This window comes from Cebidichthys violaceus, unplaced genomic scaffold (assembly GCF_023349555.1).
Source record: "Cebidichthys violaceus isolate CVI_PGR_0920_01 unplaced genomic scaffold, fCebVio1.0.p SCAF_12, whole genome shotgun sequence".
NCBI classification, from domain to species: domain Eukaryota; kingdom Metazoa; phylum Chordata; class Actinopteri; order Perciformes; family Stichaeidae; genus Cebidichthys; species Cebidichthys violaceus.
Window position 1 is genome coordinate 3,527,618 of NW_027176285.1, and position 139,678 is coordinate 3,667,295.

The 139,678-nt window shown below is 40.4% G+C and overlaps 6 protein-coding genes across 9 annotated transcripts; 2 read left to right on the forward strand and 4 right to left on the reverse strand.

The window, feature by feature from the left end:
* Positions 1-34,676: 34,676 nt before the first annotated feature.
* On the reverse strand, positions 34,677-59,677 carry galt (galactose-1-phosphate uridylyltransferase). Of its 2 annotated transcripts, none has more exons than XM_068705927.1 (11): positions 59,540-59,677; positions 58,566-58,735; positions 57,894-57,969; positions 57,535-57,583; positions 54,344-54,473; positions 52,867-52,923; positions 48,703-48,825; positions 42,170-42,302; positions 40,496-40,579; positions 35,083-35,237; positions 34,677-34,813 (listed from the first exon to the last, which is right to left on the reverse strand). In XM_068705927.1, the coding sequence occupies exons 1-11, from the start codon at positions 59,574-59,576 to the stop codon at positions 34,730-34,732; spliced, it is 1,098 nt and encodes a 365-aa protein (XP_068562028.1). In that variant the 5' UTR covers positions 59,577-59,677; the 3' UTR covers positions 34,677-34,729. The 2 variants fall into 2 exon arrangements, with proteins under 2 accessions (XP_068562028.1, XP_068562027.1); XM_068705926.1 differs by having other exon boundaries at positions 57,535-57,598.
* A 338-nt stretch (positions 59,678-60,015) lies between these two features.
* Positions 60,016-63,486, forward strand: sigmar1 (sigma non-opioid intracellular receptor 1). The gene is made up of 5 exons (XM_068705928.1): positions 60,016-60,280; positions 60,429-60,480; positions 60,795-60,943; positions 61,133-61,225; positions 61,396-63,486. The coding sequence occupies exons 1-5, from the start codon at positions 60,136-60,138 to the stop codon at positions 61,623-61,625; spliced, it is 669 nt and encodes a 222-aa protein (XP_068562029.1). The 5' UTR covers positions 60,016-60,135; the 3' UTR covers positions 61,626-63,486.
* A 1,645-nt stretch (positions 63,487-65,131) lies between these two features.
* Positions 65,132-72,705, forward strand: katnal2 (katanin p60 subunit A-like 2). Of its 2 annotated transcripts, XM_068705929.1 has the most exons (16): positions 65,132-65,251; positions 65,717-65,787; positions 66,328-66,494; positions 66,620-66,659; positions 66,911-67,013; positions 67,093-67,191; positions 67,543-67,614; positions 67,778-67,855; positions 68,216-68,314; positions 69,183-69,246; positions 69,374-69,492; positions 69,641-69,732; positions 70,170-70,280; positions 70,513-70,675; positions 70,975-71,077; positions 72,113-72,705. In XM_068705929.1, exons 1-16 carry the CDS (start codon positions 65,198-65,200, stop codon positions 72,250-72,252), a joined length of 1,575 nt encoding a protein of 524 aa, XP_068562030.1. In that variant the 5' UTR covers positions 65,132-65,197; the 3' UTR covers positions 72,253-72,705. The 2 variants fall into 2 exon arrangements, with proteins under 2 accessions (XP_068562030.1, XP_068562031.1); XM_068705930.1 differs by lacking the exon at positions 65,132-65,251 and having other exon boundaries at positions 65,724-65,787; positions 66,281-66,494.
* Positions 72,115-97,617, reverse strand: hdhd2 (haloacid dehalogenase-like hydrolase domain containing 2). Of its 2 annotated transcripts, none has more exons than XM_068705932.1 (9): positions 97,539-97,617; positions 96,003-96,112; positions 95,721-95,823; positions 95,472-95,577; positions 94,746-94,830; positions 94,229-94,394; positions 94,045-94,095; positions 93,553-93,616; positions 72,115-72,204 (listed from the first exon to the last, which is right to left on the reverse strand). In XM_068705932.1, exons 2-9 carry the CDS (start codon positions 96,101-96,103, stop codon positions 72,176-72,178), a joined length of 705 nt encoding a protein of 234 aa, XP_068562033.1. In that variant the 5' UTR covers positions 96,104-96,112; positions 97,539-97,617; the 3' UTR covers positions 72,115-72,175. The 2 variants fall into 2 exon arrangements, with proteins under 2 accessions (XP_068562033.1, XP_068562032.1); XM_068705931.1 differs by lacking the exon at positions 72,115-72,204 and adding an exon at positions 73,937-74,110.
* A 2,245-nt stretch (positions 97,618-99,862) lies between these two features.
* On the reverse strand, positions 99,863-101,481 carry ier3ip1 (immediate early response 3 interacting protein 1). The gene is made up of 3 exons (XM_068705933.1): positions 101,369-101,481; positions 100,939-101,040; positions 99,863-100,677 (listed from the first exon to the last, which is right to left on the reverse strand). The coding sequence occupies exons 1-3, from the start codon at positions 101,457-101,459 to the stop codon at positions 100,622-100,624; spliced, it is 249 nt and encodes an 82-aa protein (XP_068562034.1). The 5' UTR covers positions 101,460-101,481; the 3' UTR covers positions 99,863-100,621.
* A 568-nt stretch (positions 101,482-102,049) lies between these two features.
* Positions 102,050-114,368, reverse strand: skor2 (SKI family transcriptional corepressor 2). Its single transcript, XM_068705508.1, has 9 exons — positions 114,279-114,368; positions 110,235-112,249; positions 109,461-109,524; positions 108,594-108,671; positions 106,089-106,154; positions 105,810-105,908; positions 105,517-105,584; positions 104,230-104,293; positions 102,050-103,754 (listed from the first exon to the last, which is right to left on the reverse strand). The coding sequence occupies exons 2-8, from the start codon at positions 112,218-112,220 to the stop codon at positions 104,237-104,239; spliced, it is 2,418 nt and encodes an 805-aa protein (XP_068561609.1). The 5' UTR covers positions 112,221-112,249; positions 114,279-114,368; the 3' UTR covers positions 102,050-103,754; positions 104,230-104,236.
* Positions 114,369-139,678: the final 25,310 nt, after the last annotated feature.

Below are 139,678 nucleotides of genomic sequence, written 5' to 3' on the forward strand. Positions count from 1 at the left end.
CAGCAGACACTCTTTACAGGTGTTTTAGCATTCTAGAGACCAACACAGGTATGACAGCCCGGTTTCATCCCCAGGTTGTCAAACAGCGACGCTTTCTGACCCCTAATCCTTTCAGTGTTAGGGGTCAGATTTGTAATACATCACCAAACGAAGTGAGACCATCGGGATTACAGGACAAACTTTGTTTGGTGTTTTAATGTAGCATAGGAAGAGCGGCCATTGATGTGGTTATAGACCAATACAGTAGGTTATTACAACTTTTTTCTTTTTCTTTTTTTTGCATGTTTAATGTTAGGTTGAATCAGTGTTAGTTTTGTTTTTTGGTGAATATTTGGACATGTCTTATGTGTAGGTTGTTTCATGGCAGCATACAACCAAACATTACTGTTGGGAGTTGATACTGATATTCTTTCTCATGAGTATGGGATGAAAAGAACATTACCTGGCGTTATATGGGAATGTTTTTCCTGTTATTTTGTCCACCCCCCTGTATATCAACATTCATGGGATGAAGTTGTTTACACCATTTGGGAAAGAAAAAATAGTTTTTGCATTTGCATGCATGGAGTATTTTGGCTCTTGGCCCTCGTCCAGTGAAGGTCTTATGTGAGTTAAGCTGTTAACATTCACCTCTGATACCCTGCAACTGAACATTGTCGTTGCCAAGAACAAATCAATTAACTGAATATCACTTTATCAGAACTGTGCCTGGTATGATAATGTTTTAATCAAATACATACACAAGTTTTGTTATTTTTATTTTGGTGTATTGGTAGGATCCTGACAAGACAGTGTGTTGCTTGGATAGCCCGACTCTTTGGTTGCAGCATAGTACAGTTATTTGTCTCAGATTGTTTATAGCTCTAGCATATTCATTTTTCCTATGCTTGCTAAATAGCTGATCTGTAATACAAACTTTATCTACTGGGGTTGAAAAATGCTTAGATCTTATGACAGAATTGCTTCTATATTTCAGAACTATGAAAAACTTGATGGCCAATGATGTCATTTGGTTGTGAGCCATTAATCCCTTGCTGTGCTTCGGAGGAGGCGGTCTTACATCTATCCTCACTTAATATCAGTGTTGAACCAATGCCTGAATAAAAATTGGCAGGGGAGAAGAATAAAAGCGGATAAATGTGTGTGTGTGTGTGTGTGTGTGTTTGTGTGTGCTGGATGTGGTGGAAATTAATCTTTTTAACCTCCTTGTGAGAAATAAACATGATGAGAAAACTCTTTTTCTGTCTTTAAGTATTTATTGAACAGACACTTAGAATACCTCAGCTGAATGGATAGAGCTCTTTCCCCATGTCTAACCATAAGAAAAGGTTTAACAGAGGATGCGCTTGATCTCGTTTCCCCATCTTGTTTTTGCCTCTCGAGCCACTTATTATCTACCTATTTACTAGTTCACTATTTATGTAATCCAATACAATCTTGCAATAATGCCATTTCATTTTTTGTTGACAATGGTAATTTGAATGCTACCGTTTGCTGGGACAAAACCTTTGTTAACACTATCTGGATACCCGCTTCCAGAGGAGCTTGTGGTTCAGCACCACCACAACAGTATGAATGAGCTATTAGCCAGGGAGATGTGGAGCTGGATTATCTCTGGGATATATTGTCTGCAGGAAAATGATTTTGAAGTAATTAAGAGTTGACAGACATGTTTCACAATTGTTTGATGTGTGCTGCCTCACAAAAAAAGAAACGTTTAACAGCTTCTTTTTTTTTTTCATCGGTCCCTGTCGTCTGTTAGCACTGACATGAGTCCCCTTCCTCTTTTAAAGTGACATTTTGTTGATTCTTGTTTCATCTTTGAGCACACACACACACACACACACACAAGCTCATATCCCTCTATGAAAGGGTCTAGTTGAGCGATATCATCTGCCACGGGACAATCTGTCAAATCCAGGACAGAAAGTTGGCAGAGGAGAACCGGAGAGGCACGCTGCCAAGAGGTAGAGAGTTAGAAGGCAGACAGGCAGAGAGTCGAGCCAGAGGAAAAAAAGCTAAAGTCAAGGTGAAGGTTGTTGGGTGCAGGTATCATGGTAAAGGGAGAGGTCACATTAGAGACGGAGAAAAAGGCTTTTACTCTGTCGAAATTAAGACCACCGATCAACGGTGATGTCATTTAGCAGTGACATGAGTCCACTTCTACAGTACTACAAAACTTCAATAACGCTAGGTCAACTACATTAAGTTATTCAACGTGTTCTTGCTCACTGTCAGCTGTCCGCTGTGTCTCGTCTGCTCTCTGTGTGTGTGTGTGTGTGTGTGTGTGTGTGTGTGTGTGTGTGCAGACACGGACACCTCCACATCAGTGGGTCATAAGTGATGAATCATCACTATACATTGTTTTTTAGTCTGTACAGACTTTCTTTGAGCGTAACTCTCGTTTATAGCAGCCGGTAGCAGCTCATGTTTCATCTCGTATGACTCTGGAAAAGGAGAAAAAAAAAACTTCCTTTGCAATAAAGACTATATGATGGGTAACTGTGTCATTTACCAACTCCAAAAGTGGATTGATTAAACTACCCTTTTGGTTATTTTCTATGTCCCTAATATTTCAAATCACATACATAATAACATTAAAGTGTGCCACACTTTTTTAAGTTGTACATCTAAGAAAGTAAGTCAGCATTTTGAACTAGATGTCTTATGCTTTTTCTCATGGGGTTTATTGATTTAAGCATAAAGTTGGGTATGTGGGAAAAACTCAGCCTGGAGATACAATTTATTCTAAGATGTCTTTTTAAGTCTCTATAACTTTAGCTTTGAAATTGATTGTGGTTCAGAACTTATCGTATTATAATGTAATATTCAGGTGATCCTGTCATTCTGTTCTGTACAGTTCTTCAGAAAGTGTTTGGAGAAACTCTTCTGAGATATGTTTACTGTCTCTCCTGCTAGCTAGCTTGTTTTTTCTTTTATTGTTGAAGGTCTTTAACTGTCAATATCACTCGAAAACCCATTTTGGAAAGCTAATGGTCTTCATAGACCCTGGTTTGAGACAGCTGGAACATAAAAATCTATATTGTAGCCTATATTCATAAAGCTCAGCCTGATAAAACTGTTGTAAACTGTTTCTGTCATGATGGAGGCCCACTGGCGTACGGTTGCCAACATCCTCTAGTAACCTCTGAAACCTGCTATCAAATAATCCATCAGTTATGTATTTATGAAGCACCTTTCACACAAACTCACAGATTGACGTACAGTGCAAATAAGTGCATAAATATTGTTAAAGTGCCAAATAATAATAATAAGAAGAAGAAGAAGAGAAGAAGGAGAAGAGAAGTGAAACTGAATATACAACACTTTGATGTCAATAAATTTGTTAGGACAGTTTATATTTGATTTCAAGCTGACACATCAAGCCAACACACACACAAACACACACACACACACACACACGCTGCTACATTTACAGGCCACTTGACCACACCTGGTAGATGAGCCAGCAAATGGAATACTGTTCAACGCCCACATGCACAAACACTCTCAAACACATGTTGTCGATGCAAATATTTAAAAGCAAAGACTAACTGCTGTTGTAGTTGCAGACATAAATGTGAAATCACTCAGTTCAACGTGACAGGAACAAGTTCCAAAGTAGCAATCGTATGCACCCCAACACACACAAAGTGATTCACACACTTACACGATCCTAAAAGCTTGAAATCCACCCGTACGTAACATCCGAGACAGCCGGAGAGTCATCAGATTTTGAAAAACTATTTCATGGTCTGTTTATTCAAACATTGAATTTACTCAACATCTTTTGCACACACACACACACACACACACGCATACACTTAACATGCCCACACATACAATATGTACATCTCTATACACATTTATATTCATATTAACTATAAGGAGAATGCTACAATTTCTTTTGACATTACAGCTTCTATATATCAAATTATATTTGTATTAAAATGTTTAAATGTAGGGTCCTTTGAAACTGCATTTTGGATACACACATACAAACACAACCACACATTTGCACCTCCAAGTGTGGACCTTTTATTTTAGACATGAGGTCCCTAGCCCCTTATCATTGCACCTGTATGGCTAACCCTAAACGTAACCTAAATTATTCCCTTCTAAATAAAGTATTCAACGTAAAAAACAGCCTTTGGAGAAGTGAGAACCGGCCAACATGTCCTCGCGTCTAAATAACACTGGTCCTCACAAAGACAGAAATACAAGAATAAGGCTTACATTCACTCTCGCACACACACCAAAACAAGGGTTCAACCTCTGCAGATCTGTCACAATAAAACAACTTTGGAAGGATGCCTGACAAAGACTGTCAGGCAGAAGTAGAAGTCATTACAACTTTGTATCAGAAACTGACACACTGACTGTTTGTACTGTGTGTGTGTGTGTGTGTGTGTGTGTGTGTGTGTGTGTGTGTGTGTGGACAGAGTGAACAGTCAGCAGACTAACTCCATTATCCCCGGTCAGTCTTTAACAAGCTCTGAGACCCTGTATAACCCAGCAGCTGTCATTTACAGTCATCTAGCAAACAAGCACTCAACACACACAAAGTACACACTGGAGCACTGTCACTTTAAACACGCACACACACACACACACACACACACACACACAACATTTAACTTTCCGATACACAACCGTACAACGCGTTATGAACACACTAACACACTCTTTCTGCTGACGCTCAGTGCCACTCGTTTTGGTCTCGCATACACACACATGCACTTCTGCAGTCATCTGAGTTGATGGGCTCATCAATTTTTTAATCTGCATTGTTCTTAGGACAGCAATTACCGTCTTTCCCCCTTGTCACATCGGCCAGTAAAAATTGGTCACACAGAGTGGATAGCTTGTTATTGCAGTAATTACATACAGCAGTTATAATTCTTTTCTCACCACTCTTCTGCTCTCTGTCAGTTGTTGCCCCCCCCCCCCCATTCCTCTCCATTGTGTCTTTTTTTTTTCTTTCTTCTCACACTGCTTCCCTCTCTTACTTTTTTCTGCCATCGTAATATTTCCTATGTCTGCTTATTATAAGCAACTGTATGCTCGTTTTCCAGGAATCCTGTCGATGGCCGTAATTATCGGGGTTGTGCAATCTCTGGGTTTGTGGTTTTACTGGGTCTAGCACACCACAGCTACACAATCTAATCTAATCACAACTAATATAAACTCCAAGTCTCTGTGCTTAAGGGGATGTATACATTATGAGAGGAGATTTAATTGTTTATATTTCACGCTATTTTGCTAAGGGGAGAGCAGAGAAGTTGTTTTTTCAAATAGTTGCAAAGGAGGTTAGTGGGTACAGCGGGACATACGTGTGTCCTTATGCAGACCACAATTCTGCTAAATGTTATCCTAACCAAAACTAATTCTCTTTCTTTCCTTTTGTTTTGCATCTTAACAAAAAGGTTTTGAAAAACTTAAATGTGTCATATAAAGTTTGCCCATATTTAATTCAACTTTAGCCTTTTGTTATGCCCCCATCACTTCTAATTGAGGCTTTGAGGCCTATTAAAAATATTGGACTACACTGTCTTGAATTCTTAATGTTTTGCCCTATACCCTTGCTTAAGGCTGAATGAGTTGTTCCAATCCAGTATTTTGAGTATTAGCAAGAAGGTGTTGCAGTTCATCTCAAAGTTAAGGTAATTTTCTTACGCTGCCTACGATTTTTAAATCTTTGAGTTTCAGAGCTTCACACTTTAGAAAAATAAACTGACAGGCAGAGGAAGATGAGGTCAGTGGAAGGAACCCTGGGCACTGAATGTGATGAGACCGGACGCGAATAGGGTGGAGGAGAATCACATAGATTTTGCACTGAAATGACAACTGACAGCAGCGGAGAAAGGAAAAGTTTTATAGTTTGACAGCAATGATAAGATTGGCTCAGGGAGGTTGCGGCAAAATCTGATTGGTTAAACTGAGTGGATGCTTATCGTAAGCTGATGGAGTAGAAAGTAATAATGTGAGAGAGAGAAAGAGAGCGAATAAATGAGAGCAATAAGAGTCTTCCTGACTGAACTTCAGCTTCATATTATCTACAAAAAAAATACATAAAAAGAAGTCCGTTGTATCCGGACCCTGGACCTAAAACCAATAGATAATTGAGAATTATTACATTTTGACGGAGCGCCTATATTTTAACCGGCGCTGCTTTTCTAGCCTTTACGGCACTCGGTCAGTGGTCCAGGAAACAAACCGACCAATTACATGCGTTGTACATCACATCACGTGATGCAGCTCAGTCAATCAAATATGGGTATTCTGACACGTTTCCTGACTCGAGTGAGATGTAGACACACGGGGCTGAGACGAGGAAAGAGAACGAAGGCCAGGTGAATAATCACGTGAGTCAGAGAAGTTGTTTCACATGACGTTCTCCAAAGAGAGAAACGTGGCCAGAGAGACCAGAGAGACCAGAGTCTTTAACCAACAATGAACAGACTTATTGGTGAATTCTTCCCACGGACAGTTTAACACCAGTGTGTCTCATATGTTCAGAGACCGTGACGATTATGGAAATGGTGCATAGTTACGAAATCATTTCACCTCAGGTTGATAGCAGACCACCTCAAGGTGTCCCTGCTGCCTCGGGGCGATCGGTCGCCCCGTCGCTCAGAGGTCCCTGCGGCCGATCGACCCGGTCACGGCTGTTTTCTGTCCTGGTGTCACTCTAATGTGAAATTAGACAAATTGTCTAATGAATGTGATTTGAAGGGCTTTCATTTTGAAATGCTACATCAGAATGTCCTGGTTCTCTCTGAGTGACACCTTGAGGTGGTCTGCTATCAACCTGAGGTGAAATGATTTTGTAACTATGCACCATTTCCTCTTAAGATGCACATTTTTTGAAAGTTTTCAGTTATTCTTTAATCCAGCCCTTATTTTACTTGAAATGAGATGAACATTTATTTATGTATTTCTATGTATTATTTATAATCCATCCAGTTCAATTTGAAAACTGGGAATAATAATTGTTAAAATATAATTGGTGTGTACTTTCTTTATTTGATTTAACAGTTGTTGACTACACAGAGATGTTACTACTACTAGAGTTCTTGAATATATATATATATATATATATATATATATATATATATATATATATATATATATATATATGGCACTAAATAGCGCAAGTTAGATATTATTGTAATTTTCTGGACCTTTGCACGAGGAGATTTTCTCAATCTGGACCTTTTGGAATTGTAATTGAATACCCCTGCTGCAGAGCATGCCTTCATTGTATTTATCTCCAAAGTCTTGGTCCACCCTAGTTAATGTCACATTTAAGTGGACAAGAGTTAAAACATGCCAAGATCTCATCTGAAAACCTTCCACAAATTCAGTTTAACACCTTTAAACACCTGCCTAAATGATTTAGTGAAGGCACAATTTCAGACAGTTGTTAATGGCAATACTCGCAGTCTGAGTGGACATAAATGGGGAACAGTAAATTGACTGTCTACATTTGTAGCGTTCTCTGTGTGTCTTTGATTAGCTGTACCCAATCCCCCCCCCTTTCAGCATTCTGGCAGAGGTTGTGGTTAACAGCAGTTATTGGTTGATTAACCTGGACAGCAGGGTGGTAGCATTTCATCTCTGAGCAGCACAAACAGCTGCTGTGGAGATTTAGAGGCTTGCAAAAGAAGTAACAGATGAACACCCCCAAACCTGCTGAAGAACGGCATTTCTCTTGTGGTGTTCTTGTAATTCGAGAAAGCCATAACATGTAAATTAAGTGGTTTGCAGTCATGCTTAACGGTCATCACTTGATAATTTCTGGGATGCTATAAGTCTGAAACGCTAGTGCGACAGTGAAATGCAAATCAAAGGTTCCACCCTTGTAGCACGTTTTGTACCGGATGACGGCAAATTGATATGAAACTTCCACCTTAAACACGCAGAAATAATAAAACTAATATATATATATATATATATAGTGGAGTCACTTCTCAAATACTTCACAGAGGGGATTTCTTCTAGGTCCCCTTGATGGCGTCTGTTTCCTTGACATTAACCAGACAGACAGGTTAACCTGTACTGTTATTATTGCTGAGATGTTCAGGCTTACTACTGAGGTGCAATGAAATCTAAACTTCGTTAAGTGCCCACTTTATCGGAGATGTCGACAGATGGCTGGTGGGTGATTGGATGTTATTGTCAAAGAGAAAAGTCAGACCCTTGGATGCAGTACATGAAGAGAGATTTAGAGCTACTTCAGCGCCGTGGACAGGCTTTATTTTCCCATCTGACTCTGCTCTCGCTTGTCATGTATCGGTACACTGTGAGAGATTATTTCCAACAAGATTGGAGTGGGTGTCTCTGATCTGTGGACATCTTCCGCTGTGCAGCCGTCTTGTTATCGTACCTGCCCAATAAAACTTCAGCATATGGGAATTGGAGGTTAGAGCGCTGTCTGCTACCATGGGGAAAAGACTTGGCTGCCAACATTGTTACTCATCTGTTCGAAAAACAATCAAAGAATGCTGGCTGGCTGATGCAGTTGTTTGTTTTTCAGTTTTTAGTGATAAATACCTGAATTTTCTAAAATTAAGCAGCTCAACTAAAACAAATTTCAAATGGATTTTTTTTCCCACCACACAGCCAAATGGTATGTATGTCCTGGTGCTAGAGGAGACCGATCACAATTGAAAGTAAACATTGTACAAAGAAAATGCTGGTGAAAATTCATATTATGTGCCAGAGTCTTTCTAGATAAAACAAGAGTCTTCTGCCATGCAAGAAACTCTATGAGACTGCCATGATTATTGTGTAGTTAAATTGTAATAATGAGTTGGAGAGTGGTATCAGAAAGGTTGGCAGCCTATACCTGGGTTTATCACATAGTGAACATGAGCTCATGTAAAGTCCCTCATAACATTTTGATATCACGTCCTGTCGGAGCCGCATTTAAGTTGATGTCTATGTATTTTAATTGCTGATCTTTTTCTTTTCTTTTTGTTGAAAGCAAGCGGGTGACGGCGAATACCGTTTTTGACCTCGGGCCTCAGCCTGTGACAGGAGCAGCTGATTGAAAGGCATCAGAAACCCCAAAAGACATTCAAACAACAGCATCTTATGTTCCCTTTTGTTGTGTGTATGTTGCAATAAAAGAAAAGCAATAGTGAACCATCAGGTCCTTCTGGAGTTTCTTTTTTGGAAAGGCTGCGAGTCGGACATAAGGCACCCAAACTCTACATAGTGGCAAAACTGTATCGGACAAAACACATAGGGGTTAAAGGAACAATCACATTTAGGAGTTTTGCCAGTACATGTCTATTGTAGGGTGAGCAAAGATGTGAAAAAATGAGCCAGAAAGATATAGGAAATAGTCTATTGTTAAAGCAGGGGTATGCTTTAGGGCATGGCTACCTTGTATTTTGACAGGTTGCCACAGCGTTGTCCTGCTTGGGTGAATTTTTTGTCTTTTTTGTTCCACAGTGTTGTTTTAGTTCATGGAAGTGTATTTGGTTGTACATTGTTCCAATCTCTCATGTCACTTCTGGTTGCAAAAAAATGGGAAAAGTCAGGGGGATCACCGAAGTCGGTAGGCTTCTTCTTCTGGGGACCATGAACGTCAATCCACAAAATAATATCTTTCAGTCCAGACCACTGTGGTGGACCAAATGAATGACAGACATTCTCAGAGCCTAGTGTTAGCATGGCTGAATATAAAGCTCTTGCTTCTTCATAAATGGAAAATACCCAGAACATCATACCCCAATGATTTATTTTGGTAGTAAAAGATAAGACATGAAACATTTGTTTAAACCATGACCAAAGAATATCTTCTTTAGACACAGAAGTCAAACAATATGATGAATCCATAACACACTCATTAATCATGCTGTTGCCATCCAGCATTCGTAGCGAACACCTACGACAAATAATGCGCTGTAATTCGTAGATATCCCACGTCATTTTTTTCCGACATCTTACGAAAAATAAGGAGTAACTTTTTGAAGGATATCGTACGAACCATTGTATGAGGATGCGGTGAATTAATCAACACCGGAAACGAGATCCTGCTTCACCATTGTTTTTTGCCGTCTGTATTTGTCATCATGCATATTTGATGTTTAGAATTTTTTATCCACACAATTCACATGATGCATTTAGGATATACTATGAAATGCTAGATTATTGCACACACCAAAGCTCATTCCACAGAGGTGCTCTGAAGCCTTGACAGATTATATTCTCACAGTCTACTAAAGCGATGATTCAGTTGCCATGTTTTGACATTGTTTATCATTTGCAGGGTTTTTGTGACAAACTAATGGTAATGCTAATCATTTCTTAAAACATAGCCTGCTGAGGGAATGAATTAAGCCAATTTACAGTTTGTTTACTTCTTTTGTTGTTTTTGCACACTGAGAAAAAGTCATCATAGCACAACGATGATCTATCATATTAGTCAGGAAAGTCAGCAGTGTGAGATTCCACAGTGACATCAACACAAAAAACACTGTTTGTAAAATTAAGCAACGCTTTGTAAAACCAACAGAATGATTTGATAAATGGACATTTTTAAACTAAAGATTAAGGCTACCAGCTGTCTCCGTCACTATGACTGTCAGTGGTTGTTTGTTTTATTATATAAATATTAAAAATGACTATTTTCAACTTTTTAACTGATTATCTGTTGTGTTTCTAAACATTAAGTAAAACGAAGTAAGACTGTATCTCTTTAACCGGCAACATATTTCTTTATGTGTGCTTGTTAACTTGCTCATTCTACATATAAGACATATACATATACATACATGTACATATAAGTCATTCTACATGTACTTAGAGAGAGATGAAGCCAGGACAAACCTGCTGTGACTCTGAGCACTTGACTTGCTATCGTGACTCACTTTTCCTCGCCCGGCCTTCGGGAGGTTGTCCTTGTGGTCTGATCTGTGCTATTGCTGGCTCCCTGTCGGCTTCCTGGCTGACATATTGCCTGATGGTGCCTGGCTGGTTCAGTGGCTGGTCACCAGCTGCTGGCCGGCCAGGTGGCTGCTAACTGGCTGTTGGCTAGCGGTTTCAATGGTTAACAGCTGCTGGCTGTGTGGCCGGTTACCTGCGGCTGCCAGGCTGTGGGATGAAGACTGGCTGCTGGTTCACTAATTGGCTTGTTTTCACCTTGAGGGACGGAATGGCTGGGTGAAATGAAATTAGAGCTCGTGATGCTGAGAGGCGACCAGACATTTTCATGACGGCACTCATATTATGACCACCGCTTTTTAAGCAGGAGACATTAAGTTAAAAAACACATGGAAAACACGATGCATATTAATCTGTGTTTAAATTTATTCATAATAAAGGACCGAGCAGCACAGCCATCCTAAGACTTAATTAAAGGTTTACATAAACACTTGTTTCTGAGTCTGAAACAGAAATCAGCCCCTTTTATTAGCATGTGTAGCTGCATAGGGATGTAGTTCTGTAGTTTTTATCAATATCTATCCAATGTATTTACCTCAATATGTGGTGGTTTTCATTGTTACTATATGCGTCTCCCATCGTTATAAGATTTAACTTGAGTACCCTCGCACAGGGCAATCACAGAAAGCAGTTTATGCATGTACTGGACTAGATGTGGAAGACAACATGATGCAATGTGTCCTCTCAGCCCACAGTAAGTTTTGCATGGTTTGGTTACGAAACACATTTGTTTCCAAATCAACCAGAATTCTTAAAGATTGTAACTGGAAGTTGTTTTTTTGTGTGGTTTTAAGTTAAAGAAAGAAGCACTCTCCGTCCCTCACTGGCAATACTGCCGTGTGTGGTATTGTCCTCTGAGTAGCTTACTTTGATTAAGTATCGAAGTCTGACTAAGTATGCGTTTGTGTGTAAATTACCATTATTAGACTTGTGAGGAAGTATACAGTGTTATAACAGGCGTGTCTGTGCATGCAACCAGTATTGACAGGTTAGACAAGCCTACTTTCGTAGCTAATCCAAAAGTCAATCACAAAACAAAGTCATGCAGACGAGTATGCCTCCAGACAGAAAATAACGGCAAATATGCTGTTAATAGCAACCCGTTCTCACTCCCAATTAACGCAGCATGGTCAGCATCTTCGGCGTCTGACTCTGAAGCTCATTTAGTGTGGGTATGCGGACACAGGACTTTGGTCCAGGAGACCTCTATCTGTGTCCCGTGCGATACTAAGCTGACATTTCCACACGTCAGTCGGTAGCCTCGTGAGTCTTTGTCAGTAAAGTTAACGCCAACCACGTTCTTCTCCGAGCTTTTCCTCCTAACTAAGTGACTTTGATGCCTAAACATAAACTCCCTGTAGAGACGGAAGTTTATTTAAAAAGACACGTATTGACATGCCGTCCACTGACACCTGAGGGGGATGCAGAGAGCACCATAGTTTAGTGCCACTGACCAAAACTGTGTTATTTGCCCCACTGGTGTGAGAATGTGTTGTGTTGAGAGGGATCACTGGTACAGCTGAGTTTGTAGTTCAATGTACAACAAGGACATGGGCATTGACAATGAGGAAAACAAAACAAGATGGAGAGATGTGATAAGACAGAGAGATGGGACTTGAGCCAGCGAAAAACCGGCGCCAGCATCCACAGCAGCTAGAGCGGCGCTTGGCTGAATCACTGGAAGAGCCTCAGTCTGCCAGGCTACTAACCTCGTTTTCTGCCGGGTGAAATCACCGTGTGACTAAGGATAATCTGCACGCTCAACTCTCTCAACACGTCAAAGACGGCTAGCAGGAATGCGAAGCATGCAGGGCAAGACGCATCTGGGTTCCCGACAGCAGTTTATCCGATGAATTATTTAGATTCAGAGGTCTGATAGATGCATCGTGCCTGTTTGAAAACCCAAATGTCAAATGGCTGACTGTCTTTTCTATCACTGACAAAAAAGAGCCAGTGAACACTGGCACATGAAGACGGTGGGATGAGAACATATTAAGGTAAATTAAGGTACATTTAGAAATGGCTCGTAGACTATAGGTTGTCTCTTCACCAGACCAAAACTAAAATCTATATAGGCCAAGCTCTGTGTGACCAGTTACCAGACCTAGATGGTCAGATCTTCCATACCAAGCCCTCTGTTAGTTACCTAAGATATTTGTTAGACAGTAGTGTGACAATAAAGACTGACGCTAACTAATCGATTGAGACTTTTGAGCTATTTTGACTTCTCATCTGATTTACTCAGATCTACTAATCTGTTTGTGATCTGAAGGTCTGGGAAAAAAACACACACATTGGCAAACAGACATTCTAACAGCTCAGAGAGCTTTTGAAGGACAGAACCACGTAATTACAGCTCAGTGTGATTCATTATATCTATCAGAGTGTGTGAATACTTTAAACAGCCCTTTTGCAGGCCTAGTGTTGCTGAGTCCTGTCTGCTGAGGTTCAATACCAACATGGGTATTTGTTCTTTTAGATTCTGTGGTGCAGGAAATTGGTATCAAAAAAAAATAAAACCAATTATAATTTAAAATTTAGATTAATTTGATGCTTATGGGAAAATGTAAACTCATTTGAGTTAATTTGCATGCCATTTTTTTAGGTCTTGGGCTTAATTGTGTTCTCTCCAAGGCAAATCTGCATGGCCTGGTGTCCTCTCTTTGTGTAAAATAAACAGTTTGAACATGTCTTCATGAGGCACTCACAATTATAAGGAGTTGTTTTCGAGAAAAACAACAAGCGTTGTCCATGATGTCCAAAAAAAAAAAAGTTTAAAAAAAAAATATGATGGTGTGAAATTGTGTATTAGATTGCAGTGAGCACTATGTTAGGAGAGGCACTTTGAAGTTGGAGCTATTTTGAATTGGAAGCTAGATGAAGGTAGACAGAATGGGGCCAATGTGAGCAAATTGCAGTTAAAGTTGCTGCAACTATTTGGGGGCGAGTTGAATGTTTCTAATGCTGCAGTTGTGTTCATAAGGTGATACTGGAATGAATGCAGGATCTCATTCAGCAGCTGTGCGCTAACTTGCACACACACACACACACACACACACACACACACACACACTGAGTCTCCTGAGCTGGCAGCTCTCTGCCCTGTACTAATCACTCATGTCCAGTTTTTGTTCACTGTGTTACACTGCAGTTCCCTTTCTCTCCCTCCTCTGCCTCTCACTTTGACACTCCGTCTGTCTCTATTGTGTTCTCTGGTTTCATCCGGCCAGTCTCTTCGTGGTAGACTTCCTTCTGTTCTCGCCCTGTCTTTAGTTTTGTGTTGTTGTTCTTTTCATCCCTTTGTTCCTCTGTCTGTTTTCCTCTCCACTCTCTGAAGCATATATAATAGATAAAGCTCTTTTTTTCTTGACACACAGAGCAGCTTTCTTTTGCAGTCACTCCCTTCCTCTTTTTGCCCTCTCGTTTAGTCTCTCTAATGTTGAAAGACAACGGCGTCGTCTTTCAAATGACCTCTTACAACACACTTAATGGGAACATAATTTATTAGCACACATTTGAATTGAAATCAGTGTATTTATATTCGTGAAACCCCATTTAGAAATTGCAGTTTAATTTAGAATCTTTTAATTTGTACTTTCTTTGACAAATTATTGTTGTTATTTATGCAAATTAAATCAATTTTGGAATACCAATATAAATTAATTTCCCAAGCTCCTTTTATTCATTAATTCAGAATTACAGTCTTTTCTATTATCCTTGTTAATGTTATTAGACATTGTTTTGTGGTTCCCTGTTTGCTTTTGTTTGGACCTTTTCTTAGTTGCCATGTCTGCACACTTGTTGAAAAGATGCAATGACAAAATAATTTATTTAAAGTGTATCTACCATAGAGTCTAATTACTCACTTACACTATAATTCAGACGGTAGATGGATATAGTGATACAATTCTAAGGTCTTTGTAAAACAATGCAGAACGATTTTGTCCTGGGCTCGAGCTTTATCGCCTCTCATCTCTCCCTATTTCCTGTCGCTCTCTACTGTAAAGTATATAAAACAAGTAAAAAGTCATGAACAAATCTTTGAGCTAAGAGTGTCTATGTCTCATCTATGACAAGTTGATCCCTGTATTATTGTTAAATGGTGCAAACTGGTCAGTCTAGAAAGAAGTAGCTCTAATTTAATTGTGACCGACTGACACCAGAACCTGACATTTACAGCCGCTGTGGTGGGGAGCAGGAATATGTACAGCAATCAAAATCAATAGCGGCTTCACTGGAGACATAATGTTGTACAGTCTGCATTTGCTTTTCATTCGCAGGGATAAAAAAAAAAAAAATACCACCAATGAACAACTGTGAGCGGCGAGGGCTAAACTATTAAGAGAGATGGAGAGAAAACGATGCTTAACCCGAGCTACTGCCGTAGCTCCCGTAGCCATGAGGCTAGCTCATGGCGCTAGCCGCGGCTGTGAGCAGAAGGCTAGACTATTCGCAACATTTTCTCTCAATCTCTGAAACGCCTCGCCGATAGACTCCCGTTTCGATAAGTCGGTCTTCCTTTCGTGGGTTGCTTTGCCGTATAAATAGTTGTCGCCAGTCCTGAAATAGCAACTTTTCCTGGAGGATATTCTGCCGTTGAGTCGGGCCTCCACTGAAGCCACGGGCATCAGCATTTGTAGAATAGCCCTTTCAGTGAAATGACATGTGATTGGAGTCTCCAATGATGCCAACGTCTGTCCAAGCTTTAGCATTGATTATCAGATTGAATCCTGTTTCTCTGCACGTTCATCACTATAATGACAGTAGAACCGTCAGGATCATTTTACATACATTTTTGTTTTAACAGATTCATGAATCTCATTTCAACCTTTTTAATTCACGTTTTGAGTGACACTATTTGGGTGCATTAATATGATGCAGTTGCAGTTTCTCTCACTGTATAATATGTCAAATGAAAAAGATTTTTTCCATGTACATGAAGGGAATAATCCCAACAGTGTTTACCCCGTTGTTGTTGTTTTTGTGTTTGTTTTACCCTACAGGGTGTAAGAGAACAAAAGAGGGGGTTAAACACAAGACAGACAAAAACAATCACCAGATGAGGAGAACGTTCGCTAAATGCATTCTGGGTGTAATTGTATTCATCACACACACGATGAAGACCACACGGTGGGTTGAAACACATGCGTCATCGGCGATAAATAAATCCGGGAGGAGCTCACAGTGGGTGGATATCCATCATTTATATGAGACAAAAAGCTCAAAGCCTTTCTCAAACTTTCCAAACCAGATAGTGAGAGAGATTTCAATTTTGGGAATTAAAATGTAATCCGATTATCCCCACGGGGTAAAATCGGGGTTTCATCTGCTCGCTTTAGAGAACAGCTGTGATAAAACAAATACTACGACACCATAAATGGCACGATAAACAACATTGAGTGGCCACAGAGATAACGTCCACGTAACAGCGGCGGACAGTACAGGTTAACAAGTGTTTGTTTAACGACACTATGGGAAACAGGATAAAAGACTGTTTATTGTCATTTTTTTCTTCCAGCTTTGAGACCTGAAGGCTGATTCCAGAAGTCCTAAGGCGCTCAATCCTCCTTATCTTGATTTGACCGGCACCGAGGTTATCACTAACAGCCTCTCAGTGTGTGTGTGTTTCATTCATCTACCAAAGTAGCAATTGTGTAATTTTTTTTTTTTTTTAAATATCTGATGGTGGACATATTGTTTCATTTTTTTCAGATCTAACCATTTATCTCCCCTCTCCAGCGAGCATGTGCCGATTTTTGGGATATAGCTGCATGTTTATCCTGTTTATACACTAATAAATATCATAATTCAACAGCCCTCTCTACGGTTTTACGAATTGGAGTTAAGGGATGCTAGGTCTGAGCTACAGCAGCTAATACTCAGCCTCTGAAATCCATCTGCTCGCAGATTCTCTCGGTAGCTATGAAACTCCTCCGTGGCCCTGTGGGACTATTGATTGTATCTGTTCCTGTTGTCAATGTATTAAAAAAAAAAAACACGATAACACCAACAGCTGCTTAGTAAGCTCTTATACTGATAAATTATCCTGGGGGTGGAGGAAGAGGAGAGGATAGGAGAGAGGAGATAAAAGCGGGAGATGGAGGGAAATAAACTGTGGTGGGGGGGGGGTGTTGACGAAAGATGACGATAAAGGGATGGCGATAAGAGAAAGTGTTAAAGAGGATGATAAATAGAGGGATGAAGATGGAGACAGAAGCGGCGAATGAAGATGGAGGGAGAAGAGGTGCAAAGGTGAAGGAAGAGGAGGATACGTACTTTGTTGTTTGATTCTGTAACAACTTCGCAAAGAGTTATTGTAGAAAATACAAAGAGGGCTAATATACTGTGCATGTAATTCTATAAAAGATATGAAATGTAACATTTCGAGCATGTCGGCCGAGCGCTGCCCAAGATCGGACGCCGGTAGCGGTGGGATCTCTTGCGATGCTTCGATAAGAGCAAGCTGGGGCTTGAGATTCGAAGCTGTCGAAGGTCCGCGCCCAAGCCGCCAACGCTCTACCGCTGACTCCGGTACTTCCTGTTGAGACACTGGCTTCGTCTGCAGATGATGACCGTGACAGTATCTAACCATCTAAACAACCAGCTAATCAGCATCACGCAGGAGACCACCGTCAACATCAGGGACTTCCCGCTAGCGGTGACGCGATGGGCTACAGCTGCATCACCCACCTAAGCCGGTGATCGACCTCCGCCATGGTTTTTAAAGCCTGGCCTGCCCAGCTCAGGCGTCTTTCGTCTCGCACCGTCTCTCAGACATCTGGCAGTCGAGAGACCCAGTTCTAGGTCTATTTAGCCAGATAAGGTTTATTCAGCAAGTCCTGCCTTAACAATTACACAATTACATTTGTTAATGGAGGAATTCGGTTAACAAAGGATTCTTTGTTATTAGAGTTACCTGTAATCTGATTTGTGCAACAGGGTTGCTATTTGAAAGTCTCTTACTGCCCTCTGCTGTTGATTTAAAATGAGCAGACGTCAGTGTATAGCATGAAGTAGGCCCACGCCATGCACGGCTTCTTCACAGTTTAAGCACTAACACTGCCTTAAGGGTACGTCTCGTTTCAAAGTATTTATTTATTTTTGTCTATAGAGAGCCCCCCCGATGCAATGAAAACCATTGTTCTTTGTTCTTTTTCTTAAAACGAGCCGTGCACAAATCTGGAACCCAACTGTGAAAGTTTTCAGCCTCATTTGAAGTCTGCTGCTGGTCTGATTTAAAATGGAGCTGTGAGGCAGAATGAAGTCATGGTTGGCTTGAAAAACTTTGAAAGCATAGATTGATGTATGCAAGAAAGTAGGATTTTACGAAGTTAATTTAGATTGATTGATAGTGCACTGGCTGGGTTCTCCTTGACTTTTTACAACGTCAACGTGATAGCAGCAGTGCTGTGGTGGTGTTTTAATCATATTTTGGTTGCATTTTAATCATTTTTGCTGACTAGAGAGCCTCCCCCATGGTAAGAGAAAACAATGCTCTGTTTACCTTCATTACACTAGCGCTGCATGGTTGCAGGGGGCCAACTGGGAAAGTTTGCAGTTAATTTGAACTCTGCTGCTGATCTGATTCGAAATGGTGCTCCAAGGCAGATAACTCGTGGTTGGTCTGAGAATTAAATAAGACGCACAAGTGGTGTATACAAGGGAAAGTTTGATTTCAAGTTCACGGATGTTAAGTTGACTCCTCGGATGAATCCAAGTTTTTTTCTCAGGCGTGCAGTGAGTTGATCCAGATGGACATATGGTGCAAAAGGCCTGCTAGCTGCCGAGCTAAACCGTACTTGGTCTTATTTCTCTTGAAGACTTTGACTGCAAAGTCTTACACAGGCCTATTAGTGGAAGCAGAGTCCCTAGCTACAACCTTGCTATTATTTTAGGACCCTTACACAGTCAAAATAAAAATAATTGAAAGACATCCAAATAATATATCCAGTTTTGCCCACCTTTGGACATATTCCAAACATTGGTCCAAACAGAATCTCTGAATCCCCATGTTTTCACTATGGGAAGGATTCTCAGCCAACATTCCTCTACCTGCTCCCCCATGGTATCATCATACCCCGCTTTGGCCTCAACGTCCACTGCTACGCCGATGACATCCAGCTCTACATTCCCACAAAATCCATCACTAACGCAACTCACCCCGCTATGACCATCTGCCTCACTGCAATTATATCACGGATGCAAACCAACTTCCTCAAACCAAACTGTGATAAATCCGACATGATCATCATTAGTCCCAAATCCCTAACCAAATCCACTCACAAATTCTGCCTCACCATTGACATTTCCACTCTTTTTTTCCTCCTCACACACCTGCAGCATCTGAGTCATTTTCGACAGCAACCTCTCCTTCAAACACCACATCAATTGAATCAAGAGGATTGCCATTTTCCACATAAAGAACATAGCTTGTCTGTGCCAATCGTTCTCCTTCTCTGCCGCCGCAACTCTGATCCATGCCTACATCCCATCCAGAATTGACTACTGCATCTCAGCATTCTTCATCTTAATTAAACTCCAGTACATCCAAAACTCTGCTGCTCTTCTGATTACACGTTCCCGCTCCTGTGATCACTTCACCCCCTGTTCTCCAGAACCTCCGCCGGCTCCCTGTCAAACAACGGATCCAATTCAAAGTCCTTCTCTTCGCTCACAAAGCCCTCAATAACCAGGCCTCCTCATGTGCCTCACTGATGTGCTCAACCACCACACTCCTTTCCACAGCCTCTGCTCCTCTGATGCCAACATCCTGTCTCCACCACTCAGGACCAAGCACCGGACCTGGGGCGACAGAGCTTTCTCCATAGCTGCCTGCTCCCTCTGGAACTCACTCCCCAAACACTTCTGGGACTGCACTGATCCCAAATCAAAATGATTTCATGATCATTTTTACTTGTACAAAGTGTATTTGACTCCTATGAAAAGTGCTCTGTAAATAAAATAGATTGTTATTATCATTATCTTTGTCAGGAGGATCATGTGATCGGTCTTTCGTGTGCGTCCGTCAGTGACTATGTGAGTTTGAGAATGAGAGAGTGGGTGCACTTCTGTGTCTGTCCATTGCTAAGCTCACATTCTCCTGCATAATATTTTGGGTGCTTAGTCATAGCTGCATGCTCAAGGACCTCTCGTGGTTGCGGTGATTCACACTTTCTCAAAACAGCTTTTATTACCCGTTTTATACTGCCTGCTGACTCCTCGCTCACCACTAAGGGTGAGTGCATCTCCAGTTCCCCCCATCTGCTACTCTATACCCACAGCTAACAGAATGGACGGTGTGTTTGGCTAACAGCTAACAGAACTACCAGTACACACACACACACTGCTGAACATCGCCGCAGCTAAAGCTGCTGCCAAGCAGCTTGGTGACTATAATTTCGTTTTTTGTCAGGATTGCATGACGTGCGTTATACGATGCCAGCATGCATCATGGCTCGTTTCACAGTGTTTTAAGACGCCTTACAGCTCATTGGTGTCTATAAAGGGGGTTAGCCAATTGTGGGTTGTATTCATTCAATCACACAATACAGTGGTCGTTGCAAACCCACCTCGTGGAGTTGTTACAATTCTTCTTCTTCATTATTTATTTTCTTTTGCTTGACTCAACAGTCTGTCTCTCTCATAATTTGGGTTCGGACTCTTCTGTCTTACATCTAATGCAGAAGATTGTACCAAAAGTTGTTTATCTTATCAGATGTCGCAAAAGGGAAACACTTTGTCTACTTGTTACGTGCCGTGGCGGGGTGTGTTTTCTTTCTGCCGCCTTGCAGCTGCAGTGAGTGGATGTACACAGCTGCTGTCAATCACTGATCAGGACCTGGTGGTTAAAAGACCAAGAGAGGTGGAGAGATAGGACCAGTGGGGCAGTTAGCAGCTTTTCAGGCTGTGTGTGTGTGTTGGGTGTCTGAGCTCGAGCTGCGGCGTATCAAGGTCGCTAACTTAAAGCGTGACTTGTTAACTTTGTTATTATGTTGATTTTCAATACAGCAAAATGACAGAAAATGCATTTCTTCTGTTTTGAACAGACTGTATTTGCATTTGTCACGCATAGAGGTCACTATTCCTTATTTTTTTGATACTTAAATATGACTATTCCTTATTTTTATAGTAGCAATTTGAAATGTGTCACTATTGGGACAACTGTCACCCAACTCTGCAGCTACAGAGATTTTTTTTTTTTGCCCAATAAGTCTCCTGTTGTCAGTCTTAATTTCCAGCAGAATTACACAGCAGGGCTTGATAGTGTCGCTGGACACGCTGGTCGTTAACTGCTTTGATAACAGCTCGCTTCCTCCGCATGTAGGCAAGAAGTAACATTATAAATGGCTTTCAAACTGCTTCATTTCAGCTGCTCTAGAACTCCGGAGTAGTGTGGACGCTATGGGCCTAAACGTAGCAAAAGATCTTTGTTTCAAAACAGAAACGTAGTAGTGTGGGTGAAGCCTAAATTGTTACTTAGATCATGCCATAGACACTATAATATGACTGATCATTTTTTTTTAGGTTGTAACTTGTGGAAGGTTGATGTCTGAAATAATTATCTCTTAAATTAAGGTGCTCTTTGTTGTCCGCCGTCTTTCGTTTCTCCCCGTTTCTCCTGCTGGCTGTCTTGCCTCTCAAGCCCTTTTATCATCTGAGAATGCACCCAGTGAGCTGACAGATTAGCAGGTGAGAGGCTCGCTCACGCCTCCCGCTAATTGGAGTCTACTGAGCCGTTGGCCCTGTCTGCATCTATCTCACTCTCAGGAGAGGAGAGAGTTCAAATTTTGCCTCAAATTCTTTTAAGAAATCCTTCCTAAATAATATCAGCTTGACGGTCACAACCTCATCCGAAAAGGTCAGCATGTCAGAGGTTCAAATTTCACCAGATTTGACAGTATTACCTGTATCAGCTTGAAAGATGCATGGATAAGAGAGGGTGTGTGTGTGTGTGTGTGTGTGTGTGTGTGTGTGTGTGTGTGTGTGTGTGTGTGTGTGTGTGTGTGTGTGTGTGTGTGTGTGTGTGTGCGCGCGCGCTCTCTTCATGCAGCCCTTTCAAACCTATTTATAATTGACTGTCCTCTGACTCCTGTAGCGCCACCAGTAAGTTGACATTTGTGGTTTTAGTGAATTCTTTTAGATAACCATGACATTTGTTGGATTTAGTGTGCGTGGGGGATAATTTGTAACTTTTGACCACTTTTGAACAATGCACCACAAGCTCTTTTGTTTTCAAAGATTTGAAACAAGAAAACAATCACACTTCATTTCCATAAAGCCTATTTAAATTATAACAAAACCCAACCCATATGTATCTCATGTCTTTGTCTTTCATTCAAACCATAATTAACAATAACATTTCAATCCGGAGGAACTTAATTAGAATGAACAATAATGTATTGCATATGCATAAGAAATGAATAGTGGAAAGTCTTTGGCGATTGGACTCCTGAGGTCAGATAAGGCCTAATCCCCCTGGTGTCCAGACGGAGAGAGTGTAGAGAGAGCCTTCCTGACTGAACTTCCGCTAAGCTTCATATTCCACAAGTTTATTGCGTCGTTCATCAGATCAAAGCACCATGAACACCAAATAATACGCACAACCCAATGCAGCATTACCACAAACTACTGTTTCAAAAATGACCATTGAAAAGATGCCACTGCTGATACACTGCCAACAAAGACAGGAACACATTAAGCTCCATGGTGGGTTTTTTAAAATATATTCATGCTCTGATAATTGGTTGAATGTTGAAATAACTTGCCGTCTGTAACTTTTTTTTAAAATTCACGAGACAAAATATTGCTACAACAAATTTTACTCGTCAGATTTTACAAAGCACATTTGGCATCATCGGCAGCGCTGGGAGAACAATTCTCGAGCAGAACAGTGCTGGAAAAGATGAGCAACAAGAATTTGGCAAAGGAGCCAAACTATCCTCCTTCCTCTGCCAGCAAGGAGATACACAGGAGCTACACACACACACACACACACACACACACACACACACACACACACACACACACACACACACACACACACACACACATTCGTTGCTAACTGTGTGGAAATATTAATATATATCCCGAATATATACACACACACACACACACACACACACACACACACACACACACACACACACACACATTCGTTGCTAACTGTGTGGAAATATTAATATATATCCCGAATATACACACACACACACACACACACACACACACACACACACACACACATTCGTTGCTAACTGTGTGGAAATATTAATATATATCCCGAATATATACGCACACACACACACACACACACACACGCTTACGCAGAGAGTCTCAAGGGAGTGATGAAATAGATGAGAAGAGGATCCACAGGGAGCCTGGAGGACTGGATAAATATTGACCTGAATGAATGAGGTCTGTCACAGTACATAAAAAGGGTTACACAGTCTCACACACACACACACACACACACACACACACACACACACACACACACACACACACACACACACACACACACACACACACACACACACACACACACTGACTCACCAACATCCATCCCCTCGAAGAACCTCTCGGCCTGTAAACTATACCTGCACATCTTCGCTGTTCAACCGCATATTTTAACAAAACCAGGAATCAATATTAATATTTATGGAGAAACAGAGATTGCTTCACTGGAAGCACTATGAATAATGAAAGTGGTGAATGTGTGATATGTGTCCTTGCCCATGTGCCAGTGCACCTCCATCCATCTTTTTGTTTTTGTGCAAAGAAATTAAAAATTTAAAAAATAAAGCTGAAATCCTGAATAGCTGGTGTATCAATACAAATATGCGATAAAGGCTAATGGAATTCCATTTTTTCAAATAAACAATGATATTGGCAGAACTGCCTCTGTTTTGTTTTTTTCTGTCAACACCACAGCGGTATATTGCTGCAAACCTACAGTACGCCTGTAATCCACTGGAAAGCCAAGTAGTAAAAGGGCGGCTGACAAAAAGTCTACTCGGTGTGTCTCATTAAAATAATTGCCATGTTTGAGTTTAAAAAAAAAAAGAAGTAATGGTGCTCTTGTCATTATGTAATCATGTTATGCCCTTTTCAGAATATTCAAGTAAGATTTATTAATTTAATAGTCAGACAAAAAGTCAGACCTGACATGAAGTTATTGTGTGACAAAAGTGAAATTCATCTTTATTAAATATGTGCTGACTAATGATCCAGCATCCAGCACCACCCTAATGAATCATCTTCGATCCCACATAAAACAAACTTCAAAGATTGCCTTTTTTTTCACTTTCGTAACATTGCAAAAATCAGATCACATCCTGTATCAAAACGAAAAATATGTTCATGCATTTTGTTACTTCCAGACTAGATTACTGCAAATCCTTATTATCAGGCTGCTCTAATACGTCTCTAAAGACTCTCCAGTTGATCCAGAATGCTGCAGCACAAAAACTAAAATACAAAATGACAATACTCCCATATTAGCTTCTCTGCACTGGCTCCATGTAAAATCCTTCTCCTCACCTACAAAGCCCTAATTAGCCAGGTACCATCATATCTTAAGGAGCGTATAGTATCCCATTGCCCCACTAGAGAGCTGCGCTCACATAATGCAGGGTTACTTGTGGTTTCTTGTGGAGTCTTAAATAATAGGATGGGAGCCAGAGCCTTCAGCTATCAAGCTCTTCTCCTGCGGAACCAGCTTCCAGTTTCCACACACACACACACACACACACACACACACACACACACACTCGCCACATTTAAGAGTGGGCTTAAGACTTAATAATGCTTATAGTTAAGGCTGACTCTGGTTTGCCTGGGTCCAGCCCCTAGATAAGCTGCTATAGGCCTAGACTGCCGGGGGACTTCCTAGGATACACTGAGCTCCTCTCTCCTTCTCTCTCTCTCTCTCTCTCTCTCTCTCTCTCTCTCTCTCTCTCTCTCTCTCTCTCTCTCTCTCTCCGTCTGTAACCCTAACCCTGAATTCATGTCCCAACAATGCACATTACAAACTGAGCTGAGTGCTTTCTCTCCTCGCCTGTTTCTACTGTTTCTATGGATGGGGGTCATACCTGGACTGTGGTCGTGTCTACTGCCATGGCCCTGTCTGACACCCATGCAACTAATATAGACCCATGTGCCTGGAAAAAAGTGAAATATATATATATATATATATATATATATATATATATATATATATATATATATATATATATATACAATATTATTATAATTAGTCACATTTGTATTACTGCTACCATGAATGCTTTAATTATCAATATTCTATTATATCCACATACAATAGAACTGCTGTTATTAGTAATCGGAATTTTTCCATCATTATTCTGCTTACTGCTCTAATTATATCCATTTATATGGACATATACATGTCATATGCATTGACTGTTTTAATTATAATGTTCATTCTGTACACATGAGAGAGAGAGATAGATAGATAGATAGATAGATAGATAGATAGATAGATAGATAGATAGATTATATAGGAATCCCTCTGTTGCTCTCTCTATGGCTTCTTCCTTTTTTCCTTTCCCTGTTAAAGGACTTTTTCTGGTACAAACCATAAATTGAATTGAAATAGGGTCGGGGAGGGCCGGTTACGGCTGCCATAGTCTGTTTTTTGCTTAGGATGGATTTTAACTGATGACCCAGAAGTATCTTAATGGTCGCCATAAAAAAATCTTAAAAATGCTAAGGAAAGGTGATCTCATGCTTCCTTTTCTCATCTCCTTTACACTAGACCATCCTTTTTATACAAGGAAATTAAATAATGCCGTGACGTTCTACAATCCATGCGGCGGCAGCATTTAAAGCGATGCACCAATTCGGCCATAAATATCACAAACGACATGATGTTTTCCATCGAGGTCAAGGAAAAGTGGTTAAAAATATATATAGAGAGAGAGAGAGAGAGAGAGAGAGAGAGAGAGAGAGAGAGAGAGAGAGAGAGATATATATATAATATAATCAGACTTCTTTTTGCAACCAGAGGAGTTGCTCCTTGCTGGACAGCAGAGAGAGTCCAAGTTTAGGATAATTACTAATATAAAGAATCCCTCCAATTCTCAGAACCGGAGGTTGCCGCCTGGTTGCATCTTATCTCTACTGGGGCAGATGTGATTGTATAAGTGAGCACGACGTTACAGCCAGCTCTCATCGAGCTCAAAGACGTCAGCATTTAGGTAACATTTTGTTTTGGGTGGATCTAAATCAACTTGTTACTTTGGGCTGATCATAGAAAATACACAAACATATTTATAAAAGGTAATTTTCTCAAGGCTATAGCCATTTTTATTGCCTTACACATGATTACTTGACAGAGCAGCCACAGAACAGCAACCCCTAGTCTTAAAGGTGCAGGAATTTTCTAAAAAAGCAATGTCTATACTCCAGAATCCCTGTCGATCATCACTTACGACCCACCAGAAGGGTGTGGTGGTGTCTGTATCTGCAGAGGGTCTGCCCTCTGCTTGTATTTTCTCTTTTCCTCTTAATTTGCTGTTTTCGGGACGTTTCTGGGTGTCAGCAAATGGCATTTGGACCCCCCCTCACATTAACGCCGTGCTGGGTGTGCAGGCTGTCTAATGCGTCTCTATGTGCTCCAGTGTTTCCCCTGCTCCTCTCTCTCTCTCTCTCTCTCTCTCTCTCTCTGTCCTCTGCTGTGTGCAGAGCGCTGCCATCGGTGTGTCTGTTTGACCAAGAGCAGCGCTGAGCCGCACACAGAGCCGACGTCGCCTCTCTCTCTCTCTCTCTCTCTCTCTCTCTCTCTCTCTCTCTCTCTCTCTCTCTCTCTCTATCTTTCCCTCCCTCGCTCGTCAAGCCGAGGAGGAGCGGCCAACTTTGAACGCCGAAACGGCAACAGGCAAATGTAACATATTATACCTTTTAACCTCTATAAGGGCGAGGGAAAACTCCCTGAGGGAGAAAGTGGTAGAAATCTTCGAAAATGCTCCAAAAAAATCCAGCCTTTGTGGATGGATGGTGTGCAATCGGCGCTGAGTGGGCACTAGCAATAACTTCAGCACACAGACGGAGGGAGCAGCTAGGGGTGGAGAGCTTCAGGTATATCATCCTCCTCCTCCTCTGTTGTCAGAAAGCTTCAGGTTCTGCTACTGGATAACGGAAGTCTTGCTCCAACGGGGGTCTCCCAAATACAAATCCAGTGGAACCATAAACTGCATGTTGTATACTTGATCTAAGGGAACCATGGCAGTAGATTAGGCAAGGCAAGGCAAGGCAAGTTTATTTGTATATTTCAACAACAAGGTAATTCAAAGTGCTTCACGTAAAACCATTAAAAGCATCAAAACATAATGCAAAAGAAAAGGAGATTTAAAAGCATTCATTGAAACATTAAAAACAGTCATTAAAACACTAAAAAGCTAAAAACAGAATAATAGTTGCAGTGCAGTTTAAGAAATAAAATACAGTAGTAAAATGCAGAAATTGATTAATATCTTTGAATGTGGTTCAATCAAAGGCAGCAAACAAACAGAAAAGTCTTCAGTCTGGATTTAAAGGAGCTGAGGGTCTCTGCAGACCTGCAGCTTTCTGGGACTTTGTTCCAGATGTGTGGAGCAGAAGAACTGAACGCTGCTTAGATTAGTAATACATTACATGTGCGCGCATGTAACTGTCGGTTTATTCTTACATGACAGGATCTATTTCTTCCTGGTTTTCTAATTTCTCAGTGACACCTTAATGCATATGATGCTACATGGACAGGAACAAACAACTGAATCAGTTACCAGTGTGAAAGCGATTTGCCTCCTCAAACTGAGTGATAGCAGCCTCAGCAGCACTGACATCTAGCACCCGACCAGGTAGGAGACGCTCTGCAAACTACAAGAGCCACAGTACCATCAGGAACATTCAACGGCTGTTCTCAACAAAGGGTCAGGTTCACCGATACCTCGCAGAACTGGACATCGAGTCATGCTGACACTTATTGTAAGTCCATTGTGAGTAGTGGATGTTTTTGTGTGTCTCATGAAAGCTCTGTGGAATAGCAAAATATTGTTTCTAGTCGTAACCAAGAACATTTATGATCGATGCGTTGCGTTGTCAGGTCCGTGCATTTGTTTATGCGGTCAGAGGTTTCATCCAAGGGGTCAATGGAAAGCACCTGCTTCTGCATTGGATACAGGACCTACACAATGCATTTGAAGTCATGCATAGAGGATAAATTATGACATTAAATCGTAATTTGAAAGGAATCAACAAGATAAAACCTCTCGGTATCTTCTGGTGACTTTTACAATGATAGCATGAATGAATAGATTCAAAACCTTGAGTGACAGTTTCAGCTTTAAGTAAAAAATTGACATAACTTTCCATCGCTGCTTCCTTTACCTACTACTATTTGATTGACTGTTTGTTTGCTAGCTACTGAGTATTTATTCTGAGTGACTGATCTCCCTGTTTAGACCTCGCCTAAACTGATAAGTAAACTGCACTTAGCTTCCAGTGATCAAAACAGTATGGAGAAATGATGCGAAAGTGTGATGAGCTGTTTAGTAGGAGCCTGTACTATGAAGCAGGATTTGGGCTTGGCGAGGTAACTTTTTTTTTTTAATTTGGTAGATCACCATGGTAACTCATGCTGAACACCTGAATTGATTTGGAGCAGGTTATGATCGAGATAAGAGATCGACCTTTTGTAAAAGCATCGCCTACTGTCAATCAAAGCTCAGATACAGCAAGTCAAAGTCAGCTGGAAATAATTCACCAAATGTGTGAATGTGTACATTAATAGATTTATAATATCACTGCCCCATCTAAAGTACTATGGATCTGGCTATAATTACATGTCTGTGTTCCATTAGGTTAATGTGTTGCAGGTGTATTGTCATGGCTTGTATGACAATGTTTTAGCCTTATTCCTTTTGGCTGCAGCCCCGGCGTTGTGATGAATGGCAGCTCAGCAAGGAAAGCTTTACCTTGATGTTTCAAGAGAGTCACAACATGGACTGACACTGAACCACAAATCCGCAGTATTATCATCCATCAGGTTGTCACCAATAGAAAATGGAATACATCGATTCAGTGAAACTGGTTGTGTGGTCGTGTTTGACGATTCGGATCCACACTATATTGGCATTAATGTCTCTCCTCGTACATGGTCACGTAGTTTAGTGATTCATGTTAGACAACAGCGTTTGCACTGCGGTATGTTTCAAGGCTAAAACATAAAATGCTACTTTTGCTAAAAGAAAAGCTGGAAAACAGGCTACGCTAAGCCCTGGTAACCAGTTCACTGGCGTAGTTTTCAGAATGTTCACTGGATTTTATTGAAAGAACGTTCAGAGGTTTTCCTAACGTTCGCAGGACTTTGGTTTTCTAAGGTTCACAGAACATTCGCGCGACGTTGTGACAACTTAACCATTGGTCAAGCATTTGGGGGGGGGGGGGGGGGGGGCATGTCTAGAGCCAGCCTCGGGACAGAGACTGAACACCTATATGCTCAAGGGACACTATTCTGTGGCTCACCCTGACCTCCTTGCTGAAGGTGAAAAGGTTGACAAGCGTGTATGTTTTTAGTTCACCTAATAAAAAAGGGGAGATTGCATTTAAAAAATATTGATTTAAAGTAAAGCAGAGTCCGATTCTTAGCCTAAATCCTGGGCTGCGGGCGAATAGTCCTTTTTGCTTGGGAAGGTTCCTAACTGAGTGAAATGACCCGGAAGTATCTAAGTGTCCGCCATGATAAGAGCTGTTTGAATTCTCCAAAGGCTAAGGAAAGGTGCTTCAATGCTTCCTTTATTAGCTCCTTTAGCATAGGAAACACTGGACCTTCCTTTACGAAAGGACAGTAGATATGCTTATTTGACACAGGTTTATCAATTATACTCATACGGTCTTAAACTAATGGGATTGCTTGATCATTTTGGACCGTGTGAACTGCATGTACAAGTCATCCCACTCACCGTCTCCATCGCCTCTGTGAGGCTCGACCACGTCGTCCAAACGCACGACATCTATCTCCTCCTCCTCCTCCTCCTCCCCGTCGTCAGGCGGGATTCGAAGATGAGGGAGCTGAATGCGGCGGTTCTGAGCCCTGAAGAATCCACCGGCTGAGGAAAGCAAAATGTATAAAAAGGTCACATTCAACACCTCCCTAAAACAGGATTCAACGGCAGACGTTCAGGCCTGATTCATTATTTTTTTAGGTGGAAGGTGCATGTACAAATTATCCCACTCACCGTCTTCATCACCTCTGTCATGCTCGAACACATCATCATCCACACCCCAGTAGTCTTCTTCCTCCTCCTCCTCCTCGTCATCAGGGGGGAGCTCAATGCGGTGGTTCTGAGCCCTGAAGAAATGACCAGCTCACCGCGTCTCCATCGCCTTCCTGAGGCGCATCGTCGACTTCTTCTCCGTGGTCTTCCTCTCTCCGCCGGGAAGGGGAGCCCGAGCATCATGGCCCAGAAAGCACAGCATCGTTATTCACACCAACATCTAATCTCTTCTTCTACTCTCACCTGGTCAGCGGGAGGGAGAGGAGGGTTGTCGAAAATCCCGTTGTCTTCAGGAAGTGCAGGCAATCCACCTGAGAGGGAGGGGAAATGTACGAAAAGGTCACATTCTGCACTTTATAGTCAGAACTCAGGATTAAAAGCTGAATGATTCCCAAATATCTAGACTAGCTGTGAATGCTGCACTGCAGCAGGCGCATCACAAGCACCTTGTAGAAAAGCCACCAACACAAAAGGTGCTGCCACCACATTTAGAATTGAGATCCAATCATGTAGCTGAGGGTTATGTTGCGCCTATACTTTATAATAGTGATAAAATAATAACACAGGGCTTCGTAGTCTGCACCAAGACGGCAACCACTCTATTTTCTTTACACGCACTCCAAGAACCTTTTTCCTCTTCCCCTCCTTACGTTTTATCCTTCACAATAAAAGCCCCAGACTTCATCACTTGAGCACTGCTTCCTAGAGAGCTCTTAAAGTAACCCAACATAACAGCTCATACTCATATAATATAAGCATTGAACTTGAAGTGACTTGGAACAGCTCCGGATGCATGTGAAGCTAAGCTTTAACAAACTCAACCATCAGAAGAACTGACTCTGGGTTGTAAACAGCTTCATGTTCAGACGTGCTGACGTTAACTCCGCAGATTTCCATCGTCTCCATTTTGCAAGATTTAGCATTTAAAAAAAAAAAAAAAAAAAGAAGACCCAGCGCCATTTTGTTTCCAAAATCGTGGACTGAAAATGTGGAAAAAAATGATTCCGCCAAACCAAAACAGTGTTTTCATTCCATTTCATGTCCACCTTAAAATTCATGTTTTTATGATTTTTTTTCGTATGAATTAATGCAGTATGTGTGGTGTTAGAAAAACACTCAGGAACTTTCCATTTTTTTTATTTTTTTTTAAAAGGCCTCATATGCTGATGTTTACACAATGTGTAACGTTATTTGTCATTAAATACCTGCAACCATCAGCAGCACGAATCATTGTTGCATGGAGCCTACAGTCTCTTTTTTTTTTTTTTTTTTTTATTCGCAGCACGTAATTTTGCGCACGGCTCACATTGTGGTACGTTCATTTACCATCTAAATCTCCGGACACACCGGATCTAACAGGTAACTGATTGTGCTTAACGACCTGCTCGACATCAATACTAAATACGGTGTGATCGTTTACGTTGAGTCTGTTTCGACTGTCAGCAGGATTATTACAGAGAGTTCTCAGCTCACGGACTAGACTGCCTTTCTCATCGTGTTTACATAAGAGCCGTTATTATCCACGCGCTCCCTTATGACTGTGTGGCTGAATGTCACCATTTAAATCAACCTTTAAAAAATAAATATAGGCCTATAGTCGAGAGTAGAGCGACATGTTAGCCCTAACTACATCCACTAAATAAACTAACTAAACACACTACGTTATATTAATGCAGCATTTTATTGTATCATTGTTTGTTGTACCAAAAACCTCCATGCAGATCTCCCAAAATAAAAGCGACTATTTCATGATATACAGTGAATTGTGTGTTATTCTGGTTTATATTTCTCTCTTTTGAAACTTTACATATCACTGATGATCAGCTCATGCATGATGTATGGAGTGGAAAAAAATGCTCCATTTTGAAATATTTACGTCACAATAAAAAGCATACAGGCAAATCAGACTTTAGTCCAGAGGGATATCGTGTTTGTTGTGTTACAAAAGTGAAACACTGACTGGAATAATTACGACCGGGGAGGAACTCATTACACTCAATATTAGCAGCTTCATGCAGACTGGACTCAATAGAAAGAAGACAAAGTGAAGAAGTACACTCAGCATCACAGTTTACAGACATCAAACTCAAAGTTCTTCACTTCATGTGTTGTCTTTAACTTTCACCTAAACTTGAGGATTCTTTTAGTCTACATTTCAATTATTAATATTCACTAATTGAAATAAAATGAACAGTAAATATAGCAAACTGTCAATGAACAAATTATTGTTCTCAATAACAAGAACCATCCGTTAAAAAAAAAACAAACAAGCTAGGACTATAACCAAAAATATAACCGAACCGTTGACTCTACATTATTGCACAAAGGAAATATTGATATTGCACGAGTGAATTATCAGTTTCTACAAAAGCAGTGTTGATTGTTAAGTGTGACAGCAGCAGGAAGGAAGGAGCTCCGGCTTCTCTCCTTCACACCACGAGTGGAGCAGCCTCTCAGAAGAAGCTCTTTTTAAAGCCTGCATAATATAAAGCAGGCTATATATAAAGAAAATTGATAATAATCAAGCAACAGATTAGATGGGGTCATTTTTCAGCCGTGCTTTTTGTAGTCCTTCTTCGTTGTAGTTTCACCACGGCAGACCTACGTCAGCGACATCTGCCGTCGCATCATAGTTCCGTAATTAGTGAAATATAATCAGACCACTTTTGTCTTTTCCTAACTCCTCATGAATTCTCCTTCACATCTTTCCTTGACCCCGCGACGTTTTCCATAGAGGTCACGGACAAGTGGTTAGGAATAGACGTTAGGAGGTCATTTTGGGACTTTTTTCGACCGCAGCCCGGCTCGTCGGCCTCACTTTTTAAGCGTCACCGCCATCTGCTGTTTTCATGGTGACAGCACCCCCTCATTTAACGTGTCAAGAATTAACATTTTCATTTGCATGGTTTGCAATTACCTGCCAGACACGAAGTCAACTTGTTTTTAACCCATCTGCTTTTAGAGCTTAACGCAAAAATGATTGAACGATGCAAGTATCTTAATCCACATGAATCCTGTAGCTCGCTGGGTCTTTGCCCGCTCCCTCTCCAGGGCCCTCAGTAATCCCTTTTCGGTCTCTTATTAGTTAAGGAGTATTTGATTTCCCTGCATACATCTTTCTAGAAGCAGCTGATATTCAGAATCTAATTTTAGAAGTAGTTAATTCTAATAAAGTAATTGGAATGAACAGTCCATGTACACACCCACAGAGTTTAAAACGACATGTGAAGCCTCTATTGCTTTGTTTTATGCTCCACAGCATGGTCTTCTGTGTCACACTTCATTCTGAGACAGGATGTCTAGACCAGATTCTCTCATCATCTGCTTCATAACCTTGTGCTGTTGCCTCTCCACACTTCCTTTGTTTGAACGATACTCGTCGCTAGTGTGCTATGCGGTCGTCAAACTTGAAGGATGAGCTCACATTTTTTTTTTTTTTTTAAAGGCCGTCTCTAAACACTATTACACGTATTTTTTTTATTAATACTGACGCTTGAAATAAATGTGAAGTGATCCTTTTTGTCAAAGTCTCCATTCAGTCACTGTCTCTGTCCATGGTTCTGAACCACAGTAACAAAGGCACTGTCTCTCTCTCTCCATGGTGCTGAAATATTCAAACTCATAATCTGCCCCAACACACTCCCTAATTCATTGATTAGCTTTGCCTTCCCATTCTGTTGCCCCCCTTATGTTGAATACTTATGATTCAGGGTTGTTTTGCATCAGGTGTAGTGTCAAATATGTGTATTTATCACATAATGATGGTGTTTTCATGTTCAATACCACCGTTGGAGCTGTTTAATAACAACTGATCTTAAGTCAGGATAATTCTGTTACCGTAAACAAAAGACATTGTATCTGTTACATCATTTTTCTATATCAAATAAAGCATTCCACTGTCAAACCGTTGAGGCTGAAAGCTGTCAACGGTTAACTCATTTAAGAATTGTTTATTTTCCATGTGAAAGGCATTCATTTGACTCACAATAACTCGTTGTGTCGCTGGAAATGAAAAGCTGTGTGGTCGAAAGGCTTCAGTTATAATAACAAAGTGTGTTTAATTTTGACAGAAGGGACAGCAGGGGGGGGGAAATAATGTGCTCCTATTATCTCCCTAAAACAACAATAAGGAGTTCGATAACAAATGCTGTTGGAGGTCCATTTCATAATTATAGTAAGGAGCCCGGTACCAGCTTTGAGCACACAGACATGTGATAGAAATATATATATATATACATATACTGTATATTCTACAAGTAAGAATGTTGAATCCCTGTGTTCACAAAGGCACTTTAACACCTCATGTGTTACATGTCATTACGTTTGAATGTCATTTTCACAGTACTTCCAAAACAAAGGCATTGCATCAGTCATATATTTCCAAAAAAAGTATACCGTGGTTTAGATAAAGCTGTACCCCCCCCCCCCCCCCCCCCCCCCCTTTTTTTTTTTTTATTCCTCACACAGGCCATTTCAATTTGACTTCACTTTCCTCCATCTTATTTCTCTTTTCCTCCTCCTTTTTCCAGCTTCTCTCTGCTTTTGTAATGTTCTTCTGGAAGGTTCCTTAGCTTCTCAGCAGCCTACAGATACAAGAACACAGCAGTGCCACGATGATTTTTATACAGCTTTAAAGACAAACATAGGGACAGAAAGCGAATCTAGTGCAATCCTGGTTTTGCAATATACTTGGTATGCTGTGAGGGGGTCAGCCTTTGATGGCCTGCGGTGAAAACAAAGCCCCTATAGCGTCGCACCTCAAATCGTACTTTACTTTAAATCAGCAGAATCAATGAGGAACTCTGCACCGCACCAAAGCTGGCTTTGCACATGTGCATTGTTTGATATTCACCTGTTCAGGGGTGAGGTCCCTTTGCTCCTGGGCGAGCATCTCATACCCCACCATGAACTTCTTAACTGTAGCTGAGCGCAGCAGAGGAGGGTAGTAGTGAGCATGAAGCTGCCAATGAGAGTTGTCTTCCGTTAAATGGGGGCCGGTCGGGGCTCCTGAATGAAGAGAGGGAGACGTTAAGACTTGAGACACAGAGCCAGCTTTACTCAGTCAATCAGAGGCTGTTTCTATAGTTTAGTCCAGGACTTATTTCCATCGTGGTCAGTGTTCAGAGACACACAACCACATCCCTTTTGGTTTCAATTTATAAACATGCCCATGTCCTTATTTGGAGATGCTATCCAGCAGCCTTCTAATTTACCTTTTTTCCTAAAGGCTTGTGGTGTTCTGCACCTCCTTAATTGCAAGAGGCAGTTTCCACTCCATAGCACCAGCGGAGATAAAAGAAGCTTTTCCCAGCATGATTTAAACTCTATAATGATTCAGGTTTAGCTTTTCCTAGCTCTGGTATCGTGTGTGTGTGTGTGTGTGTGTGTGTGTGTGTGTGTGTGCACACTGAGGGCTGGTCTGCAAAGAGTACCCAGCAGATGGGTTGAGGGTTTAACAGTCTTAAATATTCCACACTTGTGATTGTCTAGTGAAATTGGGGAGACAGGAAAAGGACACCGTGCATATTTCGACTGTTGAAACTTTATACGAAAGTGTGGGTAGCCGTGGCGACAAAATATTTAAACGTCTCTCAATGTTTCTGCAAAAAAAAACTGGAGGACAGGTAAACACACAGACACAAACAGAATGGCAGCACGATCAAACACTAAAGGCTAATTAAGGATATGCATAGCCGGGACACAACAAGCTCATTTATCTCGCTGCCACACACACCGCATGAACGAGCCCCTCTGCTCATTAGCGCCTTTAAGCTGCAGACCAGACAGGCCCCCCTATCAGGTAGCTAACAGGATAAATTAAAGAAGCAGCCAGTGTTGACTCTGTGGGCAATAGAGCAATAATCTTACAAGTGCAATAAAAAAAAATAAAAAAATAAAGATTTTAAAGCACTTTCTGTGAGGAGGAACCGGTGATCCATTCTTTCAGAGATTGTTTTCTCTAACGACCACTGAGAACGCTCCGCTCTGATTAGCTGGCATGGGTCTACTAAATTCTGGTAATTGGACAGTATTACCAGGCACCGCTGACACAGGTGTTTGTATTCTAAATGAATGCATCAGTATTAAATTGTAGGTAATGTGCAGCAACAGTTTAGGCTTCATTGGGTTGGCTAAAGGGCTTTGAGTTTGTGGTGTTTGGTTTGTGTGACCAATACGGAACTAGATAAATAGCCAAGTGAGACATGTTCCCTCTTTTTCCCCCCACGTAAAAGGCCTGTTAGGAGTTTTTATTTTGTCTAAATCAAGGATTGTAAGACTGGAGCACCAGCAGGGAAAAAGTGAGTTGAAATGTGAGGTGTTGAAACTGGGTTTGAGATCTGATAAAGGCCTTAGAATATGGTCACATCATTTTCATACATCCAGAAATCGTTTCCTCTGAGGAAGCATTTTTCCTCAAATTTGTCGCCATTTCTCTGTCTAACTTGACAAAACTTGCAGATTAATGTATGACAAATTGCATAATCACACAACTCGATAAATACTCTTTAACAGGGGCATTACCAACGACACACTTTCAGTGATTTGTGACAGTATTTAACATTTTAAATGCCGTCTTTGTTCCCCGTGATGCTTTCTGATCTTGGTGGGAGGGGATTAGAAGTGGAAGTAGAAATATCTCTCTTTTAAAAAAAAACAAAACACAAAAGCCATTCAAAAATAGAATCACAGAGGCATTGTATTCCCAATACGAGAGACAGTTTCCTTACAATGGGAGCTAATCAGACACTGATAGAGACGACGCGAGAGAAGAAATGAAGAGAGAATGATGCTTCTATCAGTAGACAATTACCCACTTTTACATATTTTTGGGTGTGTTTCTTCTGCTGCATGCATGCAAACATATAAAAGAGTGCATATTTTAGAATTAATTTAAACTTACACATACGGACCACAACTTTTAACAGTTACTAGCGTCACATTGAGCGACAAATCACAACACTGTACATTTCCTTCTACTTATATCCAGATTGTTGCAACGTACGCACGTCTGTGTCCCTATATCCGTCTCCGTCTCCGTCTCTGTGTCCCACTCCTTTCATCTAGCCAGTACTGTAGTATGGTTTTCCTCCTGATGGAGTAAGCAGGTAGCTTTATCTAATCCATGATTTCCCAGGTGACTGAAACGCCATCCAACCACTTCTATCCCCACACTGCCACACAATAAACCCAGCCCAGAATAAAAGCTGGCTGCTCCGAAATGAGCTCAAATAAAGCACAAACACAGATGGGGAGATAAGGCAACTCATTATGTAAGGTGTGTGTTTCCAAATTAGATGGTCAGTGTGTGCATGTGTGACAGAGTGTAAGCGTGCCAAAGCACATCAATTATCATCCCAGCAGTCTCTTTTCCCTTAATCCCCCTTGATAAGGTGAAAATAACACTATTATTTGGGGAGTTTAAGGTTCTTTTGCCAATAAAAAAAACAACAAAAAACTGACCATATTCCATCAACTGCAAGAATGTAATAGAATAGAAAACACCAGGAAGTAGTAGCAGTTCATTAGGAAGGATAAGATGTTACATTTCACACTAAGTAAATCTTTAAGCTCTTACATTACAGTTGGCATATTAAACTAAAAGATCCACACACGACAGGTTACTATATGTGAAATGTGTTAAACTAGAGGTAACGTGTCTCTACATGCCGCTGGTGACGGAGATGTTGGACGGACAGATCAGCGGGTATTTGACATAAGAGGGGAATTGTTTCCAGAAGGCCAGACGGAGCTAAATGTATCTTCAGACAAGGTAACGCTACTGGAGCTAAAGTTAAATATGTGTCGAAGCGATGTGATATCGACAACGGTCCTGGCTTTGCCACAGGCTGCTGGGTGCCATCCTAAATTTCAGCAAAGACACATCTGCGGTATGTTAGTTTTTTTTTGGCCACGCCGTGGAAAGCTGTCTTTGGCTACAGCACAATGCCTTAAAGACAGGACAGACAGCATCAACAAGCAACACAATTTACATTTCACCAAGGACTGTGGAACATCTTTGCCACACTCTGCTTTCATAATAACTGTAGACATTGGCTAATTTGAAGAAAGTGCGTCTACCACTTGTACCTCTTTGGCAAATGTTTTCCCCCCATTTCTCCCCCAGCCTTGTAAAAAAAATAAAATCAAAATCATTCTCTTTGCCACAGAAAATACACTACCTGTGTATAACCTTCAGCACATTGCTTTAACACGGCCTTTTGACTTTGTATCTAAGAAATAAAACACACACACAAGATTAAAGCCAAAACTTAAGACACGGTCCGTAGGAGCCTTCACCACAGGCAACTTCAGACCCAGATTTTACTTCAGACATTTCATGTCTGATAAAATAAAAAGAAGAAAGTCGGTGAAAGACTGCGTCCTCTCATGCCCTCTGTTTATTTTCTCCACACTATCTCTCTTTTTTAAATCTTTAATGTGGGCTGCCTGGTCATTTGACCCAGGTGATCAGAAGTCTTCACAAAGCTACAGCGCTTCATTCTCCAGAATAGATCTGAGACGAGACAATCAATACAAATTGTCACTCTTGAAATTTGGATTAGTCTCTCACTGACTACGGAGCTGTAGTCTAAATTAAACAAGATGAATTTCAACCTTGCTGTTAGTCCTAAATGGTCATTATGTGCACACCTCACTGGCTTGAGGCCGTTCATGAAAGATGAAAAGCCCATCATTTGGGATTGGAACTATAAAACAGAGACGAAACAACAGACGAAAAGAAACTTCTTCACCGCAAAAGATGTTAAATTGATCGGCGCTTGGTGAGAGACATGTACACACCCTCCCAATACAGTATGTGTACAAGTTGTCCTGGTAGTGCATCTAGATCCATGCTGCGGTGTTTGTCTTCCCAGATTGGACATCATTCTGAATAAGAATGCCTTAGTCAGGAAGCAGTGAGAGGGTTTCCTGCTGCGGGGGGGGGGGTTGAACCTGCAACCTTTCGCTTCTACAAGGATCACTCGGAGCGCTCAGCCGTGATGACACGGCTCTCCTTTCTGTCACACATCACTCATCGCATCGCTGCACTCTGCTAACCTTTGTTCCAGTTTGAACCCGCTGCAAGGAGTTTTGTCTGACAATGCTCACAATAGGTCTCTCTCATCTCCCTCGCTGTCTCAGTCCAGGTAAATATCAGCCGATGGCTGCGCTGAGCTTGAGATTCACAAGAGGAACAGCTGTCTCGGTGGCAAACTTTAGTAGAAAGCGGTGCGGTCTTTGTGTGTTTGTGCAAGCTGCTTCTTCACAGCAGGCCAATTAAACACTTGCCCGGCAATCGTTAAACGAAGATTAATACTCGCTCGACTGTTGTGGTGTGAGGTATTTATAGATAGATTTATTTTGGATTTCATCATCCGAGATCTTTGGGAAATGTGTTTTGCCACTCTGCATGTTCTGTCCAAATGAAAATGTGATTTGCCTGCTTATTCACTTGCTCTCTGTCTTGTTACTGGCTCTTTCATTTCCTCTGACTGTGTGCACTATCATCTAAAGATGTAAAAAATAAACACCGGAACGAATCGCAACTTCATTTGAGATTAATACAAAGCCAGAGATATATAAAATGCGCACGCCGGATGCATCGGTTATTACATTATTATTATTATTAGTTATAACAGGGTAACAACGGTTATGCGTGTACAAAACATGAAATAAGGTGACGTGTCTGAGTGTGCATTGAAGTGTTAAAAACGTCACAGCTGAGGATTTCTCATTTGTCAGCAGAGATGAATGAAACGCAACAAGAGCTATCTAATCTGTAGGGAACACATGCTGCGTCCTAATTTACATACATCTTTCCAGTGACATTGGACAAGCTGATCAATATTCATGCGATATTAAAACCACGTTGGTGGATGATGTGACCTAATGTAAAGTAGAGGAAAAAAACACACTGGGTGCAACGATAGCAAGTCTTTTAAAATCCTGACTGTGACTCTACTTCACATATTTAACGACTTTCGCAGATAATGTGAACGGAGCTCGTTCGTATATCAAACTGACTGAGCGAACTTGTTAACGGCTGGCCTGATATGTGAACAGCCTCCAGTTTGTAGCAGTATTTGTGTTCCAATCCATCAATCCATCCACAGATTTTCATGTATTTAAATTAAAATTCTCTTTAATCTTTTTTTTTTTCCGCCATCTGTCCCTCTCTCCTTCTGTCACTCTGCAAAAGGAAACTTTAAATATTTTTTATTGTTATTGAAACTTTTTTCTTTTTAAACTCTCTCTCGTCTTACCGTGCCAGCCCATGGAGTAGGGGAAAGAGATTTCAAACAGATTGTCATACTTGGTCAGCAGTCGCTTCATCATGTCAGCCAGACCTGACAGACAGACAGCGAACAGGAGGACAGAGGAGAGAGAAAGAGGATATTAGTTAGTGAGTAGGGTAGTGATCAAATTAGGGACTGAAATTTTGAAGCAACTTCCTTAATTGATCACCTGCATCAACTCATAATTGATCAAATGATTAATTGAAGCTCACTGCATACATTATAATAAGCATGTCTTACTGACAGGTGCCGTTTACGGCTCAACCCAAATCAATAGGGTGTTTCTGAATCGGGCACATTCACAATACCGAATACATTGAGTATTTGAATTATCAATTAAATAAACAATTTATCAACATTCTCATTTTTTTTTTCAACAAACTCAATTCAGAATACACTAGATTAAACATAATGATGCTGCGCAATTTCCAGGGCTTATTGCAGAACATAACAAGCACTCATTTTTTCAAAATTCCACCCATGCTTGAGAAACTCTGATCTGGATACAATAAGAACATCTATGTACAAACTGTCGAAAAGCAGTAATGGGGGTTTGACGTAAAGCTGTATTTAAACAAGACTCTTTCTACGGTGCTATTTCTGTCACATAAAGAACAGCTGAAAATACTCTGAACTTATGTCCCAGTGAGACACAAACACCGTTGAGACAACTTTGACCATTTTCGGTCGATAGACTCGTCATTGATCTAATTGTTACTGGTGACTGATTGATTAAATGATCATTAGCAGCCCTACATCGGTCGCTCGTCTCAACAAATTGCTGTCGTTTAAAATGGCTGCAGGCACTACTGTTCGCCTGTGCTGATTCTCCCCCACGTTCAGTGTGAAGCATTGCTAATGCACTGTGTCTCAGAAGACACCGATCCGTCTTATCTGCGTACCTTCGGCTTCACACCTTCACTACACAGAAGCTCAATCAGCTAAACAGACTCTCGGCTGTCAGCAGAAGTCTTCCAAAATGAGCCAGCTGCTGATTCACAGATGCAATGTTTATCCTTGAGAGGCAATGGTACGTAATCTCACAAGATCTCAACAACCTTAAGAGAATTAGTTCTCATACAACAACAACAACAACAACAACAACAACAACATCTGCTTGAGTCATAAACACCATAATGACAGGGAGAGAGGGAAGTGAACGACAGAAAATAACACATTTATTTAATGATTAGCAAAGCATTGCATTGCTTTATAAACTATATAGAGGGAGGGTTGACAGGCAACAAATACATGCAACCACCATAATCTACTATGTACCAGCTGGAATTAGCATAATGTTAGCCATGGAGACATGCTTTAGACATCATCCATTCATAACTAGCATCCAAAAAAATGTAAACATTGGCTCATACTGTAAGAAGGTTTGGGCGTAATTGATTTTAAGTTTCATATATTGTTGAGCTGATTTGAACCCCATGGTTTGAATGTGCTGTGAATGCACAGGGAAGCTCATGACACACACACACACACACACACACACACACACACACACACACAGCAGGCCCCTTGGTCGGGAACCAAACCTGCAGGTTCCCCACTGAGCCGCTGAGTCCCTGTTGAACTAATCTTAATTACCTCCGCACTCTCTCAGTCACTCACTGTCAGTATCTTCACACTCACCCTCCCTCTCCTCTGCGGTCAGATCGTTGATCCTGAGGACATGTCGTCGAGGTAACAACAGCGTCTGGTAGGGCCACGTTGCCCAGTACGGAACCACCGCCAGCCAATCAGAAGTCTCCACCACCACACGCTCCTAGAGAAGAGACACAATCAAAAATGTGTTTGGGTATATTTCAACTGGTGAGTAAGTATTGTTGAGGTAACTGCTGTTTCTAAACAATTGGAGCCAGTGAACCTGACCTGGAGAATCTGAAATCAGTGTATAGAATCTGAGCATCTTTAATGAACATCATCCAGCCGGTTAAGCACCTTGAACCCTCCTCTTCAGTGAATCGAAGTTCTTAAAAAACTGTTCAAGCAATCTTAGCAGTCGATGTATCAAACCTAGTACTCCACATTAGAGAGGACTGCCGGTCTCACAACCATCTGCTGCTACTTTGACTTGCTGTCTCAGATCCTGTTTTTTTTTTTTTTTTCTTGAGTCCCTCTCTTTTCATGTCTGCTCTTCTTCTGACAGTCTTTCAGGTAATTACTGTAAACGATTTCAAAGCTGAACGTTGATGAAACGACCACACGTTGCGAACATTTACTCCCATTAGCTATAATGAACACACACACACACATATATAAACAGAGACAAGTAAACGCACAAACTTGTTCAGACCGCTTTGGCTTATTAAGTCACCTCACAAACATGTATTCAGACCAGAATGACTTGAATAAAAACAAGGAATACTAAGTATAAAAACAGGGCAAAGGTTGACTGAGCACGCTCTTACTTTACGACAAACTGAGTTCAAAATGGTTCTAAAACAGGTCAGTGGCTGTTCGCAGCATGAAGCCTTATTACCATAAACTGTTTGAATGCAGAATGTGTCAGAAGCTGAGATTTAACAAGCTGATGAGTGGGCACAAACACGAGCCGACCTTGGTATTACAATTCATCAGAAATACGTAGATTAGCTCAGAGTCTGTGTGTGAGTGTGTGAGTGTGTGTGTGTGTGTGTGTGTGTGTGTGTGTGTGTGTGTGTGTGTGTGTGTGTGTGTGCGTGTGCTAAACAGCAGCAGTAAGAATCAGCTCCAAACTAATCCCGAAATCACCGCGCAAATCTTTCTTTCTCTCTCTCTCTCTCCCTGTTGCTTTACTTTGCATTGGATTTCCAGTAACTGCATGTATTTCCTAACACAACTCCCTGTATGCATCAGTCTGATTACAAACTGAGACGGAAAGGCTGCCGTGTAGAGGCCTCGGAGCATAAACAACAATTTGCAGCAGGGTTGATCGACCGTCGAGCGTGGTTCCTAAAGCTGTATTGATTTTAGTTGTTTTTTTTGGCCACTTGGGGGCAGAAGAACCCCACAACGTCCTGACAGATAATCACCTTATAAAGTTGTTCATGCAAACAGCCTGTTTTGAGAGAATAAAGTGGTTCCTTAGCTGCTACATGCTCAGCTATGTTCACCGGCTAGTTGACAACTTTGCTATTTAGTGGATTTATTTCTTCATTTGCTGAAAAGAGCTGCCTGCTGCTACTGATAACAGAGTGGTGAGACTGAACTGTACAGTAAATGTGCCATGAAACCAAAGCAATGAGCTAAATGAGTCTTATTAATTGCCATTTTGTAACATTGCCAGTTCAAAAGAGACAAGCCTGAGATATAGGAAGTTAAGCTTATCCCTTCACATTAATGTAGCGCATTCATAGCATTATGTTCTGTAACACGTTAGAGTTGTAGAGCACTCATCAATCAATCTAGCTAGCTAGCAAGCTAGCCGTAGTGCTAAATAACTTGTGGATCTTTTATAGTGTGCTGGGTCTGAGCCATATGACCGACATGTCCGTAGATTTAGGTTGAAATGTTCATGAAAGACAAATCACACCTGTATGATGCTCCTGCCTGGTACATGGAGTCCAGTAGCCTCACCTAATTGCAGCATATCTCTGCCCGACTCAACCTGAGCAGAGGCACAATCAGCCAGAATAAGTGTCGGGCCAGAGGTTTGTAGCTTGAACATGTTTTGGACAGTATTTACCATTTTCGTCTCACAGTAGTTGAGTTCTGGGATCACAGCTCAACCCTGTGGCACACAGAGGGCTCTGCGTGAACGTTGCATGTGTACTCTGGCTTTCCCCTCGGGCATTCCAGTCCTCCACCAATAAGCTTAATGTAAAAAAAAAAAAAAAGCATCTGCGCCCTCAAATCTGTGCAAAAATAATAAAAGTATGTATTGGGACTCCTTCACCATGTCTCTAGTCTCAGAAATGGAGTTGTTTTTTCTAAAAGTCCACTGGCTCATATTTCCACATGCTTTTTGAGAGTCTTTGTGTTGTAGTTTTGATGTCAAGTGACCGATACCATATCAGATGTTCTTTGGGTTCACGTACCCTGTCTACCAAGCAGTGTGTTTTGGAATGATGTCATTTCTCAATACATCAAGATAACAAAAAACTTTTTTATTGGCTTCACTGCAGCTAAGAAAAGTCGGAAACCTGCACAGTGTTTTTATTTTTATTTATATATATATATATATATATATATATATATATATACTAATATATTAAATAGTGGGCTTCCTCTTTTCACAATCTCATTGTTTCAGACATATTTTATAATTACTTTTGCTGATTTTCTCACTTTTTCTTTCCTTCTCAAGATTTTTATTAGCTTTTCATTATATTGCCTTTATACAGTATTTCAGTCCAAACTATTAATGCTTGTTCTGTGTGAAAACTAATTAAAATGTAAAAGAAATATTGTCAGTAACCAGACACCAAAGCAAAGAGAGAGTGTTTGGGCATCCTAGGCCATGAATCTCCCAGCGGTTTGAACAAACTTGTCCGGGCATTAGTGCATAATTAAGGCATCTACTGGGAACGCTGTGGTGTTTAAGACTAAGAGTAATCTAACAGAATCCTAATGAACTTTACTTGCAGTAAAGGATTCTACTTAGTGCCTGGTGCAATAACACTTTGACTATGGCTTCCTTTTCAACAAATATTTTGAAAGTAAGAAAATGAGGAGGGGATAAAAAGCGGGCGATTGTATTGATGGCATGTCTATCTCTAAAGTGTTTAGCGACACCATTAGGAACAGCATTTTATGTTGTTGTTCAAAAATATTGACTTTACATATTCTACTTCTTTGTATAATATACAGCTTTCTCCACTTCAATCTCAAACTTCCTCACCCTGTTTTTCCAGCATGTCTGTCCTCTGCTGCCTTTAACAGGATTATAAAGGAGCAGAATGGAGACAGAAAAATAAGAGAGGACCAGGATGGAAAGGGAAGATTGAAGAGGAGGAGGGGTGGAGTGAAGAGAAGAGAAAGAGAGCGGGAGGGAGTGGAGGATGTCCTAAAACAGGCACCTCACAGACGGCAAATCCCAAAGACTTTCATTCAATTAGTTTACAAAGTTTTGGTTTCAAAGTCAAGAGTGTCACCAGGGAGCCGAACCCCAATTCAAACTCCTCCAAACACTGCAGTGTGCCAATTTATGGTCCTAACCTCGGGTCAGAGAGACAGGAGCTAAAGGAGAGAGAGAGTGACACACACACACACACGCACGCACGCACGCACACACACACACACACACTTCCACTCTGATTTTATAAAGGTCAGTCCCCATGAGCAGCTGTCTAGGAGATTCAAGTGTCTACTCTGCTCTTCTCGAAACCTTAATGCTATCCCCTCTCTCTCTCACACACACACACACACACACACACACACACACACACACACACACACACACACACACACACACACACACACACACACACACACACACACACACACTCGATCCCGGTAGAACATGCAGGTATCAGCTCATTCCCTGAATGAATCAGTGGCTGTCTGATTTCTCTTCTCCATCTTCCCGCCACATCTCTCTGTGTGACTTTGTGTCTCGGTTTCTGTCCTTCCTCGTCTCCTTCCGCTCTCTTGTCTCCTCATCATCGAGCCCATTCTCCCTCTCCAGCTCCTCTTGAAGAAGAATGTAATACTTTTATTTGTAGTCACTCAAAAGACACAGCTTTAATTCCAGTGAAGAACGGCAAACAGAAAGATCCTCCTCTTGAGATAGACCCCGAGTGGATTTCAGCATTGTGTGGAGAGTGGCTAATCAGGCTGGGATGTGTTGCAGTAAAGTGAACAATTCAGGAAAAGACAAACAGGGAAAAAGTTGCAGGTTTTACTTTGTCCAAGCTTTTCCTTTGGTGTTTAGATAACCATTCTGTCTTGGTTACATTGTCTAGCATGAACGCTAAACTCAATCGTTGCATATGCAGTGTGAAGCGAAGTTATGAAATTATGTTTCACGTATTGATTAGCTTAGCCAATGTCGGACCAGTGACTTCCTGGAGCCACACAAGCCAAGCTGAAGTAGCGGCTGCTGGCTCCAGGTACGTATTCATGGTACAGATGATGTGATGTTGATTCTCTCACCTAACTCTCAGTAAGAAGGCTAATAACTCAAACTATTCCTTTAACTGTCATCCTACCAATTGTTTTTATATACTGTTCACATCCGATAGGTGCTTTAGTCTATCTACAGTAGCCCAGAACAGACAAACCAAACATTCGCTCTAGCTTTTTATGTTACCAGAAGGTCATCGTAGTTCTCCGACACGGTTGGAGAGGGAGGGGTGAGCGGAGAGGTATTCAGGTTCCTAATTTACGGTATTAGACACAGATTTCCTCATGTGTTCTGAGTTTGTTTTACACAATATACAAATTAACCGTAATTTACCAATAATGATAATCTGTTTGTTTGTATTTTTAACTTCAGATGACATTAATTACATAACTAATTTTAAGAATAAATAAGTAAAAATAAAAAAAAAAGTGCTTATCAATATGATTTCTCAATATATTTGGTTGAGACAACTTCATAATTCCCAGTTGGCAGCATGAACAAACACTAAATAATGTGAATGAAATAAACAGAGAACATATTTTTACCAGTTCTCTTACACTCAATTCCTGTGACATGCTAAAAAGTAATGTCATTAAGGCTTTCCATTCAGTCTGAGAACAGATGTAGGACACACACACACACACACACACACACACACACACACACACACACACACACACACACACACACACACACACACACACAAGGAAACCCTTGGATAACACTGAACCCGCAGCACAATCAGCATGGGAGGAGAGGTGATAAATTGACATCAAATAATCCTCCTAAACCCAAATAAATGCAATCTGTTCATTGCTACTTAAACTCAAGGACTTAAAAGGTGGAAGTCTAAAAGGTAAAGTGATAAAGTGTTGCAGGTTAATCGCATTAGGACAAGATAAACCGACAGCACATTTGATTGGTTTATCACTGGACAAACACAAAGGAACCCAGTTTCAAGAAGGGCTTTAGCTTTGAATATAACCTGAGATTAAGTGTAGTAAATAACAAAAGTAGCATAAGCAAGACATCTCTTTCTACAGCTCCAGGTAGCGAAGCGAAGAAGTCACGGCTCCGTCGAGTTTAGTTCTACTGTAGAGAGTTCCTTCACGGATTCCACCAAAATCTGTGCTTACTAATCAGACATGTTCCAACGCGCTGAATGCGCTCAGGGCTGCGTTAAGACTCTTTCATCGACGGTTAGTGCTGCCGATGCTCAAAACACACGACTGGAAAATCACTCAAATCGTCGCACAGGTTAAAGACGGATGACGCTGCGTTATGCTAATGAGCATCTCTGCCGTCCAATGACACGCTTCACTGACTGAAAGAAAAAAAGAGAAAGATGAAGAAAGAGAGAGAGAGAGAGAGAGAGAGAGAGAGAGAGAAGCATGTCGGGAAAAGGTGGAAGTGGATGGATTAAGCGAGAGGCAAATTATGATGTCACCTATTTGCATAAATCTCGTATTTAGGGACTTTTTTGTTTATTATTTACTATTATTACACAGTCAGCTAAGATGACGTCCCCATCACCATTCACGATATTTGTCATGGTCATCAAATCCAAATTTTAGTGAGGTAATCAATTGGGCCATTCAAAATAAGCACTTCATTTAATCAAACATGCCTTTTAAGCCATTATTGCTTGATTCAATGTGACTGACCTCTATAGGCGGGAACGCCAGATTTGACGCACTACTTCCCATCGTACAGATGTCAGAATTCATATTGAATAGTCCAGGAAAGACTAAATGTTTAACGCTGCTTATCATGTGAGCTACACATTGTTTATTTAATAAAATGCTAGCATGTAGCCCATTTTCGGCACCTAAAATCCCTGAAACTAATGATAAACTGCACACAAACATTGTGTGTTTTCTGTTTGGAAAATTTCAATGTGAATGAAAAAAACAACAACTGCCTTCTCTGTATGACTGTTGAAAGGTATTCTGGGAAATGTACCCAAATTACCCAAATGAAAGTAAAACTAGGTGAAACCAAGTGACGGTACATTACAAGCCTTTGAGGGCAAAATCGAACTTTCAATGTTCTTTTTTGACATTAATTGCATTTGTGTATGGGTGTACTATATATATATATATATATATATATACTATACCTTTTTCTCAGCCTCTTGCTTGGCGTATTGCAGCAGCAGCGGTTCTCCATGTGTCTGATGGTAGTCTCTCTGACAGCGGTCTGACAGAGCCGGCTCATTAGGGAGGAAGTTGCTGGCCCACACCTATGATATAACAGGAGCCGGAAAGAAGATGGAGGAAGATAATGATGAGACATCACAGAAATCAAAAAAACGTAGTTATCTATGTATGTTACAAAATAAAAGAGGTAATAAGCAATCTGCCTACTCCCCCCCCCCCCCCCCCCCCCCCCCCCCGCTCCATTTCCAAATGACCTCATTCATTTGAAATAGGGTCATTCATCAATACTATTCAATAAATTATTGTTCCACAGGTGCAGAGATTTCTTGGTTTCAAAAAAAAAAAAAAATCACTTTAATTCTTCCATTCAGGCTTTTTGAGATTGATGAATCTGTTCTACCCTGCAGTCACTGCTGGCTTTCATTTATTTCAATGCAGTGTGAAAATCAACTTGCAGACACTAAAACGTAATTGAGATGGGTCCTTCATCAGTGAACAGCGAGGTTCCATGCACAGGCTCCGAAAACATATTTTCTCCATCAGCTTGTTACCGAGAGCGTTAGGGTCGTAGAGTACATGAACACACAATCATACAATCTTCTGCCAAAATTGGAACAGCTGTGGTTATTTTAGGACATATTATCTGTATTTTTTTTTGTTTTTTTTGGGGGTCCGTGCTTCTGTCACATGGTCTGAAGCGGGCAGGGCTCAGTTGGTTTTGACAATATTTGAATCAAAATGTGACGTCAGTTGTTTCGTTTTTTTTTTGCTATGATCCCATGTCACTGTCAATCAAATCTGACCAAACCACACCCACAGAAGTCCTGATGAAGCAGATTAGCTGAGTTTTGTCACGGTATCGTTGCATGAAAATACAGTTGAAAGTGTGGATCGATAATACAATGTTTCAAGTCATTTCAAGAATATGTCATTTTTTTGTGAATGGGCTAAAATAGGCAAAAACATTATATGTTATATATATATATATATATATATATATATATATATATATATGTTAAAGCACTCTTCTCTGTGCCCATAGAGACGCACTCACTGATGAAATTAGCTTAAGTTCAAAGGAGCTGTTTTGATGTTGAGACTTCACTCTCATCAGCCACCGACTGGCATTCCGTGTCAGCCGGTACCCGCTCTCAATGAGACGCTGGTATTCACTTTGATTGAAACGGTAAACAGCCCCTGGAGAAAGCAGACAGTTTGACGCCGTAAAACAGATGAGATGCTGCAGGTCATTTCATTCGAGGAAAACATTCATTTGCGTCACAGCGCTGCGGTTCCTTCTCAATCGCGCTTCGGAGAAAACCGCTTCTGGGCTGCGGAATTAGCTTCATAATGCACTTCAACTGCATCTCAGAAAGCTCTTCATGGATAACCGAGAACATCCCGACAGACGTTGGGATTATTTATGTTTGCACTTAATGCTGTTTTAATGGCTGTAAAAGCAGGTAAGGAGTGCCAAATGACCCTAACGTGTAACTCCGTGTAACACTGCTGCGTGATGAATCAGCACCTGCTGGGGTTTTAAACAGGAGGCACCTTACATATGGGTTTGTCGTAATTAGCATTCAAACTAATCGACACAAATATATGCAGAAATGCAAAACTAAATATACATTACTCTGATGAGTAAGACCTTCACCAGAATATTGATTAGCTATTGCTGTGCTGCAAAGCAGTTTGTGTGTGTTTCTGATGGACAGTGGTGTTTCTTTGGGCCTCTAGTTTGGTTTCTTTTCATTATTTATTATGTACATATCGTAGGGTCTAGGCATTAATGTCAACTGCTTTACAGGTGGTATTTTTGCACTTTTACCTTTATTTTTTTTAAAGCTTTCAGGCCTATTAAAGTAGATTTTTACTGAAAGTAACACGTTTGTGTCACCAGGAGTAGGTTTTCCAATTATAATATTCCATCGCATGAACAGAGTAATGATCAGAGGCGTCCTGCGCTGCTTATAGGAGCACTGCTTCAGGCTGCATGGCTAATTGTTTTCTGATTAAACACTCCACGTTTTCAACCAGAATGCAGTCATAGGCTTCCTCCATTACAAAAAGAGGATAAAGAAAACTGTATCAACTTCATGGGCAGTCCAAAAAAAAAAAAAGACTATTAATATTCCGGGAACATACGTTTTTCCTTTCACCACTCAGATGGAAATACATACAGCTCTGTCTCTCTGAGGCCAAAGTTATCAAAAGCAACGATGCCTGCAGAACATGATTAACATTTTCTGTTCGTTACTCTTCAAAGTTCTAGATCTACTCTATGCGTTCTGGCCTGGAGGGGTAGCCTGGCTGTACACACACACACACACACACACACACACACACACACACACACACACACACACACACACACACACACACACACACACACACACACATTTACTCTCTTTTCCGACACTTTGATGTCTTAGGAAAGGGGGATCTGGACTGCAGGAGAAAGTAACAAAACTGACCAAACTTTTAAAAAAGCTTCCTCAAAGACTGGCTCCAGGTTTGACTTTGTCTCGTAGTGGTGGACCGCAATAAAAAAAGAGCACACTGTTTTTTCATCTTATTGTAATAAAAGTACAAACAAGACTTTGACGCCACCTGAATACATATTTTATAAGGGTTTCCATCTCAATCCCAAACTTTCTCCCTTTGGTACGGTACTTTTTTTCTGAAGTACCTAATGACACAGTGTGTTAAAACCATGTTATTCTGAGGTCACATACTGCCCTCTGCTGTTCATTTGTATATTACAGCACAGACTCAAGTACAGCAGGCCTTTGTTTCTGTATGGAGTCGAAAATTCCTTTTACTCCAAAAGCCGGATGATTTGAAATGTCATTGATCAAGCAGAACATCTGCAGGACCGTTAAGTTACGATGACACTTTTAAGAGCTCCTCACCTCAGAGAACTCTGTTCTTTTTCCCGTTTTGTGTCTTAAAATAGCTTCTAATAGTCTCTCTTACGCAACAGCTGCTGCTGCTGCTGCTTTATTTGTGGACAGCAGTGAATGATTAAGACACTATTCTAAAAGCTACACATTTTGGGAAAGCGGTATGACCTTTACAGGTGTTGGGAGGCCGTTTTTTTTTTTCTTTTCTCTTTTTTTTTCCCCCCCCTTTTCCAAAAATGTCAACCTATCAGGGTTTGTCAGTGTGCTGCCTTTAGAATAAATGAGACGGGCTCACTACGTCTGAAACCTGAAGTGTTTGATCTGTTGTCTTTTATCTACATTTAAATGTGTTTTCTGATTGCTTGACATAGCGGTTCACTCTGACAGCAGCTTCTCTGACCAAATGAGAAGAAGGCAATCTCATATGTGCTGGGCAGGGTGAAGACAAAGTTCCCCACTGGGAGTGAATGAAGCGGACTTTCTCAGTGTTACAGCAAAATACATGGACTTCCAGCAACTTGTGTATTATTATTATCAGGCTGATAACTGGGATTTCTGTCTCTGATGGGCCCATCTCAATTTGGAAAGCTGACATATTATATTGATCATTTTGACAAAAGCATTGCTGTTTAGAATTCAACATATCACTCTGTCAACAACAACCATTGTTCTGTTTTTGTTTTTGTCTTTCTCCCTCCTGATTGTGCTCGCTCTCAACATCACACTGTGACGTGCAGTTTGACAGGCAACGCCACGGTCTCTCTGAATTGTTGGTTTTGTCTGAATCACATTAATGAAAAGGCAAACGTGAAAAGACAAGAAAACACCCAAACGGTAATAAAGATGTGATCACGCTATTAAAAAAAAAAGAAAAAAAAAAAAAGACAAAAAACAGAAAAGACAGAAATAACAGACACACACAAAATGTGACAGCATCACACATTCATTGGTGAAGAGTGAATTAACAGCTTTTTTTAACAAACTTAATTTGTCATCGTGAATCTGATAAGACGGCGTCATAGATGTGCAAATTGGACCGGTGACACAAAATCATATTGTGCTCATGTGATAAAAGCGTTTCATTTCAAGTACTCCTGAACTCTGTATTCTCACTTCAAGGACAAGTAAGTGATTCGTGTCGTTGAAGTCGCTCATGTTTTCGCATACAGGCGAGTACAACGATTACCTTGTGTGTTTATGCATCTGTGCATTTCCTACCTGACAGTGAGGATGTGGATTTGAACAGCCCATCATAGCGCCTTTGTTCTCAAAGATCTAAAAACAGAAAAATAGAGGAGGAAAATGTAAAGTTCAGTTTACCTTTTTTTACTCATATGTAGTGCGACAAAGCTAAACAAAGCGAATCAAAACTATTTCTAAGAGAAGAGCAGAGGAAGAACCTCGTATGTCAGCACCTGGAGGAAATTGCTTTGTTCCCTGAGTCAAAAGTCAGACTGAACAAGTCTCTCTGGGACTCTTGATCAGAGCAAATACTTGCTGATGAAGATGAATTAAAACTAGAGGGGCTGGGGAAATGGTGCTGTCCTTGGTGCTGATATTTGTTACTTCACACCGTTTCAAATCCCCTGCGGCTATGTATGCATTTGTCTGTTTAGTGAGAATACTTAGAGATCTCAAAATCCGGTGCCTTGCTCTTGGACACTTCAAAAGATGTCCGCACTCACAACATGTATTTTTCAATCTCAGGAAGGAATTTTTGATTTGACGACATCATAAGTTACCAACATCTACACTATCACCATAGAAGTAAACGGAATGGGACTGGTTCAGAAATGCAGAACATGAGCTATATCTAGGGATTGTTCTAATATCGGATATGTCAATATAAATATATATATATATAAATATAATCTAAGAATGTTGACACACTAGTCATATCTCTGTGCAGACTAGAGAAATGGTATAAATTGGGAGGTCAGTGTTCCTGGGGAAGCTAATGATACATGAATGGCCATTTGAGTGTGTTGAAATAATAGCTATGGAACAAAAAATGTACATTTAATCAAAAATGAAGAAAGAAGTCTTAAAGAGCATTGGTTGGGAATCACCAATCTCTCGCTGCGCTACTGAAGTTAGAAGCTGACCTATGGAGCTTAACCAGAAGCTGTTTAGAGTAAAATGCTTTACTTACGATTCTACAGCTCTAGCTTATGTATTTTCCACAGTGATGGCTTATGGGAGTCATGCGTACTGTAGTATTTGGGGCCATATAACACAATGAACACACAAAACCTAAAAAAGATGGGATTGCGAATTTTTTTTTCGGATTTAGTTGCTGAATATCAATCTTTTACACCTAATAATGTGCCATAACCAGTAAAGTTGTACATCAGCTTCTGACCTCCGCGGCATCTTTATTCGCTGTAAAAATGTTCAGCATTTTATATAGGAGAAAAAAATGAATTGCTAGGTTGTATAAACTTTGTCATTTTCTGTTATCGACATCCTTCTCTCTCTGCTGCTGCTGCTGCCGTTTGAATTTACAAGTTGCCCGGAGGCATCATTAAAGTTGTATCCAATGATCCAGAGGGATCAGTGACGAAAGGTTTACCTGCTTTTACATTTTACAGGTGTCCAGCCCTGGGAGACACTACATCAATCATGTGTGAACGTTAACAGGAGTGAGTGTGTGTGTGTGTGTGTGTGTGTGTGTGTGTCTGTGCGCATCTCATACCTGAACCCAGGGGTATGTGTTTCCTAGTTCTTCAACAAGCTCCGCCCACTTGTCAATCACTTTGACAACCTCTTGTTTCTTCATGAGAGGGAGGGTGACGTCTGACCAGGGATGGAAACACATGACCTTACTGAAAGCAGAGGCGAAAAAGAGACAGAGAAGATGGCGGCAGAGATGTTAGATAGTGGGAAGGTGATAACCCCCCCCCCCCCAAAAAAAAAGAAGGAAGTTGGGGTTTCAGTGCTTTGCTCATGGGCACCTTGACAGTAGCATCTTAATTACATTCCTGCACCAATCTCAGGTGTTTAAACCAGGGAAGAAAAATCTATTTAAAAAAAGTGAATTCTTCACCTCTCATCCCATCTTTGTTCTGTCTGGCTCTCTATTTCTTCCGTGTGTTTATGATCTATTGTGATGTCCTTTGTTCTTGTTCTTGTTAATAAGTGATGCATGTGCTGCTGCTGTCTTGCCTGGATTTTCAGTATGATATATATTTTTCTTAAAGAGTCTTGATCTACCGTGTTTAAGACGCCGTGTTATTGACAGCAGAAGTCGTCGTTTCTGGTGTCCAGTGAAATCACTGCTCTGTACTTCCCAGAGACCGCGTCGTCAAAAACAGCTACAAATCTTCTTTGACATGTTTTGCTTTGGATATCGTGTTGAAGCTCTTGTTTGTGGTGCTCTTCGGATCAAAGGATACGTGGTCGCACTTGGAAAATAGCATTGTATTGCATTGATTGTGAATATGATAAGAGACAGGCATGACGGGGTTTGACTTGTTGATTTGACACGTGTCCAGGGTCAGATTGACAAAGCATCCAGTTTATATGCGCTCAGAGCTTTACTCATAATATACACTGTGATATATGAACAACGCTCACTTCTGTTAAAAACTAAAAGTGAGCATGACTAACTGAACAAAAAAAACAGTGTGATTATATGTTTTAACCAGTTTTTGTAAAGTGTGTGTATGTTATTCCACATATTCATATTTGCTTTCAACCTGACCTATGTTGCCCAGTGGAAACCAGCTCGACTGTCAGAGTCAGAAAAATGTAATTTCTATCAACAGACAGGCTCCTCTAAGGGCCCGAGCAGCTAGTACATGATCAATAATTGATAATGACTTTGGTGTTTATGCTCTGAGCAAAACTGAATGGTCGTGTTTATGAATTGTTCATGAGTATCATAGAAGCTACAAGCACTCCATAGACTGCGTACTGCACTTCTGTGTGTGTGTGTGTGTGTGTGTGTGTGTGTGTGTGTGTGTGTGTGTGTGTGTGTGTGTGTGTGTATATATATATATATATATTTGTGAGCCCTGTTGTATTAGTTTTATCAGTGCAGTGTGGGTTGAATAATGTCTCAAAGTCTAATACAATTAAATGCTGGGAAACAATTGTAATTAATGGAAACTTCCAAAGAAATGAAGTTACATAACAGTCCCTTACTAGGAAACTCTAGGGACACTCTTAGGCCTGTACAATTAAATATCAATGAAGTAGTACTACCAAGTCATTTGCCACAGTATTTAGGCTCATTCTGCTGAGAGAGGATGTATGACTGAGAAGGGGTGATGCAATAAGTCATTAGAAGGTTCTCTTCCCTCGCTTCATCTCGCTTTTGTCTCCCATGACCCAAATCCCCCAAAATCCCATTTCCCATTTTGTTTTCCCTCTAATTGGCTCTCTGAACGTTGCTGCAGGGCAGAACGCACTAGTCCAGCTTCCGAGCTCCCTCTTACTTTGACACGGTCACAAGTCTGCGTGTGAAAACTGTACCAAACAAACACGTACACGACCCCTGCATCGGGAAAAGACAAAACACACACACACACACACACACACACACACACACACACACACACACACACACACACAGACTGGATCTGTGAGGTTGAAATGAATACCCTGAAATGTAACAATCAATCAATAACAAGACAGAGCAACCCGACAATCAGTGCTGTTTCTCTGCTTGTTACTCTGCGAGTGCATGCGGCAAGAAATAACCGACAGCCTCTACACCTGCCAACACATGGGAAGTTTGGTTTTCAACACAGCGCTGGCAGTACGGTGTTTTGATTGAATCTATTATTCAGCCGTTATCTAACTCTGCTGTCGGGCAGAATCACCAAAAGTATTCCCGAAATGAGATACAAAGACCTACAGTCTACAGACTGATGTCTTTGCTACGATAACAAAATGTGAAAGGGTTGTATGTGTGTTTTGAAGCTTCACTTCCCGGTATATGGCACAGTACGAGCGATGTGAGGTCAAGTTTCAAGAGAGAGAAAAATCTTTATCAGCAAAGGTTTTGTGTAACTTAGCTATGTGTGGATCTATTGATACACTACTGTGTATTGCGTATGCAAGGGTTCGCTTACAAAGCCCCCCGTTAGGGTTCCCAGACCACATATCGACTTTGACAGGGACTAAATCCAACAGTCAATGCTGATAGATCAGGAAGCTGGTTCAAACTATTTCATGAAGGAATACAACATATTCCCAGGAATAGGATGGTTTGAGACAAGAGGACCTCTTATTTCCCTGTGTTCCAAAAAGGGTCTGAGGTCAATATCACTGGACTGAAGTCCATGTCATCAGAACATTCAAGCGTCCAGGTCGTTGAAAATGGAGAGAGAAAACATCCCCATCAGGTGGTGCCACGGAGGATTGCACACATCTTAACGCATGTATTGAGAGTGAGGATTTGTGATTTATTTTTGCATAGTTCACAATGTCCTGAAAACAAGTGGCATGCCGCGTGTTGATTAACAAAATTGCCTTCTTCTAATAGCTGATTATGCTGATGAAAATCACAACAACGTATGAGCGTTGCCTCAGCATGACTGCTCTGATTGCACTCATCAGTTCAGATTTAAGAAGTCATAAATTTGAATGTATCATAATTTTTTTTTTTTACAAAAGGAACATTGATTAAGATGCATCCTTGACTGAATTCTAACCGCACGCTAATTTAGATTATGCATGTGTTTAACATTCATCTCATTGTAACACTGTAGTTTATTGGTAAAGGACCGGGTACAACATGAAACATTGCCGTTTTCAAGAAACAGTTTTAGTTTAACATTACATTGCATCCTTTACACATCCTTAGCACACAGCATACAGTACGACAGCATTGACACAGTGACCATCCCTGCAATGTGTGACGGGACGCTTTGTTCTTACCAGACGCCCCTGGCAGCTTTAGACTGGAACAATGGATGTTGATCTGAACCTGAAGAACACAGCACTAGTAAAATGTTTCAACATGAAGGGTTGTATTATACTTTGAACAATTCATTCGCTTTACAATTTGAAGTACATTGATTCGCACCCATTAGGCCTAATTGACTAGTTTATTGGGCCGTGAAATCATCTCAAAAATAAATTGTTTTCTGCCTGAGATGTAGATAAAATAACAGTATTCTATTTGAATGTACTTTCACTTAACAGCAAAAAAAAATGTTTCAGCACTGATATATTTCAACCAGTGGTTTAAATAGTTTCTGATGTGTAATGCAACTACTATCAGAAATACTCCTCACCAGGATCTGGGGCATCGGGCTGAAGAGCGGGGAAGTCATTTTCAAAAAGAAAAGTGCTGTCATAGTCGGGATTTACCTGTCGAGAAATAGACAGGAAAGAAAACACCGATTTTGTTGTCCAAAGCGAATGTAATTTAGAATTGGCATGTACTTGGTAGCTGAAGGAGTCCAGACATGTATCAATAATTTTCATACTAGCTTGTTGCACTTATTGTATTCGTATTACTTATAGCACTAACTGTTTTTCTTGTTTCTGCACTGTACTTTGGCTCTGAGTTATGCTCTGCTTCATGCTCTTAGATGCTTGTTTGGAAAAGGAAATGTACTTATGACTTCTGGTGACTAGTAGTTCTTTTATTACCAATGTTGAATGCACGTATTGTAAGTCGCTTTGGATAAAAGCGTCTGCTAAATGACTGTAATGTAATGTAATGTAATAATTTAATATTATTGATGCATTAGTCCTTTAGTGAAATGGTTTATTTCAGAATCAACAGTGACTAACTGCAGCCCCTCGACTGCAGAGGAGCATGGATGATCTGTGACATCATCTACATGTTTCTCAAAGTTCTATTTAAAGTCTGGAGCTTGGGTATGCTGCTTGCTGATGCTCTTTGTACATTACTGGAGGCCTATGTATTCATAAATTGAATCAATTACACCTGTTCTTACCTCTCCGTTTGCACGTGTGTTCCCGGGACAGAGTGGGTTGCGGGGGTCACGTCTGGGTACGTGTTCCTCCGGAGGTTTCTCCACCTGACCCGCCCAGGGTCTCTTCATGCGGTGGGCCGACACAAGGACCCAGGTGTCACGCAGAGGGTTGTAACGCAGGTGTTGGTGCTCTGAGGGAGACATGAGACAAGGAAAGGCAAATAAATAACACAGAGAGCGGGTTCTTTTGAGAGCCAAAACAAGGACCAATGTAATCATGTGCATGTGAAATCAACCTGACCAATTAGTCACTCCAAGCTCATTATATCCTCTTTAACCTGTGTGTAGAGGAGGGAATTGTTCATGTGTCTTGTTGAATGTTGCCAAGAATATTTATTTTCATTATCAATGAATTGCTAAATAATTTCACATGTTGACAATATTCTGTATTTTGTCGGGGAAAAAAATGCGTGTGTTCCTGTAGCTGTGCGGATTATGCGGAGGACTGTTTGCTGTACTTGCAGCAGTAAAAGCAGCAGGAACTCAAGTCACGAGACTACACAGCTGGCTGTGTGTACTGTAACGCAATAAGCACTCTGTCAATGCAGGAAGACAGGCCGAAGTAATTGGGTGGTTTGGCATCAACATGTATTGATTTCTGAGAACCTATACAGTCTATTTCACACGGAAATGCAATATGATCGAACAACAATGAAAATATAGAATATATATATATAGACATTTATAAAGTACGGGGACTAGTACTCTTTAGTGTAATAAATCCATAGAAAGTTCGATAGTATATTCTACTTATTTGTAAAACGTCTGTTTGAGTGGATTTGACGTTTAGTAAGGAAAAGTGACGTAAAACAACCATTTTTTTTTAATAGAGCTTTAAATAAATTCTCTGCACAGACGTAAACAATCTGCAGGTACCGATGTCCTGAATGAATGGACTTCGTTTTTACCGCTCGTAATTTAACAACGCTCCGTACCTTTTGGATCAAAACTGGCTTCTTTTGCGCCGCTCATGTTGGCCGGTGCTGTTTGATAACTGTCACCTCTCCGGCGTTAAATCACTGAACTTTAATTGACAGTTAAGTTAGCTACCGAACTGTCTCCTGTCCGTGAAACTCCTCGGCCTACTTCCTGTTTTTTTGACAGGCGGAAAAAAAACATGCTGTTTGGGACAAATCGACATGATATGACAAATCTCTAAAAGTCCAGAAATAATGGGCGAAAATGACCAAATAATAACAAAATAGCAACTAAACGTTTACATCAATACACAGTCATAAAATGTACATTTGTTGATGCCTTATTTTTAATAAGAATGCAACATTAAAAAAATCTTCCATAAGAGGGTTTTACAACATGCTGGCAACCCAGAATTTGCCGACGCCCACGCGACTGACTCGTCCTCTGATTGGCTGAGCAGCACCTCCCGCTCCCACCTGACCAGGAAGAAGGAGTTTGGACTCCACTGCGCTCCTTTCCCCCCCCCCGATGGCGTGTCTGGAGCAACCTGTCCGCCTGTGTGTACACGTGTAGGCAACCCTGCTGCTGTCTCTCTGTCCGTTCCGTTTCAACCATGTCTGTAGTCAGAACGACTTTAAGACTGTTCCTGTTCACCGCAGTCACCGTCCTGGCCGTGCTGCTGCTGCGACACTGGATGGCCACCAAGCAGTACGTTTTCAATAAAGAAGACGTCGCCAAATTGGCCAAACAGTACGCAGGTGAGACAGTTAAGTAAGGCGTATGCCTAAATCAAATCAGTACCGACCTTCACGTCACTGAAATGCAGTTTAAAGTACAACTACAGGACTGTAAGTACCCTAAGTTGTCCTCCTCACTGCCTTCCATACTGTGCATGTCGTTATTCAGGACAGGACCATGAACAGGCCTTCTCCAAAGTGGTGGTGGAGCTCAGGAAGAGGTAAACATTCAGACACTTACTGGCATGTAAGCACTGATAGCTGCTATCTAATGCAAATCAAAACTGTGATTGACCCATATTCAGTCACTGAATACTATATATTCTATGTTACATGATGTGTTCCTGCTCTGCTCTGCCCTCCATGTAGGACTGCATCTAATGAATATTAGAATGATGTTCTTTTAATAATCAGCCATCGCTCTTCCTTAGGCTGTTTTTCCAGTAACCTTCCTGGTGTGCATACATGTTATTGAATTCACTAGACGAAGGGTTTTTTTCAAGTTGTGTTGTGTGTTTTTAAAAAACCAAACTAGGTATCCTGGCCACATCCTGCCGGATGAGGACCTGCAGTGGGTGTTTGTGAACGCCGGTGGTTGGATGGGCTCCATGTGTCTGCTCCACGCCTCGCTCACGGAGTACCTGCTGCTGTTTGGCACTGCAGTGGACACAGGAGGACACTCGGGTGAGGACAGAAGGGGACTGAAAGTCCGTTTGTCGTGCCATGTTTAAACAGTGATGCTAATCGAGCTGTTGAACTTTGTCACGATTATACTGAATTAAAAGGGTTTCTGAAATACAAAAAAAAAAAAAAGGGTCAAAATAAAAATGATTTTTAGAAGTTTGACTCCACGTCTGCTCTCTTATCGGTCAGGTCGTTACTGGGCCGAGATTTCTGACACCATCATATCCGGCACCTTCAGACAGTGGAAGGAGGGGACAACAAAGAGTGAAATATACTACCCTGGTAATACCATAACACATTTTAATCTACAACTTTAAGTTTTTGTGTGATTGATTTTCTGTCTGTCCTAAATGTCTAGCGTAAACATACTATATCTGAATGGCAAATAGGTAGTGTTTATTTCTCTGTTTGTTTGTTTCTCTTCCCATACTTCCGAATCTCTTCCTCCACAGGTGACACCATCGTACACGGTGTAGGCGAGGCCACGTCGGTCCAGTGGAGCACCGGGACGTGGATGGTGGAGTACGGCAGAGGTTTCATCCCCTCCACGCTGGGATTTGCTCTGGCTGACACCTTGTTCAGCACCCAGGACTTCCTCACAATGTTCTACACCGTACGCGTCTACGTCAAGTGTCTGCTGCTCGAGGCCGGTACGCTACTTACAGAGGCCGGGGTTTTCTGAGGCGCGATCGAGGCTCGGGTGCCTGAAGCAAGGACAATTGCGTCAAAGGTTCGCCTTGTTTTACCCCTGAACACTTAACATCTAGCGTGGGGGGGGGGAAATCTGGGCTGGATCATTCAAGATCAAATATTTTTACCTGGAATTCTAGACGATCCAAGTTGGCATCAGTAAAGTAATACTTTGACGTTTTTGCCCCTCGTTAAGGCTGCCCAAAAATAAAGTGCTTGAGTCCCTTTCCCTTCACCCTATGACATCAAACTGCATCAACAACAGTGCAATATTTACCACTGACTTCCATAAAGGCTGCACCAGTCGACGAGTCCCTCAGTGATACTCAGCATCTTAGTTTACACAGTTATTTAAGCTGCCTGCGTAGTCTGTGAGGTCTTAAATCCTCTTTTGAAACATCTGGTTTAAAGAATAGAGCCCCAAAATCTGAGATTCTTATTCTGGGAATAATAAGACAATATTTGTACCCATGCTTTTGAGCAACTAATCACTTTTTGAAATAATTATGGATCATAAAATGCTTAAGTGGTGATGAAAAAAAAAAAAAAAAAGACAACACTTTTGGGGACCAAGGAATCACTTTTAAAACAAATATGCAATTGTCAATTTAGCTTGTAAAAAAAATATACATATAATGCAAAGCCAAAGCACACTATTTTCTTAGTAAATACCCATTTCATTCATACATACATACATGCGTTGGATTATCTGTAAATCACACCAACCAAAAAAAACTAAACGTCAAGAAGCTCGTTTGCTCCGAAGTCCAGACTGCTCTCGAACGTTGTCTCCCATTTCCTCATTCAATATATTTTTTAGAAACGTTGAAATCCAGATGGAATATGGTGGAGAAAACTGCCCGAGTGATGTGTGCGCGTGTGTGCAATGTCCCATTTTATGGCTCAATCAGTATGAGTCATAGCCAGCTCCATGCGAGCTCGGAGTGTTTTAATGATTATAGACACTCCGGCATTGCGTGTGTGCTTGGCTACATCAGAGCTACTGTGCAGTAACAGATTGCCGTTTTCCACATTTCTTCTCACAACCCAACTTTCCTCTCAAAACATGGAGGGTTATCCATTAAGTCCAATGACAGTTTTTCAAATTGTAAAGCAGAAACTGTGCACCACATATTGTACACAAAGGTGCTGTTGAACACCAACAGATGCTTCTTTGGGGACGTTTGGGAGCCCTTTGTGAAATTCCTATTTAGCTTAGAAAATGGGGGGGGGGGAAGAAACACCGCTGCTCTCTACTTAAGACCTCTGCTGTTATGCTGTAACTATACACCTTTCATTCATTCACATGGCACAATTCTTTATAAAATGTAACTGTAGAGATAAACTTGAATGATATTGTGCTCTGACCAAGTAAGGCTGCTTGGCTTTAGTGCCCTCAGCCTCCGTCAGGTGTCTGAATCTTTGCACTAACCCAATAGGGAAAAACAAAACGGTATCCACAGGCCTCATCCTCGACAACTCCTCATTGTTATGTAATGCTGAGGGGAAAAAATGTCAGAAAATCAGTCTTTTGGAAATTTTACTGTACAAGCAAACCACTGCTGCTTAGTCCACCACGTCCCCGATCGTACCTTTTCAGATGAAACCGTCTTAATTTCAGACTGATGCCCAAAGCCGTCAAGGGTCATAGTGTGAGTCTTAACTACCCAAACTCGAGCTATTTGATTTATATACAGCAGCATCAGTAGCATAGTGGTCTCATGGACGGATAGCGAAACAGAGAAACATTATCGCTGTACCTTAAATGTTGATGAGCGGATGTGCAATTTACTGAAAGGTAATGATAAAAACTGACCGTGCCAGAAGAAATAAATGTTTTTGAAGGAAAATTACACATGCCTGGCGTATTGCTTTTTAATACACACACTTCAAATTGAGAACAATTTAAAGAACTCTGCTGTCCTGACTTATCCATCGCAGATGCCTTTGTCCTTCAAAACAAACAAAAATACACATCGGGGGGGGTAATTTTGGGTGGTAAACACAAGCTGATTGAAACTACAAAACTGACCTTATATACTCCAGAGAGTTGATGAGGAATAGAGATGGGGTTGGGGAGTGTGGGTAGGTGGAGTTATGCTGCGAGAATAGACGGTGTTATTCAATAAAGCAGGCCAGCGGAATAAAGGACAGACACATCAGTCCTCATCTCCGTCTGTAAATGTCAAGAGGATGCAGACAACCTGATTTGTTGTCGTCATATCCACGAGAGAGGTCTAGGTGATGATGATAGAAGCGTGTGCTTTTCATGTGGGTGTATGTTTGCCTGTGTGTGACTGTGCATGTTCCTCATGTCATAGCACACGTGCATACTGCTTGTAGCCTGTGAGTTTATGCTACATGTCCACCCTTCCTCTGTCTTTCTATCCATCTGTGTATGTGTGTTACCATATCATCCCAGGTATAGATTTAACGTCAGCCTAACAGACTGGCCTGACCCCGCTGCCCTCCTTCTCTTAAAGCCCTTTAAAGGAGATGTATTCAGAATCGAAGCCGGGCGACCGGTGCTGAAATACCAGCATGCCCGGCCAGCGGTCGCACCTTAACGGGATGGATGACGGCCTCTTTGACTAATCGCTTGGTGTCTTCCAGGCCGACGATGTCCTCCCACCGCACGTTGGGGCTGTGCAAATAGATGTCCTATAGGGGTGAACACACACACACACACACACACACACACACACACACACACACACACACACACACACACACACACACACAAAGAGTGAGTGATGCAAGTAGAAAATATTACAAAGAAGGGATAGAAATAATACACAAGCAGGAAGCCGGTCTGTGCATGTGCATAAACAAACACACATTCTCATGCAATTAGGCTTTCGTAAATACAGTAGGTGTCCTTTAGAATGAAATATCAGATAAAGGAAACGGATTGAACTACTGAGCCTTCATTAATATGTAGCTTCAATTTACTCACAGCAAAGCTCTTCCCTGCTCTCTAGTGGACATATTCAGTATCAAATCACTTGGTATTTTTGCATAGAAGTATTCTTCCACCATCTCAGAGGGAACAACATTTCACCCTTTAATGAGGCTGAAATGTCATTTCGCAACTGATGGCCATATTAGTGAGTAAAATGATTCAAAATTGAATTATTTAGCTATTAAGGTTATAGTTTTGTATGTAATATAGTGCATGAAAAAGATTTGTGATTTTCTGGAAAGGTGCAATACATTCAGCTAAGTTATTTTAATATAAGTTGTGTTTATTAAGTTATAATAGTCGGTGTTAATCACTGGTTGTATAATTTGGTTTTCTTAGACACACATCTTTTTTGCTAATACATAAAAGCTTAACATAAGTTCCTCATCTTGACAGTTCTCGGGCATTGTCATTGTGTTTGCAGTACTTTGTTCTGCAGTGTTTGTATTTACCGAGGATACGTTAACGTTACACCTCTCTACGGTAGCCCCGAGGGACAAAACATACGACCCCACGCAAACACGTTGACGCACACTTCCAAAAGTACTGAGCGACATCAGGAAACTGTAGCATAGCCACCCTCTCACTAAGCGTTCAGAGGCATGATGGAGCTTTCGTATCAATCAATAAAAGTCGCCCACCAAGCCCGGGAAGCGGTGAGTGAATAAGGGGTTTTGTTTTTGTGTTTGCTCGCAGGTTTTACGGACAACTGTTGGTAAGCTATTAACTTTGAGCTAACTAGCAACTATAATTGGAGAAGGGAAATTAACGACAGCTGTGCTTATGGTCAAATTAACTGGCCTAGATAACAAGCAAAGTTACTGATCGCAGCATATATCCAGGGCCAGGTCGAACAACTAGCTTAGCAAACAACAGCTAAACTGTCACAATTAGCTAACCTAGCGTTAACGTTACACAACAAGCAGTTAAGCTAGCTCCTGAGCCAATTAGGCTAGCTAGGTCGGCGTCTACAGGTTGCCTAGATACTTAGTCAGGTGGGTGTCATGTTTGGCAATTTGTCGCCCTCTACTGATATTTACTTTTCTCTGTTATTAGTATCGTGCAGCAGTTGTGTGTGCAGTTTGAAGTGCTGAGTGTGTTCTGTGTCGCTGTCCCAACAGGATGAGCTGAGGACTGAGATGAGGAGGAAGAGTCTCCTCATCCTCATTTACCAACACCTGCTGGGGCAAGGGTCAGTATGAAGTACTGTGTGCTGGAACCTCCAGATGTGCAGTGGCATGTAAAAAAACACATGTTTTCAAAATTGTTAGCATTTAGTTGGTAGATTGGATGTGATTCCTGCACACAAAGGCATTGATTGACAGGACAGGACAGGACAGGACAGGGCGGCTGTTGATGAGACGTGAGATGACGCAGATGTCAAAACCTGGACTTGGTCTTTAACAGAAGTATAAAGGATGTCCCAGTTTATACTTGGTCCATTGTAAAAAGCAGAAAGAAGGACATACTGTGTGTGTGTGTGTGTGTGTGTGTGTGTGTGTGTGTGTGTGTGTGTGTGTGTGTGTGTCTATATAGAAAGTGTCTGACTTTACTACACCGTATGCAATTCATCAACGAAACACATTCAAACTAAATCATACTGGAATCCTCTTGAAGGCTCACAGTACAAGACAGCAGAGACATAGCTGACCTTGTTTTTTTTGTTACTTTTTCATCTGTCCAAGGTCCATGCGAGCGTGTGTGAGATATCTTGTGTGTGTCCATTCGCCAGCTACGTGTCTGCAGCCGTGGCCTTGGACCAGGAGACGAATGGAGGTGTGAGGAGGTTCGAGGTCTGTGATAACATCGATCTGGAGATGGTGCTGATGGACTACGAGAGTTATCACTACGTCAAGTTTCAGAAATATCCCAAACTTATCAGAAGAACTGCAGAACCAGGTATGTGACCTCCACTAAGACACCAATATCTCATGCTCGGTGCGCTAAATCTGCTGCTAAATTCTGAATAATGTGGATTCATTCATTACATCTCAATTATAGTCAATGAATATTTTGTCTTTAAGGTGAAGGTGAAAACAGAAAAGCAAGAAGTGGAGTAAAGAGGTGAGTCTCTCCATCTCTCCGACCTTTTCTTTTTATTTCAACTTCAGGACTTAATAGTTATTCACTGTCGATACATGCTGATGATATAAACTTAAATGAGTAAAATACACTACAGAAACATCATTCTAACTATTGATTTGAATTTTACAGTAGTGTTTTAATAAGGTGCGGTGTGCTTGGTAGAGCCCGTGCGGTCGATTCCATCTTCTTCCATTGATAAATGTCTTCTGTGTGTCTCTTTGTCCCTGCAGGAGTCCCTGTTCAGCTGTGAAGCCTCTTCCCAAAATCAACAAGTCCCTGAGCCCGCAGTCTGGAATTGGAGCCAAGAGGACAGCTGCCTGTTCACATACAAATGTACATTTAACACAGGGCAACCAAAATCAGAATTATTATTATTATAATTATTCTGACATCCTGATGACTGGGTTTCCAGGAGAACGTCTCTTCTGTTCCTCCAGAGTCGTCAGACTTTGGTCTCAACGTTTCTTCCCTCAGAAATGGACCAGCTGGTGAGGCAGCCATGCACAGAAAGGTACTGGGGGGTGTTACTTGTTATTTACAGAGTTTTTGTGTACAGTATGTTGATATTTTTATTATTTTTATTATTCAGTCTTTGATAAAATAGATTACTAACTAAACCACCTTTTGAGTAAAAGAGAATAGCAGACAATGCCAAGCCCCTAATGAATACAGCCATTTAACACAATTTAGCAGTTGAATGTATTTGCCATTTTTTTTGTGTTGTTAATTGTTTTTCTCTTTATACAAAGTATAAACATAAACTGGTACATATGAACACATGCTTTCATAAAGAAACCACCACTTTCAGTTTGTTTTTATTATACCTTTTGTTCACCTAAGTGAGTAAAAGTCTTGGTCTTAGGGCCAGATGATCGACGGCAAAGGTTCAATCAACGACGCAGTCAAAGGAGCTGGCAGTGACTCAGACCACATGGTAACTATAGTCTGTTAAACATGCAGAAATATCAATTCTTCTTGCCATTTTAATTACATTTACATTACCTTAATTACATTTATAACAATCAAATCCAACAATAGTAAAGCTACTAATACAACTACACTGCAACCAATAACAATGATTTTATCATTTGTTGCAGGAACGGCTGCTGAAGCCCCTCAGTGGCTTTTCTGGAATGAGCGGTGAGATGAGAGAACTTGCCGCAATCATCAGCAGGGTACTACTACTACTACACACACACACACACACACACACACACACACACACACACACACACACACACACACACACACACTATATTGCAAACGCTGACAAACCAGAAGCACATACTCAAAACGTGGAGAGGCTTATTTTATCTCAACTTGTGGCGCATACTTGTAAAGATTTTCTTTAAGTGATACCAAATGTGTCCAGTAGAGGGCACTGGAGAGCTTTGTTGTGAATGGATAGACGTGCTGTATTAATGAAGGCCCAGGTTCTATCTATTTCCCTTACCTGATGTTTCACTCTAAAGGATACCCATTTATACAAGCCTAATCGCACCCGTGTGTGTGTGTGTGTGTGTTCACCCCTAAAGGACATCTATTTGCACAGCCCCAACGTGCGGTGGGAGGACATCATCGGCCTGGAGGACGCCAAGCGATTAGTCAAAGAGGCCGTCGTCTATCCCATTAAGGTGCAGCCGCTGGCCGGGCATGCTGGTATTTCAGCTGCGGTCGCCCGTCTTCGATTCTGAATACATCTCCTTTAAAGGGCTTTAAGAGAAGGAGGGCGGCGGGGTCAGGCCAGTCTGTTAGGCTGACGTTAAATCTATACCTGGGATGATATGGTAACACACACATACACAGATGGATAGATAGGCAGGGAAATCAGGAACATACACACACACACACACACACACACACACACACACACACACACACACACACACACACACACAAAATGGCATGTAGAATGTATAGACACAAACACATTCATACAATTTTGCTGCTTCATATAGATATTGCAAATACAAATAAAACGTGTGACACACACACACACAGAAAATACACGCACACACTTCTATCATCATCACCTAGACCTCTCTCATGGATATGATGACAACAAATCAGGTTGTCTGCATCCTCTTGACATTTACAGACGGAGATGAGGACTGATGCGTCTGTCCTCTGTTCTGCCGGACTGTTTTATTGAATAACGCGGCACCTCCACCTTCCCACAATCCCCAACTTCTATCTCTATTATTATTCATTCCCTAGAGTATAAAGGTCAGTTTGGTGGATTTGACTCTCTGTTTGCCACCTAAAATTCAGACTAATTTGTAGTATGTGGTATTTGCAGCCCTGACTCAGCTATGCATCAAGATAATCAGTTTTCTTTGCACACAGCTCAGCGTCTTATTGGCCGGCAGAAAATGGAAATTTATGTTTTCTTGCTGGAAGATTATGTTTGCAGCTGTAACATATTTTCATATCGAGTTCTGTGATTTTTCTAAAGGTTTGTCTTTGCTGTAGTTTTCACGTTAGACTCCTCTCTCCTTTCAGTACCCCCAGCTGTTTACAGGCATCCTGTCTCCGTGGAAAGGCTTGCTGCTTTATGGCCCCCCAGGTAAGACCTCCGGTGCCGTAAAACCATCATCAGGTTTGCTGATGGAAAGACAAAAACTGTTGTTTGTTTGCTGTTAATCAGTGGACCACATTACATAATTTCCGGTCCAAAAATCACACACACACAGGTACAGGTAAGACGCTGTTGGCCAAGGCCGTGGCTACAGAGTGTAAGACGACCTTCTTCAACATCTCAGCCTCCAGCATCGTCAGCAAGTGGAGAGGAGACTCTGAGAAACTGGTCAGGGTAGGTTCTTCTTCAACACACACACACACACACACACGTTAGGTCAAATGCAACAAATAAGAAAAAAACAACACGTTTTTAGGTTACATTCATTTTCCCCTGTACTATCCTTGGATTTGGGTTATTGTATGTATGCATATGTCTGCAGGTTCTGTTTGAGCTGGCCAGGTACCACGCCCCATCCACCATCTTCCTGGATGAGCTGGAGTCAGTGATGAGCCAGAGAGGATCCAACATGGGGTGAGCTAAACCACAAAGTGCGGAAGAAATTTCCCGAAGATTTTACATCAGACATATGCAGAAGATATACAATTAAAATATTATAGTTAATTTATATATTTATACCTTTTCAGCCGTAATAAAGGTCTGAATGCAGATGAGTATTTTCATGAATGTGTAATTCATGAAAATAGTCAAAACTACACTAAAATTGTTCTAAATCATCATGTCTAATAAACAGAATTGATCATTATTATCCAAGCAAAAATGATCACTTTAGCCATAATTATGACGCTCTTTACTAATTTAAGGATTACAATAAGGCAGAACACTGTGCAAAGACTGATATGGTTGGTTCTGTAATTACAAGTTACTCGTGTCACAATAAAGAGCCTTTAATGGCTGATGTGGTGGTGAATATACACCTGATGTAACAGCAGACCGGTGTGTGCTTTCAGAGGAGAGCATGAGGGAAGTCGCAGGATGAAGACTGAGCTGCTGGTTCAGATGGACGGACTGGCGAAATCCGAGGATCTTGTGTTTGTACTGGCTGCCTCCAACCTGCCTTGGTAATACTTCAACATAATTATAGCTTTTATATTTTTCCCCCGTATGTTTTATACCTCTCTATTTCTCTTGCTCAACTCATTTCTCGTTGCGTTGAGATGATTTCCTAAAATCACATATTTTGCCGTCTTTGTTAACCTCACAAATTGAACAAAAAGTATATTTGGACTAAAAGTGGAGGAGAAATATAACCTGCCGTCTACACTTTCCTAACCGTTCTCGCTCTTCTCTCAGGGAGCTGGACCATGCCATGCTGAGGAGGTTAGAGAAGAGGATTTTAGTCAGTCTCCCCTCCTTGCCAGCTCGCCAAGCCATGATCTCTCATTGGCTGCCTCCTCTCAGCTCCACAGGAGGGGTGGAGCTACGAACTGAGCTGGACTATGAAACTCTGGCGAAGGTGTGTTACAGGAAGACTCGTTAAGACAATTTAACGCGTTAAGTGTTGAAATAATTTATTCATCTGTTTTTGAAAAAAAAAACCTTGATGTGTTGTTACTGTGTTGCGTGTCATTAATGTCTGCTGCCACTGAGGGAATAAAGAACACAATCACAACACAGTGCTTATCAGCTAGGCCTCATCTGCCTGTGTGTGTGTGTGTGTGTGTGTGTGTGTGTGTGTGTGTGTGTGTGTGTGTGTGTGTGTGTGTGTGTGTGTGTGTGTGTGTGTGTGTGTGTGTGTGTGTGTGTGTGTTGCAGGAGATGGAAGGTTACTCTGGTTCTGATCTCAGACTGGTGTGCAAGGAGGCCGCCATGAGACCAGTACGCAAGATCTTTGATGCTCTGGAGTCACATAAGGATGGTAGGACAACACACACACACACACACACACACACACACACACACACACACACACACACACACACTATGAGGTGTCAAATGATACAGCTAACTAACACACAGTACATTCACTGTGTACTTGCTACGGCTAGAGTAAGTGATTATGTGTACTGGACGTGTGTATAGATACACCTATGTGTTGTAGGTGAAATGCATGTTACATTTGATGCTCTACAGAAAACACCAATAGTGGGGCGGCATAGCATCCTATTGTTCATTTTGACATAAAAGAGCCACATTTTGTACTTTTATGGCTTAATATGTTTAGAATAAATCTGGGTGTTTGGCTATTACCCAATGGCATACTGATAACCGCCGCAGCATTTTCCAAAATGGCTGACAGCAGTTACTTGCGTAGAGATCTTGTCAAATTTGATGTTTTTATCTCAAAATGAACAAATGTTATATGTTGAGCTACTTCTACTCACCAACATGCCTGACCTAGAACTTAAGTCAATAAAGCTCATTTTGTTTTCACTCCTATTCCACCAGGAGGTATTTCACTTTATTGTGAACTTTATTTCAAGTGTTTCTGGTTACTTGAGAGATTAAATTGACTGGAAAGTCTTTCTTCGTCTGAGAAAAATGAGGGAAAGCCCTCCATGGTTCTATTGAAATGTGATTGGTTAAACAGCTGTTCTATTAGTTTCAGTTAAGCAGCTGTTTATTTCCATTGCATTTCAATTAAATTCATGGTTTTTTTTAATGATTATATTTATTATAATTCTATAATGATATCTTATAAATTATTGTACATTTTTGATTTAATCAGATTTTTGGTTTTATTGCTAAAACACATTATTGATGGCAGACGCGATGAGTTTTCTTAATATGAGTTCTATGTTGGGTGTGTTGGTGTGAAGGCATGTGCTGCAGCACACCAGAAGTAAAGTAGTCTTGGCTCTACACCGCTAGATCAACCCCTACAACAGCCATGATCTCTGTCAAGTGTCCCTCCTTATATACACTGCAGCTGGATTTCGATTATCCTTCACAGGAGACAGTGACATGCCTGCCATTCAGCTGGAAACTGTGACAACAGCTGACTTCCTGGACGTCATCACACACACCAAACCCTCGGCCAGGAACCTGATGGACAGATACACAGCCTGGGAGAGAGAGTACGAGTCTGTCTGACGCTCGGGCCATTTGTGAGAAAAGACTTTAATACCAACAATGCAGCCTATCTGACAGAGGACCAGCTGTTAGTAGTGGGAGTCAGGGTAAGGTTGTGCTCTTTGTTAGGGCTTTTCTAAATAACTTGTGTTAAGCTCACACACATTACATAATTACATCATTTAATGAACTCAATATTGTCCCCATGATATAACTTCTGGTGGAATATTTGACATCAGTCAATTAAAACATGTTGTAGGCAATGTTTTTGCCTTTTGAATTTAGAAAACGTATTGCATTTTTGTCTATCTTTTGACATGGGTGAAGGAAAAACAAAAAGAAACAAAAAAACAAAAAGAACCTTTAAACTTTGATATTCTGAGCCAGTGCTACTAATTTGTACGCAATCTGAGTCAGTGCTTGTATATTTTTATGCAGTCTTTTATGTTCAATAAATAAACAGTTACAGCTGAATATTTTTTTTTATTCAAACTTGTACAGCTGGAGGGCACTTCTAAAATGCATGCTTTACATTTACTTTGTAGCATTCTGGACTTGAGAAAGTAGTCCTACACTCCAATAGACATCTTTATGTTAATGTTTCTTTTCAATCTAGACTTAATTAAATCAATTAAATAACTTTGTTATATAACAATGATAACTGGCGGCTAGAGTGATTTCTTGTCCAAATGAAAGACTCAATAAGAAAATGAAACTAGAGTTCTGTTACTTCTCGCTCTTCACGTCACATGTCAGGTAGGGAGGAGGGTTGATTTTATTATCATCTCCTTTTCTGTATTTACCTGACAGAACAGAAGGTGGAATATCACCAAAAACAATGATAATCATAATACTTTTTAAGTCTGCGGAGACTTAAAAAGTATTCAAAGTTGATAAATTAGTGAAGTGAAAATAAAGGCCCTTTAAAAGTAGTCCATTTGCAAATTGGCTCATGTGTACATGAGTATGTAAATACATACATATATAAATATACATACATTTTTTTAATAATTTTTTTTTCAGGCAGACTATACTACAACATTTTTATCACTTTTATGATATTTGTATTGACATACCACACTGACATTTTTTTATGACACTACACTGACTTTTTAATGACATACGGTAATATTACATTTTTATGACATTTGTATGGTGTACTAATTACATTTTGAATTCTTTTTATTACTTTTATATTTTTGTTGACATACTACACTGTTAATATTTAATGACAATCCTATGTTTTTTACACATATTTCATGATGTTTATGACATACTATAATATAACGTCTTTAATGACTGGCAAGCCATAACTTGTTTTGGTGTACTGTAGTATACCCTTTGTATGACTATATTGTATAGCACACTATGATCATACTATACTTATACTATACTTTGATATTTTATGCAATTTTTTTCTGACTCGCTATTCTTTATAGAAATTATGAATATACTACGTATTACTTTTTTATCCTGAAGAAAAATCCCAAAACATGATATTCTGGGCCGCTGCTACTATTTACTGTCTTAAATTAAGTTTCTGTACAAAAATCATAAACATGATGCTGGATATCTTTCTATTCAAACTTGTATTCATACATTATGACATAATGACAAAACATTTGTCATTGTTGCAAAAGATGGTTGGTAATTCTTAAATGCATGCTGTACTTTAACACAAAAAGTAGTTCTCCACCCTGACATAGACATTTTTGTGTAAATGTTTATTTTTGATCTCAAAAAAGAAACTGTAGAGCACTGTTGTTACTTCTAGCTTATAGCATGTTATTCAGGATGTGTTCAACAGCTTCTGGGAAACTGTTGCATGTCAGGTGGGGTAAAGGGTTGATTTTTTTCTCATCTCCTTCTCTGTATTTACCTGACAGGGGAAGAGGTGAAATGCCATCAATAAAACTGACCAACAGTATGAATAATACTTGACTTTTTTCGACATGCTATACTATGACTTTTTTCAACGTGCTATATTATGACTTTTTTCAACATGCTATATTATGACTTTTTTCAACATGCTATATTATGACTTTTTTCGACATGCTATACTATCACTTTTTACAACATGCTATACTATGACTTTTTTTCAACATGCTATATTATGACTTTTGTCAGACTTTATTTCAACATGCTATACTATGACCGTTTTTCACTTTTTTCGACATGCTATACTATGACCGTTTTTCACTTTTGTCGACATGCTATAACTATGACTGTTTTTTGACTGTTTTCGACATGCTATACTATGACCGTTTTTCACTTTTGTCGACGGGCTATACTATGACCGTTTTTCACTTTTTTCGACAGGCTATACTATGATCGTTTTTCACTTTTTTCGACATGCTATACTATGACTGTTTTTTTACCTTTTTTGACAGGCTATACTATGACCGTTTTTCACTTTTTTTGACAGGCTATACTATGACTGTTTTCGACAGGCTATATACTATGACTGATTTCGACATAATATACTATGACTGTTTTTGACATGCTATACTATGACTGTTTTTTTACTTTTTTCGACATGCTATACTATGACCGTTTGTACTATGACCGTTTTTCACTTTTTTCGACATGCTATACTATGACTGTTTTCGACAGGCTATACTATGACTTTTTTTACTTTTTTCGACATGCTATACTATGACTGCTTTTTTACTTTTTTCGAAAGGCTATACTATGACCATTTTTTTTTTTTTTGACAGGCTATACTATGACCGTTTTTCACTTTTGTCGACATGCTATACTATGGCCGTTTTTCACTTTTTTCGACAGGCTATAACTATGACTGTTTTTTGACTGTTTTCGACATGCTATACTATGACCGTTTATCACTTTTGTCAACAGGCTATACTATGACCGTTTTTCACTTTTTTCGACAGGCTATACTATGACTGTTTTTTTACCTTTTTTGACAGGCTATACTATGACCGTTTTTCACTTTTTTCGACATGCTATACGATGACTGTTTTCGACAGGCTACACTATGACTGTTTTTTTACTTTTTTCGACATGCTATACTATGACTGCTTTTTTCCTTTTTTGGACAGGCTATACTATGACTGTTTTTCACTTTTTTCGACAGGCTATACTATGACTGTTTTCGACAGGCTATATACTATGACTATTTTCGACATGCTTTACTATGACCGTTTTTCACTTTTTTTGACAGGCTATACTATGACTGCTTTCGACAGGCTATACTATGACTGTTTTCAACATAATATACCATGACAGTTTTTTGACTTTTTTCGACATGCTATACTATGACCGTTTTCAACATGATATATAATATGACTTTTTATAGACATACTATGCCAATGGTTCTCAGTTGCTGTCCGTGGCTAAGTGGGGAGCACGGCTCCCTCTCAATCAGAGGGTCGTCGGTTCAGTCCCTGGCTCATGCTATGCTAGTCTCAACTCGAAAATACTATTATTATGACTTATTTTAGACATACTGTACTATGGCCGTTTTTCACTTTTTTCGACAGGCTATACTATGACTGCTTTCGACAGGCTATACTATGACTGTTTTCGACATAATATACTATGACTGTTTTTTGACTTTTTTCGACATGCTATACTATGACCGTTTTTCAATTTTTTCGACATGCTATACTATGACCGCTTTCGACATAATATACTATGACTGTTTTCGACATGCTATACTATGACTGTTTTTTTACTTTTTTCGACATGCTATACTTTGACCGTTTTTCACTTTTTTCGACATGCTGTACTATGACCGTTTTTCACTTTTTTCGACATGCTATACGATGACTGTTTTCGACAGGCTATACTATGACTGCTTTTTTACTTTTTTCGACAGGCTATACTATGACTGTTTTTTTACTTTTTTGGACAGGCTATACTATGACTGTTTTCGACAGGCCATACTATGACTGTTTTCGACATGCTTTACTATGACCGTTTTTCACTTTTTTTGACAGGCTATACTATGACTGTTTTCGACAGGCTATACTATGACTGTTTTTGACATAACATACTATGACCGTTTTTCAATTTTTTCGACATGCTATACTATGACCGTTTTTCACTTTTTTCGACAGGCTATACTATGACTGCTTTCGACAGGATATAATATGACTGTTTTCGACATAATATACGATGACCGTTTTTCACTTTTTTTGACAGGCTATACTATGACTGCTTTCGACAGGCTATACTATGACTTTTTTCGACATAATATACGATGACTTTTTATAGACATACTATGCCAGTGGTTCTCAATTGCTGTCCGTGGCTAAGTGGGTAGCACGGCTGTCTCTCAATCAGAGGGTCATCAGATCAATCCCCAGCTCCTGCTATTCTAGTCTGAACCCCAAAATACTATTATTATGACTTTTTTTAGACATACTATACCATGACCGTTTTTCACTTTTTTCGACAGGCTACACTATGACTGCTTTCGACAGGCTATACTATGACTGTTTTCAACATAATATACCATGACAGTTTTTTGACTTTTTTCGACATGCTATACTATGACGGTTTTTAAATTTTTTCGACATGCTATACTATAACCGTTTTTTCACTTTTTTCGACAGGCTATACTATGACTGCTTTCGACAGGCTATACTATGACTGTTTTTGACATAATATACAATGACTGTTTTTTTACTTTTTTCGACATGCTATACTATGACCGTTTTTCAATTTTTTCGACATGCTATACTATGACCGTTTTCGACATAATATACGATGACTTTTTATAGACATACTATGCCAGTGGTTCTCAATTGCTGTCCGTGGCTAAGTGGGTAGCACGGCTGTCTCTCAATCAGAGGGTCATCAGATCAATCCCCAGCTCCTGCTATGCTAGTCTCAACCCCAAAATACTATTATTATAACTTTTTTTAGACATACTATACCATGACTGTTTTTCACTTTTTTCGACAGGCTATACTATGACTGCTTTCGACAGGCTATACTATGACTGTTTTCGACATAATATACTATGACAGTTTTTTGACTTTTTTCGACATGCTATACTATGACGGTTTTTAAATTTTTTTGACATATGACCGTTTTTCACTTTTTTCGACAGGCTATACTATGACTGCTTTCGACAGGCTATACTATGACTGTTTTTGACATAATATACAATGACTGTTTTTTGACTTTTTTCGACATGCTATACTATGACCGTTTTTCACTTTTTTCGACGGGCTATACTATGACTGCTTTCGACAGGCTACACTATGACTGTTTTCGACATAATATACAATGACTGTTTTTTGACTTTTTTCGACATGCTATACTATGACTGTTTTCAACATGATATATAATATGACTTTTTATAGACATACCATGTCAATGGTTCTCAATTGCTGTCCGTGGCTAAGTGGGGAGCACGGCTCCCTCTCAATCAGAGGGTCGTCGGTTCAGTCCCTGGCTCATGCTATGCTAGTCTCAACTCCAAAATACTATTATTATGACTTTTTTTAGACATACTGTACTATGACCGTTTTTCACTTTTTTCGACAGGCTATACTATGACTGCTTTCGACAGGCTACACTATGACTGTTTTCGACATAATATACTATGACTGTTTTTTGACTTTTTTCGACATGCTATACTATGACCGTTTTTCAATTTTTTCGACATGCTATACTATGACCGTTTTTCACTTTTTTCGACAGGCTATACTATGACTGCTTTCGACAGGATATAATATGACTGTTTTCGACATAATATACGATGACTTTTTATAGACATACTATGCCAGTGGTTCTCAATTGCTGTCCGTGGCTAAGTGGGTAGCACGGCTGTCTCTCAATCAGAGGGTCATCAGATCAATCCCCAGCTCCTGCTATGCTAGTCTCAACCCCAAAATACTATTATTATAACTTTTTTTAGACATACTATACCATGACTGTTTTTCACTTTTTTCGACAGGCTATACTATGACTGCTTTCGACAGGCTATACTATGACTGTTTTCGACATAATATACTATGACAGTTTTTTGACTTTTTTCGACATGCTATACTATGACGGTTTTTAAATTTTTTTGACATATGACCGTTTTTCACTTTTTTCGACAGGCTATACTATGACTGCTTTCGACAGGCTATACTATGACTGTTTTTGACATAATATACAATGACTGTTTTTTGACTTTTTTCGACATGCTATACTATGACCGTTTTTCACTTTTTTCGACGGGCTATACTATGACTGCTTTCGACAGGCTACACTATGACTGTTTTCGACATAATATACTATGACTGTTTTTTGACTTTTTTCGACATGCTATACTATGACTGTTTTCAACATGATATATAATATGACTTTTTATAGACATACCATGTCAATGGTTCTCAATTGCTGTCCGTGGCTAAGTGGGGAGCACGGCTCCCTCTCAATCAGAGGGTCGTCGGTTCAGTCCCTGGCTCATGCTATGCTAGTCTCAACTCCAAAATACTATTATTATGACTTTTTTTAGACATACTGTACTATGACCGTTTTTCACTTTTTTCGACAGGCTATACTATGACTGCTTTCGACAGGCTACACTATGACTGTTTTCGACATAATATACTATGACTGTTTTTTGACTTTTTTCGACAGGCTATACTATGACCGTTTTTCACTTTTTTCGACAGGCTATACTATGACTGCTTTCGACAGGCTATACTATGACTGTTTTCGACATAATATACGATGACTTTTTATAGACATACTATGCCAGTGGTTCTCAATTGCTGTCCGTGGCTAAGTGGGTAGCACGGCTGTCTCTCAATCAGAGGGTCATCAGATCAATCCCCAGCTCCTGCTATGCTAGTCTCAACCCCAAAATACTATTATGATGACTTTTTTTAGACATACTATACTATGACCGTTTTTCACTTTTTTCGACAGGCTATACTATGACTGCTTTCGACAGGCTATACTATGACTGTTTTTGACATAATATACTATGACTGTTTTTTTATTTTTTTCAACATGCTATACTATGACCGTTTTTCAATTTTTTTGACATGCTATACTATGACCGTTTTTCACTTTTTTCGACAGGCTATACTATGACTGCTTTCGACAGGCTATACTATGACTTTTTTTAGACATACTATACTATGACCGTTTTTCACTTTTTTCGACAGGCTACACTATGACTGCTTTCGACAGGCTATACTATGACTGTTTTCGACATATATACGATGACTTTTTATAGACATACTATGCCAGTGGTTCTCAATTGCTGTCCGTGGCTAAGTGGGTAGCACGGCTGTCTCTCAATCAGAGGGTCATCAGATCAATCCCCAGCTCCTGCTATGCTAGTCTCAACCCCAAAATACTATTATGATGACTTTTTTTAGACATGCTACACTATGACCGTTTTTCACTTTTTTCGACAGGCTATACTATGACTGCTTTCGACAGGCTATACTATGACTGTTTTCGACATAATATACTATGACTGTTTTTTGACTTTTTTCGACATGCTATACTATGACCGTTTTTCAATTTTTTCGACATGCTATACTATGACCGTTTTTCACTTTTTTCGACGGGCTACACTATGACTGCTTTCGACAGGCTATACTATGACTGTTTTTGACATAATATACTATGACTGTTTTTTGACTTTTTTCGACATGCTATACTATGACCGTTTTTCAATTTTTTCGACATGCTATACTATGACCGTTTTTCACTTTTTTCGACAGGCTATACTATGACTGCTTTCGACAGGCTATACTATGACTGTTTTTGACATAATATACTATGACTGTTTTTTGACTTTTTTCAACATGCTATACTATGACCGTTTTCAACATGATATATAATATGACTTTTTATAGACATACCATGTCAATGGTTCTCAATTGCTGTCCGTGGCTAAGTGGGGAGCACGGCTCCCTCTCAATCAGAGGGTCGTCGGTTCAGTCCCTGGCTCATGCTATGCTAGTCTCAACTCCAAAATACTATTATTATGACTTTTTTTAGACATACTGTACTATGACCGTTTTTCACTTTTTTCGACAGGCTATACTATGACTGCTTTCGACAGGCTACACTATGACTGTTTTCGACATAATATACTATGACTGTTTTTTGACTTTTTTCGACATGCTATACTATGACCGTTTTTCACTTTTTTCGACAGGCTATACTATGACTGCTTTCGACAGGCTATACTATGACTGTTTTCGACATAATATACGATGACTTTTTATAGACATACTATGCCAGTGGTTCTCAATTGCTGTCCGTGGCTAAGTGGGTAGCACGGCTGTCTCTCAATCAGAGGGTCATCAGATCAATCCCCAGCTCCTGCTATGCTAGTCTCAACCCCAAAATACTATTATGATGACTTTTTTTAGACATACTATACTATGACCGTTTTTCAATTTTTTTGACATGCTATACTATGACCGTTTTTCACTTTTTTCGACAGGCTATACTATGACTGCTTTCGACAGGCTATACTATGACTTTTTTTAGACATACTATACTATGACCGTTTTTCACTTTTTTCGACAGGCTACACTATGACTGCTTTCGACAGGCTATACTATGACTGTTTTCGACATATATACGATGACTTTTTATAGACATACTATGCCAGTGGTTCCCAATTGCTGTCCGTGGCTAAGTGGGTAGCACGGCTGTCTCTCAATCAGAGGGTCATCAGATCAATCCCCAGCTCCTGCTATACTAGTCTCAACCCCAAAATACTATTATTATGACTTTTTTTAGACATACTATACTATGACCGTTTTTCACTTTTTTCGACAGGCTATACTATGACTGCTTTCGACAGGCTATACTATGAATGTTTTCGACATAATATACTATGACAGTTTTTTGACTTTTTTCGACATGCTATACTATGACCGTTTTTCACTTTTTTCGACGGGCTATACTATGACTGCTTTCGACAGGCTATTCTATGACTGTTTTCGACATAATATACTATGACTGTTTTTTGACTTTTTTCGACATGCTATACTATGACCGTTTTTCAATTTTTTCGACATGCTATACTATGACCGTTTTTCACTTTTTTCGACAGGCTATACTATGACTGCTTTCGACAGGATATAATATGACTGTTTTCGACATAATATACGATGACTTTTTATAGACATACTATGCCAGTGGTTCTCAATTGCTGTCCGTGGCTAAGTGGGTAGCACGGCTGTCTCTCAATCAGAGGGTCATCAGATCAATCCCCAGCTCCTGCTGTTCTAGTCTGAACCCCAAAATACTATTATTATGACTTTTTTTAGACATACTATACCATGACCGTTTTTCACTTTTTTCGACAGGCTACACTATGACTGCTTTCGACAGGCTATACTATGACTGTTTTCAACATAATATACCATGACAGTTTTTTGACTTTTTTCGACATGCTATACTATGACGGTTTTTAAATTTTTTCGACATGCTATACTATAACCGTTTTTTCACTTTTTTCGACAGGCTATACTATGACTGCTTTCGACAGGCTATACTATGACTGTTTTTGACATAATATACAATGACTGTTTTTTGACTTTTTTCGACATGCTATACTATGACCGTTTTCAACATGCTATATAATATGACTTTTTATAGACATACTATGCCAATGGTTCTCAGTTGCTGTCCGTGGCTAAGTGGGGAGCACGGCTCCCTCTCAATCAGAGGGTCGTCGGTTCAGTCCCTGGCTCATGCTATGCTAGTCTCAACTCGAAAATACTATTATTATGACTTATTTTAGACATACTGTACTATGGCCGTTTTTCACTTTTTTCGACAGGCTATACTATGGCTGCTTTCGACAGGCTATACTATGACTGTTTTCGACATAATATACTATGACTGTTTTTTGACTTTTTTCGACATGCTATACTATGACCGTTTTTCAATTTTTTCGACATGCTATACTATGACCGCTTTCGACATAATATGCTATGACTGTTTTCGACATGCTATACTATGACTGTTTTTTGACTTTTTTCGACATGCTATACTATGACCGTTTTTCACTTTTTTCGACGGGCTATACTATGACTGCTTTCGACAGGCTATTCTATGACTGTTTTCGACATAATATACTATGACTGTTTTTTGACTTTTTTCGACATGGTGTACTATGACCGTTTTTCAATTTTTTCGACATGCTATACTATGACCGTTTTTCACTTTTTTCGACGGGCTATACTATGACTGCTTTCGACAGGCTATACTATGACTGTTTTTGACATAATATACTATGACTGTTTTTTGACTTTTTTCGACATGCTATACTATGACCGTTTTTCAAATTTTTCGACATGCTATACTATGACCGTTTTTCACTTTTTTCGACAGGCTATACTATGACTGCTTTCGACAGGCTATACTATGACTGTTTTCGACATAATATACGATGACTTTTTATAGACATACTATGCCAGTGGTTCTCAATTGCTGTCCGTGGCTAAGTGGGTAGCACGGCTGTCTCTCAATCAGAGGGTCATCAGATCAATCCCCAGCTCCTGCTATACTAGTCTCAACCCCAAAATACTATTATTATGACTTTTTTTAGACATACTATACTATGACCGTTTTTCACTTTTTTCGACGGGCTATACTATGACTGCTTTCGACAGGCTATACTATGAATGTTTTCGACATAATATACTATGACAGTTTTTTGACTTTTTTCGACATGCTATACTATGACCGTTTTTCACTTTTTTCGACGGGCTATACTATGACTGCTTTTGACAGGCTATTCTATGACTGTTTTCGACATAATATACTATGACTGTTTTTTGACTTTTTTCGACATGCTATACTATGACCGTTTTTCAAATTTTTCGACATGCTATACTATGACCGTTTTTCACTTTTTTCGACAGGCTATACTATGACTGCTTTCGACAGGCTATACTATGACTGTTTTTGACATAATATACTATGACTGTTTTTTGATTTTTTTCAACATGCTATACTATGACCGTTTTCAACATGATATATAATATGACTTTTTATCGACATACCATGTCAATGGTTCTCAATTGCTGTCCGTGGCTAAGTGGGGAGCACGGCTCCCTCTCAATCAGAGGGTCGTCGGTTCAGTCCCTGGCTCATGCTATGCTAGTCTCAACTCCAAAATACTATTATTATGACTTTTTTTAGACATACTGTACTATGACCGTTTTTCACTTTTTTCGACAGGCTATACTATGACTGCTTTCGACAGGCTATTCTATGACTGTTTTCGACATAATATACTATGACTGTTTTTTGACTTTTTTCGACATGGTATACTATGACCGTTTTTCAATTTTTTCGACATGCTATACTATGACCGTTTTTCACTTTTTTCGACGGGCTATACTATGACTGCTTTCGACAGGCTATACTATGACTGTTTTTGACATAATATACTATGACTGTTTTTTGACTTTTTTCGACATGCTATACTATGACCGTTTTTCAAATTTTTCGACATGCTATACTATGACCGTTTTTCACTTTTTTCGACAGGCTATACTATGACTGCTTTCGACAGGCTATACTATGACTGTTTTTGACATAACATACTATGACTGTTTTTTGACTTTTTTCAACATGCTATACTATGACCGTTTTCAACATGATATATAATATGACTTTTTATAGACATACCATGTCAATGGTTCTCAATTGCTGTCCGTGGCTAAGTGGGGAGCACGGCTCCCTCTCAATCAGAGGGTCGTCGGTTCAGTCCCTGGCTCATGCTATGCTAGTCTCAACTCCAAAATACTATTATTATGACTTTTTTTAGACATACTGTACTATGACCGTTTTTCACTTTTTTCGACAGGCTATACTATGACTGCTTTCGACAGGCTACACTATGACTGTTTTCGACATAATATACTATGACTGTTTTTTGACTTTTTTCGACATGCTATACTATGACCGTTTTTCAATTTTTTCGACATGCTATACTATGACCGTTTTTCACTTTTTTCGACAGGCTATACTATGACTGCTTTCGACAGGCTATACTATGACTGTTTTCGACATAATATACGATGACTTTTTATAGACATACTATGCCAGTGGTTCTCAATTGCTGTCCGTGGCTAAGTGGGTAGCACGGCTGTCTCTCAATCAGAGGGTCATCAGATCAATCCCCAGCTCCTGCTATACTAGTCTCAACCCCAAAATACTATTATTATGACTTTTTTTAGACATACTATACTATGACCGTTTTTCACTTTTTTCGACAGGCTATACTATGACTGCTTTCGACAGGCTATACTATGAATGTTTTCGACATAATATACTATGACAGTTTTTTGACTTTTTTCGACATGCTATACTATGACCGTTTTTCACTTTTTTCGACGGGCTATACTATGACTGCTTTCGACAGGCTATTCTATGACTGTTTTCGACATAATATACTATGACTGTTTTTTGACTTTTTTCGACATGGTATACTATGACCGTTTTTCAATTTTTTCGACATGCTATACTATGACCGTTTTTCACTTTTTTCGACGGGCTATACTATGACTGCTTTCGACAGGCTATACTATGACTGTTTTTGACATAATATACTATGACTGTTTTTTGACTTTTTTCGACATGCTATACTATGACCGTTTTTCAAATTTTTCGACATGCTATACTATGACCGTTTTTCACTTTTTTCGACAGGCTATACTATGACTGCTTTCGACAGGCTATACTATGACTGTTTTTGACATAATATACTATGACTGTTTTTTGACTTTTTTCAACATGCTATACTATGACCGTTTTCAACATGATATATAATATGACTTTTTATAGACATACCATGTCAATGGTTCTCAATTGCTGTCCGTGGCTAAGTGGGGAGCACGGCTCCCTCTCAATCAGAGGGTCGTCGGTTCAGTCCCTGGCTCATGCTATGCTAGTCTCAACTCCAAAATACTATTATTATGACTTTTTTTAGACATACTGTACTATGACCGTTTTTCACTTTTTTCGACAGGCTATACTATGACTGCTTTCGACAGGCTACACTATGACTGTTTTCGACATAATATACTATGACTGTTTTTTGACTTTTTTCGACATGCTATACTATGACCGTTTTTCAATTTTTTCGACATGCTATACTATGACCGTTTTTCACTTTTTTCGACAGGCTATACTATGACTGCTTTCGACAGGCTATACTATGACTGTTTTCGACATAATATACGATGACTTTTTATAGACATACTATGCCAGTGGTTCTCAATTGCTGTCCGTGGCTAAGTGGGTAGCACGGCTGTCTCTCAATCAGAGGGTCATCAGATCAATCCCCAGCTCCTGCTATACTAGTCTCAACCCCAAAATACTATTATTATGACTTTTTTTAGACATACTATACTATGACCGTTTTTCACTTTTTTCGACAGGCTATACTATGACTGCTTTCGACAGGCTATACTATGAATGTTTTCGACATAATATACTATGACAGTTTTTTGACTTTTTTCGACATGCTATACTATGACCGTTTTTCACTTTTTTCGACGGGCTATACTATGACTGCTTTCGACAGGCTATTCTATGACTGTTTTCGACATAATATACTATGACTGTTTTTTGACTTTTTTCGACATGGTATACTATGACCGTTTTTCAATTTTTTCGACATGCTATACTATGACCGTTTTTCACTTTTTTCGACGGGCTATACTATGACTGCTTTCGACAGGCTATACTATGACTGTTTTCGACATAATATACGATGACTTTTTATAGACATACTATGCCAGTGGTTCTCAATTGCTGTCCGTGGCTAAGTGGGTAGCACGGCTGTCTCTCAATCAGAGGATCATCAGATCAATCCCCAGCTCCTGCTATACTAGTCTCAACCCCAAAATACTATTATTATGACTTTTTTTAGACATACTATACTATGACCGTTTTTCACTTTTTTCGACAGGCTATACTATGACTGCTTTCGACAGGCTATACTATGAATGTTTTCGACATAATATACTATGACAGTTTTTTGACTTTTTTCGACATGCTATACTATGACCGTTTTTCACTTTTTTCGACGGGCTATACTATGACTGCTTTCGACAGGCTATTCTATGACTGTTTTCGACATAATATACTATGACTGTTTTTTGACTTTTTTCGACATGGTATACTATGACCGTTTTTCAAATTTTTCGACATGCTATACTATGACCGTTTTTCACTTTTTTCGACAGGCTATACTATGACTGCTTTCGACAGGCTATACTATGACTGTTTTTGACATAATATACTATGACTGTTTTTTGACTTTTTTCAACATGCTATACTATGACCGTTTTCAACATGATATATAATATGACTTTTTATAGACATACCATGTCAATGGTTCTCAATTGCTGTCCGTGGCTAAGTGGGGAGCACGGCTCCCTCTCAATCAGAGGGTCGTCGGTTCAGTCCCTGGCTCATGCTATGCTAGTCTCAACTCCAAAATACTATTATTATGACTTTTTTTAGACATACTGTACTATGACCGTTTTTCACTTTTTTCGACAGGCTATACTATGACTGCTTTCGACAGGCTATACTATGAATGTTTTCGACATAATATACTATGACAGTTTTTTGACTTTTTTCGACATGCTATACTATGACCGTTTTTCACTTTTTTCGACGGGCTATACTATGACTGCTTTCGACAGGCTATTCTATGACTGTTTTCGACATAATATACTATGACTGTTTTTTGACTTTTTTCGACATGGTATACTATGACCGTTTTTCAATTTTTTCGACATGCTATACTATGACCGTTTTTCACTTTTTTCGACGGGCTATACTATGACTGCTTTCGACAGGCTATACTATGACTGTTTTTGACATAATATACTATGACCGTTTTTCAAATTTTTCGACATGCTATACTATGACCGTTTTTCACTTTTTTCGACAGGCTATACTATGACCGTTTTTCACTTTTTTCGACAGGCTATACTATGACTGCTTTCGACAGGCTATACTATGACTGTTTTTGACATAATATACTATGACTGTTTTTTGACTTTTTTCAACATGCTATACTATGACCGTTTTCAACATGATATATAATATGACTTTTTATAGACATACCATGTCAATGGTTCTCAATTGCTGTCCGTGGCTAAGTGGGGAGCACGGCTCCCTCTCAATCAGAGGGTCGTCGGTTCAGTCCCTGGCTCATGCTATGCTAGTCTCAACTCCAAAATACTATTATTATGACTTTTTTTAGACATACTGTACTATGACCGTTTTTCAATTTTTTCGACATGCTATACTATGACCGTTTTTCACTTTTTTCGACAGGCTATACTATGACTGCTTTCGACAGGCTATACTATGACTGTTTTCGACATAATATACTATGACTGTTTTTTGACTTTTTTCGACATGCTATACTATGACCGTTTTTCAATTTTTTCGACACGCTATACTATAACCGTTTTTCACTTTTTTCGACAGGCTATACTATGACTGGTTTCGACATAATATACAATGACTTTTTATAGACATACTATGCCAGTGGTTCTCAATTGCTGTCCATGGCTAAGTGGGTAGCACGGCTGTCTCTCAATCAGAGGGTCATCAGATCAATCCCCAGCTCCTGCTATGCTAGTCTCAACCCCAAAATACTATTATTATGACTTTTTTTAGACATACTATACTATGACCGTTTTTCACTTTTTTCGACAGGCTATACTATGACTGCTTTCGACAGGCTATTCTATGACTGTTTTCGACATAATATACTATGACTGTTTTTTGACTTTTTTCGACATGCTATACTATGACCGTTTTTCAATTTTTTCGACGGGCTATACTATGACTGCTTTCGACAGGCTATACTATAACTGTTTTCGACATAATATACTATAACTGTTTTTTGACTTTTTTCGACATGCTATACTATGACCGTTTTCAACATGATATATAATATGACTTTTTATAGACATACTATGCCAGTGGTTCTCAATTGCTGTCCGTGGCTAAGTGGGGAGCACGGCTCCCTCTCAATCAGAGGGTTGTCGGTTCAGTCCCCGGCTCATGCTATTCCAGTCTCAACTCCAAAATACTATTATTATGACTTTTTTTAGACATACTGTACTATGACCGTTTTTCACTTTTTTCGACAGGCTATACTATGACTGCTTTCGACATAATATACTATAACTGTTTTTTGACTTTTTTCGACATGCTATACTATGACCGTTTTCAACATGATATATAATATGACTTTTTATAGACATACTATGCCAGTGGTTCTCAATTGCTGTCCGTGGCTAAGTGGGGAGCACGGCTCCCTCTCAATCAGAGGGTCGTCGGTTCAGTCCCCGGCTCATGCTATTCCAGTCTCAACTCCAAAATACTATTATTATGACTTTTTTTAGACATACTATACTATGACCGTTTTTCACTTTTTTCGACAGGCTATACTATGACTGCTTTCGACAGGCTATACTATGACTGTTTTCGACATAATATACTATGACCGTTTTTCAATTTTTTCGACATGCTATACTATGACCGTTTTTCAATTTTTTCGACAGGCTATACTATGACTGCTTTCGACAGGCTATACTATGACTGCTTTCGACAGGCTATACTATGACTGTTTTCGACATAATATACTATGACTGTTTTTTGACTTTTTTCAACATGCTATATCATGACCGTTTTTCACTTTTTTCGACAGGCTATACTACGACTGCTTTCGACAGGCTATACTATGACTGTTTTCGACATAATATACGATGACTTTTTATAGACATACTATGCCAGTGGTTCTCAATTGCTGTCCGTGGCTAAGTGGGTAGCACGGCTGTCTCTCAATCACAGGGTCATCAGATCAATCCCCAGCTCCTGCTATGCTAGTCTCAACCCCAAAATACTATTATTATGACTTTTTTTAGACATACTATACTATGACCGTTTTTCACTTTTTTCGACAGGCTATACTATGACTGCTTTCGACAGGCTATACTATGACTGTTTTCGACATAATATACTATGACCGTTTTTCACTTTTTTCGACAGGCTATACTATGACTGCTTTCGACAGGCTATACGATGACTGTTTTCGACATAATATACGATGACTGTTTTTTGACTTTTTTCGACATGCTATACTATGACCGTTTTTCACTTTTTTCGACAGGCTATACTATGACTGCTTTCGACAGGCTATACTATGACTGCTTTCGACATAATATACTATGACCGTTTTTCTATTTTTTCGACATGCTATACTATGACCGTTTTTCACTTTTTTCGACAGGCTATACTATGACTGCTTTCGACATAATATACTATGACTGTTTTTTGACTTTTTTCGACATGCTCCACTATGACCGTTTTTCAATATTTTCGACATGCTATACTATGACCGTTTTTCTTTTTTTTTGACAGGCTATACTATGACCATTTTTGGGGTTTTTTGACATAATATAGTATGACTGTTTTCGACATAATATACTATGACTGTTTCTAAATTTTTACGACATGCTATACTATGACCGTTTTTCACTTTTTTTGACTGTTTTCGACATAATATACTGTGGCGGCGGGGTGTGTGTGGGCTCAGCTGCACAGGGGACAGAGTGGGGGAGTGGTTCAGGGAACGGGGCCTAATTAAGTCTCTTCCCGGCCCCGTTCCCTGAACCACTCCCCCACTCTCCCCTCTGCAGCTGAGCCCACACACACCCCGCCGCCACATATACTATGACTGTTTTTTGACTTTTTTCGACATGCTATACTATGACCGTTTTTTTCACTTTTTTTGACAGGCTATACTATGACTGTTTTTGACATAATATACTATGACTGTTTTTTGACTTTTTTCGACATGCCGTTTTTACGACATGCTATACTATGACCGTTTTTACATTTTTTCGACAGGCTATACTATGACTGTTTTTGACATAATATACTATGACTGTTTTTTTACTTTTTTCGACAGGCTATACTAAGACTGTTATCGACAGGCTATATTCTGATTGTTTTCGACATAATATACTATGACCGTTTTTTGACTGTTTTTGACATGCTAAACTCGTTGCACTAGTAGTGCAACATGTCGAAAAAAGTCAGAGTATAGCATGTTGAAAAAAAGTCATAGTATAGCATTTCGAAAAAAGTCATAGTATATCAAGTCGAAAAAAGTCCTAACATCTTGTGGCATTGTGGATTAAGGAGCACTTTACCGGCAGGCCACAGGAGGATCCAGGACGCCGGTGGGACAAGAGAAGGCAGACTCTGTTCACAACAATGATGCTTGGTGCTCAAAGTTGATGGATAACGTTTCCCTGATGTTTCATTTTTGATGTTAAGATATCAGCTGGAAAATTGTTTTGTTTCTGTTGTTCGCATTCCTTGTGATGCCAATTCAATGAATGAACAGGAATATAAAACTCTTTTTGTCTTGTTGTTTGTCAAGTTTTTACTCTTGTAGCAAATGGACTACAACTGCATTTTGTCATAATGACAATAAATATCCTTGCCTCGTTGAATGTTTAAAAAAAGTCATTAAAAAGAGTCAGTAGCATGTTGAAAAAAGTCATAGTATAGCATGTTGAAATAAAGTCTGACAAAAGTCATAAAACAGCATGTCGAAAACAGTCAAAAGCAGTCATAGTATAGCCTCTCTAAAAAAATTGAAAAACGGTCATAGTATAGCCTGTCGAAAGCAGTCATAGTATAGCATGTCATAAAAAATGGAAAATAGTCATAGTATAGCATGTCGAAAAAAGTGAAAAACGGTCATAGTATAGCATGTAGAAAAAAGTCAAAAAACAGTCATAATATATTATGTCAAAAACAGTCATAGTATAGCCTGTTGAAAGCAGTCATAGTATAGCCTGTAGAAAAAATTGAAAAACGGTCATAGTATAGCATGTCGAAAAAAGTCATAGTATATTATGTCGAAAACAGTCATAGTATAGCCTGTCGAAAGCAGTCATAGTATAGCCTGTCAAAAAAAGTGAAAAACTGTCATAGTATAGTAGTTTTTAAAAAAGTCATAATAATAGTATTTTGGGGTTGAGAATAGCATAGCAGGAGCTGGAGATTGAACCAACGACCCTATGATTGAGAGGCAGCCGTGCTCCCCACTTAGCCACAGACAGCAATTGAGAATTGCTGGCATAAAGTCATATTATATATCATGTTGAAAACAGTCATAGTATAGCATGTCGAAAAAATGTACAAACGGTCATAGTATAGCATGTCGAAAAAAGTCAAAAAACAGTCATAGAATATTGTCGAAAACAGTCATAGTATAGCCTGTCGAAAACAGTCATAGTATAGCCTGTCGAAAAAAGTGAAAAACGGTCATAGTATAGTATGTCTAAAAAAGTCAAAAACGGTCATAGTATAGCATGTCGAAAAAAGTCAAAAAACAGTCATAATATATTGTGTCAAAAACAGTCATAGTATAGCCTGTCGAAAGCAGTCATAGTATAGCCTGTCGAAAAAAGTGAAAAACGGTCATAGTATAGCATGTCGAAAAAAGTCAAAAAACAGTCATAATATATTATGTCAAAAACAGTCATAGTATAGCCTGTCGAAAAAAGTGAAAAACGGTCATAGTATAGCCTGTCGAAAAAAGTCAAAAACGGTCATAGTATAGCCTGTCGAAAAAAGTCAAAAACGGTCATAGTATAGCATGTCGAAAAAATTGAAAAACGGTCATAGTATAGTATTTTTAAAAAAAGTCATAATAATAGTATTTTGGGGTTGAGACTAGCATTGCAGGAGCCAGGAATTGAACCAACAACCCTATGATTGAGAGGCAGCCGTGCTACCCACTTAGCCACGGACAGCAAGTGAGAATCACTGGCATAAAGTCATATTATATATCATGTTGAAAACAGTCATAGTATAGCATGTCGAAAAAAGTCAAAAAACAGTCATAGTATAGCATGTCGAAAAAAGTGAAAAAGCAGTCATAGTATAGCCTGTCAAAAAAGTGAAAAACAGTCATAGTATAACATGTCAAAAAAAGTAAAAAGACACTCACAGTATATTATGTCGAAAGCAGTCATAGTATAGCCTGTAGAAAAAAGTGAAAAACGGTCATAGTATAGCCTGTAGAAAAAAGTCAAAAAACAGTCATAGTTTATGTCGAAAACAGTCATAGTATAGCCTGTAGAAAAAAGTGAAAAACGGTCATAGTATAGCCTGTAGAAAAAAGTCAAAAAACAGTCATAGTTTATGTCGAAAACAGTCATAGTATAGCCTGTCGAAAGCAGTCATAGTATAGCATGTCGAAAAAAGTCAAAAAACAGTCATAGAATATTATGTCGAAAACAGTCATAGTATAGCCTGTCGAAAAAAGTGAAAAACGGTCATAGTATTGCATGTCGAAAAAAGTGAAAAAGCAGTCATAGTATAGCATATCGAAAAAAGTGAAAAAGCAGTCATAATATATTATGTCAAAAATAGTCATAGTATAGCCTGTCGAAAGCAGTCATAGTATAGCCTGTTGAAAAAAGTCAAAAACGGTCATAGTATACCATGTCGAAAAAAGTCAAAAAACAGTCATAGTATATTATGTCGAAAACAGTCATAGTATAGCATGTCGAAAAAAATGGAAAACGGTCATAGTATAGCATGTCAAAAAAAGTCATAGTATAGCATGTCAAAAAAAGTCAAAAAACAGTCATAGTATATTATGTCAAAAACAGTCATAGTATAGCCTGTCGAAAACAGTGAAAAACGGTCATAGTATAGCAAGTCGAAAAAAGTCCTAACATCTTGTGGCATCGTGGATTAAGGAGCACTTTACCGGCAGGCCGCAGGAGGATGCAGGACGCCGGTGGGACAAGAGAAGACTGGGACAGTCGAAAAAAGTCATAGTATAGCATGTCGAAAAAAGTCAGATTTTTCACACATTTTCGGATCACAAAAAGATTCACAAAATATTCATAGTACAGTATATGTCCAAAAAAAGTTATAAAAAGTCATATTATAGTTTGTCGGGAAAAGTAATAGTATATTATGTTGAAAAAAAAAAAGCCTAAAAACAGTCATAGTATATCGAAAAAAGTAAAAAGAAATCATAATATAGTCTGTTGAAAAACGTATTAGTGTGTCAAAAAAAAGCTATATAATAGTCATAGTATAGTATGTTGAAAAAAAGTAATGAAAAGTACAGTATGTCGATAAAGGTTTTTAAAAAAGTAATGAAATAGTATGCTGAAAATAGTCATAGTATAGTAAGTCCAACAAAGTCATAAAGAAGTCTGTATTTTATGGCAGAATAAGGGAAACTGATGGAGGGGGGAGAATAAACGAGAGGAGGACGTTTTTTCTTACCGGTTCTGACCAGAATTCCCAACATTCCAGCACTCTGAGCCCCGCCCACATCATCTCTGGCATCCTATGGTAAAAACAGCAAAAGGACAGCAACCACCGTGAACCCACTTTTATTAGTGTATGTTACTTCACTCATGTTCACAGGCTGCTGTGAAAATGGTTATATGTTGTTTACAACAGAAATACCTAATCAAGCTATATTTTATTTGGGGTGGAAGTTACAAAAGAAAGATGCTTTCTAAAGGCCCATTCATATTTTTATCAAATAGTAAAGAATTGAGGTATGTTTGAGAAATCATATGTTATTTCAAAATAAATTTCTATTGTAAGTGACAGGTCTCAGGTTTGATTCCCTACAGCTCACACTCTCCGTGCCCTTGTGTATAGAAATGAGCCACTCCAGCCTATACAAGTCTCTCCACTAAATGTTGAATATTCAAAATGAACTTCATTAATTTGCTGTTAATGAACCACAATTGACAATATACTTACATCGCCTATCATGACAGCTTCACTGGGGCTACATCCTAAATCAGACAGAGCCTGTTCAAAGGCAAGAACCAAAAGAAAATTAGAGTTTAATAACGTTTTCATAACCATTACATCAATTCAGAGAATACCAGAAAACACTATTTGTGAAAAATACAAACGTTTTTTATTTTCTTTCATTTCTAACCTGAGTGAAAAAAGCCTTTTCTGGCTTTCCCACCACAGTAGCTTTACAGTCTGCCGCGTACTCAAGCCCCGTCACAAAGGGCCCGGGGCCAAGGGCCAAACCATCCTTACGTTTGTAGTACCGAGCTTTATGGATGGCAATGAGAGGGGCCCCGTCCAGAATCATTCTGGGGAGAAACATACATGGTTAACGGACTTCAATGTGCTGATCAAAAACAATAACCGGGAAAAAGACGGGAAAGTAGCACAAAGTTTAGATGTCATTTTCAGTTACTGACTTTGGTACTATTGGAGGAGGTAAGTTCTACGGTCAAAAAGGAAGGTCAGTAAAATGTCATAGCTGATATAGATCCAATACTCTGAGGGAATAAAGCACAGTAAGAGAAAACTAAAATGGCAAATAAAAAATGAGATTTTTCATACCAGCGAGAAAAACTATGACAAAATCTGCCCTTAAGTAACCTGCCAGCAAACCTCTCAATAACTTGAAGCATGCGTTTGATGAACACGTTCACCACCTGAAAGCCTTGTTGAGTGTTTGGTAGTTGAAGTGATCTGGAGCGAGCCCGATGACCACAGCGTTTGGCTCTGAGGTTTCAATGCCTGGAAAGACACACATACAGTAGGATTAGTGAATCAGTATTAATCTTGACGGGATTATTTCATTTAGCGAGCGATTTCCTAAATTTGGCTTTTCTAGTGTTCGACACAATATAATCGTACTTTGGGCATTCTGCACTATTTCTGACAACGAAACCGATGTCAGTTAAAGTTAATGAAATTACATATAGATTGTTCAGTGATGCAAATAACAATAATAACTTCAGGAGGTGAAGATCAGCTACAACAGCAGGTTTGTGACTCTTAAAACAATCGGATGGGTTTAGGTCACATTAACAAACCCTCTTAAAAAAAGGTGGTCAAGATAAAAACCAAGGTGGGGGAAAAAAAGACAGATTGGAATGGAAATACAAGGTTTTCGGTTGACAGCAGCAATATGCAGAGCAATATAATAAAGTCGGATCTCTGTCTACTTTGTTTGACTTGCATACGTCACACCTGGAGTCTCGAGGCAAAATTTGCCTTCACAATAAATAAAGAGTGGTTTTTCATTCTGGTTGTTGAAACAAAGTTTCAAAAGAAATCAAAATGGAGAAAAAAAATCGAAAGAAAAACCTCCAACTGAAACATGTTTTCTCTCTCTCTCTCACACACACACACACACACACACACAGCATTCGTACCGGCGAAGTCTTCCAGTGCGCTGTCCTCCACCAGCAGCAGCGGCCTGTGTTGTTCCTGCTCTAACAAACTCCTCGCTGCGCTCAGTGAAGTGAAGATCTCCTTTTCCTGGAGTCAGGAACCAAAGCGTCACTCCAGAGCTCATGAACAGCAAAAGCATCACTTCAGGTGCCGATCTTTAATGAATCACCTCATGTGCATTTCAAACTTCAACGTCACAAAAAAATCAAATACGGCTTCGGCTGTTTCACCTGGAGGTCGAAGTTGAGACGATGTAGTCGTTCCAGTAAGTCCCTCTTGCTTTCCTTTGTTGTGTTGGTCACAAACTTCACAGCTACAGACGCCTGCCGTAACCTGACAGCACCCAAACACAAAAAGCAAAGACAAAAAGCACATTTCATACGAATCTATCGTAACAAACCATCCTTGAAGAGTGGTTTGCTTCAAAAGACTGGCAGCAACATTGTTCATTTCTATTTCATTGGTGCAGACCGTTGATCCTCCACTTCCCCGGTGCCGGAGCCGTTTCCTACCGTTTCAGGGCGTCCTGCGCTCCAGGCACCGCTGCGTCTTCTACATGTAGGGTTCCACTCAGGTCGATGAGCACCGCCTTCAGAGCCCGTCTGCCCGCCATGTTGGAGACCTTGCAGAGGAGGACACGGTGAACTGATTTGAAGTTTCAGAATATGTTTTTGTAGATTGTGGAGATGCAGCGTGATCCTGCTTTGGACCCTGATTTCTACTGGCAAACAAATGTACACTGGCGATCCATAACTTTTCCAGATTGTGCTACACTCTTTATAGAAATAAAGAGTCATATGACAAGATTCATTTGGTTAGTGTAGTTTTACTTTCACTTTGAACGAACATAAAACGGACAGAAACCTGCAGCCACCCATACACGGTTAGATAAGAGCTGCTTGGAGTGAAGCCTCCGATTAGGATTTTCTAAACTGCTAAATATGACCAAGGTCCACTGTGAATGGAGCTTTACTCCGTTTAAAAAAGCTTATTCTTTCTTAATAATGTATTATTTTTAGAGCTTATACATTAATCATAATTCACATAGGTAGAGGCAGACTTAATCAGATTACTGCGTTGTTCAAACCTATATTGGCCAAAATGAGAGGATTATTGACCAGTTTGTCCCCAGAACTGATGGCTTCCTGCCTCGACTACAGATTTTGGGATTGTGTTTTTACTGCTATTTTACTGTGTGATCCCCTATTATTTAGACATGCTTGGATTTCTGTCATGTAGTTATCAATGTGAGGGTACAATTAATGCTCTTATTACCCAACCAGAACAGCTTAAACACACACACACACACACACACACACACACACACACACACACACACACACACACACAGCGTGTATACATGGGTCTATTATTTGTATTTAGCTCAACTAAAAACAGGAAACCGTGCTGTGAGGAATGTGCCAGGCTGAGAATGAGCTTATTTTTCTGTGTGTGTGTGTGTGTGTGTGTGTGTGTGTGTGTGTGTGTGTGTGTGTGTGTGTGTGTGTGTGTGTGTGTGTGTGTGTGGCAGGAACGTAAAGGGGAATTGTGGCTGTAACTTAACAAGCTTCACAATTCTCCACCACTTTAGCCTGAATGAACACCGAAGTGTGAATACACGTTGTTCAAATACACATTACTTCATTTTCAGTTGGAGATCACAAAGAAAATAAAGATATTAAATATATCAGCTGTATTTATGACCATGTGCTTTTTTTTCCCTTCAACCACAAGTCAACGTCTGCTGTGAAAGAGCTATGCAGAACTTAAGCCAGCTGTTTCATCGCCTACATGTGTCTTAAACATGCTATAGATAAAACAGCTGCAGGACAAACAGTCTTCATTGTCAACATCGCTGTTAAACCTGCATGTATGGTTAAAAAAGCTAAAGTTGCATTAATTTTGCCGGTAACGTTCACTTGTTTCAGTTCCGCACACTGAGCGACTTCGTTGCTGATACAAAATGTTGCAGTTTTGGTTGCACAAAAGACACAACAGCTGAATACAGTTCACGATATTTAAGAAAGTCGGCAAACTACACAGCTAACCTTTAGCAACTGCGGCTCCTACTTCCTGTTGACGTTTTCTTCTTCGCTGGTGTGAAAGTGTGTTGCTGTCATACGTCACTATGACGCAGTGCTGCTCCGCAGCTCAAACGCCACAAAAGCTTCTACTCTCTTTCAATTCCTGTATCTTTTCAGTTTTTTATGTTTTGTTTTTCCTTTTATTCATTTATTTTTCAATAACACTCTCTCTTTTTTTTACATCACTTTCTATTATTATTATTTTCCCCAATTTCTATGTTATAATCAGATAAGAAGGTAATCCTTAACCACTTAATCACTCATTATAATAATAAAAAAACATATGTGCCCCATCCCGCTAACAACCAACAGATGTATCGTATTAGTGGGCCTTTTAGGGCATTCAGAGAGATTTAATATGGGGGGAGGTATTATCGAAACGATAAAAAAAACCCTCTTTCTGCACGATGCCAGACAGAACTGATCAAATCCTCTTTGCATACCTCCAGTGAATAACACTGTTTCTCGATGTTGTTTTTTTAGTTTTCAGTTTTGGTTTACACAAAAATATTGTGCCGCTCCTCAACTGTGTAAACATAACACTGGAAAACTAATCTCACACTATGAATGTCTTTGTTCAGACAAAATATCTCACTTAATAAGTAACATCTTTTATATCCCTCATCAAAATATTTGTTTTTATGGAACGTTTTGTTTCTGATGTTTCTGTTACTAAGCTCTTTTACTGCTCAGTTCCTCTCTTTTGGTGCTTTCATCGGTCTTTGGTATTTTGGGGTCTGTGACTGTGTTGGTTACAAACCTAAAACAGGCAGTTTACTGTTGGGAACAATACGTTTTCAACATGCCTCTATTGTCTCCCGTCCACAATTGTGTGTTAGTATATAACATTAAAATTCATTAAACATTTTGATTTATCTTTTATTTCAATACTTATTCTAAATTTGAATCAAAAGCTATATCTATCTTGTTCTGATGGACAGAAATCATGGTGTAACGTTTCAAAACATTAGGCTTGCTTTTATTTTTTTATTTTAATTATATAGATATAGTCCATAATAGCTACTCAATTATTAAAAAATAGAATATAATAATGCATAGCTTTCAAATGTTGAGCTTGTCTTATTAGAATTAAAGTCATTAAACTTCAAAAATTACAAAAAAGGAAAATGTGTGCATCTTTAAGTCCATTAAAAACTGCACATCCAACACATTCTACTGATTTATCGTTGCGTAGCCAGACACCCGAACGCCACACATCCTGACCTGTGATGTGCAGATACATATTCATGTATGATCGCTTACAGATTTCACTGTGAACCCACAGCTAAACTCGGACTAATCACAGATCAAAGTGGCTTTACGGTGCAAATCCCCCCCGATAAACATATGCTTCTAATTCCAGCAGATCCCCTTTCACTCCCTCTCCCATGTATTTAGATTCAAAACTACAGCATTGTTTATGAAAATGTTTGTGGCGCTTACTGGGGGTGGAAATTGTGATAATTCACAACATATGGGGGATTATTTATGAAGTGGAGCAGGGATAGACGAACAAACATCGAGTCTACTCTATTTACTCAGAGTAGACGTTGAGACGTCAAACAGCATCACACTTAATTACAAGTTATAAGGCCAAGTTTAGCTCAAGTGGAAGTAAAAGTACTGCTGTAAGATGTGTTACCATGTCAGTAAGAAGGGGGTCATTTGTAATCTACTTTGGCTTAAGCCACTCTTTTTCATATTTTAAAAAGACAACATAATAGAATTTCATTAAATTGACTATATTTATTTCAAGACAAGCAGTTTGTGTACAGTGAAGGTGCATTGATTAGAGTCTTAAAATCTAGATTAAACACATCGGAACAAATTCTTTCAGATGGATAAATCCCAGAACATTTTTACACATCAACAGGAAGCGATACCTGAGAATGACGATGGAGATTGTGGATTTTCCTCATTGCAACTGATCAGATAACGGTCCAACCAACGCCTCTTCTCAAGCTGATCGTCCCCATTAAGTCCTTTAGGCGCAGAGGGACGGATACATTTCATAGCAGCAGTCTCTTTGACAACATGCCACTAACCAGGCTTTAAGGGAAGCATTTCAGCAGTTCAGCTGTTTTGGGACAGAAGATATTGGGCATCATATAATACTGCATTGTTGTGAGAAGTCAAACTGGAACATTTAAAAAAGAAACAAGAGATTTCATTAATCTACCAGTTTGACAACAGTCTTTATAAATGTATGTTCCTTACCCAGTGGCCACAGTGTTATTTCTGAGTAAATACTTTTACATCTCAGGACACACAAAAGCTTCACACAATACTGAAGTCTCAAATACAAACTTATTTTATTGGTTTATTTGGCAGGTATAGTGCACATTAATAAAACACTCCTGTAAATGCCCCAGAGTTAGCCAAGAGGCTATTATTCATCTGTAGTCCCTGACTGAAATTGGAGCCAGTCTTTAAAAAAACTGTTTGTGTAAACCCCCAAAAACGTCTAAATTAGAAAATTGAAATAATAAATATTGACCTACTATCCAGCCCTACTGCTGACAACACTCCTTAAACGTATTATTATTATCTGTAACAGCATGATAAAACATAAAACACATATCATCAAATCGTTGAGTCTCAATGTGTGAAAACAAGGACTATACACTCCGTGCAGCACAAGAATAGTTTTAGATGACGAGAGAATCATCATCAGGTGTGGCGTTACGATGAAGAATCACTTCCATTTTGTCCTTTTGTGTCACAGCGACAGGCGGGTTCAGTTAGGATTAGTCAGAGTGTTCAGTTCACACCAGTCGTAGCGTAAAGCGGCTGACGGGTCGCTTCTTCTCTTTGGATGAAAACATCTGTGGGTTGACGGAAGTTTTCTATTTCCATGATCTTCTCCATCCTGCTGATGACTGGAAAAGGTCTCTGAATGACGGCTATTGCTCAGTGTGTGTGTGTGTGTGTGTGTGTGTGTGTGTGTGTGTGTGTGTGTGTGTGTGTGTGTGTGTGTGTGTGTGTGTGTGTTCCTTGGCACATGGTCTGGTCCTCTGGCTTCTTTTTTAGCGTTTGGTGTAACTCTGTCAGCCGAACAGTAACAACAGGACGATGCTGGCCGAATTCACTATTATCAACGGCACTGTGAGAAGAAGATGAGAAGAGTGAGAACATTGCAAAATCCTAGACCTCTAAACAGTAGTGCTGCTGTATATTATACTTCAACAAGAATTGAACACTTTGAAATGTGGTTTATTTAGTCAAATAGAAAAAAAGATTTTAAATAAAAACTTTTAACCCACTGTGAGGAATCGTAAAAAGTACTGTTATGGTATATGTAACAAGACGTTCGTTGTACACAGTGTCTGATTCACTGTAATGTCTGTGGAACTAGCGTGCCAACCTCTCATGACGGTCCGGACCGAGCGGATGAGGGTGAGGACCTGGGCTTTGACTCCTGGATCATCCCCAAAACCTCCAACTCCCTGTTCAACACCGAAGCCGACTGGAGACAGAGAGTAAAGAGATCAAGAAGGGAGGAGAGAGATCAAGAAGGGAGGAGAGGGAGGAGGAAGAAAAGAGGGGGAGGACACGCGTACAGAAAGAAGAAAGGAAACAACAATCAACTTATTCTACACTAAATATAACTCTTAACTAATGAACGAGCCTCTATTCCCTCCCTAAAGATGTCAACACGAGTCCATTCAGTGCAGCACAAAGGCAGCTAATAGTTTAGCCGTTATACACCTAGCTAGCCGCTCTTCGCGTGCTACGCGTCGTTATTTCAATAACACGCGTGATGGAGATGGTCTACAATAGGGCAGACTACTTACACTTGCTGAGAAACCTCTCCTCGTGCAACACAGCGATTGCGTTAATGCACAGAATAGCGGTCTGGATGAGAGAGTAGAGAGTAAACGCCATGCTGGCAACTTCTTCGTCCGCCCCTCCCACAGATGCCGTAAACAGGCAGCAGAGGTCGTGCAACAGAAGTAAAGGCCGTCCCTCCGTTTACTGTGTGCGTTAACTTCAGAAAGTTATACATTACATGGAAAACATTATACATAGAAAAATAAGATTATAAGATCCAGTTTTTTATTTTTGTCAACATTGATTATTAAATCTATAATAATAATTAAAAAAAACAGTGATTATGTTGTGCTCATGTCTAAATATGTAATGTTTTCAAAATATTTTAATATTCATATTATCTTAACACTGTCTGTTGCTGTCTCTCATTACATTTGTGTGAATGTACATATCTTTATTTTACCAATCCATGTGTTTTATAGCTATTAGCAAAATGTGTGACTATGTCTTTCTACTAATAATTTGGGAGGAGGTCCACCCTGTAAGCCTATGAATTTTTTTTTTGCATGAATCTAAAATTATTTAATTCCCATAAACAGCAAAAAGGCCTTTATCAAGAAAACCACATGCTGGTTATTGTATAGACTTTTAATTTACACATAAATAGTAGAGAAACTACAAGAACATATTTAAATACATCTGCATTAACGGTTTATAATGATACCATATCTCTCAGTAAATGACAACTTTATCCATTCATTCATTGCATTCTATAAACAAGGTGGGTGAGTTCTCATTTCAATTCTCTCTGACATACACTTGACTGCACCATCATCATCATCATCATCATCAACAACATGTTGCTTTCTATTTCTTTTAACATTATAATAAATAATATTTTCACAATCAGGGTCTTAGGCCCCGGTACTCAAATAAATAAACAAACAAAGACATATAGATAGACTGCCTGTGAGGTTCAGTATTCCCACTACGACATGTTATACAGTCAGGTGAAATCATTTACAAGCAGATTATACAACACTGACAAACGTCCGTCTTTTGCTCCTTGCGGAACCAGAGGCTCGTTTGGAGAGCAAACAAGTACACAGAATTGGCCTTTACTAGTCGATTCACCACGTGAAGACATCCCACATATTTAGCTGATGGTGGCGATACTACCTTCACCTCTGGGTGGAGGTGAAGCGTGTGCGATGGAAGGACAGAAAAACATGGGTGGAGGCTACAAGTATCTTAAGGGTGCCTTTGAGCAAAAGGATTCTCCTCCTGTATGAATAAAAAGGTGAAAAATAATCAGTGCAGCGACATATGCATTGAACATAATACCACGTCGTTTTTTTTTTTTTTTTTTTTTTTTTTGGTACACTCAGAAATCAACTGTTCTGCCACTGTAAATTAGTTATGCCCTTTTTTTGTGATACCACCCTGTATTAATACTTTAAAACCTAAAACACCAATACTTCATTCATTTTTCCCCCTTTTTATTTTGTTCTTCATGGCATATTCAAGTTGGGTCTAACAGACTAAACATGGGCGCATCAAGTCACCGCCAACATCTATCCTCACCAGTAATGACACGAGTGGACATGATGAGGGGAATCCCTGTGGGATCCGATGCTGCCAGTGTATAAAGGTTGGGATGTTGGTTTCTCTTTTACGGACCCCATTTGGTGAAACAAAGGCAACAACAATAACAACAGCGACAAACTGAGTGTGAAGTCCGCCCTCAGCCACAGTGTGGTGTATGTACAGTTGGGCCAGCAGCAGTCAGAGTCACAGACGATGACACCCGGTCTCACCGTCTCTATGACTCTCTCCTCTTGCTCTTCATCCGTTCAGAGCTCGGAAAAGAAGAGTTTTCTGACGAAGTCTACAACTGCCTTCCTGGTGCCCTTCAGCAGCCCTAAAGTTCACAAAAAGACCAGAAAGGTTGTGGTTGCTTTGGTCCGGGTTGGGTAAAGCTTTGAGTCTGACTGCCAGCGCAGCAGTGAGAAAAGAGGAGGAGTCATTCTGTTTCCCCATACGTCAACAGTTCTCAGGCCCATTTCAGTTCAGGGAATAAACTGGACTCAGGGAAAAGGAAAACAGGGATGAAACCAGTGTGCTCCCCCACTGTAGGAGAAACTGGTCACAATGCTGTTTTTACCGGACAGAGTTTAAGTGCAGGGCTATTAACAGAGGCTGTACCGCAGAGGCAGGAAAAAAAAACACTGTTGAAGGAAAACTTTAAAAAGTACTTATATTTCATATAATGTCATTTTCCTTTCTGTTTGAGTCTCTCTCTCCTATATTTCTCTGTCGGTTTTGAGTGTTTTTTGTTTTCTTCTTCTTGGGGTATTCACAGAAATCCAGACAGCTGCTTCTTCTCACATGGGAGTTTGTGGGTTCAGGCTGTGAAGACAATAAAATGAATGCAAACACAACATTAGTGTCATGTCCTGGTTTAGTGTTTTGTAAAGAGACTGAACACACAGTCTGTTACAATGGGTCCAGAGGACAGTGTTAAGCTGTAAACTAGTGAAAGACACTTGCTTTAAACTGTAGCTATGAAGTTTGCTGGACCAGCAAGTTAAACAAAATAAAATTTAATTTCACCATTTGCCATGAAATGATTACCTTACGGCAAAGAAAACGAGTTTCATTTGCAGATGGTCTATGTTTATCTCTGGTAGGGCTACAAACCAAATTCAGGCTAAATATGGCGGCAGCTTCCAAAATACTATTAGAAGTATTTCAAAGGCAATTAAACTTTGCTGAACTCACTCTAGCTGCTTTGTTATAAATAATGAAATGCTTATATCCTCACCTGACATCTACCATGTTGATGTTTCTCCATTAATTGTCAAATGAATTAAAAAACACTCACCTTTTAGCTATTTGTTTAGATGGGAGATGATCTTTTCTTTTCTGATGATGTTTGCGTAGGGAATCTGAAAGAAACAAGAAGTCAGAGACAAATGATAGATTCAATTTTCCTTTATGCATACTAGTATAGTATATGGTCTGCATATAGCCTAGTACACCTTGATGTTAAACATCCCCAAATAACTGGTCACCTACGTAAAAGCCACAACCAAACACTATAAGCATTTGACTTGTGTGACTTGTAATCCTTGATACCGAAAGTCCTTACAAAATGGCTTTTTAGTTTTAAAATAAAATCATTTGAGGGTTAATAACATTATTTTATATCTAAATAACATGACGTTTCCATTACACTGATGATTTAAAATAGAAAAATAAAATATTCTTGTTGAGATGTTTAGGTGTGATATTCAAATAAAAATTTCGAAAACGTGTTGCAGCAACATAAATCAAAAATGTTGCTGGAGTTCATTTGAATGTCTGTGTGAAATCAATGTATCATTACTCTGAGACAGATCCATCTGCTGGTTCTCGACACATTAGTCAACTTTGAATATCCGTTTTTTTTTCCGTGCATGTGCACTAGTGTGCACGTGTGTGCTTATAAATGAGCTGGAATGCCTGTTGGGTCGTCTGCCTTTGTGGGTACACACATGCAGCGTGCTGCCGTGTGCGTTTGGGTGTAGGCGTTGCTGGCTTTGACATCATGTGCACGCGAGCGTGTGTCGCTGCATGTGTCAGAAAGCAAAGACAAACACTGTCTGTCAGCCTGTCTGCCAGCTGCTCCGGTGATTGATGTGGACGGAAACACTCAGACGACTGCAGAGGAACTTCTCACCCATGAAAGACAAACTAGACGATTGGCTCCGTCTTCTGATGGACACATAAGCAATGGGAGAGCCGTCCGGTTCAGTCCTATATTGACGGCTTTATTTAATCTTCGTCTACTTCTGTTTTAGTCTCAAGATATGGCTTAGGATTTCATATTCATGTCTACCGTGGTTGTAGTGTTAATTGGTTTGTTATTGTCACATTTCCTCATGTGTTTTTAAGTTCTTCTTTCCCTGTTCAAATAGTGTAACTATATTTTACTGGAAAGTGCTTCATAATTAGTCTTAATTATATTCCTTCTGAAAATCATTACCATGATTGTTTTTCAAAGCGAGCAGCGAGGCTTTTTTATATTCATGTCTCTATAAAAGGCTTTTTCATTTGCCGTTTAAAGGCGTAACAATGATATTTATTTTCCATCAGTGTTCAGCACTGATTGTATCATTAGTAATCTTACCATCTGTAACTGTTGAACCATCTCCTCTCTGTAGGCGAGCTCTCGTTTCATCTGGTCTTGGAAATTATCTGAAATTAGAGTAAGTAGTTGAGTAACTGATAAAGCACAGTTATTATAATATAGCCGATGAAGGATGAAGGAGACTCAGAAAAACAGGGGAATGGAGGAAGGTGAGAGAGGGAAAGAGAGGACAAAATGGAAGAGTTCTTCAGAAAGACAGCGAAGGAGAAGTTGCCCTTCAGAGAATGAAAAAGGAAAGGCAGCTGAGTAAAAAAAAAAAAAAAGTGACTTACGGAAGACAGGAAATGGTGAGGTGCCCTTCAGAGCGTGAAACTCTTGCTCCAGTCTCCTCCGGAAGTCGATCTGCTCCAGCAGAACCTTCTGGAGCTCCTCTGAAGGAGCAGGAGGGAGGAGGAATGAAAATACGAGGGAGAGAAAGAGAAAAGGGGGATTTGTTATAAATGCAGTAAAACATATCTTTATCATCTTATACATCTGTATGGTCAAACCATCTGAGAGGAGTGGGGGTGTTTTATCTACACTCCTCTTTGACTCAAATTGAGCATATTTACCTTTCTCCATGTTCTCCACATCCTTCTTCAGCGGCACAGGAGAGGCAGCACCTTGGCTTCGATCACCTGAAAACAAGGAGAGACTTCACTTAATGTCAGACATATAGTTAGTATATCAGATACACTGGGGCACCTATAGCTGCTGTTGTTCTATCCTATTCTTACCCAACATCAGACAGTGTATTTAATATGCAACACATATGCGAGTCACAGAATCATAATCTGGTCATGGACTGAAATCCCATGGGTCCTGACAGACCGTTTCTTTATTTTTTTGCATCGACAGTAATCTGCATCGCCTCGGTGCCGGAGCGCTGCAATTCACTCTTTGGCCTCTAGATGTCGGTGCAAGTCTGCGGTAACACTTTGACGGCGCTGGAGCTGGAGACCTTTACCGGTTCAATCTCTCCATGCTGTCAGAGCATATTGCTCTCTATTAAGAAAACAAACGAACACTACTGTCGTCCAGAAACTAGAGTCAATCGATGTTGTAGCTTGTGGAGCTGAAGTGAAGGGCAGTGCCGAAAAGTGGAAGTTTAAAAGGCCACTCCACTAATTTGCCTAAAACAAATTGCAAGCTTGCAGGTTACCACGCTCTCAAACGTGTCAGCAATGTTATTTGTTGGCTGGTGAATTGTTTTGACCAACAACTGTAAAATCAACGTAAAACAGTATTATTATAGTCATGCAGACTTTCACAATGTGTACTTTTTAAAGCTTTTTTTTTTTTTTTTTTTACTGCTGGAGGCAAATCTACTTGTTGCTTTAAAGCTTTTTCTTTTAACAAACATCTTCATCACACGCTGTTTTCAGAATGTCGCCGTTTTAAAAGTTTCTATTTTGTTCTTGCTTGTATGTATGTGTTTGCGCTAACGTCTGAATTGTGACAATGAGGCATTGTGCGCCTTAAATGAAGCGATCCTGCAAACTCGATGTGTATATTCTCCTCCAGTCATTTCGTATCCCCGGCTCCTTAAGCCTCCCCATGCTTCTCTCTCTCATTTAGAGCAGAGAGAGCTCTCCTCTCCTCACTCCTCCTCTCCTTTCCTCTCCTCTCTCTGTCTCATTTGACAAGCAAATTTGCAGACAGTGCCCGAGGATAACAACCTCGTTTGACAGTCAATTAACCGTGAATAGTCAAAGCCAAGGCGGTTTGCATTACATAAATGGAAAATTAGATTATTTTTTCTCCCTAGAAACAGAGGGAGAGTTTAAAGACAGTGGAGGGGGGGGGGGGGGGTGGGGACTCAGAGGAATCAGGCCTTCTAATCACGTAGAGCTTCCCACCGCCCAGGGAGACGTTTGGCAATCAGGGGAAAGGTGGTCTCATTTAATTTGTTTCGTGTAATTTTTCGAAATACATTATACATTATGCGCAGGGATCATTACGGTGTGTGTGTGTGTGTGTGTGTAGGGGTTGAGGGAGTGGGGGGGGGGGGTAGATATAAATGTTGGCACAGATGTCATAAAGCACTTTTAATGTCTTCCTGACAGATATAAAAAGGCAATAAGCTGTGATCTTTTTCAAACGGGAAAAGGGTTTTTGCGCTGAGGAGGGGAAAAAAAGGCAATTATGTCGGCGGGGATATGGGTCTAGGATGGAGATTGCCAGCGTGGCTGCTTATCTCTGAGCTGATGTTTTCTTGTTGAACTATAACGGCCCCCCTAAGAGTAACAGCCCCGGCGACAACGCCGCTTAAGAGAGCAGCCGTGGCAGAGCGGCGGCAGAATCAGCTTTCCACTGCTGTTTCATCTCTGTGTATTTATATGACTCCCTTAACTCACGTCTGAGAGGAGGAGGAGGAGGAGGAGGAGGAGGAGGAGGAGGAGAATGAGGAGAATGAGGAGAATGAGGAGGATGAAGCTGAAGTCTGAGGAGCTTTCTCTCACTGCTTTAAGTCTCATTCGTCTAATAAGAAGAAATGCCATTGACACTTATGTATATTAAGTCATAATGTTTTTAATAAGCGTTCTGTATGGACATGTACACACAGTGCATCTTCATCCATACTGTGTGCGCTGAATGACAACAGGGACTGTTGCTTGTGATGCCATGATATAATGCATGTTTTCTTTTTTTTTGATTTACCTCTCAATATTATTACCTTATTAATGTCAGACTGCAAATATTCTCTTTTCCTGCTCTCTACATATGTTATTTCAAATAGTTCTAATTTGCTAACTTCCATTTACAGTCACAAGCTGCCTTTGCAAGCTTTGATTGTGGTATTTATAATTTATTTTTATTTCCCTATTGCAAATGTTGAAGTTTTATAAAGAGAGCAGATTTGCTCTGCGATGTGAGATTCAGATTACACTAGAGTAAAGCCAAATGCTGAAATTAAATTAACCCTGCTCTCCTAATAATTATACTTTTGAGAGTACCTACAATGTAATTTAAATTGTTTACAGTATTTTCCTCATTGATTGCATTGTTGTTTTACCACCTGCAGCTGCTCTGCAACCGCAAACAAACAAAAAAAACACACAAGCGAGTATTCGTACCTGAGCTTTCCCTCCAGTAGTCGGGCGCCGACGTTTCACTCTCCGGCACAAAGAAACTATTCTGCTCTTTGTTTTCATCTGAGAGAAAAACGAAACAGAGACAGACAGTGAGACAGACAGGAAGAGAGTTTCAGTAAGGCCCATTGGTTGAGCTGGTTATCCGGACACATGGAGATAACTAAGTGTGCGCATGGTGTGTGTCCTTTGTGTGATTTGTGGTGGTGTGCTCACACGGCACCACACACACACACACACACACACACACACAAAGGCATTTTCTTCAGCGAAAAAAGGGTCAGAGTGGGAGATGAGAGGAGCAAATGAAACGTCACAGGAATATGAGCCTCGCAGGGACACAGAGGCACTATAAAACCACTCACTCAGACACTAAATGAAACAAAGACGCTATAATACAACTGACTCAGACGTCTGATGGAACAGATAGTGTGTAACAGTTTGCTGAAATAGATTGGGTAATGCTATTTGATGAAACAGTGTAAAACCTGTTCAAACATTTGATGGAAGCGCGACATTGTAAAACAACTGTTGGGTGAAAGATGTAGTGTCAGGCACACCCGTGCACACAGCAGAGCGAGCAAAGTGGTTCTTTCATAGATTATATATGAAAAAGAAACTGTATCTTGGTTTTGCAAATTATTAATAGCGAATGATTCTTTTTAACTTCGATTTTAGAGTTTAAAAATGGTGAATTGCACAAAACTGATTTGATATTTCATTATAATTTCGAGCAACAGTATGACGTAAAATAACGTTTCTAAGATCTATTTTGTCGTTATCTTGTGTGTAATCTTCTAGACTTTTTAACCGGTGCATCAGAAGGTAGGAACAGAAAATGTCTGTGCTCACCAGAAATGCTGGAGTTGTCTTTGGTTGCGTACGCTGGAAGTCCTTCGTCTCTATTTTTGTGAGCCTGGAAACATATAGTCGGTTAGAATTCCATATACACATTATGCATCATGTGGTTCAATTACAACAGAGCAGAACAAAAAGTCCAATACACATAGTAATGGCTTTGTAATGTATATTCTTTGATGTGGTTATTGTTTATACTAACATGGGTTTTCATTTCTTATTCTATAAGCACCTGCTTTATTTTCTTATTAATCTGGAGTCTGAAGTGTAACTCATTACTTGGCAAATCTAATCTCCCCGTTTGGCTCTCTGCTTTTTTTTGTCAGCCAATGGTAGCATTCATTTGTAATGATCCAATTTGGAATATATGGTTAAACCCTTTTTTCCACCTCCGTCTTTGAAATCAGTCAGCTGTGTTTGCAGCAATGTTACTCAATGGATGATTTAGCTCTGTTCCGGTTTAAAATGCTCCTCATAATTCTACCTCCCTCCCCCTCTCTCCCTCTCAGAGGCCTGGTTAATGTGGGAGTCGACAGGTTAAAGATTAGAGTTGCCCTAACAGGCTGGGGTGACAGAGGGAGAACAAACACACCGTGGCCATTAAACAACCCACACCTGGGCCTATTAGCCAGGATCAGAGTGGGGTGACTGTTTCAATTTCTGCAGGGAGAAACCAGCCTATCAATCTGCTTATGCAGATCACATCACTGCCTGACTGCAGCACCATTTAAATAATAATTAGCTAAAGTGGCCTGGGGGGATATTTACGTTTTTGTAAGCCGGGTCCTGCCGGTGAGGCGGGGTGGAGCTGGAGAGAGGCAGGCTCGCGGTCGGGGAGGCAGGCAGGCTGGAGGACTCCTGCTGGGTGGGGTCCGAGGAGGAGGGAGGGGAGGTGCTGGTGTACACAGCGCCACTCCCTCTCTCCTTCCCCCTCTGCTCTCCGTGACTGTCGCTCAATGCCGGGAGGTACAGGTTGGTCTGAGCCTGCGGCGGCCTGTTTGTGAAGGTCCCTTCCTCATCCTCGTCCTCTTGCTTCGACGACTCCACGTCCACCTCCCCCTCCTCCTCGCTTTCCACCCCCTCCGCCTCTCCGTCTCCTCCGCTATCACTTCCGTAACTACAGCTGCTGCTGGGCGAGAGCCGCTGGTGGCGGTCTGACCTGGCGACCACGACAAAGTCCTCATCTGTTGTCCCGGTGACTGCTCCGCCGTTGCCGTGGAGCTTGGCGATGCTCTCGGCATCCTTAATGACGGGTCGGAAGGCCGAGCCGTAGCTCGGCTTCCTGGTTTGGAGGGTGGGGGTGTCCAGGAGTTTGAGCCAGCCCTCTGACGTCACGGGGCGAAGGTCAGGGGTTGCTGTTGTACACTCTGGGTCAAACAGCCCGGATCTGGGTGTTGTAGTCCCGCTGCCGGGGGCCATGGTTGCGCTGACACCGTTGCCGCTGCCGGCTACAGCTCCGGGCTCGCTGTGGTCCGAGAGATCCAAAAAGGCCTGTCTGAGAGACGGGTTGTCTGCCAGGGAGGAGAGGGCGTTGGGCTGAGGCTGGAGGTAGGTGGGGACAGGGATCCCTCCTGCTGCTCTTGGTGGCCAAAACATGCAGAAAGGAGGATAAAAGGTGTCTTTGCGGCCAGGCCATAAGAGACCCGACAACCCCGTTCCTTTCTGGCCACCTGAAACATCACTGTCATCTTTTTTCTGCTGGCAGAGGCCGAATGCCGGGAAGGGGTAAGGCGAGGGGAAGAGCGACGTGGGAGGGAACTTCTGCAGCATGCCGAAGCCTTTGCTTGGGACAGGGATGACAGGGTAGCTGCGTGGTGCCTTGCGGGGAGACAGACTGCCTCCATCCAAGTCATCGTCGTCCTCGAAGCGGGCTCTTTTCTGAGCAACCAGGTCAGGTCCCATCATGTGAGGCACTCCCGAACCATGGAGAGTCTTCATAGAACCCATGGAGGAACAATGGGACGAAGAGGGCAGCGCTCTCTTTCGGCTGCCCCCGTTGAACATCGCCTTGACGTCTTCCCATGCGAAGGCTAACTCGTCAGCCGGGACTTTGTCAGAGAGTTTGAGGTGTCGTCGCCAGGAGTTGAAGTTGGCAGCGTCGGGCTGGGTGTACTTGGCGTCTGGTGTGCGGTGGGAATGGAAGATGAACTTATTTGGGGAGAAGTACATGTTGCACAAAGAGCACTTGATGCACTTGGCCCTGGAGCTGTTGTAGCGTGCTGGGATGAAGTTACCGCGGCAGCCCCAGGCGCACTCGTGTGTCACGTCAAAGGCGAAGTTGTCGGGCAGTTTGGGCGGTGCGTTCTCTCCCAGGAAGGACTTGCAGAGGCGCTCGGCTTCACGCTTGGTGATCATGCCACAGCGGCGCGACGAGATGGGCATGGCACCGGCCCGACGAAGGATCTCCAACTGAACCGGAGTGCACTGGACGCAGGTGATGCCCAGTGCCACGCGACGATTATGAATCTCATTATAACTGTAGTTCTTGAGGAGTGTGTTGGAAATCTGCGCCAGGCAAAGTCTCTCATTGTGATCAATGACCAGCGATACAATGGGAACGCCGTATAGGATGACCTGGCCCACCTGGTTTGGCTTGAGGGGTGAGGAGGAAGAGGACGGAGAGGGGGAGGATAAGGAAGAAGATGAGGAGTGGAGATGGGCAGGTCTGGGCGGTGTCAGGGCTTCCTGCTGGTAGGGGCCTGTTGAGCTCGTCATTATGATGTCATTAGTGCTCGAAAGATGGGTCTTGTCCATACTTGGAGGGAAACTGTTTGTAGAACGACCTGCATAAAAAGAAAGGACGAAAGAAAGATCCACATCTGTTCATTTTTTTTTTTACCTTAAAAAAAATTGTTTTGTTTAAGTTTACACACACACACACACACACACACACACACACACACATACATATAATATGAAATAGGTAGATAATTAAATATAACATACAATAGTTCTACCACGTAGGTGTGACCAGAAATTATATGATGATGTGTGGAATTTGTAAAAAAAACCATTTTAAAATAAAAATAAAAGTGCACATTGAAATACTGAAACATAGTCTAAATTAATTGTATTTAAATTAAATGTATCTGTTAAACAATTTATAGAAAAATACCTTTTTTTTAATTTCTGGAACTTGCTAAATTTGGAAGTGCTTCAACATCACGACGAAATGTTAGATAATAGATTTGGCATCTAAACTACTCTTAAAAAAATAATGTGGCCACAGAAAAATGATAAACTAAATTGGTACTGAATTAACATTTCTCAGTTATAGTATTATTAAAGTGGACAGCAATTACAACCGGTTCTTTTTCTGATGTAGTTCCTCTGCATTTAAAAAAATAATAATTAAACAAGGACCATCAGAAAAATGTATTTATTTTCCCATAAATATAGCCTTTGTATTATTTTACAGCTTTCAATTCACAGCTCAAAGTGATGAGTGTGTTTGTGTGTTTTCAACAGCAGTTGGCCACTGAACAAACTGTGAAAGAGACACACTCTTCTAACACAACGGTAACAATAAAAGTACAATATTATTCACATTTCCACCCAAACATATTGGTACAAATTCATGTTTAAATTTGACATATTTAAATGTTCTTTAGCCTAAATAGTTCATCCTCGACCTCCAGTGTTATTTAAAGGCAAACACGCATAGACCGAATTCTAAGGTAGTTTAGGAGACATTTTTTTGGCAACAATTATAGTTTTATTAAACAACTATATCAACCTTAATTTTCCCATTAAAAAAAAGGTTATGGCACTTTAATGTGGCAGCACATTCATGTGACACACTGGCTATAAATACTGTATTACTTCAAATGTTTTAAATCTTTCAATTTATTAAGATGTATTTTAAAAAGCAATACCACACAAATGGCAGGGAATTTACTGTAAAGAGAGAGTTTAAGTGGGACCATGCGCTGGGTTGTATCAAAATTAATTGTGGTGTTATTATAATAAATTATACAGTTATGTTTTGAATGTAGAATAAAAAGCACCATTTTATAGTAGAAGTGGTGAAAAATAGATATTACTTGGAAAAGGGTTTTAGTATTTCATAAAAATGACAACTTCTGAAATGCATATGGAGGAACTCTTGCCTACAGCTCAATTAATAGTGCATCGCAGCGCATTTGTGGTAATAAAAACACATTAACAACTTACGCTTAACGCTTATGCGTCAACCACTTATTTGCACATTATATTCAAGAACACATTGCTATAACAGCAAAACACGGAACGGAATCACAAGGTGTGTTTTTTTTTTTTTATTAAAACAGAAAGTTCCCGATTAAACCGGAACAATTCATTGCAGCGCACTCTGGACTGATGGGTGGAATTGTGTGGGCCGAACAGCAGTACGAGAGAGGCAATACACCTATTCAGAAATGAACATTATAATTCAAGAGTTCACAGCTTGGCTTCAAATTACACAAAATACAAAAGCTATATTTAAATGTTTACAATTTCAGTTCAGCCCGAGACAAGTTTCTTTTCCACCAAAGTAACAGGCCTTTATTAACGCGTGTCAGTTCGTCAGTTTATCGATGGAACAATATTAAAGGCAGAGGTTTGTTTATCTATTAACATGCGATGGTCATAATAATAATAATAATAATAATAATAATAATAGTAATAATGCAACGGAATGTGAAACATCCACACACGTCTTCTAAAGCGTTCTCTTCTTTAAATCATTGTTAAGCCAGTTTTCTGTCCCTCGCAGTATATCGTTAAGTATAGCTTATATATTTAACAGCATTTGAACCAACTTTACAGCAGAAATGATGGAGCAGTCCTCACCTCTGACTCCCGACAATACTCCTTAAAACGGCCACCGCGTCCAAAAATATCCCCGTCACGAGAGAAATCGATTTATCCTACACAGCTTTAAAAAACTCATTTTTATCTCACGAACGACCAGGTCTCACTGAGTTGTATCCGAAGAAACACGTGGGATCGGTACCGACTGTCGAGTGGGCTTGCTCGTGAGATGTGAGTAAACTGCGACGCTCGCGCCGGTTTTATTCGCTTTTCAGAGACACCACGCGCCGACCTAATCCGCCTCTCTCCCTCTCCCCCCACCCACCCACTCTCTCTCTCTCTCTCTCTCTCTCTCTCTCTCTCTCTCTCTCTCTCTCTCTCTCTCTCTCTGCCTGCCTCGTGTTTGATTGGCGTGTAGCGCGAGCTCAGCCCACCATCCAGAACACACACACACACGTACACTCTCTCACACACACCCACACACACATTTTTAGTCCTTCTCTCCTTCACGCGCTGTGCTGCCCCGTTCGGACCGAACAGACACGAATGACATCCGACAAACTGCCCCTCAAATGCTGCGGAATTCAAACTATCAGCACGGACGGACGAACGATGCACGAACCTGGACTATAGGCACAGCCTTCACGTTCGCGCGTGCAGGAAAAGCCCCCCCCCCCCCCCCCCCCCCCCCCCCATGAAGAAACTCTTTATACAGTCTCCTCTACAATGACAGCGGCAGACGAACCCAGAACCCACATGTTTTTGATGGTGGTGTGTGTGTGTGTGTGTGTGTGTGTGTGTGTGTGTGTGTGTGTGTGGGGGGGGGGGGGGGGGGGGGGTTAGGAAACCCTATAAACAACAAAGGAGTGTGACTTTTAATTCACAACTCCTGAGATGCAAATCAATTACCAACACACTGCCAGCAGCAGACACCAGCAACAGAGGAGCTTGGCATCAGAAAGGTGGCTTTTAAACACATACAGAGTAGAACATAAGCCTGATCACAGGGGCCAACGCAAGACCAAATAAAGGCTGAGACAGCAGACTGACAGGCGGTCCGGGGATCACAATAACGTCTGTCAGTACAGCTGATTCTCACATTCAAGGCTGAGAAGGCTTGCTCTATGTGCAGGTTGTTCCCAGGAGATAGAAGGCAGTATAGCGTACCGCTAGCCTATAGATCTTAATTGAGGGTCAGAGGAGCTCCCAGCTAGCACCCAGTGCTACAAAAGACGGGGACAACTCACCTGGAGAGGGCCCTCAAAAGTTGCAGCGAAAGGTTTTTTCACTGAACAAAATGGGGGGGGGTCCGGATCAGTACTCCATCTGGGGGCCCAGGAATTCCTCGCTACACCCCTGCTCCCAGCTCTTAAACCAGGCATGGTGCTTGCTGCTGCTCAATTACTTCTTCCACTAAAAATATGCAGGCAAATTACAGATATGAAGAGACAGACCTACATATGAAGTCTACAACCCAGATATTAGCTGCTCTTAGTCACCAGCAGATGTATGTGTGTGTGAGACAGGATCTCATTTAACTCTGCATAGGGTTGCAGGGAAGTGTCCCAAACACGGATTGTCCCTGTTAATTAGAACAACTTAAAGAAGTTGTTTTCGGGACAATCTTTTTTCTGTGGCCCAATGTTTCGTGTCTGGGACGTATAGAAAAAACGTTCTGCCATTGGCTGATGAAATGGGATGCTTATATATAAGCATTAACATAACACAGGTGTGTGGACCTACAGTTTATCACTGAACTGGAGTTGGGGGGGGGGCAAAACAAGCACAGATGTAATGAAGCAGCTGGTAGGTTTATTTTAGTTGCACATTCTGTGAGCACTAACAATTAAAGGATTCCTTCACAGAGCTGCTCTTCTTTTCTTCTTTTTGCACCGTTGTGAGGGATCGGGATAGACTTTAGTGATAGAATTGAAGTGTGTCAAAACCTCTTTTTTCTAAACGTTTTGTAATTTATTTAAACTCACTACACTGAAACTCATTTTTAAAAATAAATATTTGATCCAACTTGTTTTTAAACCATTCTCAAAAAATGTAAATGCCTCTAAGCAATTGTCAATCTGGTTAAAAGGCTGTTGGATATTGGTTACTGGTTGTAATTTATTCTCGCCCATCTTTATTTCCCCTCAATACCATCTTGATAAACATGACAGGGTCGCTCTTAGGCTCAGTGTTAAATCAGTGTGCGTGTGGCACGTGTGTGTGTGTGTGTGTGTGTGTGTGTGTGTGTGTGTGTGTGTGCGTGTGCGTACGCGACACAGCATAGCGCATGAGACCCATCTGCTCTTTTTCAAACCAATTTAGGTTGTCACCGCGCGTGCTTTTGTCTCGCGGACGCCACGGGAACACTGGCTGCGATGGGACAAGGGGGGGGGGGGGGGGGGGGGGGGGGGCGGATCCGCACGGGCCGCAGCGATTGAAACGGATGACGTCACAATAGAGAGATGAGTGGAAATAATAGGGTGCACAAACCAGGTGGAGTAGCTTTAAAAGCTAATAATTATCCGTATTGATAAGTGTTTGTATAATGTACTATTTTATAAGTTTATACCTTTGTGACTTTCATGGTATTTTCTGGAACTTTTGTAAATGTGCTGCAGAGTTGTGATATAGCTTAGTGTATAGGCTATAAAACGTGTTTTATAAATTATGGCTACACTGACATATCTAATAAAATCATTACTAGCGAATTCCCGGTGTTTTTAAACGACAATAATGACAAATGTTTTTTTGTAAAGAGCATAACTTTCTCTGTCCCCGAGAAAAGATGTCTGACATGTTATCAAAAGCGGAGCATGTCTAAACCACGCGAAGCAGGAAAAAGGGCTTATTGGAATACAATAGCGCTATTAGCCCCTTTGGAATACATTTCACGTTTTTTCATAATGCTTTAGCCCGTCGCCCTACAGAGAAATTAATCATGCGTTTAAAAAAAGAATTGCTTGTGTGACCTCGAAGGGTCAGAGCAGGGAGAACGAGAGGGAGTGAGAGAGAGAGAGAGAGAGAGCTCAAAACATAATAAATTAAAAGCTACAACACTAAGTGAGCTTGAGACATTTAACATCAAATCTGTCAATAAATGAAACATGCCCCGGGTGAGTGATTACCATATTGAAATGCATCACCTTCTTTTCTCAAAACGCACTGGAGCCAGCCTGAATCACCACAAAGCACTGATTCCTTTCTTTTTTTCATTCAATTATCAAAAATAAAAAAAATACTAATAATTGTATCTTCCGTATTTAATCAAATGTTATTGGTCAAATTAAACTAAAAGTCTTTTTTTTCTTCTTCTTTTTACTAATTTATTACTCTTTCCGGCCCCAGATTAATTGTTCAGATTAATTCTTTATTTAAAGAGAGACAATAAAAAAATCATAAATCGGTATTTAACCATGTGCCAAACTACATATTCCAGCCAATCCTGTAACAAGCCACCATTGCTTTTATTAATGTATTGTGGATTTAAAGGCAGATGTAGGCTACAATATGGTGCACAGTCGCCCTGCATGCGCGCCCCAGTTTTAATCCTTACTTAATGCCGCACGTCTTTTAATGAATGACAGTCTTCTGTTTATCTGCAGCACTGTGCATTACAATCAACACGCATCTTAAATAAATAGGAGAAATTAATAATGACGATTATTGACGTTTATTTATTTTTTTTAAGTCTGCCCATTCCCCTTGATGAGGAAAAAAAGGATTGTGGATTTTTTTACAGATATGGGTCGCGCGCGAGTGCGTGCGTGCGCGCGTTCCACTGTGCCAGCATGCATGCATCAACCTCTCCAGTTGTATCAGATGTATTGTAGTATCAATACGCTAATGCTATTTGTTGGCCTACACTGTACAGCCCGTTGATAGCAATGGGCCGCTCTGTAAAATCAACACGTCTATTTCTGTATTATAACATTTTGGTCAATTTTCGTTTTAATTCTAAGATTATTTTTAAATGTTACTAGGACACACGGCGCACGTGTGATATCCATGTCACCAGTAAGGCTGGGCATGTACAGCCATCCGCTCTAATGAAGCTTGTATTTGTCATCTTTCTATTTTTACAGTGTTCCCTACCAAGACAGACGCAGCCCGGTGAACGATGCTCAGTTTGTTAGATGGGAGCTCGCCTGAGGCGGTTGTACCAATTAGCAGGGCAGACCCACCACTAAAGATTCCCATATTTCACAGAAGATCTGGAACATTAGTCAGAGTGAATTATTGAAAAAAAAAAAATATTAAAAAAAAACACACACATGATGCAATGCTCAGAGAAGCTGAGTGTCTTTATCAACCATAAATCCTTTGTAATTGAATACATAAGCCCCATAGGATTTCGTTAATTCATTTTTGAAATCTTTTTTTTTATTTGTCTTTATTATTCACGAGAAAATAATCTTTTTTTCCCCCCTCAAGTTTCTGATAATCAATCTGACCATTCTGTAATTAAAGGAAGGCTAAAAGATTAAAGCACCTTTTTTGTCTTTTAATCCCTTTAATGACTTAAAAAAAAAACAGACAGCAGATCAGATTCTTTGCTTGCTGTGGGCCTTTTGTGCAGTGGTGTGAGTGCTTTTGAGTTTGAGTGTTGCCGTTTGCTTACTATAACAACGCTGTAGGTGTTGCATAGTTGCATAAAACACAATCAATCACAATCATTCGGTCCCGTTCACCGTGGGATCACGAGTGATTCTGCACAGGACTTAGTAAGGATACACCGTACATCCAGAGCTGCTGGGAGATGCAACTTTACTTACTGAACGATCCGCTTTCGTAATTAAAGGCTTGCTTGACTTTTAATGACCCCAGAACACAAGCAAACTTGTGGAAGTTATTCTAAGTGGAATGAGTAATGAGACGTTAACAGTGAACACTGAGCTGAAGCCAATTAGCTCCAGTAGCAGACAGACTGCTGGGCGCTACAGTGCGCTTTAAAGGCAAGGAGAGTGCCTACAAGGTCAGAAGGGTATGAGTAGTGTGTGTGTGTGTGTGTGTGTGTGTGTGTGTGTGTGTCTCTTTCAAATTTCTCAATTTCCACCACAGAGATGAACAACTTAACTATAAAAGCATTACAGATGAAAGTGACTTGACATGGCAAACCCGTTCCAGTGAGTAATTGTTGGCTATATTTCATGGTCAAACTTTCATTACCATCTCTTCATAATGGACTTGAGAGCCAAGAGTGTTTTCATGTTTTCCATGTTCAAGTGCTGTTCAAGCTCGGATTTCAACCCATGCCGGGAAATCTATTAAAAACCTCGAAAATGTCCTCACTAATCGACTGCTGCGTGGAATTTGTGACAAAAACTTAGGAAAAAGTTACAACTTATAGGTACAATGCTGTTTCTTTTGTCCACCCTTGTACGCCTAATACTGCTTAGCAGCTTTGTACGGCACTAAACATACAGCTTGTTTTTCCGGATCAGGCTTGGTAGAGTGAGGAAAAGGGACAGAGAGAGACAGAGATCACAGGCGAGCGACACACTGCGTCACACTATTATCTCTCGTCCAAGAGAATCATTCAGTTCTCCGCGGGGTGTCGACGCCACACATCTCGGCGGGGAGAAGACTAACCGAGATGATCTCACAGTATCACGGCTTAATTTTCTTTACTGGGGAATATTCGGCGGTAATGTAACTTAAATAGGCCATTGTGGAGCAAACTGCATCGTTTTATATGGGACATAAAATCATGGAAACTCACCAAAAAGGAAGATTGGCACTTAGGCCTGCACAATGCGTTAAAATGGATTCTGAATGAATTACCACAAATGTCGTCCCATAAGAGCTGTACCCAGTATTCCCTCACTTTGTGTGTCTGTGTGTGTGTGTGTGTGTGTGTGTGTGTGTGTGTGTGTGTGAAAGCTTGTTTTTCAACAAAAACTTCAGTTCCTCACTGTTATCAACCTTGTACACACATGAAGGAGCTTAATCCCGAAAACATGCGAGCACATTTTAAAAGAAAAGGAAAGATTAACGGCACTAGAGGAATCATCTTTTTCTTTACAGGAGCTCATGTGCAACAACTGACATGTAGAGGTTGTGTGTGGCGCTCAATATACTGATCATCTGAAACTATATGTCCAAAACGTATGTTGTTCACATACGTTGTTTTACTTTTGATCTGGGGTTATTTTTACATGGTTGCAATTAAGGAAAATCTTACAGCTACAGCATCTAATGTTATTTTAATTCATCTCCAGCTTTGCTGCACAAAGATCCATAAAGCAGATGTTTTTCACAGTTTGGTGTGGAAGAATTTGACTGGCATTGCGCAGAGCAATCGCATATGGGCGTGACGTTGACGTGTCCAGGTACTGTTGGCCACGTAGTTCACATGCATGTTAGTTTACATGCATTACGCGCGATGCATTCATGCGTCTCGTGTTTCCGCTTTTCCACGTTTCTGACTCGTCTGTCCATCTGCCCGAGTAAACAAGAGCTATGTTAATGTGAACGTTAAGGGCTCTATTAGTGCTGCAGACAGGAAGCGGAACAACCAGGGCTTTTTCTATTCCTCTATTATTAATGTGGACTGGAGGTTAATCTACCGCTTAATCACCAGGAAACATAGAGAGTGATGCAGAGACACACACAAAAAAAAGAAAAGAGGAGCGATTTGATTTTCCACAGAACTCAAACGGAGGAAGCGAAAGAGAGAGAAGAGTGGCATCGACCTCATCAACTAGGATATCAATCAGCATGTGTTTGTCTGCAAATGTGGACGTGTAAAAACCTCTGTAATTGTCCCTGTGGCGATTAGTTAAAACATGAGCTCATCCCATTAGTGCACTGTTGCTGTCCTTTGGTTAAAAACCGCCCAGGTTCAGGCAGCAACTCTGTTGTTGGAAAAATGGAACGCTGGAAACTCCTCCCTGAAAATACAAATCATCCTATTTTCTATCTTTGTCTTGCTCAAGAGGTAAAAACAAGTCTTCACCCTACAAACACTCAACACATCTAAAAGAGCTTCTGGTAATTTACCATGAATTATTGCGTAATCGTCACATGATGTTGGTTGTTCATTTGTTGTTCCTGTGTCTTGATCTTATGGATCTGAGAGAACATATTAGTGGAAGAGGAAGATCTACAAAGATTTTGAGAGGTTGAGACTGGAGGCCTGTGGACACTGTGATTCAATGATGTGTATGTGTCTGTCACATGTATTCCTGCATCAGCATGTTTTTTTTTTCTTTGTCAGAGAATACATGCTTAAGTCCCAGCATGCATCTGGTTTGTGTGTGTGTGTGTGTGTGTGTGTGTGTGTGTGTGTGTGTGTGTGTGTGTGTGTGTACCTGGTGTTTGTGTCGTCACAGCGTCACATCAGCGTGAACCTCTGCACATGAGACGAGCTTTAATTGTGTAATCCTGTGATCCGGCTTGTAATCCCTTCAAACATACAGTACAATATCAGAGATCTCTGCCAGATTATGGAGTTGATCTCTGTCTATTGTTTGAACGTCGTTAAAAAAAACATAACCAGAGAAAAATCTGATTCAGTGGTCAACAACAGTGAACTGACACAACTTAATATCTACTGTAGGACGTCATGCATAATACTAAACATTGGGATTTTTAAATTGTGTATATTTAGTTTAGTCATCTGTCTTTTGACAAATAACGTTAATGTGAAAAAGGAAAACTATGAAATCTGACAACAAACCTGTCCATGAGCAGTTTTGTGTGAAGAACCAGCTCACACGTTTCACTGGCAATTAATGTTCAATCACAAAAAGGGTGCACTTTTATTTTCCAATTATTTGATTTTTAATTATTTGATATTTGTGTTAAATGCAGTTCTGCTCAAGGGCTCGCCATTATAGATAGAGGCTGGCTTTTAAAGAGGGGCCACCGGGCAAAATGGTAAACAACAGAATTAAATGGTAATAATTATTGTTCCAGAAAATAATTATTGTTCAGCTGCCTATCTGCTCTGGTGTTTAAATAACAACACATATTAGCTGTCTTTTTTTTCTCTGTGTGTGTGTGTGTGTGTGTGTGAGGATGAGGTGGCTTAAGTTGAATCGCATATGCAGGACACAAACAGGCGCACACAAGAGGCAAACACAATGACACACATGCGCGCGCACACACACACACACACACACACACACACACACACACACACACACAGCTGGAAATTAAAACACACAGCAGGTTTTGCAAGTAAAATATAAAAACAGCATGTTTTTTTTTTATCAAACACGTATTTTTCCCAACCAAAGGAATTACTGAAAGTTAGTAATTAAGTATTTTCATGACTTTCTGATATTTACTGATTTGTTTGCCATGTTTTTAGTACATTAAAGTACTTATACATATTGGAACAACTTGACAAAGTTTAGTGAAATTTAAAGGTTTGATTATGGAAATATTTGGAGGATTTTAGAACAATCGGCACTTAAAAAACGCCATTTTACGGTACCCCTTAGTATACGTCATGACTTTTCACAAAAGAAACACACCATGTTTCTTTGACACAACAACCTTTGCTCTTCCAAACAGGATCCTTTGCAGCACATATGGGTAGATCTGTATTGTTTTTGAAGTGCTAATCCCCCACATTAAAAACTCAGCGTCAAAACAGCTTTTATCACTATTATTGTTATTATTATTCTGCCTGATCTCTTGCTGAATTACTGCTGATCCACTGAACCCACCAGCCCTCTACGACGGTGTGTGAACTGGAGGATTAACAACAGGGCTGGCAGAGACATGTGGAATGTGCGACACGGATCTGACGGCGCTAATGAGTGAGTCTTTATTGTTTTTCCAAACAAGCTCGGATCACATGTGAAAATGTATAAACACGTACAACGCATGCTCCTCGACATAAGTGCGTTCACAAACACACTGTGCCTTTTTAATACACACACAAATATTAGACGCAACAAGATGTTTTTCACGTCTGTTTTTGGTGGATTAAAATTTCCATCTCCATTAATGTAATCTATTTTTCACAACCTAACGACAGATGTTATGAATAAAAGGAGAGAATAAAAATGTTTTAATACCAACACTGGACACCTACTGAGATTCATTCATATATAGTACATTATCCTTGTATTATTACATTACTTATTTTGAGTTTGATTACACTGTAGAGTGATTATCAGGGCAGTTAAATATATTTTATTCAATGGCTTCAGAATGGACTTAGTTGTAAACTTGTTGCACATTAGTATTGTTGTCTACAAGTCGACACACGGTCACAATAATAGGACGACACTGAGGCCTAATGTCAAGTTAACTGAACTAACCCACATCAGTACAGACTGAAATATATCCACAACTATTCGATGGTTATATATGAAATGTTATACAGACATTCGTCCCTAGAGGATGAATCCTAATGACTTTGGTGATCCTCTGATTTTCCTCCGGTGCCACCAGGATGTCAAAGTTTCCACTCATTTAATGACATAGCTTTTCATCTTCCAGCTCTATTGGCATGGCATTGGGCACAGATATGTATGGTTCCTTGGCAATGTCTCCTAATGACGTTGGTAATCCCTTGGCTTTTCTTCTTGCACAACCAGCAGCTCGGCCCTTTTGGTTCGGGGTCTTAATGTTTAAACAACTATTGGATGGGATTACCATGAAATGTAGGACAGACACTGAAGGTGCCTGGAGGCTACAATCTAATGACTTCAGCGCTCTCTGTTGATCTAGCGCCATCAATGGTCAGAACTTCAATTGTCCAATGTTTTGGTAGATTACAATAGACATTCCCATCAGCCTCAGCGGTGCTTTGTGTTGATAACGGGCTAAACTAAGGTGGAGAAAGTGGTAAATATAATCAGCTAAACATCAGCATGTTAGCATTGTCACTGTTAGCAAATTAGCATTTAGCTGAAAATGCAGAAAATGGTGCATCGCTCTCTTTTGCCGGTCGAAGTTCAGTCAGAGTGAGCTCTACATAGCAGGGATGAGGACAGATCTATTAACAACTGGAATTAACTGCAATTCTTTTGAATTGAAACATCCTCAGACTCTGATCTGGACAAATCAATGGCCCAAGGTTCTGATGTTCAAACCATTCACAGTACAGGATAACATCCTCATAATCAGACCTGAGTGGATTGTTAGGAAGAGCTAGATATCAACTCCAACTCACAACACAGAGAGGAGTAAACAGCTTTAGTAGCACGTTCATTTTTGTTTCAGTTGTCCTGAAACGGCCCTGCTTGCCCTGCATTTCACTCTAAAACATGGATTAAAAATCATAGCTGAGAGCATAAATATGTTTGTGTCGTTGGAGTGTGTATTTGGTTTTTATCAAATCCCCACAGCATATTTCACTTACAAGGGCTCTGTGCGCTAAGTAAGAATCACAGAGTGTAAAATTGACAGATGGGGCTATTTGGGTTTCCTTAAGTGCTCAGGGACATTGAACACTTTGGGTGGGTCTCTTGTCATCAGTCGTGATTTACTTATTTTAAAAGAGTGTTATCTACCCCCTGCCCTTCCCCTCGCCACCCTCACTCACCCGCTCTTCCTCTATGTGATGAAATTAAGAGCAACATGTTGACTTCTAAATCTAAACATTAAAAACATATGCGGGCCATTAGCATAGACCCCAGATGTTGCAGCGGTAATCCCAGGCCGTCTGCGATTCTGATTGGCACTAGAAGTTTAATCACGAGAGCATTAGAAACAATGAAAGTGCTCTGTTTTCTGGTAACGGGAGGTGACACACGCAAAAAGATTAACATAGCAAGGGGGTTACAGGTTGCAACAGGTTACTGTATACACTATACGGCCAAAAGTAAGTGGACAGTGGTATACTAGTGGTCTGGGGCCATTTCCCATTGGTCCACATCAGTCATGTTCCTGCTCATATTAAACAAACTATTGTTCAACCCACTTCCCCCGTCTCTGCCTCCAACATTATAGATCCGTTTCCAAATTATGTTTAATTAATAGCGGAAATCCTAAAAAATGGTGTCTTTCATTGGCTGCACTCCACTGAAACTGATCAGAGTCTCCAAAGACACCTTCATGCATGGTGATGCAGGAGAATTTGAGGGTATCTCTGAGTCAAGCGCTGGATAAGTTTCCTCTCTGATATGTAGCGTTTCAGTGACTGATAACTGTGCTTTCTCATCTGCTGCTCTTTCGAGGTGTTCCCCATGGTTCTGTCCTGGGTCCTATTCTGTTTGCCTCGCACATGTTTCCCCCTAGTGGATACTAAGTCCCTCTAAAGGCGCCTCGTGATGGTGTTCAATTATACATCTTGTTTGAGCCCAAAATGTAGCATAATTGTATATTATATACAAACTGCATAATCTCGATTAGAAAAACTGGATTGAAAGCAAAATCAAATTGAAATACTATTACTATTGACCGGCATGTGAAGTGTTTGGTTCATTCATGTTTTATCCGGCTGAGGACCATTGTGAAACTCAGGCCCACTGCGTCTTTCTGACTCACAGTTTTAGTTCATTCTATCTAGACTATTGTTACTCCCACTTACCATAGAATTACATCCCTGGATTGCTTACAAGTGGTGACGAAAGTACAACATTTTTGATTGCCTGTTCTTGAGGCTAAATGGGAGCAAATCTTAGCTAGCGAGTTACAAAATATGGCGAAGAGCCTTTGCAGAATGGAGGAGGCATCCATGGTTTTGAAATGAGATGTTCAACAATCACATATGGTTGTAATGTTAATGTGTTCACTCGGTAGTATATGTTTGTGAACGTGCCACACACTCAAACACGAGTACAGGAGAGAAATGCAAGGTCATGGTAAGGCGATTTAAAATGGTTATTTTTCAGACACAGTTTTAAGATGATCCCCTGAGTGTCTGATCTCTAAATGAACGCTAACGTTTAAATCCGCCCCTCTCTCACTCTCTGATCCCAACCTGCTGTTAAACCTCTGCGATGTATTTGAAACCCAGAGGCCACAAATAAGATATTTAAGCAAATGTGCTGTCTGCTGGTCTTCTTAGCCATTTGGTTAACATATGCTAACAGATTTGAAGCTGTGAATGGAAGTGCCAGATAAAGAAAGATAATTTTAATACCTGTCACCGGTATGTTCTTATATAAGAGCATTTTCTGGATAAGCACCCCAGTACTTTAATAGCACGCAGGTTGTTTAAAAAAAATCTGGTCCATTGATAAAGGGAACCAATACGGCTTTAACTTTGCATTTCTAAATATAAAAATATAATGTACAAAGATTATGCTTAGTCTCATCCTTGCATTTAAGCCACAGTGGAAGCATAATAAACCTCTGAGTTTTATTTGAAACACAAAGGGCATGGACTCAATACAAGAGCCTTAAAAAGGATGCTGATAGAGTCTTTTATTGTAGCGATGTTCCGGATAAGAACATGTACAGAAAGATGTGGTCTGGTCAAGCAGACGTCAGTCTAATAACAACCTACGGGAAAATAAAATATTCCATACACCTGAACGAAACAGGCAGACACACCTGTTGGTATGCTACTGGTGTTATCACTGTGATTCAAAGATGAATCGGTCTAATTGGCACCTGCTTCTTCCAAACCAGACTAACCGGACACACTTTAGCTCTAAACAGCAAATGAAGATTGCATTGTGTATATCTTGTAAAGTACATGTGTGTAAATCAAAAGTAAGTAAAGGATTCATCCCATAATGAAACACATTGGACACTTTTAGGTGTTCTGTCAGACTGCCAGCCGGTGAATCCTACATTACAGAGATGTGGGATTAGCTACATATGGCCGTTGTCTCTTCGGGCTGATGCAGATCAAACTTTTATAAGCCTCTGAGATGTATTTGAAAACATAAAGTTCATCATCGGCCAAAGGCAACACATAATCCAGAAGTGGCAGAGCTTTATTTGACATTTGCACACATGCTTGTGTACATACTGTACAATCAGGCACAGTGTACTGGACGTGTGGCTTGGACATATAGACTGACATGTAATATTATCAGACATCTTTTGAAATCTTGAATCCAGTTAATGTGTTGTTCGCTGCATTAATCAAAACCTTATTAATTAAATGACAGAGATTTCAGTCCTGATTATTTCTTACTTGATTAATATATCAATCTGAGAGTGAAATACTGCCTCATTAATAAGTATGGGTGTGTTTTCTTAAATGCTTTGCCCCCAATTACAAACCCCAGATCATAAACACACACACACACACACACACACACACACACACACACACACACACCTCATATATTCACATGAACACATACCGAGTAAAGATGTCATGACCTTATCAAATTCCATTAAGAGAGAAAATAGCTATGCCATCATATTGGGTTATATAGACGCAGTGTTGGGCAGCAACCCATCATTTAGTAATGCATTACAGTAATGTGATTACTTTTCTCAGTTACGAGTAGAGTTTCTTTGTAATCCCAGAGTTGTCTGTTGTGTTTTCTTAGCTGGCTTGCTAACGTTAGCCACAGGCTAACATTCTATTTTCAGAAATCACCAAGGCAGGAGTCAAAAAGTCAGAAAACACCACCATAGAAGGATGTTATAAAATGTATCCATTATGTACTATTAAACAGCAGCAGCAAACCAACACACTCACACAGACCAGCAAACACACACGTACAGTTGGATGACATGTGGATGATGTCGTCACTGAACCTCACAGTAACATGAGTGACGCAGCTTATTAGTAACAAAGAAAAAAAAATGTTCTACAAGGGCCTTAAGTTCCTGCTCAACATTTGAAAGGTCATGTGTACTTCAAGTCTTTACACTTTGAGTGTTGGAGTTATGGGGTTTTCAACAAAAGAGAAGAGGTAGATGGAGACACATGGCGTTTCACAGTAATACTGTTCATATAGGTCAGAGGCATCGAGTCACTTAGCTGCTGCGCCGGGTGATCTGTGATCGCAGCGTATTTACAGCAGATATCAAATCGCTCTCTTTCTGTCTCTGCACATTAAGACTTCCTGGTATTTACAGAAGCTTTAAAATATAGCGTGGCATCTGCATATGGATGTATAATAGGATCAGAGGTTTGGCCCGTGGCGGATAGCCATGCAAAGGGTAAGGGTTAAGGGTAAGTATTCCCTGACCTCCTGAGATGAAATTACTCTTGTCTTATAATTGACGCCTTGTCTTTCACTCAAAATTGATATTATCAATATTTCATACATTCATTCTTACAAATGTATATTTGCTGCATGTCATCCTCCTACTCTTTGCCCACACTTGTTCTGTCTCTCCATTGCATTTATCAAATTAAGCCCAGAAAATGCGCAAAAAAAAGTAAAAAATAAATCATAAAAAAAAAATATTGCATGGAAAATTCCGACAGCTGGAGTATTGGAGCGGTATCATTCATAAACACACGCAATGATACACAAATGTATGCATTAACATGCACGTCCATGGCTTATAAATGTAAGTTAACTCTGCAAATGTAAGTAGAAAGCGATGGGAATTATTGTCCCCAGATGTTTCCATTATGGTTTTATTGTTGTGTGACATAGGTTTTCAGGATTAGGATTAAACACATATGCAGCCCATTTACCAAAGTCTCATAACTGCAGATTGCCTGGACAAATTGTCCAGGCAATCTGCAGTTATGAGACATTCTCACTGTAGCTCTAGTTACTTCCAGGGAGGAGCCATTCCACATGCCAGCAAACATTTGTAAAGCAAGGGGTTAAGCACTCCAAGGCCCTGCCACCCAGTTGGCGACGCACCAGACTCCTACACCAAACATCATGAGTGTGGGACCACAGGACGAGGTTGCTTTTTCCTGAGATCTCTGCTCCATAAAGACAGTCGGGCCACTTATCTGGGACCCTTTTGCATTGGGAGATCCCAACAGGAGATGTTGCCCCCAACAACAGTGTCCAGGCCCCACTAGGTAACACAAACTCCACCACAATAGAGTAAAGTAAGGAGTATTTCAGAGAGTGCCGCGGACGCTACTGACTGAGTATTCTCAACCCTAAATAACACTAGTGTATAGTCACTGGCTCGCAGGTTGAGGCTACATTTCCTTAATTTAAGTGCCTGGTTAAAAGGTTCCTGTAGAGTAGAACAATAAAGTGTGAGGGGGTATAAATATGTAGGATAAGAAGCAGAAGATTGGATTATTAAACTTCTAATGGTCATGCAACATAGGGAGTAAATCCATCCTCTGTCCGTGGGATGTAATGTCATTATCATATACTAGTTATGTCACAGATAGGGAGGGGATGGAGGTGGTGGCAGAAAGAGGCCCATGACCCAGTTTAGATCTCATTGCAAAAAAGATTATAACTGGTGTCACAAAAAAATGTTGGTTTTTTTTCAAATGCATTTCTGGCCTCGTGAATTTTACTAATCCATGCCACTCAATTATAAAAAAACCCTACTTAAAATCCCACTTATTTTACGGCAACCTTTAAAAAAAAAAAAAGCTGCAAAACAATCCAGGAATGCGTTAGTCTCTGTCTCTCACTCCTTCCATCTGTGTCACTGGGCGTTCCTCCTGAACGCTTGGAGAGGACATGACTGATGTGTGACATCGCTTCTGTTCCTCCTCCTCTTTCCCTCTTTCCCTCCCTCCCTCCCTCCCTCCCTCTTCCCCCCCCCGCTCAATCCTTCCTTCATCACGTCACACAGCGTGTCCTGCGGGATCCGGGAAATGATTAAGGAAGACAGTTTCAAATACCTTTCAAGTCTCTCCCTCATGGCACTGCAAAGTAGGTGGGCATGGAGAAGGTGGGAGTTGGCAAGAGGACGAGCTGGCTAGTAGAGACAGCAGAGAAGGTACATATTTGAGTGTGTGTGTGTGTGTGTGTGTGTGTGTGTGTTGGTGTGGCTGTATGTAGGAGCCTGTCTATATGTCTATGAGTGGAATGGGTGAGTGTGTCATTTGGAGGAATGGCTGCTGGTATTTTGTTAGTGCATGCCAGTGTCTGTGGATAAAGTGTGTGTGGCTACATCAGTGTCCGTTTCCACCTGTGTACAAATGACTGTGTGTGTGTGTGTGTGTGTGTGTGTGTGTGTGTGTGTGTGTGTGCGCGACGGTAAGGATGAGAAAGCAGCACGGTGTAAGAAGACAAGAGGAGCAATGAAAGAACAAGTAGGTCCGGTCGAGCTCTTGTAGCGAAACATTTCATCCTCCTTTAAAATCTGTAGAATACTTCACATAGCAGTGACTTGTCCACGGTGACATACATAAAGGGTCCCTGATTGTGACATGCTGCTCATTGTGGCGTGACAGGTTGTGTGAATGTGTGAACACATATGGGTGTGCGTATGTCTTTGTACAGCATGTGTGTGTGTGTGTGTGTGTGTGTGTGTGTGTGTGTGTGTGTGTGTGTGCGCATGGGCCTGTGTGAGGGAGAGATAATGAGATCTTGTTCAGCTGAGGCCTGGTCTTGATCCCCAGAAGCCCTGGACTCATTTCAGTGAGAAACCTCTGAACAGAGTGACTGAACACCTCTGGCAGAAACACAAACCTGGACTCACGAAGAGGGATCCAAGCGCACTTTGAGCCTGTTATGCACTGTAAGCCTATATAAGTCTGGGATAATATCCTTTGTTCTTCTCTTTTTTTATTCCTCAATTTCCTTTTTTTTTTTTTTCAAGAATACAATAATCTGCTTTTTCCTTCACTTCTGCCTCTTTCTAGAGTCTGCAGGGCTTTTCCTTGTGTTGACAGAGAAACGGCCATTTTCTTCACCTGAGTCTGTACAGCAGAGAGAAGGGGAGCTGAAACTTTTTTAACTTTTTAACAGCAAACTATAAAGACTGCAACCTTTCAGAAAGGTTATGAGAAGGGTTGAAGAACAGTAATTACTTTGGCTATGCAAAAATAGTTGATTCCGCCTCAAAGCCCTCAGAGAAAGAAGCATTCAACCACTGCACTGTGTTTATTAAACCCTCTCTGATCAAACTGTTGATCAGTCAGGTGAACGCAATTCTTCACCGACACAAGGCAAGAGGTCAATCTATTGACGTCAACATCACCAACACCAGCAGGCTTACATGCACACAAATAACTCAATATCCAGATTAAGGCACCGGTTCAGGTGTTCACGTAGTTTTCAGCGACTCAGTGATGTAACCACGTTTAGATTATCCCCTTTTTGTTCACCAGACCACACTTCTTGCACGCCAAGGGTGACTGTGTGTAGAGCAGCATTAGCCCCCTCCTGGGGGGGTCGACACAGAGGGCTAGGGCCATAAAAACACAGGGTTATCTACCTTATCTAACATACAGGACTTTCGTCAAGGAGACCACTGATCCTGTCCCCTGCCAAGCGAAAAGTAAAGTTGACATTTTGTCCCGTCAGTCGTTCGTCACATGAGTCGTTTATGTCGTTTAACTCATATAAGACGCTAGTCGTGTGACCCGTTTATCACTCGATGGTCACGTGAGTTGTCAGTCAGTCAAGGTAACGCCAACCACGCTCTTTTCTTAAACCAAACTAAGTGGTCTTGTTGCCTAAACCCAAACTTCCCATCCATCCGTTACCCTTAACCACTTACAGGGTCGCGGGGCTAAACTCCCTGTGAAGACTGAAATTTATTTATTAATTTTTTTTTTATACAGTATGCATGTAACGAGCGTATAGTGACACACCATCACTGACACATTCAAAACTGATGCCAAAAAAGAGCACACAGAGCATCATAGTTTGAAGCTGTGTGCAGAAAGCTGCGTAATATGATGCACCGGTGTGAGAATGCGTTGTGTAGGTTTATATAGTTGTAATGTCTTGTCTTAATGGTGCAAATCTCTTTTTCCCCTACCTTAATTCCTCCCTCCTCCCTCCTCCACCGTCCCTCTCCTCTCCGTGCCTGTGAGCTAGCATCGCCACGTGACTTAGCCAAAGCTATCACTGTTCCCTTTTCTTTTTGGCATTGTTCAAACTAAATGGAAACAAGGTAATTAGCTTGTTACAATTAAAGCGAGACGAGCGGATGAATTGTAATCACCCGCAATGGAGTTCCTGCTTTCTCCCCTGCAGCCTCCAACAGGCCAGCTGAGCTATCCTCATTTGCATAATTAAAATATACAAATGATAATGGATTTTGTAGTCAATGTCCAGAGGCTGCAAAGGCAGGGATGAGAAGAAAATATGAAATCACAATAACAACCACGCTGGCTTTGCCTAGAGGGCAGGGGAGGGACAGGGGCGGAGGAAAGGAAGGAGATGGGAAGAAAAGGAGAACGTGGGGCTACGGGAGAGAGAGATGGAAGGAAGGATGTGAAGATAATGGAGGATAAACGAGAGAAAAGAGAAAAGGCATGCCTGAACATCAGGGGGAGCAGAATAAAGGTGGACCAATTACATTTGCAAATAGCACACGCCTGGCCCTGGCCTGCATTGCCCTCCCTCTGGGGAAGTCTTTTGCCTGATTACATGAAATTGGGATAGAATTAAACATCTAAGAGTTGTCCTAAGACAAACCGAAATGAAATTAGAACCCGGCTTCTTTTTTACCTTGGAGCGCCACAGAGCCGCACGACAGGGAGGGAAGGAGAGACAAAGGGATTTTAGCAATTAGGCGAGGGACAATGTCGGTGAAATTAGGCCTCAGAGCTGAGTTCTTTCTCCCTCGGCTTTATCTTCTTCCTTTTTTTTTTTTTTTCTTCTCTCCTGGCGTTCCGTATAGTTTTCTCTCTTTTTGCCGTCAGAAAGTTCGGAGGCGAAACAGCTGTGATCTCTTGATGCTGGTGTGGTAATAGGTTTCAAACACACAAATCCACTACGCCAAAATACATTTACACACACGCACGCACACACACACACACACACTTGTGCCCTGGTGATTTGGCCTGAATGGCAGCTCAGTGCACAAAGAGTGTGGCATTAGAGTGGTGTGTGCCGTGAGCGCTGGGCACGGCCCCAAAACAACAACTGAACGGCTCTCCAGTCACCAAACAAACTTGTTTGCTCTCTACAGTAAAGGTTTGAGGGAGGGGGTTCTTAGTGGCGAGGGGCCTCCTTAAAAACACAAGTGTTACTTTCCTCGTCAAAGAAAGGGAAAAAAAAAAGAAATATGTTCGCTCAGGGGTTGACTGAGATCCTCTCTGCCTCCCTCCCAAGTTAATTCAGCTCTCTCTCTCTCTCTTTTTTTTTTTTGCTGTGCATTTTCTGCTTCACGCATGAATGCAAAATACATTTCAGAAACGGTTCAATCAAAACATTTATTCAGGAAGACATCGAGTTAAAGAGATGGTTGTTGTTATTATGATGATGACATCAAAATCTGTGCTTCCACTCGATTCTCCATTCCATTCAATTGTCCCACAGGTATCAGAAATGTCCCAGCCAACTTGTAATCTGATCAATTATTTCTTTGTTATTACCAACAACCTCGCCAACTTAAACGCCACAATGTTCGTCTCTGCGTTCCAACACAACTGACATGAGCGCTTTTTTTTCTGATTCGGCAGTTTGTATCGACAGGACATTCTGTCAACATGAATATTGCATATTGTCTAATTGATTGGACTTATTTTAGTCGATCTGATTTCTGGTGATGATAATCCCTTCTCTCACTGTCATGTTCTTTACATCCTCTCTGTATTTCCCTCATTCTTCTCCCTCCATGCCTCTGGAATGATTCATGCTGCATCTCTCTCGGTCCGTTTGTCGTATTGCTGTCCGTCTCGTCTTTTCCATCTTCTTCTCCTTCCGTTTCCTTTCTATGATGACCCAAATGCTCCGTCGGTGCTTTCTTTCCCTCTTTCTCCTGAGCTCCCCCTCTCTTCTTCTTACGGTCGACGCTATTCCCCCGAAAACTATTACCAGCATGTGTGCAATGAGATGAAATGTTGATGGTGGTGTTTGACGGTTCCCTCCGTCTCTCTATTTAAACAGCCACTTTCTCTGTACTTCACCCCTTTTTTTGTTTTCAATCCCACTGAGACACACATATACTCCCCCCCCCCCTTTTTCTTTTCTTTCTCTGCTCTCTCCATATTCCCTCTTTGCTTTTCTCAGAACTTATGTTTCCTCTCTCGCTGTTATGGTCTTTACACGTGCAGCTTTATTGTTTAGTTTTTATTACTTACACTTTGTGCTTAAGTAAATCTTCCTCAGTCTTAATGTATGTTTCTATATACCTAAATGTGTGTGTTTCCTTGGTCACCCCCCCCCCCCCCCCATCGTCTTCCCTCTCTGTGCGCGTGTGTGTGTGTGTGTGTGTGTGTGTGTGTGAAAGCAATAACAGTGGCAGAGCTGTAAGTAAATAATGAGGAGTAATCAAAGTTAATGGAACCCAATGGGAGCCACAGCTTCTGTGTGTGGCAATAATCTCATTTAGAGAGAGAGGCAGATTTAGTGGATAATTGGAGCCTAAGTACTCGCTGATTCCCCAGCTAACTAACTAACTAACTGAGCTGCCGATGCTCGTTTTGTTTGCAATCACGCCGCCACAGATGGAGCACAAACAAAGAAGAGACGCTTGACGCACTCCTGCGCCTTGGCTCTTCTTCTGCTCCTCTTTCACCTTTTCTTCATCGCTTCTTTTCATTCCTTCTCTCTCCTCTCCTCCTCCTCTCTTTACTGTCTTGTTTTCACGTCTTCTCTTCTTTTCTCCTCTCATCTTGTTTCCTTTCCTCTTTTTCTGTCTTTCTCCTCCTCTCCTGCCTTTCTTTCATCGTGTCTTGTCTAATGTCCTTGCATTCTTTCTCTACTGCTCTCTTTTCCTTCGAGGCTTTTTTTGGTCTTCTTTCTTTCCTCCTCTCCTTTGCTTCTTTCCTTTTTTTTCTCCTCACATCTCATCTCATTTATTTTCTTTCCTCTCCTCTTTTCTCCTTATCTTTCTTCTCTGTTGCTGTTCCCTTCCTTCCATATCCACTTTCACCTGTTATCTTTTCTTATCTTCTCCTCTCCCTTATTTTCTTCATTCCTGGTTTCTTTTCTTTCTTCCCTGCTCTATTCCTTTTCTTTTATCTTGTTCTATTTTCTCCCTCACTCTGTCTTCTACTTTTTTTCCATCTCTTCTTGTTTCTTTTATCCCGTCTCCTGAACTTTTCATCCTCTCCTGATCCTGTCTCCTTCCTTCGTCTTCCCTCCTTTAGAGTATTTTTTTTCCTGTACACTTGTCCTCTTTTCTTCTTGCCTTTCTTCGTGTCTCCTCTCTGTCTTTCCTCTCATTTACTTATTTCCTTTCTTCTTCACACATCCTCATTTTTTCTCTTTATTTTTGTCTAATATCCTTTCCTTCTCCTCATGTCTCCTTTCTTTCTTTCCTCTCCCCTTTTCTTCTTGCCTCCTATTTTCAGCTTTCTTTAAAGTCATTTTATTTCCTCCCTTCTTTCTTCACTTCCACTACCATTATGTTTTCATTCCTTCTCCTCTCCTCTGTCCATTTTTGCTTCTTTCCTTTCTCCTCTCACCTCTTCTCCTTTGATCTTATCACCTCTTCTTTATTTCTCCCTCTCTCCTCTGTTTTCTTTATCTTGTCTGATCTCCCTTCCTTCTTTCCTCTCCTCTTCTTGTATCCTTTCCTTCTTTCCTCTTGCCTTTCGACTTGTCTCTTTTATTCCTTTCATTTCCTCTCCTGTGTCTGTGACCATGACATAAAGAGAGATAGACATGTGTACGTATGTGTGTGCGATGGAGTTAATGGAGGGGGCTCTCAGTCGCGCAGTGGGGTTCCACTCGCTCTTGGGAAAGACCAGCATGCTTTGTTCCAGGTGTGTGCGTGTGTGTGTGTATGTGTGCGTGTGTGTGAACGCGCTTGTGTGTTTGTGTGTATGTGCAACGGCCCCTGACTCAGAGGTGTCCACATGTCATGACGGAACAACGCTGTGTGTGTGTGTGTGTGTGTGTGTGTGTGTGTGTGTGTGTGTGTGTGTGTGTGCTGCTAGAGCATACGGTAACGTTGACTCTTTAACCCTCAGTTTGATGAAGAGTCAAACAAGTTACATCATGACTGGACCACTGCCAAAATCTTCCTCTCTCTCTTTCTCTTATTTCTCTCAGTTGATTTCCCTTCCTCCCAATCTCACATCTACCTCTTACTAATAATCTCTTTTTCCTTCTTGCTAGTTTTCTCTCAATTTACCACACTTCCTCCATCCCTTTCCTTCAGTTTTTTATTGGCATGAATCTCAGATGAACAGTATTAAAGAATATTCTAACTACAGAAATAATTAACAAACGGATAAAACATGAGCCACCTGATTTCCCTTCTGTCTCTTCCTTCTGTTTGCCCATTTCGATTGTCTATTTGCATTTTTACCTTCTATCCCTCTTTTTTCTTTTCATTCTATGAAGTATGCCCGATCAGTTCATCACACATGAACCTGCTGCATTATCAGACCTGGGTGAGAGTCAAACTGCTGCTCCCGGTGGCAAATAAATCTGCAACTCTGGCTGCATTAGCGCCTCGCTTCTGGTTTGACTTACAGTGACTCATTACTGCATACAGCAGAATAAGAGCATGCAACGTTGTTGTTATGTACTCATCAAGCAGAGTCATTTTTTCCAGGGTGCCAAAAAGCCTCGCAGGTCAGGTCACAAGTGCAATTTGCAAAGCCTTCTAGATATATTTAATATCTTTAAGTGAGGTTATGCCACTGTGTTTTTAAGTATATGTGCTCTGTGAATGCATGCATGAATAGTGCTTATGTGTGTGTGTGTGTGTGTGTGTGTGTGTGTGTGTGTGTGTGTGTGTGTGTGTGAACAGCTTAAAGCAGCACAGCAGGGCAAAGCTAGACTGTAAAAGATGTATTTAATCTGAAGATATTAGACTCAGGTTATTTTTACTTACCATCGCTCGGTATTAAAAAGCACAGTTACAGTTATTGTGCGGTCAGGAGGTAGTTACTCTTATTGGAGGGGACCTTGGGAAAGCAGGAAGCAGCTGAGATTAAAGGGGCTGTTTAATCAAGTAGTGCACACGCACACGCACACACACGCACACGCACACGCACAAACTCAAAACCCACATTGAAAAGTCACTTGAATGCTGAGTACATGTAGAAAACACATTGAACAATTAAACTTTGTAATACCTGTACACATGTTGTACAAATAGATGAATATCTAGAAATAGAAGAGCACAATCATTTCCCACACACACGTACGCACACACACACACACACACACACACACACACACACACACACACACACACACACACACACACACACACACACACACATTCATTCACATGCTTGTGTAAATACATCTAAGGCCTCTAGAAGCTTATGTACACAGTGTTTCAGTAAAGTCCCCCCATTAAATAAATGAGCAGGATGAGATGCTCTGACGTTATTTACACACTGGGTAAGAGGGGATTAGGACCGACCCCCGTCAATCTCTCTTTCTTTTGTTTCATTTTGTTTCACCTCGTCTTGTTTCGTTTTGCTTTGTTTCGTTGCCTTTGCTCTACTTTCCCTTCCTCTTATTCTCTAAACCCAAAGTGAAGAATTATGGAACTTTCAAACTTGCTTACACAACCCACAAAAAAAAATGTAATTTTTTAACAAATTGTAAAATGTTTTAAAGATTCACATCCTTTTTTAGAATGTTTTTCCAATACTGCATGGTGTATATTTGTTGTCAGTATGTGAATAGAATAGAGTGGAATAAAATACTGTATACTCAAGCCTCCAAACAGTACAATCAGTACCACTAAGTGCGTCGGAGAGTACATCGACCTCTGCGCCTGAGTGCTAACTGGACCGACTAGTCATCCTGTCAGAAGCCCTGATTGGCTCATTTAAATACCGCTCAGGTGTAATTGGCTGGCAAATTAAACTGTCATTATTGGACAGGCGAAGAAGGGGGGGAAAAAAAAGCACAGGGGAGTGACAGGACAAAATGGCCGCCACTCTCCCACGGGAGAACTCTGTGAAATAAGAAGAGACAGACATATGCACACACAGAAACACACACTTAAAAGAGACCTCATTCTAAAGCACGTATGATGTATGAACTCATTCAGACATGCATAAATACATGCAGGCCATGTGAGTTTGTGCAGAGACAGAAGGTGACAAAGTACACTTAGGAAGCGTATTCATACGTTACTGGAACTTTTCTTTATCAGTACCATTCTTCTTAGACTGTTAGTGTCTTAAGAGTCCCTTCTTGGCCCTTTTTTCCCTCAATTCAACAATCTGTCTCTGTCTTCCATCGCTCGTCCACTCTGTTTTGACATGGCTCAGTAATAAAACTGATGGATGGACGGTGACCAGAGCTTCTCCAGGTGAACCCTGACCTCACAGAGTGTGTGTGCGTGTGTGTGGGTGTGTGTGTGTGTGTGTGTGTGACTATGGCCCATCTGTGGGGGCCCTTTGAGAGCCTCTCTCTCTTTGCCCTCTTTACTCTGACCCACATCCTCAACGGTCAACACTGAGAGCACTCGGGCCCTGGGGAGTGTGTCTCTCTTTCTCTGTGTGTGTGTGTGTGTGTGTGTGTGTGTGTGTGTGTGTGTGTGTGTGTATTTATGAGTGTCAGTATATGCGGGGGTGAGTCTTAAGAGGGCAAACACACAAGAAACATGCACACACCCGGTTTTTCATGATCTCATCAATGGATTGTGAATACAGTATTAACGATGGCTGGGCGGCCCCTGGCCACTACTTACTGAATCAGATATGTGACATCTGATATGGCTTCAATTTGAAATCCATTTGTAATGCAATATAGCAGTGTACTTGATGTGAAGGTCAGCACCCAATGTTGGGTCATTGAAGGATCATAATTATTTTAAAGGAGGCAAAAGGCCTTAAAAGCAGAGAGTCATTTGCTCTGTTTGATGGTACTGGATGAGAGCCGTATTTGTTCAGCTTTAAATACTTACATTTGTTTGAAAGTCAAATTGTGAGCCGGAAAAGATACAAAGTCATTTCTTAAATGCACTTATTGCAAACCCACTGCTATAAAACACAGGCCGCTCTTGTTGAATCTTTTCGTTGGTTACGTGTGTCTTGTTGTCATTGATGGTGTCAAAGTTGGAATGTAGCTTTGTAAACATATTTATTCCAAATATTAGTCTCAACCTTTGTTTTTCTGAGTGAAAAAAAAGTCAGAAACCTATAAATACAAGAAAATGTTTTGGTTGAATATAGTAAATAAAAAAAAAAGGCATCATGTATCAGGCTTATTTTCAGAATTGGAAATTAAATGAATGCATCAAAGAGAACTCACAAAGAAGTATGTCCTCAGTGCAAGAGAAGTATTACCTTTTTCCACTCTCCGAGATACAGACACACACTCTGGAACCTCTGAAACAACAGCGGATGTTATTGGTCAACAATGGCTCCTGAACATAATCATCGTTGAGGAAATGAACAGAATTTTCTTTTCAGGTTTCCCCAAAGAGATGTTCCTGTTCACAAATCTGACTGATTGAGCTCCAGGCTACAGTTCAGCGGCTATGTAATTACTGTATGAAAACAGTACAAAATTGAACCTGTACAGTTTAAGCAGGACATTAAAAATGTTTGTGTCCTGTTGCACAGTAATTACATGGCT

Bases quoted from the DNA above. Each gene is read 5' to 3' on its own strand.
- ier3ip1 (XM_068705933.1), bottom strand. From the start codon at position 101,459: ATGGCGTTTACTCTCTACTCTCTCATCCAGACCGCTATTCTGTGCATT. The intron at 101,041-101,368 runs GTAAGTAGTCTG...CTCTGTCTCCAG, and splicing joins GGAGAGGTTTCTCAGCAAGT to TCGGCTTCGGTGTTGAACAG. The intron at 100,678-100,938 runs GTTGGCACGCTA...TTCTTCTCACAG, and splicing joins GGTCCGGACCGTCATGAGAG to TGCCGTTGATAATAGTGAAT.
- sigmar1 (XM_068705928.1), top strand. From the start codon at position 60,136: ATGTCTGTAGTCAGAACGACTTTAAGACTGTTCCTGTTCACCGCAGTC. The intron at 60,281-60,428 runs GTGAGACAGTTA...GTCGTTATTCAG, and splicing joins ATTGGCCAAACAGTACGCAG to GACAGGACCATGAACAGGCC. The intron at 61,226-61,395 runs GTAATACCATAA...CTTCCTCCACAG, and splicing joins GAGTGAAATATACTACCCTG to GTGACACCATCGTACACGGT.
- katnal2 (XM_068705929.1), top strand. From the start codon at position 65,198: ATGATGGAGCTTTCGTATCAATCAATAAAAGTCGCCCACCAAGCCCGG. The intron at 65,788-66,327 runs GTCAGTATGAAG...TCCATTCGCCAG, and splicing joins CAACACCTGCTGGGGCAAGG to CTACGTGTCTGCAGCCGTGG. The intron at 67,014-67,092 runs GTACATTTAACA...CTGGGTTTCCAG, and splicing joins CTGCCTGTTCACATACAAAT to GAGAACGTCTCTTCTGTTCC.
- hdhd2 (XM_068705931.1), bottom strand. From the start codon at position 96,103: ATGGCGGGCAGACGGGCTCTGAAGGCGGTGCTCATCGACCTGAGTGGA. The intron at 95,578-95,720 runs GTGAAACAGCCG...TCCTGACTCCAG, and splicing joins GTCTCAACTTCGACCTCCAG to GAAAAGGAGATCTTCACTTC. The intron at 94,395-94,745 runs GTGGTGAACGTG...GTTTCTCCCCAG, and splicing joins ACACTCAACAAGGCTTTCAG to AATGATTCTGGACGGGGCCC.
- galt (XM_068705926.1), bottom strand. From the start codon at position 59,576: ATGAGCGGCGCAAAAGAAGCCAGTTTTGATCCAAAAG. The intron at 57,599-57,893 runs GTGAGGAGTATT...ACATTTTACTAG, and splicing joins GCCCGATGCCCCAGATCCTG to TGCTGTGTTCTTCAGGTTCA. The intron at 40,580-42,169 runs GTGAGTGTGAAG...TCTGTCTGTCAG, and splicing joins GACCGCAGAGGAGAGGGAGG to GTCTGGCTGACATGATGAAG.
- skor2 (XM_068705508.1), bottom strand. From the start codon at position 112,220: ATGGACAAGACCCATCTTTCGAGCACTAATGACATCATAATGACGAGC. The intron at 109,525-110,234 runs GTAAATATCCCC...ATATGTTTCCAG, and splicing joins AGGACCCGGCTTACAAAAAC to GCTCACAAAAATAGAGACGA. The intron at 104,294-105,516 runs GTAAGATTACTA...TGTTTCTTTCAG, and splicing joins TGGTTCAACAGTTACAGATG to ATTCCCTACGCAAACATCAT.